This window comes from Cavia porcellus, unplaced genomic scaffold (genome assembly GCF_034190915.1).
Source record: "Cavia porcellus strain 051 isolate PalLab524CR breed Dunkin Hartley unplaced genomic scaffold, mCavPor4.1 scaffold_14, whole genome shotgun sequence".
NCBI lineage: Eukaryota > Metazoa > Chordata > Mammalia > Rodentia > Caviidae > Cavia > Cavia porcellus.
Window position 1 is genome coordinate 61,962,246 of NW_026947497.1, and position 144,179 is coordinate 62,106,424.

Consider the following 144,179-nt stretch of genomic DNA (forward strand, 5'->3'; position numbering starts at 1 on the left):
TCCCCTGCCAAGTGCGCCATGCTTCCTGAGCACAGCCACACATTGGAAGCCACCTGCCTGGTGTGTGGGGCCACACGTCTGGCTGACCAAGATACCCCCTTCGCCGACCCAAGTCCTGGCCTGATGTGGCCAGCAAGGCCAGGGTGAGCTGGGACAACAGATGGCTGAGGAACCCATGGTGCCCACGACCTGCCCACCCCTCACAGCCCACGGTATCCCCAGGACTGGTCCCCAGGGCCAGCCTGACTCTGTCCCTTCCCAGCATCTTGCAGCAGGCTGGGAGACGAGGGTGGCCCCCCCCCCGACACTTCAGAACCCAGTGGCCCCTGCATAGCATGGGGTGCCATGAGGGCCCTGGTTGGGGAGTACAGTGGGCAGGGGCAGGGCTACCTGGCTGGGAGAGGCCCCACCTCCCTGCCGTCTCTCCGTCCTCCCCGGTAGCTGGGCTAACCCTTCTGGATCCAGCAGCCACATCCTGGGCAGCAGCTCGGCGTCCACACAGCTGCTAAGCCCTGCACAGGATGGGGCTGGGTGGTGGCTGGCACTGCTGGGAAGGCAGCCCCTTCACAGGGGCAGCACTTGCAGCTTCCCAGGGTCCCTGCCCTGTGCTTCCTGTCTCCCCACTCTACCGTTACTGTATTGCAGACAGGGTCTTGATAAGTTGCCTAGGATGGGCTCCAACTTGTGACCCTCCTCCCTCAGCCTTCTTGAGCTGGGTGGCACCACTTGTGCTACCAGCCACTGCTCCGTCTTCAGTGATCTGACCCTGGGTTCACCCCCGCACAGAGCAGGCTAGGCAGGGAAGCACTAGACAGAGGTGTTGGCCTTTAATAGCTCAGTGACAGCAGCTTCTGTTGATGCATCATAAGGCAGTGTCAGAGGGGACTGGGGAGGAAGTTTTGGGTGCAGGACCAGCAGCGACCCTGAGGGCTGAGGCCCAGGTCCCCAGGCAGCAGCAACACAGGCAGGGCGCGGGCATCCGGCTCAGGCCCCCGTCTCAGGCCCCCGTCTCGGTCTTGCCTCCCCGTGGCTCCTCCTTCAAGCTCTCGGCCGCCAGCTTCATGTGCTGTGGAGAGAACGGAATGCTGTGAGCCACATGCCCAGCTCCCCAGTTTTCTAGTGGCTCTTACTTTGGAGAAACCATGCCCCAAATGTCGCCACAGTGTACTCCTGGTGCCCGGCCTCTGCTACCTGCCTAGCCTGCACCAGGTGCGATGGCTCATGTCCCCGCCCCGAGTCCCCACCACTGGCTTGGCGTCCTATGGGGCTTGGAGATGGCTGAGCCCTTCCTGCACCCTGGGGGCCAGGCAGGTCCAGGTAACTGGGACAGTGCAGGACCCTCTACGGGGTTAGGATGGGGCTGAAGGTGCCACGCCCTGTGCTGTGACTGTGGCCTGAGGACAGGGAGAGCTGGCACAGTCGGCACCCTGGTAATGTGTGTCTCCTCAGAAGGACCACATGCCCAGCAGCCTTGTCCCTCAGGGGCTCTGGGCACCCATGAGCCCAATGCAAATATCCCAAGAAAGCCTGAGATGGCCCAGCTTGAGCAGCCTTCCACAGAGTGTCCCTGACTTGAGTGACCAGAGTGTCCCTGTGACACACATGAAGAGTGTAATGAGCAATTGGGCCTCTCCTGACTGAGCGGCCAGTACTGGACACCTGACACCGCAGAGCAATGGTGACACCAAGCTCAGCCTGGTCAACCCCAGGACTCCTGACCCCAGACTCTGGGCGTGTTTCTGTGGGGCTGTGCTGCAGAGCCGCACACGGGTGACAAGACAGCAGCTGCTCGGGTGGGCACTGGATAGGGTCCCTACTCCCAGGAGCCAGGGCAGAGTCACTGTCTCTGCAGCCACCCAGCCAAGTGCCCAGGGAAGGGCACAGGAAGGGCTCTGGGACCCCAGATCCCCTTGGCCGCCACCTCCCTGGCCGAGCTCATGGCCAGTGTTCAGTTCTGCTCTTCATGCAGGGCAGGGAACACCGCCCAGGCCCCAGGAGCTTCTCAGACTCCTGGCTCCCTGGGGCCGTCACAGAGTGCAGGGACAGGGTGCTGGGTTTGGGGGTTGCAGCAACAGCTCGGGACAGTGACACAGCCATCTGGAAGGACTACAGGAAGGCTGATGTATGTGACTGTCACAGCCTGCATTCCGCCTGGTCATGCAGGGCTCAGCTCAGTTCCTGCTGACCAAGGCCACAGCGATGCAAAGGAAGCAGAGCACCATCGCGACTGTGACCCACACTTCCGTGCTTATCTCCAGAAGGAGCCGGAGCCCTGGCTAAGCCAGCACTGTGCAGGAAGGAAGGGACGCCAGCCACACAGAAAATCTGAGCCAGCTGGAAGCGAGCAGAGCGCAACTCAAGGGGGGCTGGCTGCAAACACCCTCCCTGGGGGACCAGGGTCGCCGCCGACATGAGTGGCAGGAGTGGATGCATGCAGCCCATGCTAGAGAAGCAGGGGCCCCTGCACCCTGTCGGCTACAGGCCTGCTGTCCTCAGGGAGGGCAGAGGCACCCGAGGACCTCTGTGTAGGTACCACTCCTGGACAGGGATACAGACCCGGGCGGGGGCAGACACACCCAGACAAGAAGCAAGGCCACCATGTGTCGTGTAAGGAACACCCCACTGTGTCCCTGTGTCCTCTCATGATGGACTTGGTCCACCTCCACCTGTTCTAAAGAAGGCCGTGAGTGTATGTGTCCAGGACCTGGCACCAGGACTACGAGGTTTCTGAATGAGGTCTCCCTGAGTGGATGCCCTGAGCCCACTCAGGGCTCAGCAGTCCAGCAAACGTCCTTCCAAAACTCCTCACACTCCCAGGTAAATGCACACCTAGAAGACGTTAAGATTGGCTGTGGTCCGACGCTTCGGCGTCACTGGAACAAATCTCAAGTCCTGCGCGTTGCTGCGATCTGGCAAACTGTGACTGGGAGTTGAGGGGTTCTGCCACTTAGGGGACCCAAGCTGGGGTCCCAGCTGAGGGGCCCTGGGGGCTGTGTCTGCAGATGGGCCTGTGGGTTCCCAGCGCAGCCCATGGGGAGCAGGACACAGATGTGAGAAACACCTCCGCCGTCTGGAAGTCTGCCATGGTTCAGTCTTGAACATTCAAAGGGAGTCCTCGAGACCAATACCCCGGAACCACAGTGAGGGTGTGTGTGGGGGGCTTTCAGGGGGTGACTGCACTACACGGGCGCCTCCCTCATGAACAGGACCCCATGACAGGGGGGAGGCTCTTCAGCCTCCTCCCCAGCGGGCTCCCTGCATGGCACTGTCCATGAACAGGACACTCTGCAAGTCGGCCCGGAAGCAGGCAGCACCCTAATCCTGGCCTTCCAGGCCCCACAGCTACCAGCAACACCTTCCTGTCGCTCACAGCTTACCCAGTCTCAGGTACTGTGTTACAACCCCCCAGCCCACGTGCGGACAGGCGGCGTGGCGTGGGCTGGAGTTCGGCTGGGGCCTGGCTCACTGGCCGATCCCGAACCCCCTCCTCTGCGGACTCTTCTCCAAGAGCTGCAGGGTCACCAAGCATGGCCGGCTCACTGCACATTGACCCCGCACTGCCTGAGGTGATTACCCACTTCTTTGGGCCTGGAGAGAAAACCTTTCCCTCTCGTTTACTTCAAGCTGCACAGAGACTGAGGTGAGATGATTATTTTAGCGTTCCTGAAGCACAGTGTGAAGGAGGTGGAAGAGTCATGGCTGGGCTGGGATTGCAGACAGACTCTGAGGTGGCAGCAGGAGGCCACAGGCCATCCTGGCCCCTTCATCTACCTTCAGGCGCCTCTGGGAGGGCCAGGTCCCATGCAGGCTGTCCCAAACTGGCACAGCTGCCACGGGGGCAGGAAAGCACCGGCTTTACGGAGCAGGGACTCCCAGGTAGGATTAACCGTGGCTACGCTGGAGGGGGTTCCAGTTTTAAACCAAGGGTGACCCTGCTGCTCGGACAGCCCCTGCCCCGGAGGTCACCTCCTGGCTGTGGGAAGAGCAGCTAACACATGGAGGGAACTACACAGGGATTGGCATCGCAGGCAGAGGATGGGTCTCCCCTGAGGCACACAAACGACTTCAGGGAGCTGTGCTGCCCTCTCCAGGTATGAAATTAGTTCACAACCTGCATAAAGAGGACGTGGTTGCCACATCTCATCTCCCACATCCTGATTCCCGCCTACCTGTGGGGACGTGGCCCACCATGGGCCAGCGGTCTCAGGCTGGTGCTCAGGGTCTTGGTGATGACACTGCCCTGCGGCAGTGTGGGGACTTTTTGGGTGGACCTGTCCACCTAGCGTGCAGTGACACAGACACAAGCCCAAGGCCAGAGAGCGGTTGGGGCCGGCTGGACTCTGCCACAGTAAGCGGGCTAGGATCCAGCAGCAGGGGCTCCCGGGATGTGCATCTGAGCTGCTTCCCAGAGGCCAGCACTACTCAGGCAGTGGCAACTGTGCCACCTTCCTCAGAAACAAGCACAGGGCCCCAGGCTCAGGAGCGTGGCGTCTCGTTCCAGAAGGGGCCCAGGGCCCGCAGAGCATAGGCACTCGTGTAGGAGCCAGCAGGGGCCCAGGGCAGCAGGAGTGTTCAGGAAAACTGGAGCAGAGGGAAGGAGGGGATGGCGAGAGCAGGTGAAGACAAAGGATACAGGGCCTGGGGCCAGAGGGGCTGTGCAGAGAAATCAGGCCGCACACAGCCGTGGGCTGTGTGCAGGTGCTGCACGCCTCCCAGGACACTGACATGCAGCACCACTGCCATTCGGGAGAGCAGCCGTGGCTGCAGGAGGGGATGGGACTGGAAAGAGGAGGCCGTGGATACAGAGTATGGGGAGATGGGAGAAGCTGGGCACCATGACGCAAGCTCACAACCCTAGCAGGCAGAAGCTGATGCTGGACGATTTCGAGTTCAGGGCCAGCCTGGGCTGCACAGCAAGACTACAAATAAACAAACAAACAAACAAACGGATAGAGGGTGAAGCCTACAGCAAATGCCTGGCAGAACCCACATTTTTTGAAATACATGCACACATGCACAGAGCAAGGTCTGGATGCCGTATAAATCACAAATGCAGGCACTAGAATTCTTAACCTAAAAGGACACCTAAAAAAGTCCATTCCTATAGTCAGTTCGGGCTCAAAGAGAGTTCTCCAATGATGTAAAAGAATCTTGGTTCTTAAAGCAATTCCTAAAATGAACTAATCTCAGAGTGCCATGCATTATTGTAGCCTGAGACAGCTTCTGTGCTTCTTTAAGTACAAATTGAAAAGAGAGACACAAAGGAACTGCAGCAGAGACTGACTTGAGAAATGGGTCTGAGTTTCCTGGTCCTTGAGGCTCGCCCGAGGACTGGGAGGTATAAGCCGAGGCGGCTCCTAAAGACTGAGAATCAGCGGTTTTACAGCAGCATCCTCCAGCTCTGATCCTTTCATCATCCGTGCTGTGCAGGAACCAGCGCTCACTTCAGGAGCTCACCCATATCAACGGTCACGAAGGAGCTGCACACACGACCAGACCCCAGCAGGCCCCACCCCTGAGCCCAGCACAGGACTCCATCCTTAGGATCTCCCAGCAGGTGACATGCTGGCACGGTGCTGGCGAGCCACACCGTAGCTCTGGTCACAATGCCCGTCTAGCACCAGTCCTCTGTTGCTTAGAAGTTGCTCTCACCGGGCTGCAGGGCACACTGAAACACACTTTACGCCACCAGCAGCCACTGCGACATCAGTGTTGCTGCGTTCAGAATTGTCTGTGAAGTCCGCAAGAAGAAAGGGGAGCGCTCATGCCCCTCCCCCTGTGGCCAACCCTTTCTATCCTTCAGGGTCTCCTTTCTCCAGCTATGAAACAGTTCATGTTAATTACTTCAGGGAACCAGAATGCAGTTTGCTGATTAATTTTAATGGAGGACAAAACATTTACAAGCAATGATGAAATAAAATTCGAACAAACTCAGAAAGGTATGGCTATCACAGGACTCAGTTGTTAGATTAAAAGTCAGCCAATCTGTCTCACCGGAATCCCACCCTGGGGTCAGCTTATCAGAGCTGAGTAACCACACACTGGAGAGAGGTGACTCAAGGAGGTGACATTTGTACAGCCCTGTTTTTTCTGTATTTTTACTCCTGAATCTCATCCTTTGAAATGAAAACCTGAAGGAGGACAAGGGAGGCTTCGGCCCCTCCTTTCATGTTAAGTGAGAAGTTGGGACCCTTCTCAAAGGGTTGTCATGCTGATGGGGCTGGGAAGTGACTGTCAAACGCACACCTTCTGCGAGGTCACCTTTTTCCTGCCTCCCAGAATCTACCAGATTTAACGCAGGATGACAGCGAGGTGAAGCAGCGAGTAAAGATGCTGCCGGAGACCTGTCTCTCACTGTACCTTCACATAAAGCCTTTCTCCTTCATCTGATCTGGGCCACGTCCCCTGCCGTTGCTGTGGTAAACAGGACCATCAACGTGACTCCCAGGATTTGAAGCAGATTTATCTATGTCGACAGACATTGATTGGGATCATTCCCAAAGTACCAGGCCCTGACCTCCGGGGCCTAGGGCTTACACGGGATAAGCAAGCCAGAAGTACGGAGGCAGCGTGGCTTGTCAACTGGGGTTTGGTGTATGCAATGTGCATCGTAGTGACCAGCTGTTTCTAAGAGACAGAAGCAACCAGAACTGAAACAGGAACTGTTACCTGGGTAACTAAGAAACCAGAGTATACTGGCTGGGGGGCATTTTCTGTTACACTGTCATTTAAAAATGTTATTCTAGAATATGGAAATCTCTGTGCTGGCCTCATGTCTGATCCTGCAGGGCACACTATTTGGATTCCATGACCTCAACTGTAATGGAAACTTTTATGACTGCACATTAGTGAATATTGTGTTTACATTTTTTAAAAAAAGCCTTCCAGGCCAGCTGCACAGTAAACTATTTTGATGTGCTTTTTTGACCAGACCAGTATGCAATTTATGTAACCAGCAAGAAGGGAACATTACCAAGCCCACCCAACTGCCCAGCCTCGCGGCGTCCAGCCAGTACAAAAAAATCCTTGCCAGCTCCTGCATTTCCCTGCATGAGAAAATACACTGTAAGCCCAGCAGTGTGAATAACATGTGGGGATCACGGTTCTAGGAGGGCCGAAGCGCAGCTCTCTGGGCCTGTGAGCCTGGTTCTGGCACAGTGGACAGCGGCTAGCACCCATATGTGACAAAACTCGATTCTTCTTTATCCCATTCCCCTACCCTCCCCCCCTTCACCCCCTTTTCCCTCTCTATTTACAGAAGCTTTGTTTCCAGAAAACCTTGCTTTAATATTGTTTTGTATGCATCTTCAACAAGTCCAAATAGTAACAGTATCTCGTCTGTCAGAGGCTGACATCTGATGGCAGAAATAAGACCCCTAACGCCTGGCACAGAAAAATGCCCAAGTCACACAGCCGGCTGCAAAGTAGTCGCCCCACTGCCCTCCCACAGCAACGCCATCTCATTCCCCTTCAGCTGCCCAGGGTAAGTGCGGGGCTGGACTTATCTGTGCTTCCCAGGCATGGGCTGAAGGGCATCTGAGGGCGTCTGGGGAGTGGGAACCAGTGGCAGCAGTCATGCTGATGTGCACTGCATTCAGAGAAGGCAGAGGGAGGGGGTGAGAGATTCCCGCAGACATCAAGGTCCCCCACTGTCCCCAGCAAAGGCTACAGCTGCTGGTGGTGGGCTCCCGGCCAAGCATTCTCTCTCCTGCTCTCCAAACCAACAGAGCTGCCACTGTTCCAGGCTGGAGTAAACTGGAGCTCCTGCAGATGGACGGATGGATGGCCTGGCAGTCTGGCTGGGCCTCTCTGCATTGCTTCCTGCGCACTGTGAGCGCATTCTTCGAGTCATGGAAGAAGCCACACAGACAGCAGAGCGCTGTCTATGCCCTGCCCCGTAGAGCAGCTAGGAGGTCAGTGCAGTGCTCTCCACCTCAGCACCCTGGTGGGGCCTCAGAGGTACCCTCACTGGAAGTGAACAGTGCAGACATGGCCAAGGGCACCCTGCAAGCCCCAGGCTCTGGTGTACTCCCTCTCCTGCTCTGGACTGGCTCTTGACCCTGCTCTGCCCAGGTCCACAGAAGAGGGGCCAGGAGAGAGGGACAGACGCCCCTGCCTCTGGTTCCAGCCCTGTTGAAGATGGGCTTCTCATTTGCATCTGGGATGGCAACTTTTTTTTTGGTACCTGGGATTGAACTCACAACCTTGCGCTTGCACACAGGCATTTATACCGCTGAGCTAAACCCCTAGCCCTTGGGATGGCAACCTTTAAGGCTTTGGTGCACAATCAGCACAGGCAAGCAGGTTCCTTCACAGCAGCTTAGACCAGCCTGGGGCTGGATCCCCACCTGCAGGATCTGAATTCGGTCCTTTTGCTCCTTTCTTTTGCTGTTACTATCAGACAGCTAAGGGATGGGCACTGGAGGGGGTCAGTGCAGAGAATGAGCACACATCACCAGGTGCCAGAGGCCCATCTTCAGGATAAAGTTGGAATGACCAAGCCTGCGTAACCCCAGGGGTAAGGTAAGTCCAGATAGATGTCAGTCACTAGGGTAGGTGACCACACCCCGATCCCTCCCTTCCTAAAACAGTCTTTGTTCTTCCATGCACCCTGGTTACTTGACCACTTCCCCTGGGATCAGTGTCACCCAAGCAGTTATGCTTGTGACCTCACTGGTTGATCACAGTTTTGTCCCATCCTTGTGACTTTGCTCTGTAAAACATCTCCTGACAAGTGGGCTCGTGGACAACCCAATTTCGGGTTCCCTCCTGTCTTTCCGGAGCTGCCTCTCTCTTTATTTTGTACTGAGAACTGAATTCAGAACCTCACACTTTCCAGGCAGGTACTCGTGCTGCTGAGCCACACCCCCAGCTCAAGAGCTGCTCTGTTAGTATTTCCCATTTTTCACCTCCATGGTTCCCTACAATTCATTCTTTAATTTTTGAGAACACCAACTTGGCATATCTGACGCCTAGCAGGCCAGGAGTTACATTTAGGCTCCCTATGTCACTATGAGGAAAGCAGCCGGGGTGTTGCCCAGCCCCTGCCAGGTTGGCTGCACCCACCCCACCCAGGGCTTCGAGCCCCATCGTTGGCCTGAAAGGAGGCAGCTGGGGAGAAGTCACCCACTGTGTGGGAGCCGCTGGCTGACAGCACCAGGCTGGTCAGCCCCAAGGCTATTCTAGCCCAGGGCTGGCAAGACGGAAGATGGCAGCCCTGCAAGAGAGGGAGGTTTGCGCATCCACACAGGTGAACAGAGGAACAGCAGGGTGATTTGCTGAAACAGAATGCGCGCGCACACACACATGCACGCCACTAATGAAAAAGCCCCACAAATACCAGAGGATTCCGCCCAAGTATGGAGGAAGGTCAGAAGGAGACTCCCAGATGATCAGAGTCAGAATCAAAGGACCCAGCTCTGTGCTTGGTCCTCTCCCTCTTGTAAAACAATAAACCAGTAAGGGATGAGAGATGGGCGGTTAATGTGCCCACACACAAATACGCCACAGACACTATACGTGGAGCTCAGTTCTGCCAGCTGAACCAACGCCATTACTCTCGTCAGAAATGGTGCTCTGATTTCTTTCAGAGCAACCACCCAGTAGACTCCCACTTCCAGGGGGCCCAAGGGGAGCCCCCTCCCGCAGGAAGCCCCTGCACCCAAGAACTCATCTCAAGCTCGACAGTGCTGGGTAGGGAGGCCTGACCCTCCTGGCTGGACACTTGTCTCCGAAGCAGGTAGTGCTGTGGTTCTGGGGCTCTCTGTGGATGGCAGGAGACCTGCCCACCTCCAACTGAGTACAGCCAGGCCTGGCAAAAACAAAGCAAAACCCCCAAAACTACCCATCTCCAGATATCCCAATGGCCAAGAAATTCTTTGTTACATTCAGTTCAGAGTTCTGTGCTATTTATACTAATCTTCTGTACACATCTTGGACAAGGAGTCCCTGGTGGGCCTGATTGTCTGCTTCCCAGCTAGGTCCCCAATCGACTTCCTGAGCCAGAAGGAGCAGGAATGAGCCCGGGGCCCGGAGCGGGTGAGAGCACTGACTACTCAGCCTGGCACAGGTGCAGGGCGTCTCTGCTCGGAGCACACCGGGACACGTCCTCAGCTGCAGGGATGCTTCAGAGTTCCACACAGACTAAATGGAAACACCAATTCCTGGGCCGGCGTTTCTGCTTATGCTGATAAACCCCTCACAGTTCCCACAGGAAAGGTGTGTGGAGAGTCATTCTGGAGGAGTTTAAGGCCCATGTGGATGCTTAGAAATGGTTTTGCACAATATACATTAAAAAACAAAAAAGCAAACCATTAGGCCTGAAGAAAAATGCAAGCAACCTGGGTTTATTCTGTCTTCCACTGAAACAGTGTTTGTCACTTGTGAGGCAGAGGGGACCCTGGAGCTGTGTTTCCCAGACACCTGGCTGCTCTGCTTCCCACACGCCTGTGACTAAAGCCAAACTCACAATTAAAAGCACACCCATCGGGTCCCAGGAATCTGCAAAGCCTCCCCTATGAGCAACGTGTTAGGCGGCTTGAAAGAAGGCAAATGGAGAGAATCTTGAGATCCATCTATTCTCCAAGTAATGAATGAGAAGAAAGTTTTTTCCACACTGGCTGGGGTAGAGAGGAAGCCCTCAGAAGTCACAGCCTTGAAAACACAGTTACCTGACAGGTGACGGCCGCCCTGCAGACCGTCTCAATGTGTGGCAGCAGGAAAACCAAACCTGAGACTTGAGACACTCGTCAGAGAGCAACCCATTCGCTTCCAGCCAGGTTTCAAGGACGGGAAAACACCCAGGCTTTTGGGGCGGTGGGGAGAGAAGGCGATGTAGTGGGAATGATGGCGACCGTTGCAGGTCTGGAGACGGCTTTCCTGTCTCTCCTTTTTTTAGAGGCCTCGCCCACAAGACTTTAAATCCTTTGGAAAGGGCGTCACTATGGGTGTCACTATGGAGTCCAACATCCAGTAAACATGACATAGCCAATATCCAGCACGAAATCTTGTTTCCTGGTTATCTTGGAAAAATGCATGCGCAGATTAATTCAGACCTAGCCAGGCTTAAACAGTCAGTCATGCACAGCTGGGGGGCCGTGCAGTCTACAGAGGGTCAGAAGACCAAGTATTCCCACATCAAGCTGCGCCCCTAACCGCCTCCAGGCACACCTAGGATGGGTGGAGCCGTGAGCTCAGCCCTCTGCAGGATTCTCCCAGGGAAGGCAGAGCTACCTTCTCCAGACCTGCTGGGCACCACACTGAGTACATTCCAGGGGCGACTTCCTTTTATTTAGAATCAAACGTGAAAGTGCTTCAGTGAGATGGGGTGAGTGTCCTCACAGCTCCGTGAAGAGTAATCAAGACAAAGGTTACCGTGCATGCAAGGTTCTGGGGTTACCCTACCCCTGGTCACGTGAGCCGTCCCCATCACTCAGCTGTGGCTGGTCCATGGCATAAAGAGGTGGCACCAGGGCCCCCAGATGGCTCAGCCACCACAGTGGTGCTGAGGACCCAGAACTACACTGCGCAGTGCGCTGGGGGCGCTGAGGGGGCCAGGGCTTCAAAGGCAGCCCAGCTCGGGGATGAGAGGGTGATTCCTGCAGGGAGAGAGATGGCAGGGCCAGGGCCCAAGTGAGACACAGGCCTCACTGTTTACCAACGGCTCATTTTGGACACATCTCCTGTCTTGTTACCAGTTTATTCTCCTTTTTCCGAGTTTAATCATGCAAAGGTAGAAAAGCCTGCCGACTGTTAAACTCGCAGTCAGACCTGGCCCACTGACGACAGCCTCCCTTCTTAGCCGAGTGGTGCACCGGGTACCTGGCTGAGCAACCTGGATTCGCTGTCTTCCATCAGGACAACGCTGCTTCCTGGGTGGCTTCCATGGTTTGTTATACTGCCGTACAGTAAAGGACCCCAAACCTCAGCAGCCTTGCACTCTCCATGGGTAGCCCTGGCCCGGGGACTCTGTGGCTCCGGCAGTGGCTGGATAGAGGCAAGCCGAGGGCCGACTTGGCCATAGCCAGGCTTTGTCAATACGTACCCGTTCTTTTCACTTACAAACTATGGCCAGTTTTATGCTACACCATGGGAGAAATGAACAGTGGCGACACAGACTATGTGACCTTTGTGCTTAAAATGTTTACTGTCTGGTTCTTGAAGCAAGCACCTGCCGATTTCTGGGCTCTCACAGAGTCTGCTCATGTGGCTATTAGAAACAGGCCGTGCTCCCAGGCCTGTGGCCTCTCTGTCCACCCCAGAGTCCTCTTCACTTGCCCTTGGCTTCTCACAAGTACGTCATTTAAAAGAAGAGGACAGAAGCCACCATGGTCTTCTCTTTTTAACAAACAAGCCTCCTAAAGAGAGGCCCCACCATTTCGGTCATAGTCTGCTGGTGACACAGGGAAACAGAGACCCAGCGCCCGGGGACCCCCGAGGGCACAGACAGAAGAGGCTCAGGCCTGGACCATCTGTGAATCTGACAGGCAGACCTGAGAACTCTCTCGGACCCTGTAGGTTAAGGGACAGAACAGGATCACGTTTATAGAGCTTCTCGACTCTAAAATGTGACAACTGCACAATGCAGAGGACTGTTAATATCTGACCCAACAGTATGACCTCTCAGTGTGGTAGGACACCTGAGGCGTTTGCCTGCCAACGAAGAGCCACTGTCTGTGTGTCTTTCCTCAAGGCCCTGTAACTGTTAGTCTACTGCCCAGCCTCAGGCTGGAGTGCTCAAAACCTTAGCTAATCTAAACACGTATACACACGTGTCTTCTTACCTTCTACATTCTTACTCGCGGTGTTCTGGGAAGGTGCAGAGAGTTAAGAAAGCAACTCCTCCTGTAGTCTAGGTTGGTCGTGAACACGCCCTGTGGCCCAGGATGACCTGGAACTTGCAGTGATCCTCCTGCCTCAGCCTCCTGAATGCCGAGATTACAGGCATGTGCCACTACGCCAGGCTGGAGGTACAGTCTCCAGTCACTGATGACAGGGAATGTTCCTTTGTGAGTACAGGACAGGTGGGTTTCTATGACCTAGGTGGCTCTAGCCTCAGCTGGCTGTCCTACAGCACCATTGGCCCAGGGCCCTCCCTGCGGACCAGACCTGTGCTCCACAGACACCGGGGACAAAGAGAAAAGTAGATTCTATTCTGTGACCGAGGCAGTGGTCCTCGGTCCCTGCTGACCACCAGTCTAACAGGCAAGGCTCGCCACTCCCCAAATGCATTCTCTTCCTGATCCCAGCAAAGCACACGACTGGTTTCCACTTTTGCCAGCAGATCTATTTTAAGACTCTTCTTTTTTTGTCCAAGGACATCACTTGTCATTTATCTAAGACACTGGCTTCTGAACTATGAATGAGTTACTAAAATCTGTCTGATGGAGCAGAGACAAACTGAGTGTCGGCTGGCCCGGGCCTGGTGCTGAGCAGGGCATTACCCAGGGACCTGGGCTCCCGGGGAAATGGACACAGGGCCCAGCACAGTGGCCCACCTCTGGTCACCCTGTGGCTCAGTGGTTGGAAGTGCAAAGCATTGGGAAGTGTGGGATCCTGCCCAACCAGAGTGACAGGAGGAGGCAGAAGGGTACCGGGGAGCATGGATCACGGTCAGAGAAGGGCGTATCTGTCCACTGGGGAGAAGCGTGAGTGCAGAGAGTTCCCTATGGAGGCTGACTGCCCCGGCCCAACAGCTCTGCTGCGTCCCCGACCGGGCATAGTTGGGAGTAGTGCCGGCCAGGTCTGTGCCCTCGCTGTGCTGCCAGGGCCTGGCTGTGCCAGGCCACAGCTCCCCATCCCGATCTGGCGTTGGGCCACTGCTGTGTCCTGCTTTTCTTCACTGGGCCCTTAGTGAGCCAGGATGACCACGAACGCAGTTCCCCTCTGCCCTGGGCACCCTGGGGCCCGCACACATTTCCCGCTGCCCCTCTCTGTCCTCACCCCTTCCAGTGACTAGAGGAGAAGACAAAGGGGCCTGGGCTGGGGCCATGCTGCTGCCTCAGGGAAGGTAAGCCCATCGCACCCCGAGACCCAGCACACTCGCTCACCTTCCCCAGGCCTCCAGGCCTGGACCTGGCTCTGGGCCTTGCTGCAGACCACCCTTCCCCAAGGACATGCCCCTGGCTCTGCCTGTCTCAGGGGCTGATGCTTAATTTGGACTCAAAATTTCACTCATGTTTCTTTCTGAGAGACATAAGGTTTTGGAATGGTTTAGATCTCCAGGGACCTTCAGCAGACAGCGCTGAGGCCCCGTACCCCCTGGGCCGCTCAATTTACGCCGAGCAGGTGCAGCCTCATGGAGGTAGTGAGATCTTACACTCACTCATTGTTAAAAATCACTACACAAAAAAAGAAAAAAAGAATCACTTCCACATCTCCACATCGACGACTGAGCACACAGAGGCAGGGAAGGAAAGGCTCACAAGCTCTGGCAAATGCTGGGGAAATCACTACAGAGCAGGCAGACACACAGCCACGGGGCTGGGGCGGGGTGGGCACGTGGACCCAGTCATTGGTCCCACCTGAGGCAGGCTTGTCTGCTGGCACCAACCAGGTCTCCAGCCCAACACAGTGCCAGGTGGGGCCGACCATGGGGGCCATCAAGGCCTGGTCCTGCGCCCGACCCAAACCCCTGGGCTGAGACCAGCACGCTGGGACCTCTCCATCCTTCCTGCTTTCAGAGAGGACGACAGGTTTCCCAGGCTGCGGTCCTGCTGGGTGCTCGGGTGGCTGCTGCTCCTGGCCTGAGTGTGCCCAGGGGTGGGGCAAAGCTGGCTGCCCAGGGGCCACATCACAGGTCCTGTCCTGGGAGGCCGCGCCTTGTGCTCTGGGCCACCGAGCTACCAAATGGTTCCTGCGTAAGACACCTTTCTATTTTTAACTGGATTTTCAAATGACTAAGGAGTGAATAAATCACCCTGAAGAGGAAGGAAAGGGCACTCAGGGTGGTATTTACTGTCTCCACTTCTTACTAAAGGCCTTGAACAACCGGAGCCTCAGCATCTGAAAATGACCTTTGCAAAGTAAACGCTTTCATCTTGCCCAGGCTGCCTCTCACCTTTACGGATATCTAATGTGTCTGCATATTTAGCAATAGCACAGTTTCCCACCTGACAGCCATGAGCTCCATGGTCCTGGCTGGGCCCAGCGCCCCTCCCCCTCCTCCTCTGAGCTCCAGGCTCAGCACCCATAGGTGCAGAAAGGTCTCACTGGGGGCCTCCCACAGTTCAGACCCAGCTTTCACTTATGAGACTCGGAGCCTCATAAATGAAATATCTTGAGCCTGGCCATGTCTGCAGTGCTCACCTGACACATCAGGGACCCAAGCTGTCACCTTCCCATGATGGGGACCCAACCCCCAACAGCCGCGGCTTCAAGGAGAGAGGTGCTGGGGCTCCCAGTTCCAGTCCTAAAGCGCAGACCCATGGCAGAAGAGTCCAGGGGAGCCGAGACCCACAGTGGAAGAGTCCAGTGGAGCTGCTCACCCCGTGGCAGCCAGGAAGCGGTCTCCCAGGTCACGACCCACCACCTCCCAGTAAGCCACAGCTGGCCAGCATGTACAGTCCTGAACACACCATGGATAAATCCCTGATGCAATCACCTTCCACAAACACGCACATGTGCACACACACGCACACACACGCATGCATATGTGGACATGTGAAATCCAGCAGTAGCAGGAACAACCTTCACCATGGGTGTGAACTGGGAAAAGGAGTCTGCAGGGGCAAGAGGGGTTTTTCCACCTCAGGCCCCTGACCCCACCTGAGACTCGGGGACCACAGCCTTCAGGGTGCACGGCCCAGGCATGTACATGGAAGGAGTTTTACTGGAAAGGCACAGTCGGGTTCCGATCTGTCAAAGGACCTGTGCTGAAGAGCCGCTGTTGGAATCCACACTACTAACATCCGGGCACTGACCACCATCCACTTCTCAGCAGCAGCAGTGACAGAGGCCAGGCCAGGCCAGCGCTGCACTGCACCTGCAGCCTCAAAGCTCATGTGTGAAATACATGAAATGTCAAATTTTATTCTGAAAACTTCACTGGATGTTTACTTTTTTATTCCTAAAAAAGTGTATGAATGTTGGGGCCAGGAGTTTAGCTCAACAGCACATGCGCCTGCCTGGCAAGCATGAGGCTGCAAGTTCGATCCCTGGTACCAAAAAACAAAAGTGTATGAATGTTTATGGGGGAAAAAAAGGGAGTATGTGGAGAAGCTGTGTGTCCACAAACAGCTGAGGACAGATGCGGAGACCGCTCCGCTGAGGGGGACCTCACCCCTTCTTTACACACATTCATGTGTGTGCGTAGAAAGGCACACGGCTGACACACGGCCCCCTCCCAGCGGAGCCCTGTTGACTCTCGGGAACAAGTGCCTGCCTGTGCAGGAGCAGAACACTTGCGTCATACGTGGGGACGTCTCCACCCCACTGCCAGGAGGGCCCACCTGAGCCCTGGCAAGAACAGATACCCCTGCCGGCAGCTGCCGTTTCTCCTCACTCCTTCCTCCTGTACTTTGCAGTTTCACTGGAGGACAGCTTCTTGTTCTTTATATAGAACAGCCAGGGCATGTGTGCATTCCACCCACACAACACACCGGCAAAGGACTTTTTTAAAAAAGCAGGGTCATAAAATTTTAATCCACAGATATGCTGGAACTTATTTAATGAGTCTCTCACTGAGGAAGTCAATGGCCTCCAAGCCTTTGTCACAGGAAGCGTTTCCAGGCCCGGGTTTGGTCTGCTGCAGGGGTGAGCTCTCCATGCAGCGCAGTCATTTACATTTTGGGTCCCGTGCATTCTAGAAAGGCTGACCTGACTCATGCTTCTGCCAACAGCATGTGACGGAGCACACATTCCCATAGCCATGGCAGAGGTCCTTAGCCCATTTGTCAACAGAATGAGACAGTATGGCTGTCATGGCTTAGATCTAAAATGTCCCCCAAAGTCTGGTGCTAGGAGGTGGGGTCATGTCACTGGGGTGTGACCTGGAAGGGTCCTGTTCCCCTGGCTCCACCCTCCTCTCTGCTTCCTGGCTGCAGGAAGGTGAGCAGCCGTCCTCTGCCTCCAGGACCTCCCACCACGTGTGTCTGCCTTGGCGCCAGTGGACTGGACCCACTAGAAACTGAGTCGAATAAATTTCTCCTTTACACTGTGAGTCTTGGGCATTGTGTCCCCTGACAGGACAGTGACCGAGACAGTAGGATTTCCCTGGTGCTGGAGCTTACACTTCTTTATCTGAGGGAGAGTGGGCATCTCTCCATGTGTTAGCCTTAATTAATGGGCTATCATTCTTCATGAGTTTGTGGAACTGTTTTGAATTAAAGATATTAACCCTTGTCAGACATGCAAATATTTTCCCAGCTTGCCCAATTTATCTTTTGAGGTTTTTTTTAATTTATCATATAGAAGTTTTACATTTTCATGTATTTTACTTTGTCAGTATTTTCCTTTAAGATTTTAGGGGATTTTGTCCTGCCTAGGAAGGCACTTCACATGGAAAGACATCTCTGAGTTTTTAAAAATAGCTTTTAAAAAATTTTTTATATTTTTACATTGAGGCTCAACTATCTGAGTGTGGGATTGGTGGAAAACAACGCATAGGTAAAGTGATAAAGTGATTTTCTAACATGCTTGTCGGTCATCAAACCAGGTAACGATCAATCTTTTCCCCACTGACACAAAATGTCACTGTTACCATCACTGTACCCATTTTTATTTGGGTCCATTTAGGATCTTTGCTCTATTCCACTGATCTATTTCTTCTTGAATTCAAAATGCATTTAATTATTATTCAGAACACATTTTAATGTCCAGCAGAGTTTGTGACCCTACTTCTCTCCTTTTTCAGAAGTGTCCTTGCTATTCTCAAATGTTTATTTCTATCTGCACTGACACTGGGTTTTTGCAAGACTAAATTTTTTGATCCTGGGAAACTTAAAAAAAAATACTCCTCTACATAGATTATCCACATTTATGAGCTTTTTAGGGTATACATTAGGTTTCTTCTGTAAGTGGGATTTTTATTCTTCAGTAACATTTTAAACTAGTTGTTATTTCTTATGAAAGGAAGCACATTATTTTATGTAGACTCCATCGTCCTGCTGAATTGTCCTGCTGTCTCTGGTAACTGAACTCCCCTGAGATCCTTGTGAGATCCTCGTATCCCTAAGAGATGGTGCACTGATTCCCCGACCAACACGAAGGTCTCAGTCCCTTGCTCTCATGTGCTGCCTCGGCAGCGTCTTGCGAACAAAGCTGACCCAGTGGCGGCCTGGGCTATGAACGCTTCTGCTTCTGGTGTTCGCTGCAGAGCTCAATGCTGGCTTTGGTCTATGGCACAGGTCCTCTGGCTCACGTGCTAAAAGTGACCTTACGCTCCCTGCAGGGAACACGGCGGCTTTGTTTCTCCTCTCACCAACTATGTGACAAACAGGAACACAGCTTGGGCAAGGTGACGGGGTCTCCCTGTTTCCAATCCTTGATCCTGGTCCCACCAGTTCTCTTCCGGGTGACCCTGCCTAGGTGTGGCACATGCTCCTGGATGCAGAGGTCTCTCCCCTCTATGGGCAGTTAGCCTGGGTCCTTTTGCCTGCTGTTCCTCCCAGCTCCTCAGGCACCAGGAGAAAAATTCTTGTGCAAAGTGGTTTGGAGGCTGAAGGGACTGCAGGGCAAGGGTCCCAGAACTGAGAGACACCACTTTCCTGCGTTCCTCCTTACTTCGATTCCTAGGCCTCCCTGGAGACCAGCCACTCTGGGCATCCAGGACTCCGCCCCACAGCAGAGAACCCCCCAAGCGGGGCTCTCGAGGTGCCTGCTCCTTGGCAGGTCTCTCTCCCTCCCCTCCCCGACTGGACAGTGTGGAACTCACTGAGAAGCAGTTTCTCCTTTCATGGCAATTTCTGCTGCTTCTCCCCACTGTTTTCATTCCTCCTTGTGCTCTGCAAGATATCATGTAGGATTTTATTACACAGTCTCCTCCCCGCTGTTTCTGCAGGGTGGAATCCAAGACGAGGGAGCTGCCCGGTGATTCTTAGACTTCTGTCTTGTTCTTTCGCTCTGCTATTTATTACCTCTGCTTGAATATTTCTGTCTGCTGAGTGCGGCCCTTTCAACCAGTTTGCTGCTCATGTGGTTAGCATCTAGGTTTGGTTGTGGCATCCTAAATGGATCTTCCATATTTATTTATATTAGTAATAAATACAGTGTGGAGAAAAACGCAGTCCCTGGGAATTGTTCCTGTCATTCACTAAAGAAACACTGGACATTCCCATCTCTTACCTGCTGCTTCAGGGCCTCCAAAGACTCAAACTCCAGCCTGGCCAGCTTCACCTGGATGTGGCGTGGTTTATCCGGGATGGCAAAAGCAAGGATGAACTTCAGAGCCAGGAGTGCATGCTGGAAGAGAAGGGACAGGAGTTGGTGGGCACTGGCACACTGAGCCCTAAGGCCGTGGGGGCCTTGAGTCAACCTCAGCACTTGCTGATGGCCAAGCAGCCTGCAGTCCACCCACTGCGGTCCACTCAATGACTGCTGGCTGCTTCATTCTTCTGAAGAGTCAGTCACCTCCATCACTCAATACCAGATGCCACTCTCAGTGTTTTACAGAAAAACAAAGGCTATTCCAAAGTACCACGTGACATTTGTCAACATTTGTCCCTCAATGCCTGAGCTGACATACTCGAGGCGGAGCCGCACCAGCCTCTGCCCAGGACCTGCACTGGGCCACATGGCAGGGTCAGCTATGGCTGACAGGAACCGCCGGACCCTGCACACCCCAGGAGCAGTCAACAAGATGCACAGTCAGTGCTGATGAGCAGAATGAGAAATCTTGTCACCTCACCCAGAGGACTCCACCTAGAGCAGGGCAGGGGTGGAGATTCCAACACGCAACTTCTGACCTGGCCAGGACACTCCTCCTCCCGACACCAGCTGCATGCTTAATGAGGAAGCTTCCTGTAACCCAACCAGGTACCAACTATCAGTCTATTGTTACACAACAGCCCTGCTAGAATCAGGACGCTGCCCTGCAGACAGACGGCCTCCACTGGGGCTGCTTCTCCAAGGTGGCGCCACCTTGTGGTCTGAGGTGGGCATCCAGGGACACCTGAACACTCAGAAAGAAGCCTCTGCTGTGAGAGCAGGGATCACAACAGGGGAAAACTGCGGGCTGCTCTGTGGTCTTGCGGGCTCAGCCCAGGCACAAGCTCAATTCTAAGCCTCGTGCTTCAGCCTCCCAGAGTGCTAGGGTTTCAAGTGTGTGTGGCAGCACACCTGGCAAAGCTGTCAACTTTTATAAGAATGAAAAAATCATTGAGAAAATCAGTGAGAGACAGGGCAGACTACACGAAATGTCACATTGAATTTCTGACAGAAAAAAGAGACGGTTGAAAAAATTAATTGAATTTATTATTGCAATATTTTTAAAAGGAGGAGGAAAATAAATAACACGTGAGTGTCTTCTGGAGAGGCATGAGATGGAGATCAGCACCTCGCCAGGACAGCACAGTTCAACAGAAGATGTGGCCAAGCAGGGCCTGGTGCTTACGGCAGGCCTCGAGGGGACCTGAGCCAGCAGGTTTCAGTCAGTGTAAGGCACAGCCAAAGCAACCCAGGAAGAGTGACCTTCAGGGCCCACAGGAAGAGCACAACACGGGCTGGGTGTGGTGGCAAATGCCTGTAATCTCAGCAAGTGGGAGGCTGAGACGGGAAGACTGCTGCAGATTCAAGGCACCACGGGATATGTGAGTTCAAGGCCAGCCTGATGGTCAGACACCATCATAGGTCACACCTCTGAACTGCATGAACATAATGAGTAAGAACCTGGCTGTAAACCACAAAGTATAAATACAAAATCAAGAAAACATTAAATTATGCCCTTGTCTGATTCTATTAGCATACAGGGACATGGTGCTAAGACAACCTTGGTGGATGTAGCAGACAGAAAATAAGTTAGTGGATGAAATGAAATCTTCCAATTTTTCAGAAAGCGGGTGGCCTCAGATGGCCGGAGGCCCATCAAGGACAAGTTGCTGGCCCCGTCCCGTCCTCCTCCATTAAGAACAGGTGCACCTACATCCTCCTCAGCATCATGGTGAGAATTAAAGAACAAAACCAAGCAAAGCAATCCAGCAGGGACAGCGCTGCTTCCCTCAGTGTTGGGGGCGGGGCTGGCAACGGGGCTGAAGAAGGGGCACAGACTTTGGGGCTGGGTCTCCAGGTCTCCACATGAACTATGCATAAGGCTGAGAAAAGCTGGCACTGGCTTGGTGACTTTAATCCCAACAGGAGGCCAGGTTAATGGGCCTAAACACACACTGCAGTGTTCTTGTGAGTAATTCTCTAGTTTATTTTCCCAAAAATATGACATATTTACAATGGTTTCTTTGGATGGTGGCCCTAGAGGCAGTCCCTTTCTCAGTGGACTTTGGTGGTCACACATTCTTTTTACATAGCAGGGGAGCAGCAGGTAGAAAAGAACATAGGAACTCCTCACAGAGCAGATGAATTACACATACTCCGCAGGTCTCTAACTCTACCTGATCACGGCTGTCTGCGAGCCCAGCCAGCAGAACCCAGCAGAAAACATGCCACTCAGAGAATCTGCCTTCTCACCTACAGTCCAGGAACACAACCACTGTGAGAGGCTGCTCTGCGATCAGCGCACAACGCCAGCAGCTGGAGAGTGAGCTGGTGGCCTAGCCATGGCCTTAATTCTAGCCCTAACCTTAAAGCCAAAACTCTAAACCTAACCCCAAAACTCTAACCCTAAAGCCCCAGCCCTAGCTCACTTCTTCCCTACCTTACCTTGATGGTCATACTTGTCTGGATCCCACCTGGAATCAGGGAGTTTCCGGGGCAACTGTGCATATTTATTCAGCACACATCGCTTTAAAAAGTGAAACCGGCATTAACCACTCCAGCACGGTTGGTTAGTTTGCTTCCTCTCGTCTACCTCGTCTGGCCTGGGTGAGACTCACACTACATCCCTGGGGCTGGGGCTGGGGCGAGAAGACAACACAGCAGAGACCCACCAGCTTCTGCAGGAAGGAAACAGCTTTGAGGAGAGGAGGCAGAGGAGCAGGAAGGACCCAAAGTTGCCTCCGGAACCGGGCAGCATGACCGAGACCTCTGCCGTGCCATCTCTTTCTGACTGGTTTCTTTCACCCATGATCCAGAACCCAAGTCACCATGATGGACTAAGCAAGTCTCATGGTCTAGCCTGGAAGCCTAAATAACGTTTAATAGCACTGGGTTTCAAAGATCCATTTTAAAAAATGTTTGTATTTCCCATGCAGTCACCCTATCTCAAGGCTGGAAACTGCTTAATGTTAACTGATCAAAGAAAAAAATTATGAGAAGTATTTTGCTGTTTTGACTTGCTTATTTAAAGAAAAACCTAAGATGAAACAAATCACTCATGTTTGAAGAAAAACATACTGAAAATGACAACAGGAGATATTTTGTAGGCTAAGACTGTGACTGTTCACCGACAATCTTCCATTAAAGTACAACTCACAAAAATCATATCTGATAGAAAATAAATTGGGGTGTGTGCCTGTGGGCCTGGAAATGGGCAGAATTTAAAAACTAACACACAAGGAGGTCGGCTGCCCACAGTAATTTGCATTACGCAGTGAATACAGCAAGCTCTGCTGGGAAAGGAGAAAAGAACAGAACCATAGAAGAGGGCACCTGTGCCCAACGCCTTCCACTGCCAGGGCCAAGGGCCATCCCACCTCCGATGGTCATTGCACACTTTTGGTCACCTGCACACTCTCGTGCCAGGCACAGTGAGCAGAACCACTTTATTTCGCTAAAACTAGAAACCGCTTGATGTGACGGCTGGAAAAGCTGGATGCTGCAGCGATGTGGCACCAACTCTATCGATTCTGAAACAGAAAATGCAAACGGGGCTGAGCCCTCAGGCTTCGGAAAAGCCAGTCTGAGGCTCGAAGTGTCACGTCCACTGCATTACTTCTTCCCACTCAAAGCCCAGCCTCAACTGCACACAGAAACCCCTTCAAAACACATCCTCTGCCGATTCTTAGACAAATTACAAGTCAGATATCAATTTATAAAAAGGACTAAAGAAGCACAGATTGAGAAAAATAACTACGGATTTACTTTCAAGAAAACTACTCCAGGCATTTCCAGTGTAAGGTTGTGGATCAAGCATCTACACCTACTGCTCACCTGTCCCAAAGGTTCCTGAAAAAACAGAAATAGATGTGCTAAAAGGCAGGTGATGGCATGACCTATGAAGCTGCCAGAACTGTGGACAGGACCTAGTGATCAGGTTCCCCGACACAGCAACAGCCACCCCCCAAAGGAGTCCCGAGACAGGCCAATGCCAAGTTTGATGCCACCAGAAGAAAATCCTGGGCTGCAGAGCCAGCACCAGAGTATGTGCATGAAAGAGCAGCTTTCAGAGATGCGAGGGCTGTGCCCTAGGAACATAAACTCAGGTGGAGACATTCCCCAGGGAGCTCGGCAGCTGCATGAGGCAGAAGAATAAGCAAATCTTAAACTATCAGCTCACAGGAACAGAACAAAATGAAACCAAAAAGGAACAATAAAAAATAAAGCTTGATAGCATACCATCAATTGGGTGCATTCTAGAAGAAAAAAGAGAGAAAAGGGAACAGAGCTTATCTGAAGAAATAAGAGTTGAAACTTCTGAAATCTGAGGAAGAAAAGATGTTCAAATTCAAGCACCGAACAGACTCTCAGCTAAGATGAACACCAAGAGGTCCCTGGGAGGACACAGTATAATCTGGCTGTGAAAAGTCAAAGACAGGGATTCTTGAAAGTAGCAAGAGAAAAGCCATCTGTCATGTACAGGGGGCTTCCGAAGACCATCAGCAGATTTCTCAGCAGAAAACTAGGTCCAGAAGGGAACAAGTGACATATTCAAAATGCGGAGAAAAACTGCCAGCCAAGAATACTATATAGTGGACCCTCGAGTTACCACTGGCCTGACATACAAACAATTTGGGTTATGACTGAAATTTTAGTTTTAGCTTAAATAAGGCCAAAGTCTTGAGTTATTACCTGAATGCTGGCCATTTGTGGTTCTACATGGGCTCAGACAAAGGTTCAACCCTAAGAGTCTGGAAGGAGCATGACAACACCCTTTCCTGCATAGGTTTGAGAACCGTGGGCCAGCATATCTCCCTCAAGACCCTGAGATCCACCTGTGCACCGCAGACTCACAAGGCTGGGCAGAGGAGCCCAAGCCTGCAGTCAGCAGCCTGGGTACAGCCAGCCCTTGGGAGCAGGCTGAATTTGTGGGTAAAGGGTCCACTGTGTCTGGAAAAGCTGTGCTTCAAGAGACAGAAGAAATAAAGACCTTCCCAGGGAAGCAACAGCCACTGCCACCTGACCTGGGTCATAAGAAACGCTAAAGAGGGTCCTACGGGTTGAAATTCAAGGATGCCAAGCAATAGCATTAAAGTATAAGGAAAATACAGCTATCCTGTAAAATCCTATCCTGTAAAATCCTGCAAAAATATAAATAACTTAATTCTGGTATGGAATTTCACAGGTAAAGGACAAAGACAATGATAATAGCAATACTAAAAAAGCAATCTGTGACATTTGCAATATGAAGTGGAAAGGGGTATTAAGGCTGTTGTAACTCTAGTGTAACCTCCATACTGATCACAAAGGTAACATCCAGGGAAGACACAAAAAGTGAGACACAAAAAAAACACCCAGGAAGACACAAAAACATCCAGGGACGACATCAAAACAAGTCACAACAAAAAATCTACAAAATACAATGGAAGACACCAAAAGAAGAAAAGAGACTAAACAATTATAAGATACACAGAACACAGCAAGCAAAACAGCAATAGTAAGCGTGCTCCATCCCACCGTGAGACATCACAGCTGATGGATTTTTAAAGAAGCTGAACTCACGTTACACCCTGGGACACTTCTTATGATGCAACTGAAACAATGGGAAAAGATGCTGCATGAAAACGGTAGGTGAAAGAGAGAAAGGTGATCATATAAATACTAGGGAAAACAGACTAAATCAAACACCACAACATAGACATTAGAGTAAGATGATCAACTCAACCAGACAGAGAAGCTCTAACATATATGTACCCAATGTCGGCATGTCCAAATATGAGGCAAAGACCGACATTGCTGACGGAAGAAACACATGGTAGTAAAACAGCTGGAGATTTCAGTGTCCAGACCCAGGACCAGTACAGAAACAGAGTTTTTAGCCAACTCTGCAGACCTAACAGACACAGACCCAATATTCTACTCAGCAACAGCAGATACACATTCTTCTCCAGTCCAGTGAAATACCCTCCTGGAAGGAACGCAGGTCAGGCTCCCAAATAAGTCTTCACAAATTTAACAAGAGAGAAATCAAATCCAGTATCTATTCTAACCATGATGAAACAACAGCAGAGACCTAAAGCAAAAGAAAAAGTGAAAAATTCACAAATAGTGGAAATTAAATATCACACTTGAATAATCAAGTGGGTCAAAGAAGAAATCCCAAGGGAAGCTAGATAATAGTTTGAGATAATGGAAAAAAATAATTTACTGGAACTTATGTGTAAAAGCAGGTTCCAGAGGGGGGTTTATACTACTAAATGCTCACATTTGTAAAAGTAGATCTGAAATCAATAATCTAACTTTACACACTTTAAGGATCCACAACGAGAAGAAATCAAATCTTAAGATTCACAGAAGGCAAGAACTAATAAAGATTAGAGGAGAAATGAACAGAGCAGAAAAAAAATAGAGTAAAATCAAAAGAGTTATTTTTGGAAACAATCCACAAAGTTAGGAAACTCTTAGCCAGACTAATGATAAAGAAGAGACTCAGATGCCAAAAATCAAACAGTAAAGAGGTTATACCTGATGCCACACAAGGACTGTGACACTACTGTCAACAGTTGCACACTCAACGAGCTAGATAATGTAGAAATGGATAAATTCCTGGAAACATTCAAACTACTAGGATTGCACCATAAGAAAAAAATGAACAGAATCATCTAACTAAGAGACTAAATCAATAATCAAAAACCTCTCAACAAAGCAAAACCCAGGACCAGATGGCTTCATAGATGAATTCTACCAAACATTACAAACTCTTCCAAAAAAAGAGAAGGAAACACTTCCAAAGCCATTTTACAAAGCCAACATTACCACAATAGCAAAGCCAGATAAAGCGGATACAAAGAAACTACAGACCAATATCTCTGATCAAAATATGCTCAATCTTTGACAAAATGCTAGCAAATCGAATTCAGCCGCACAGTGACAAGACTGCACACTTTGACCACAGGGACTTTAGTTCTGGAATACAAAGAAGGAATAGCACGAAAATCCACCAGTTTACTACAACACTGTGTTAACAGAATGGAAGATGAAAACTTCATGACCGTTGGCATAAATGCAAAAAGGTATAATAATAAAATTTAATGCTCTTTCACAATAAAACATAAAATAAATGACCTCAAGCTAACGAAGGCCACGTACAAACATCCCAGAGCCAATGTCACACTTAGCAATGCAAAGCTCCTGGAACGCCCGCTCTTACTGCTTCTACTCAACACGGCACAGATAGTCCCAGCCAGAAAAATTTAGACAAGGAAAAGAAATAAAAGGCATCTGAACTGGAAAAGAAGTAGTAAAAGTTATCTCTGCCTGCATAACATCACCTTCAATGGAAATCCCTGGCTCTCTGTATGGACCCACGTGTGCAGACACACACACACACAGAAACTCAAATGAATTGAATACATTTGCAAGATATACAATCATGCAAACATGAGTTGCATCTCTATACAATAACAATGAACGACCTGAAAAAGAACGCCTAGAAATGTCCCATTTACAGTAGTGTAAAATAGTTGCAATGCATTTAGCCAAGAAGGTAGAACACCTTCACACTGAGACTACAATACGCTGATGTAAGGAATTAAAGACAAACACAGCCAGCCTCCATGCCCCGCAAGACTCAACACTGCCGGGACCACATGGCTCCACCACCTACCGAGCCACACGATCCCCACCCAAGGCCTCTCCCCTACTGCAGCGGGGTTGCAGCAAACCTCACAGGAACACTGGAGGCTGGGCAGCCGCACCGTCTCTGTCACTGCCCAGCCCTGCCACTCCACACCAGGTGACTGGAGCTGAGCACAAGGCCATGCCGTGCTGGCTCACTGGGCAGGGTGACGCTGGTCTTTCAGCTGGCATCTGCAACCCTCTGGTGGGGCAGTGCAAAGCAGCATGGAAAACTCACTGTTTAATCATCTCACATGAACACAGACAAGACGAGAAAGCGTCACACAGTTTATTTCTGTAATGTAACAGACATGAAGCACCTCCGGGGCTTACAGGGTGTCCAGTGCTGGCCCTCGGTGGGCATGCTGAGAGTCACTGTGGTGCCGGGCAGACCAGGCCCAGCATGTCACACCCCACCCAGCCCCACAGCTCCACAGCCAGGGTGCTGAGGACACACACAGAGCAGAGGGACAGGGACTCACCGCGCTCACACAGAGCCCGGCCTCGGGGTTCTGTGAATGGACAACTTCTCGAGGCCAGCGACTGAGCGAGGAGTTGGGCTTAAATGGGTTAATGAGACACTGGAAGGCAAAAGCAGCCTACAAAAAAGTTCAAGCAGATGTTGGGGAAGTCAGCACTGGGTAGAGACAAGTCACTGATGCCATCCCAGCACTCTGAGGCTGAACAGGTGCAGCACTGCAAGTTCAGGGTCTGGACTACACAGTGAGCTCAAGGCTGACCTGACCGCACAGTGAGGCCCTGTTCCAAAACAAAACAAAACAAAGTGGCTGCAATAAAGTATGAGATGTTTTTACCTCTTGCACCATTCCCCTAATTCAGCAGTAGTTTGGAGGAAAAACATGCCCATTAGACTGCAGGAGAAGGACCTGCAGAGAAACGAAACTGCGAGCCTAGTGGGCGCCTCGTTTTGAAAACAGGGGAGATGCACCAGCAGACTGAAAAACCAACCCAGGCTCTGACGGCAGCAGAAAGCACTTCCTCAGCTATTCTGAATTTACTACTGGGAGATGCCTGCTTACCACAGCCGAGCTTTCTGTGATCCCTGTTTGAAGGCAAAGCAGTCACAGCATTAGGAGGAATGAATGCATCTTATGAAACATCTCCTGCCCGATGCTTCCTGTCTATCAGACACCGAGGACAAAATTAGGTTTTTTCCCTTTCCTGTGGGAGACACGCTGTGCTGCTCTGCCTCTTGCTTTTGTGCAGTAACTTTGTCAGGCCCCTTCCACAACAGTTCACAGTTATTGGTCAGTGATGGTCACCTACGGCGTTCTGAATGTCGCCATCAGGGTGGCAGCAAACATCCTCACATTCGTCGCTGAGACCCACGGCTGCTGTAGGATGCATCCCAGCAGAGAGCTGCTGAGCACGGTGTGGCTGTCATCCTGAAGGATTCGGCCGCTGTGCTCCTAGCCGGGACTGGGCATGTGCCCCTGGCGCTGCAGGTTCAGGACTCAAGGTGACACGGGTCCTCTCGGGGGCGGCTGACCCAGGCTCGTGGTCTTAATGTGCGTTCTTACCCTCAAGGCGGTGTATTCGTGTATGTGCGTACGCACAAATACTTTTCACTCTCAATGACAAGCATATTGGAAGACTGAAGGATGGAGAAAGAGGAGAACAGGAGAGGAGAGAAGGAAGAAGCAAGTGCTGAGTTCTGTTCTAGGACAAAGAATTTATTTTCTGGCTTACCTTATTAGAGCACATGGTTAGAATGTGTTATAGGCCAGTGATGCATATCCCACTGTTTTTATTATGAAATTTTATTTTTCAGTTCAGAAAGTGCAGTGTTCCTGGGCGCCTCCTCCCACAAGCACCTCAGTGTCACGCCTGTCACATCCAGTGAGCAAGTGCTAACATGTCATCGCTCACTGAGGGCTCACTCTGGCCGTCACCCAATGCCCTGATGTGGACTGCATGTCTGTGCCCCAATTTCCACATGGAAGCCTTGATCCCCAACACAGCAGTCAGAGTCCAGACAGGGGATTCAGGTCTCAGGAGGTGGCAAGGGCAGAGCACAAGTCATGGGCCCAGCATCCATTTTAAAAGAGAAGGAGAAGACACAGCACCTCCACTCCCCATGGATAGCCTGGGTGCTGGCCCCTGCCACGCAGGAAGAGGCCCTGCCTGGGAACCAAGCTGTGGGCTCCTGGTCTCCAGGCCCGCAAGGAATACATGCCTGCTGCTCAGCACTGGGCTGAGGGGACGTGTGTCAGAGGGACACGGACCTGTCCATCTGTGCCCCTCCGCCGGCCCCTCTGTCTGCCTTCCCCGTCTCCCCCCGAGGAGGGCTTTCACTCTCCAGATAGGCTCGTCACTTAGCAGCACATGGCGTGGCATCTCCTGTGCCTTCTGTCTCCTGTCTCTACTTCTTCCTAACACTGAGCATCTTCACTGCTGCCGGTCACCCGTTCTCAGGCTTTGCTGATATGAATAAAGCCGTGGGTCTCTGTGCAGACATAAACTTTCCATTAATATGGCAAATGCCAAGGGCATGGCCACTGGCCATGGCTGATGCTGAGGTGACGGTAAGGGTCACTCTGTTTCCTAAGGAAGCACAGACAAGTCTCCCAGAGCGCTGCACCATCCTGCATTCCTGCCAGCCCCAAATGAGTCACTGGAGCATTTGCTTATGGGTCGTTTTCTTGTTGTTGGCTTTTGAGAGTTCTCTGTGTATTCTGAATGCAAGTCCTTTATCAAATCAGCATTTTACCAGCATTTCTTCCCAGCTTGTGGCCTGTCACTTCACACTCACAACAGTGTCCTTTCACAGGGCAGAGGCTCTTAATTACAGAGACATCGAGCTCACCGGTTACTGCTCTCATGCTGCTGGAACTGTACCTAAGAAGCCCAAACCTAAGTCGGGCAGATTTTGTCTTGCAGGGTAAGTAAGTGGCTCTGCAGGTCCCACAAGCACCTGGGGTTATTTTCTGTGGGCAGTGTCAGTTCTGTGACCAGTCTGCTTTTGGGTGTGATATCCGGTGGCTCCTGCCCCACCTGCACACTCTCCTTTCACATGGCAGCGATGCCCCACTCCTGAGTACCCGTCTCTGGCAATCTCTGCTGTTCCCCTGATCTGCTGCCTGCTCCCTGGTGCACACCATACCACATGTGTTCCCAGAGCTCTGCAGCGCCCCGTGCTTCACTGTTGTCCTTTCTCTCTCCAGAGAGACTTCAGACTCAGCCTCTTCACTAACCTCAGAACGATTTGTTAAGACTGTGACCGGGGCTGGGCTCAGTCTGTGTCAGGCTGGGAAGAGTGCCCACCGCCACAAGCACCTTTCTATCCACAAACAGGGGCCATCTCTGCACTGCTTTAGCTATCTTTAAAAACTCCTTCCGCTAGTGTTTTGCAATCTTGCTTATCGAGATCTTACATATAGTTTTGTGGATTCATAGCTAAGTAGTTCAATTTTTGGTGTTAATGCTACAGTTCTGTTTTTAAAATTTCAAATTCCAAGTGTTCACCACTAGCTTATAGGAAAGTTGACTTGTTCTAGTTTGTATCACTGTTTTTAGTCAGAAAGAAAAATAATTGTCTGTATTTCTACAAAAGCAACTTAAATGATGGCAGATCTGATCCTTGAAGATCTCATAAATTACACAGCTTGCTTTGCACCTATGCCAGAATCATACCTCCAAGAGCATTCCCTGGTATCGATGTGGAAATCTTGTATTAATAACTTTATTGTGATGAATTTTTTAAAAAATCAAGCAATAACTTGAAATTCAGATTCCCAAACATAATATTCAAATGTAGGTGAACTAAAGCCAAAAAGTGTGGGAGCTACTGAAGCTGAGTACCCGGGCAGGGCTATGGCGTGGCCCAGGCATGGCTGAACCGAGGAGGAGTCGCCTCAGGGGCAAGACAAGCCACAGCGGAGGCTGCCTGGGAACATTCTGGATAGTTTTCCTTAATCAGCATCATCTGTTGCTCTGAGGGGTCCTTGAACCCCTCCCAAGGTCTTGCTCAGGTGTCCTCCATTGTCCACTCAGCTCCTTGCTTGTTCTGATTAAATATGGGCCACCCAGGGTCAGTCAGCTGGCCGGCTAACAGAGTTACGTGCCCCAAGGACGATTTTAGTCCTCCTGGAGCCCTAAAAGATCATGCGGCTTGTCTCATTCCTTTCAGCCTTCACTGTGTACTCATTTGGGGGATTGGGGACCTAGGCACAGACCCCAACATAAAGGCTGTACTCTTGAGAATACTGATGTGAACACATTTATGTCATCTTTTTGTGACATGACAGTAGGCTTAAAAGCACTTTCATCAGACTTTGGTACAGTGCTAAAAACTAAACCAAACAAAAAGCAACCTGCATTTTGGTCCTAAGCACCTTAAGTGTCCAATAAACTATTCACAGAGGAACGTCCATGCACGGGTTAGTACTCCAAGCCCACCAAGTCTGGCATCCTTTTCCTTTGCTCAGATCTTATAACACGTTACTGACATCCTTGCAGTCTTTAAGTTAGTACCAACCTGATGCGAAGAAAGTTCACCTATTTTCAAAGTATATCAGAGCACAAAGTTGAAGTTTATAATCTCAGGATTTGGGGGAATCACAGCTCCTAAGAATGTCCTGGGAAACAGTTAAGGAGTTAGACTCAGCGTGAGGAGATTTTAGAGAATGCCAAGGGCTCAACCGATGCCCCCCAAACAGAAGGAACCACTTCCTAGCTGCTGGGAGCCATGCCTCTGCTGAAGACGACCTCGACAGCGGCTGCCTCTTCTCTCAGGGGTATCTGTGCCCAGTGACTTGTCTACATGGCAGAGAGCAAGGGTGGACCCCAAGCCCTGCAGCTCTCTGTGCAACCTGCTGAGGCTTTGCTGAGAGGGAACTGCTGCCTGACTTCTTCCGCTTCCTCTCTGGCCCTTTCATCCCTCTGCAAGGGATGATTCCCAAAAGCCTTTGCTAAGCAGAGTCCTGCACACCTGTCTTGGCCTCAGAGTTTGCTCCTGAGAAACCTAGCTTGTGATGGGAACCAGGAGCGCGGACTTTTAAGCACATTTCCTTAAGGCTTTGCATGGGCCTAGTGTTTAGGAACAGAGGGTAGGGTGGGAGGGGGACTAAGGAAGTTTGCAAAGGGAATGCTAACAAATCTGCATACACAGATCCTGCCATCTAGCCCAGGGTCCAGCACACTTCGGAGGGTCTATAAAGTAATGTCAAAGACTAACTGTAATGTCAGAGGAAGCCACACTGAACAAGGCTTCTTTCCAAACATAATCAGTCCAGCAAACACTGGCTCCACCCTCCATCCTCCACCCTCATTTTCTTCAGTATCAAGACGCTGGCTGCTGCCCAAAAATGATGACCACAAGCACTGTGGCCCCCAAAGTGGCATCTGACCTCGCCTGTCCTCCAGGCACTGCTATTTCAGACTGGGCTCAAAGTGCAAAAGGAACAGAGACAGAGACTAAGCAACCCGAAGTGCTTTAAAAGCCCACTTAAATACCTGCTACAAGATGAAGTAATTGATTTCTTTAAATAGAAATCGACGTGTTGCTGTTGCCTGTTCCTCAAATAACTCGGCTGGCTCCCTCCTGACAACCTGGCACCTGCAGGTGTGGTGGAGTCACCGACACCTGCAGAGACATTAGCAAAAGCACAAGGACTCTGCAAAAACAGGCTGTGCAGACATGGGGCTTATAATTAATGGTAATCACAACCGTGCTTCCAAATGCCATCTTTTATATAAAACACAGGTTTCTGAAAGCTCCACAAGTTTTCTATTATCCTGAGTTTTGCCTCCATGGTGCAAACCATCTGCCAAGCCTGAGCATTTCCTTCACCTGTGCGGAGTGTAAGCTCCTGCACCACCCACAAGGAAGAAAACACACAGCTGCCTTCCAGCCTTGGGAGTGAAGAGTCACCTGCCTCCAGGACAGACAGGTGAACTCCGGCACTTCCGGAGACAGAAATCTCCACGACAGTCAGAGTGAGGATGCAGAGTCCCGTAAGGCAGCACAGACAGCGGCTGCAAACATGGGGTAAAGAAGAGTTAGCCAGACCCAGAGCCCAGCGCCGCCCTAAGTTAAAACACGCGTAAAACCATTTGAATAAAAGACTGGCAGGTGGATATACACTGAATACTCCGCTGTGGGTGCCCATCTGGGGGCGAGCCACTGACATGGAAAATGCACAAAAGCCAAGCAAAAACACCTGTGCTATGAAGCCAGGTGTGGCCTCAGCTTGCTGTGTATCAGGTGGTGGTCGTAGGCGAAGTGGCCAGCAGTGCTCATGTGGAATGAAACACGCAGCCACATATTTTTCCTGATAAAAGATGACTAATATCTGTTGTTCACCAGTCCTGTGTCAGAGCCATCTGTAATGTCCCACAACCATTCATCCAACACTGTGTCACCACTCTAGACTCCAAAGGCTTTGGCACCATCGTTATCGCCATTGTGGTGGGTGTTTAATAGGAACTAGGGCAATGCTTGCCAAAAATTAGACTAGCTAATGCTGAGTCTAACGAAGACTAACGCTCTGATCATGCTTTGAAATACACTCAGAGAGAAAAGCAGATAAAAAGGTCACCATACGACTGAAGCTGACACAATGATTTGAAGCTCAGCATATGAACGTCTCTCAGACGACTACAAACAGTGACCTCAGACAGGTACCGCTGTTCGCAAAAAAGCGCTTGTGGTTCGCTTTAGAATAGACGCGTGGTTCCCCCAGGCTCTGAGCATGCCCCACACCTTTTGTTTTTCATGAGTAAATAACAAATTACATTCCAAAGTAAGACGGAGGTGAGCAGATCAGCAGCAGCTTGAGGGTAAGTCAACCAACATGTTCTGCACCTCGAGATGCCCATGGCACGTGGGTGCCAGGCCGGGGTGGACCCGAGGTCACTCCCGAGTCCCAAGGCCTTTTTCCCTAGAGTGTTCTGTCCTCTCCCACTGAAGGACACTGAGCTCCTTGTCACGAGGACAGTGCATGCGTGCACACTAGAAGAAGGCGTGATAATAATCCTTCCCCACTGTGCTACGCAGAGTCTCTGCAATTTGGGGAGCAGAAATACTGGGTCCTGGGAGAACCATCAGAAGCACTGTCCTGAGTCCTCTCCCACAGCTCTCTCAATGGGAGACTGTGGTACACATCAAGCATTAGCTGAGTCTCCTTCCAGATGCAAGAAGGAGAGCTTGGTAGGAACCCGCTCTAGACAAGCTCAACAAAGATACCAGGGTCCAGCTTTCCCCCTCTAGGAAAGTGCTCTTAGCGCTAGACAGCGGAGGCCTGCAGAGTTTTTGATTTTGAGCTGAAATAACTTGATTTTCACTAAATTCCTCCACATCAACTTTTTACTTTCTACGACAATAAACTATTCTGAAAACATTTCTACATAGAAATGCTTCTATGTTAGCCCTCCAGGGAAGCATGAATTTCCCAGCTTGGAACCAGCGTCTGTCCAGAGTGAGCCAGGACCTGCACCCCAGAGCAAGGTAAGGTTAGGGAGGACAAAGATGCGGGATAGCAGAAGTGGCCCTGTACCCCCAGGCTGTGCTCCTCCTGTCACCTCTGTCCTGTCTATCCCCTGCTGCTGTTCCCCATCCTGCTCCTCTGGGAGCCCAGTGTGGCCACAGGAAGGACTTGCTGGACTCCGCAGCCTCTGCCCCACCCCTGCCTAGCACATGTCCAAGGCAGTGAAGAACAGACTAGTGGTGGTGGCACCATCAGGAAGGAGACAGGAGACTCTTCTGGGCAGAGGTGGGCTGGGGGCCTTGCTGGCAACAGTAAGTTCTAGGGACCACAGTAAGATGGGGGAAGGCTCAGGCAGCAGTGGGGTGGGTGTGGCCAGATGGGAGTGGGACCTTTCAGATGACAGCACCTAAGTTGCCAGGAGGCGCTGAAGGCCTTGTGCCAGCACCCCTGCAGCTCATGGTCTGGGCCTCAGCTTAGCCATGTCGGGCCTGAGCTCTGACAGTCCTTGCCTTCTACTGTGAAAGTGGCAAGGATTCCAAACACCAACGTGATGCAATTCACCAGGCTGTTATTAGCACCCCGCCATGGAGGCGTGAGACCCACTGTCCACTCCCACTGGCCTGGTGCTGGGGAGAAGGACAGGAACCTTGGAGAGCTCTGCCCACACTGGTAGGGCAGCAGGGTGGCTCCCAAGCCATGTGGTCTCTCCAGAAAGACCAAGGCTGCATGAGTACTGCCTCTGGTGGAGGCTCGCCACACTGCAGGAGCAGGAAGTGAGGACCACGCGCACACACACACATGCATATGCACGTACACACACGCAGACTTCAGAGCCAGCCAGTGTGTGTGGCACAGTTTGGCTGCCCCCAGTCACGGAACAGAAAACTGATCGATGGTTCCCCATGCTGTGAGTTCTCCCAACCATCTCGGCTGAACGGCAACCATATAAGTACAGCTATGACCTTCATTTTAAAACAACTGAAGCACAGAGAAGTGAAATGATTCTCTAGGAAGTGGCAGCATGGGGCCAGAAATCAGGAACACTACTGGCTGCTATGTAAGCCAGTTAAAAAGCGTTCCAGGCAATGGTGGGTTGCGGGTTCCCACCTCTTTCTCGTATCCGTCTGGAAACATCATGAGAAAAAGAGCAAAGCAGAGGTTGGTGGGGGCACAGTTTCATATTAACGAAGACAGCAGACAGACAGATCATCAGCACCTGGGAACGTCTGTGATTACTCACTCAGATACATCAGACAAGTGGCTCAGGGGAGGTGCGCTGTGCAAACTGTCACAGAACTGGGCAGAGCAGCACATGTCTGTAGACCCAAAACTCAGGAGGCCAAGCAAGAGGCACACTTGAGCCCAAGAGCTTGGGACTAGGTGGGCAATACAGTAAGTCTCGTCTGTCATAACTTAGATCAAGAGTACCCCAAACACTCAGGTACTCAGTAGAGAGGCTTTGGAGGTAGATCACGGGGTGTTGCACTCATCCGCTAACCAGTTCGCAGCTGAGTGTGGTGGCAGGCATGGCCTGGTTGGAGGTGGTTGAGTGGGTCCCGGGATGTGACCTGACAGTTCCGTCTCCCTCTCAGGATTCTGCCTTCTCTCTCTGCTTCCTGCCCACCATGAGCTGAGCTGCTCTTCTCCACCAGACCCTTCCGCCACCCCCCTCCTGCTTTAGGACTAGCTGACCACAGACCCTGTAAAACCACGAGCCACAGTAAACGTCTCCTGCTAGAGGTGGCAGGTGGCAGCCATCCTGCCCCGGAAATGAGAACCAGACTAATACACCACCTCAAAAACAAAACAACAGAAAAAAACAGGAAGTAGACTGTTATAGATATTTAATTCATATTTAAAACCTTCTCAGGCCCAGCTAGTTTCACTAGGAAATTATATAAAACATTGAAGGAATAAATAATGTCCATCCTGTACAGTCTCAGGGGAAAACTAGGAGGGAACATTGCTGAGGACAGTATCACTCAGGCAGCAAACTTAAAATTACAAGAAAAAATACAGACTAAATCCTTCACTAGCACAATTTTAAAAACCTTTACCAAAATATTAAGAAATCAGACTCAAAAACTCATAATAAAATAAGACAAGTAGAGAATATATCAGGAATGCAGAATTGGTTTTATATTAGAAAGTTAATTATAATATAATTCAACACATTAACAGAATAAAGAAGAAAAATGACCTACTGGGTTAATATGTACAAGACATCTTTGACACTCAAATTCTCATTCATGTTTAAAAACTCAGTAAAAAAAAGCATCAAGAGGAAAATTTTCTCAACTTTCTCCAAAAGGGCATCTAGAAAACAAAGCTAAAACTAATCGCAGGTTTAATAGTAAAAAACTAACTATTCCCCTTAAAATGAGGTCAAAGCAAGGATGTCAACGTCTGTAACTTTCATTCAGCACTCTGGTGTAAAGAACAGAGAGAAACTGTGTTTACCTGCAGGTGAGATGGTTGCGCATATGTCAAAACTTCCCAAGTTTTATCCTATGTAAGCAGATACCTGTTTATATCTACAATCATTATATCTACTTATATGCGACTATCACTCTTAAGCAAATCTTGAAAACTGCAGAATACAAGGCCAAATTAGAAATAAATTTGCTGCATACTAGCAATTCAAATGGGAAATCAATGCAGAGATGAATTTAGTAAGATATACACAAGCTCTGTATAATAAAGTCTTTATAAAATGCTGCTATAAAAACTGAGGACCTAAAGAAATAGAGGTGTATAATATTCATGCATTAGAAGATGTCAATCTGTCTTCTCCAAATGGATCTACTAAATCAATGCAAGCTTTTCAAAATAGAAACTAGTGGCCAGTGGATTCTAAAACTTGTATGATGTATGGAAATACAGAGAATTTGGGATAGCAAAGAACATCTGAAAAAAGTAACAGGAGACTAACATCATCTGATATGAAGACTTATAACTGTATTAATCAAAACATGAGGTTCTGCCTGGCAAGTGCAAGGTCATGAGTTCTATTCCCAGTACCAAAAAGACAAAACAAGCAAAATAAGGAGCTGGACACACAGATGAATGGAACGTATCAGAGAGGTAGCTCAGACAAAAATGCCAAAGTAACTGACAGGTGCAAGAAGTATTCTTCAACATATGACTAGAGTGACAATTATTTATATGAAACAATAATCCTCTCTATCTCGTAAGTAAAAACTAACTTGAAATGGATCATAATTGTAAACATAACAGCTAAAACCATAAAACTCAGAAAAAAAAAAACCCCCACAGGAATCTGGAGTGATTAAGGACTTTTCAGACAAGGCATAAAAAAAGAGTACTAGTCTCACATATACAAAATGAAAAGTTAGACTTTACCAAAAATTAAAAATTTGTCTTCAAAACAATACTCACAGTAGATGAAAGGATGCAAAAAATGGAAGTATTCAAGAAACAAATTACACGCAGTAACACGGATCCATCACAAATGCACTGATAAATAAAAACACCACGCAAACAATACTTAAGAGTGCTGTCCTGCTGTGTGCATCCCTGGGACCTGTCTGTGTGACAATGGGAAACTCATGCAACTGCCTACAAGGTGGGGAAGGGAGGACGGTGGAGAGATGGCCGGGCCCCAAACCTTTCTGAGCTAGCTGTCAAGATTGGGACTCACTGTATAAGCATTTCAGCAGATCACAGTAGCATGCAAGAAAGACCTAAAGAAGGCTGTTTAACACACGATGCAGAGACCTTAACTCTCCTGGTTTAACAGCTTTGGTAATGTCAGACTGAGACACCAACCGGACTGTACATAATTAGACAAGACGCAGGAACGGGAGCTTTCCCAAGGGCGGCGTAGCTACAGCAGCATTCCAGAGGGATCAGATGATTGCCTGGGAGGACTGAGCTCTTAGCACACAGCGTGAGCTCCATACTGGTGGGGCCTGAGGAAGTAGGGTGCAGGCATTCTAGGTCATATTTGCAGTTTAATTACAAAACCTTTCAATCCACGAGCTGCTTTTCCCCCACAGCGAAAAGGGTGGCGCTCCTGCTCGGGCTGCGCTGTCTACTACTTGTCCCAGCACTATATCACAGGCTGGAGGGCAGGTTATGAGTGGGTTCCAGGCTATGGTCTCTTCTCCCAGTTGTCTCAGAATCCCCACCAGTCGGCCTTTGCCACTGCGCCAGCCACGGCAGGCCCTCAGGGAAGGAGGGAAGGCAGGAGGGAGGGACTGAGCCCTGGAGTGGCAGAGGTTCCGAGCCCGAGCACATGGCAGGCGGGGAGCCTGCCTCTGTGCTGGGCGGGTTCTCAGGCTCTGAATCAGGCTGTACGTGCTTCCGTGCCACCTGGGAACACATCTGAGGAGCACATCTGGGTTTCCATTGGGCAACCCGGGGGGTCGGCCTGGGGGGTGATATTCAGATCCCCTACTTAAACCTTCGACATCCAACAGGCTCTTTTCATGATTGCTCTTCTGAAATTCACGTTTATGCTGATCATCGCCTACTGATTCAGCAGCAGTAGGACCTGAAAGCACGCGACCCACAGGGCCCTTTCTTCACTCCCCTTTCTAACATTCCAAGGCCCCCTACCCAGAACTCGGAAGGTTTCCACAAGCACCAAGAAATAACACCTCCGTCTTTAGAAATGGGTTCCTCGAAGATCAGAGGAGAGTGACAGTCCTGAACCACGGTCATCTGGGACCCTTTGGCAGGACCCTCCGAGGGGAGCCCAGGATCTCAGCCTCTGCTTCTGAGCACCTTGCTGGGCTCACTGTTTAACCTTCTTGGAATGACCAAGTTCTTGTAGGTGTGCACATGTGTCTGTCTATACACTTAGGCATGAGTGTGTGTATATGTGTAATCTTGAGCATAATCCGGCTCTTCTGGATTATGCTTCTTCTGTAAAGAACTTGCCTGTCTGCCTTTGATGGCTAGAACCCACTAGAAACACCTAGAGTCACACTGAGGGTAATTAGTTAATGTAAGGTCTAGTAAATATAGGGACTGCTTACGAAAAGCATCAAAAGTTTTTGTTTTGTAGTGTACACCAGCCTTATTAGTAACTGTCCAAACTGGAAGCAACCAACTCACCCTTCAGTAGGTGGATGGTTAAACAAACAGGTCCATCCTCCCAATGGGGCATTATCATTGATGAAAGAAATGAGCTATCCAGCCATGAAAAGCTCGGGAGAAACTTAAATGGATCCTTCTAGATAACAGTAGCAAGTCTGAAAATGCTATATACTGTACAGTTCCACCATTCTGGAAAAGGCAAAACTACAGAGCTGGTGAACAGATCAGGATGGTCAAGGCTCTCAGGAGGAAGGAGGAGGGCAGGAAAAACTGGTGAACCAGGAGGGGTCTCGAGGATGGTAAGACCTCCTCTGCACGCTACTGTGGTGGAGGGCATATTTGTCAAAACTGGGAGGATACAAACATGAAGAATGAACCCCAGTGTAAAGTACAGACCTTAGACAATAATGAAGTATCAATATTAGTTCACCAATTGTAACATTATCTTCCACACTAATGTAGGATGTTAATGACAAGGGCGCTGCAGTTTAGGTTTGAAACACTCCTCAACTCACATGCTCATAGGTTGGCTGCCACCTGATGGCCTTGGGGGAGTGACTGGATCAGGAGGCCTCTAATCTCATAAGTGAAGGAGTCACTGATGAGATGGTAATTTGATGGCATTATTGGGGCTATGGATGAAGGGTGCAGGTCCTGGGGGCTCGACCTTGGGGGTTATGTTGGGTCCCTACTCCTCTGCCTCCTTCTCCCTTGCTCCAGGCTGCCGTGAGGGAGCCATGCTCTGCCACACCCTTCCGCCTCACCCTAGGCCCACAGCAGTGGGCTCTGCCAGCCACGGACTGAGGCCTCTGAGGCAGGGAGCCAGCACCAGCCTTCCCTCCGTGAAGCTGACCTTCCCAGGTGTACCACCACAGAGACGAAACTATGCCCACCCGGGGGCTGCCGTGTATATGGTAACTACTTTCTGTGCAATTTTTCTTTCCTTTTTTTTTTTTCCCTCTACTTCTTTGAAAATGAATCTGTGCAATTTTTCTGTAAAACTAAGTCTGCTGTAAAAAATGAAGTCGATTAATTTAACCCTACACTATAAATTGTGATTACAGTTTTTAATGTTACATCTTTAAAGAGACATTGTGATTGTAGTTTTCCATTGAGTATTTTTAGAAAGGTGCTCTAATGACTTCCTCTCTTACAGAACTCTGCCATGATGGCCCAGAAAGCGATGGGAAAGCACTCTCCCCAGCTGGGAACCTATTTACAGCAGGCAAATGCTCCATCCTGGGCGTAACTAATGGCAGAGGTATATCCAATTAACAAAGCAATAATACCAAAAGAAGTCAAGCATAAACAAAACACTTATTTTTTTTTCTTACTTGCAATAAAATTTCTCATTTTGAGCAGCTGTGTAAAGTTTCAAAATTCATAAACTCTAGGTTTTGGAGACAGAATATTTCCCACAGGGCTGGGTTTTCTGCTCTTGATCTGAACCTAAGCAAGCCCCTCTGCAAGCACTGGGGTGTTAAAGCCTGCCCTGGAGCCTGGTGACATTCCCACAGGGCAGACAGTCAAATATTGTGATAAAATCCCCCCAGCAAAGACCTACAACTGACCAAAATTGTTCTCGTTTTCCACGATTCGCCTAAAACAAAGGAAAAGTAAAGCAGGCTTGTGTGACAGTGCTTTAAACCCATGTCCCAGGAGAGCTCCTGGCACATACCTGAGGCTGACACATGTCGGCCTGCCCGGCCATTTGGTCTCCCTCTCTTCCATTTTCATATTTCATATTTCTCCTTTTTCAGCCAGCATTTCCCATCTCTCCTCTCCTCATCTGCAGTGCTGTGACCTCCTGAGAAGTCTAGGTGTCCCCACCATTGCCCCCCACTCTCGCACCCAGACTCCCTCTTCTGGTCTTGGGACAGAACCCATCAACCTGTGTCTGATCTCACCCCTCCCCACACATGGGCTCAGCTGCCCCACTCTAGCTCTCTCCATCCTGGAGAGACCTCGGGGAAGCTGCTGCCGGGCAGAGGGATGCATCTGCTCCAATTCCATTTTAAAATCCCCCACGCTCACACCTGTGCCACTCATGAAATGTTCTAAAATTGTTAAACTGGATTTAATCAAGCTTCTTGAACAATCTCCGACATAATGGGGGCAGAGGAAAGGAAAGAAAACGAAGCGAAACAGGACAGATGACCATCAGATCCATCCTGCCGAAGAGTCTATGGGAACGGGTGGTGTCGTGGTCATTTCTTTAAGATTTGCAGATGACAAACGCATGCAAAGATACTCGGTATCATTCGTCACCAGAGCAGCCCAAGTGTAGCCAGCATGGCACATCTGCTAAGAGGCCAAGAGAAAAACCACCAAGGGCATGCACTGGCAAGGACACAGAGCCCTGGGACTCACACACAGCTAGCAGGGAGCAGGACACCACAGCCACCACAGAAAACCACTGGTCACCAGATTCCCTATGTGCAACTCTCTGCCCATGGCCACAGCACAGGCTCACGTGAGACCAGGGTTAGTCTTCACACTCCAACCTGTGAGCACAGGGCTGCAGCACTGCCCAGAGTCACAGGATTTACAAGGCAGGGAGCTGGGCATGTGCACAGTGCTGGATGGACCCTGGCTGCTCCGCCCTGCTCCTCTCCCCCTTCCCGTGGTGCTCTCCCCTCCCTCTTCACCCACTGGCTCACAATACAGAGCCCTTCAGCATCAGAGAGGTCCAGGTCCCTGTCCCAGGTCACAGGCAGTGAGCTGCCCACAGTGGCCCCCTGAGGTTCTGGCTGGGAAGTGAGGGGCTGGGCCGCAGCTGGTGTCTTAAAAGCTCCTCATGAGCACAGCTGGTCAATTCGCTTCTGGTCAATCCGGGAACAGTGAGCCCGGCCACCTGCAAACCTAGGGCCAGCAAGTCCCTCTGGAGTCCTCACCCCAGGCCTGATCCTCACAATAGCCCTTTAATTAGATGCATTAACTCCTGTTTTACAGGCCAGGAAATTAAATTCTGGAAAGTTCCTTTCCTCCTCTGCTCAGATCTGAAGCCAGGATCCTACCTGCCTTATTCCACGGTCTGCCCATTTCCCCTGCTCCCAGGTCCTCTGAGAAATTCCAACAACATTCCAGTTAGGAAGCCAGCACGTGATTCCACACCTCATACCTGGCTGACGCATGCTGCCCTTCCACAACAGAAGTCTTCCAGCACCAGACTTCAGTTATATGTCACTGTCACCTTCCTGAAATGTTCACTTTTATACACTTTTTCTTATTTTAAAATACAGGACATTCATGTCATCCATATGCAGCAGACAATTCAAGGTGATCTAACATCAGGAAAAATCTAAAGGGAGCAGACAGCTGGGGGCAAAGTCTGGCCGAACACTCACTAGGGTTCCTGGTCCACTTCTTTTCAGGTCAGAGCGTCACACAGAGCAGAAAGCCAGGCACTCTGAACAGCTGTTACAACCCCGCTTCTCCGAAGTGAGCGCAGATTATGCGCATTTCCTAAAGCCACCCTGAGGACACAGAGCATCACGCAAATCAGGGCTCCCTGTTCGAGACGTCCCACAGGAAACTCATCATTTAACTCCAATACTTGCCTCTGAAAAGGGTTTTTATGCTTCCTTCTGTTTAAAGATGAAAGCTAATAAGGTTATATAGAATCCAGCATGTGTAATACAAACATAGATCTATCTGTCTATGTATCCATCCCCTTTCCTACTTGAGCTGATAGGAAAACTGAAGGCCAACCGTGAAGGCCTCACTGTGGAGGAAAGTATCCTGTCTCAGGCAGATGGAGAACTTCCCATTCTGTTCGCCCAAAGGTTCTCGAACAGTTTTTGTACCTCGTTATCCTGTTCACATTTTAAATTTTGTTGTTACTTTCCTCAAGTAGGTGAAGGGAGAAATCGAAAATATGCATTAAACTTTAATGTATTCATTCGGATGTTAATTTAAATTTAATATTTGCAAAACTAAATTTACAGGACTCAGTGATTAGGAAAACAAACAAACAGAGAAGTAATGACCCTTAGTGAGATGAGACTGATGAAAGAGTGCCTTTTTTTTTAAAAGAACGAAAGGCGGAGAGGGAAACGAAAGAAAGGAAAGAAGGAGAGAAGTAGAGAGAAAAGAAAGTAAGAAGAAAGTTAAGTCACTTAATAAATGCAGATATTTCTAAATACTAAGTACTGGATAGATGAGAAAAACTTCCAAATGCTTAAAAAGCCAAACATAATGCTGGGGCTCGAGAGACTGGGACACAGATGAGCTCACTTCTGCCCTCCCTGCCTTGCACATCTCCCAAGGTCAGTGCACCGGGCTGGGCTGCCACCAGCCCACTCGGCCAGGTGTGGACCCTGAAGCCCTTCCTTTCCTGAGCTCCTCTGGCCTCTCTGCTTCCCGGACCATGTCACCTGCCTGCCAGGCCTTGGTCACCAACTCCAGCTTTACAGCTCTCCCATGCCAGAGAGCACAGGCCAACGTGGACACCTGTGTGTGCAATGCTGAAGTCTCCAGAAGACAAGACAGGGGTGGGGTACAGTGCCTGCCGGGTCCTCAGCTATACCCACAGAAGTCAGCTAAGAGAGAGGGTGGGGTTCAGTTTCCAAAGAAACAGGTGAGAGACAGACAATCCAACCAATAGGACATCGCTGTAAAGAGACACTTCTTAAATGGTCCCTTTACAGTTACACCTTTCAGAAAGTGACAACTTCATGCTCTCCGCGTCCCGTGAGAGGGGCACTGAGGGATGCAGGACTCGGGGACATTTGCTTGCTCACTGAGTCTCTAAATGCACATCTTGAGAGAGTCTTGGTGACCTTGGAGTTTTCTCTGGCAGGTACCGTGTTTCTGTCCTTTCCCCCTGCACTGTGAGGAACCAAACTCTAGAAACAGGCTCTGTGAAACCGTCCCGCTGCTAAGTCCCAGGACCACACATGCTACTTGGCTGGCATCTGACCTGTGCAATCGATCCAGAGAGACTAAAATCACAGATGCTGGCACCAGCACTGCTCTGTGGATTGAGAAGCTGGCACTGCCCACACCGTGGACCGTGGAGGGGGGGAGATGTCCTCTCCAGCAGGCACCGCACCCTGCAGCTTGTTTGCCAGGTTGCAGCTCATCTCAGTCGAGGAGGGGACCACAGTGAGCAGACTGCGTGCTCTCCAGGAAGAACTCAAGGGGCAGCGAGGAGGAGGAGGTGGGTGTTCACGTCGAGACTGCAGCTCACACTGCGTGGCAGGGTGAACTCTGCAAGGGTTTTCACATGAGGTACTCAGGACCTGCTGTGGTTCATTAGGTGGACTCAAAACGCACGCTGGAGAAAACTGATTTCCTCTTCTTTGAGCTAGGAATGGATTGTGCTACAAAAGGGTCTTTCCCAGGTGACAAGTCAAGAATAGAGGGAAAAAGTCTTTCTGGAAGACAAGAGCAGGGGGTATGGTGGTGCCAGCAAACATATGAGCAGCGTCTCATTTGCCTTCTATCCCTCATGGCACCAGGATATTAAAGATGACAGGAACCTGCTCCCCCGGGGTGGAGGAGCATCTGGAAAGATGAGAGCCCGATTTTATCCTCTCACAGCTGGCAGCGGGGCTGATGGCAAAGCCTGTCCTGTAAGAAACAGCAGCTACAGAAACCCCCTTCCCGGAAGTAGCCTGCCACGATCAGTCCTGCGGGAGGAAGGACCCTGGAAAGTACCCTACGATCACTGTGGTGCGCTCTGAGGGCCTGGAAGTGCTTGTGCCTGAAGACTGTTCCTTGTCACCAGGGAGCCTGGCTGAGGGAGCCGTACTGGGGTATGAACAGGTGGGGGCTGGGGTGCGTCCTCTTCCTGTGGCAAAGCACAGCGCCGTGCCCTCCCCGGGACTCCCAGAAAGGAAGCAGGAAAGGAGGGCCTGGCCACCCTTCAGCTGTTCCTGCCGCAACCACAGCGTCCATCCTAACGACTGCTGGGATTCTCTGTTTTTTGTTTTTTTTTTTCTTTGAATCTAAACACAATTAGGTGAAAAGCAAAATAACAAAATAACCTTGGAAACTTAGAGGGCATTTTAGAGCTCTCCTTTTAAAACGATCAGATCATATTTTAGCACCCTGAGAGTGGAGTTTAAAAGCCCGTAGTGCCCCACACTCTAGCCCTGGTGCAGGAGGCACTTGCTGTGCCTGAGATGGAGCCAAGTTGCAGACAATGATGGAACACACTTGGTACCCAGACCTGCCAGACAAAACCAGAGGGTGGCTCCACTCACAAGCACCGATGCAAGGCTCCCACACCAGTGCTGGCAAAGGAACCCAGAAGTGAATTAATGGAGTGACCAGCCATGAGCAGAAATGAGGGATCTGGGGTTTGTTTTCAGGTATGGTTTATTTCACGTAGAGCGGGCTGGACATTAGGAAAACCAACACAATTTGTTACACTTGAAAACTGAAAAGGTAAAATCTGTATCAATAAAACATAGGGGGTTAAGCTATTGACAAAATTCAATAGTGATTCCTAATTAAAACAGGCAAACAAACCAAAACATTGCCTTAAATAGAAACAGAAAGAGGAACCTAAATAAGATACAGGGAATTTACTAGAAATCTACAGAAAAGAATTTTTAAAGTCCTGTTTAGAAGTTAAGACTGAACAGGATGCTCTAGCTACTGAGGCAGGAGAAGGCAAGAAACGACTGTACAATTATTAGAGAAGGAAAGAATACTATCCTTATTTGAAGCTACAAGAACACATAGACCCAAGAAAGATGGAAAGCCAGGTGTAACGGATAAGAGAGCTTAGGAGCTGCTGGATAGAAATACTTTGAAAAGCATTTTATACTACTAACTAGTTAGAAATAGAGATTGGCTAGAGAAACATTACTCACAAGACAATACATCTAATGAATTAATGAAATGAAGAACACACAGAGCTGATGTGGAAGAACCTTAGAATCTTACTGAATGCTACTTCACGGGACCCTGAGAGATGGAGATGCTGAGTACAGGCAGGAAAGTATCACAGAAAGATGGATCTCTCCACAATGCACATATATAAATGCAGTACCATTTCCATCAGAATCCACATGATTTTGTTGAAACTGAACTACATAATTTTAAGTTTAGATGAAAAACTAAATGCATTAAGAATTACCAACAAACTTTTAGAGAGAAAACACAGTAGGGAAAATTTAAGGAAGAAAACTGCTGTATCAAATACTAAAATTATCACAACTATAATGAAAATATGGGTTCACTCAAAAACAGACAAAAAGACCCATTAGATAGAATAGAAAATCTCAAAATTTATGTAATAAACATGGTACTTTATATTGTTGGAAAACAGTTTAATAAATATTATGAATATAAACAGTGACTGCTTTGGCAAACATGAAGTTGCATTCTTATTTCAAAAATTAAAACAATTTCCAAGTGAACTGAACAACTGAATGTAAATAAGTTACCAAGAAAACGTAACAAAATTCAACAATTTTGCAAGAAATTTTCAGGACTATTAGGAAGTCTTAAGCAAGACAGAAAACCAGGAAAAACAAGAAAGATACAAAGTTGGGCTATGTAAAACAGAAAAAGGTATATCATCCAATAGAAAACAAGGCCTAAATTCAAAGGTAAATGATAGAAGGAGAGTTCTGTGTGACCATCCACAAAGCCCTAATGTGCTTGCCAGGCAGCTCACGCCGATAACCCTAGCTACTCAGGAGACTGAGCCAGGAGGACCCCATGCTTGCCAGCTAGGACAATTCAGGGAGATTCCGTCTCAGAGTAAAAGACAAAAGAGGGCTCAGTCATACAGCAGCCGTGGTTCAATCCCCAATAGGGAGGAAAATAGGAATTGATATGTGTAATATACCAAACTCTCATAAACTGAGTAAAAGATAAATCACTCAAAAGAAAATTCAGGAAATACAGTGGTCTCTCAGCAGGAAAGGTGTTCCTTTACACTGATCAATGTTAGATGTTTTTGGACTATCCATTTAGAAAAAGCTTAAAACACACAGGATTGACACTAGTAAAGGACAGGGAAATAAAGTTATGATACACAAGTGGTCAGGATACTTTGGGACATGATCTTGGAGAAGATATAATAGAACTGCCTTTTCTTTGACCCAACAAGCTTGCTTTAGGGAAGCATATGCCTTTTCAAAAGGGTATAAACACTTCCCTCCATAAATATGTATTGGCAGTAACTCAGAATACCTGAAAACAGTCTACATGTCTAACAAGGGAGACTAGACCCTGGAACAGAATATTGTGCAGCTGTCCCACAGGGAGACACATATGTGTATCTATGTACATGTATGTACGTATGTATGTGCATGTGTGTATGTATGTGCATATGTGTATGTATGCGTATGTGCACTTGATTATACGTGTGGATATTGTGTACATGTGCGTGTGTGTATATGTATGTGCACACGTGTGGACATATTACAAGTTTACGTGTATGTGCTATGTTGTAGTCAAAGAACACAGAAAATAAGACAGCACAAAGCCAGCTAACTCAAACACGAACTTAAAGGACTTGAAGACAGAACTCCAGGCCTGGATCTTAATGCCAACATGGAATTCTCCCTTCTGTCACATGACCTTTGTGATACGATCCAGTTCGCATCCTGTGTCCCTTCAGGATGGGTCCTCGGTATGCATCAGCACTCTGGTGAGCAGCTCAGAAAGGTTTCAGTACACAAGCTCCTGGGCTATGTGTCTCTGGCCAGTGTCAAGCTTGGAGCCTGCTCTGCCCAGCAGGGAAGTGTGGTGGGAGGACCAAGCTGCTCTCCCTCCTTTCCCAAGGAGAGAGCCCCTGATGTTCCTCCACAGGGGCTGCTGAATCCACACGGAAGATGATGGCATGCACCAGGCAGACATCCACCCCGAGCCCAGTGACAGATGGTACCGTGCAACCTCACCCTGGCTGACGCTCCAGTGCCCTGGGAGTTGGGACCCAGGTGTAGAAAGCAGGGAGGGGTCAACACCTGGGGCTCAGACCCAGAAGATGCCAGCAGTGTGGGCTACATTGCTTACTAAAGCTGCGACTGACCAGAGCTTCCCTATAAACACAACCCCGCTTCCATCTGCACCCCAGCAAGGAGGAAATAGGAAACACTGTCACAATGTCCTCTTGGTGACAGGAGGCCTGGAGGGCATGAAGAACAAGAGCCGTAGGTTTCCTGTGCTCGGTGCTCGACACGATGGAGGCACATCACTCTCTCTATCTTTCTCTTTCTGTCTCTGTCTCTGTCTCTGTCTCTGTCTCTCTCTCTCTCACACACACACACACACACACACACACACACACACACACACGTGCTACCCCTGGTCCTGAGGCCAGGCTGCACCCCGGACCTGAGAGCCTGAAGCGAGAGGGGCCACTCTGAGAGAAGGCCAAGGTCTGGCCCCAGGTCACCCCATCTTGGAGGGAGCTGTGTGCATGGAGCAAGGGGAAGCATTCCCATGGCAACGGAAAGCAAGCTGGCAGAGGACTCCTGGAATGAACATTACTAAGCCTTGAAAAGTGAAGGCAATTCTGACAACCACAGTATGGGAAAATCACAAGGATGTTTTGCTAAGTGACTCAACCAGTCGCAAATACAAAGTACATGAATCTGCTTCTGTGAGGTTCTCAGGAAAACAAAATTTCAGGGACAGGGAGTAGCATGGTGCTGCCAGGGCTGGTGGAGGGGATGGGAAGTTATGGCTTCACGGGCTTCTTGGCTACAGAAGAGTCACAGAGATGGTCGTGACAGCCGCACACAGCAAGTGTGTTGGACGACCGGAACTGCACCTCAAAGTGGTCAAGGTGGAGTACTTTGTGTTAGATGTGTGTTTCACAATTTTACAAATTAGGGGAAAAAAGAAAAACTGCAAACTAAGGGGATCACTGCAGTGGTTGGCAGTATCTATCCCGCCCCTCAGCCAGCGAAATCGCGCTGTTAAAACAGGAGCCAGAATCAGAAAAATACAGGCTCACTGGCATGGTTGTGACACCTGAAATACCCTTCCACAACAAAAGGGGCCAGGTCAAGGCTTTGGATTGGGGGCAGTGGTGGCGGGGAGGGGTGGGATCAGCCTAGTTAAGCCTCAGGGAACCACAACAGGGTTCAGCCAACCTATGCGGGGCTCCTGAGCCTCTGTGCCTGCTCCGACAGCTTCCAGGGTGTGGCTTTTTCAGGGCTGTCACGGAAGGAAAAGTCTGGTGATTTCACAGTCATACGTCCTTAGAAACTGTGCCCCTACCCCCCAGGGAAGCAGTATCTCAATGGAGAGAGCAGGACACTTCCCAGTACAGCAAACAAGCTGCAGCTGCCCTGGGCCCTGGCCCGGGGATGAATGTGGGGCCGGCGCTGGGACGGATGCAAACACCATCCAAACAGGCAAGCACAGAGCTGGCACTGGCCACAGACATGCTCCACCCTGGGATGATACCGAGAGGCCACAGCGCCAGCTGGAAACACACTGCTGGTGCCCACTGAGGCACGGCTTTTAAAAGTCAGATTAGCTCATGTAGCTCAGAGAGAAATGTCTTTTCAACAAGAGCTCAGCATGAGAAACAACAAAAATGATGCTTGACTCATTTTTCAATAAAAAGTCAGCCCACGACCTGTCTCACAGATGATGGCAGAAGGCCAGTGTCTCTACCTGCAGCCACGTCAGTGATCACAGGATGACACGCAGGTCTTCGGGACAGGTGGACACAGTACCAGCACAGAAAAAGTGCCATGGCCATGGCTTGTTTTAAAAGATCGCCATACCAAGTCTCACTCTGAACAACACGCCAGGGACCCTTCAACATAGCCACCTTCAAAGCCGATGGTACCTTCTCTAAAACATCAGGCACCATGTACCTTCTAAGAATCACGACTCCTTCTCACGTCACTTACTCCATGGAAAAATCAGATTCCAATTAAAAATCGCTTGAACTGTGCTGCTTGGGAGTGCACTGACAGGGATGTGTCTTCAGGAGGCATCATCCTCTCCAGGGCTGGGGATGCATCCCGAGACCCTAGCACCACCTCTGAAGAGCCCTTTATTGGAGGGGCACCTCACAGCCCCCAGAAACTGTGGCACACCCCTCCACTCTCCGAGGCAAGTCGCCTTCAGATTGTAACACTGAAAGTCACTTTGGGACAGAGACGCCAGAGCAGGAGTGGACACAGACATTTGGGAAGTCACCACACTGAGGGCCAGCGGCCAGGGGGTTTGTCCGAGCCTAGCACTGTCTGCAGAATCTGGAGTATTAATATTCAGCTAAGTGACAAGGTCCCTGAGGAAGGACAGTGTCTTTATCTTTCCTAGAGAGCCAGGATGTTCTGCACATGCATCACGAAGCACAAGGTTCTTAGGGCACAAATGATTTCACGTTTCAAGCCCTACCAGCCAGAAATGTGCCCTCCCTCGCAGAGCAGTTAAACTGAAAGATTTAAGATGTAAACAATTTCCCAAAAAATAAAATGTCCAATGTTTGATAATTAACAAAATATGCTTAAGGTACAATGCATGAAGCTATAATTTAAAGTAAACGTACTCCAGTGGACTTTATGGTTGTTAATGCTCAGCTTCCGAGAAAAGCTGCAATGCCACCACAGGGTGCCCTCGCCCTTATTCGATGTAAATCATTTATAACGTCCTGATCTCAGAAATGATGAAACCAGGCTCTCAGCAGCTGAGGCCAAAGCTGGGGCTCCCTCCGAGTCTCACATCTGCTTGTAACGCATTATCAGACCTGCTGATTTTGCCTGCTCACTGTGACTACGTCACACTTACCCCTTCCCCGTCCAGGTCACCACTGTCTCTGCCCCAAATCACTGCCTGGCCTTCGAGCCATGCCCCTGCACCCACCTCAGCCCCCTCTCAGGCCCCGCCCACTGCCAGTCCCCCATCACCCTGCATCCTGCTGACCCCATGGCCTCATCAAGGGGGTGGCTGGCCTTTCACAGAAGCTTGGAGAAGCAAGGCGATCTGAATGAGGTCAGCAGCTATATCAGGGTCAAGACACTGGCTGTGACACAGCTCCACAGTGCTGCAAATACCACACTTAGAGAAAGCAAGACAGAGGGTGCACAGGATCTCTGCAGCGACACGAGGTCTCTTAGGTACTGCGCTCCACAGCGTGCAAATCCTGCAGTTACCCTAAAATTTCACTGGACCCTGTCCTGCATGCCCAGATCCGATCCAGGGGAATGTGCCAGCACGAAGATGAAGGAGGGGTTAACATCAAAAATTGTCTGGTTCAACTGCTGCTTAATTAAAACCTATCAAAACTACATAAAAACTCTCCAATCAATGGCTCTCTTATTGGGCAAGCCAGATTTATGTTCTGCATGGTATTTATTTGTATATATAAATAGGTAACCAGGTAGGGTTGAAAAAGATTACAGTAGCAAACAGTCATATTAGAGTGGGCAGAAGAATCCTATTGTTCTCAAGGTGGCAAAAATTAACCACCTAGTGCTTATCCCATGGCATAGCTTAATTAAAACTGCTAGCAAACAAGGTAATATGGGTTGATCAACGGGACCAACTTGTAAATTTTAATAAGCAACATTCAATCTCGCTAATGATTTCAACTTTAAGGATTACAGTTTTAAATCATACCAGGGATGGCTCATGAAAAGAGTTAATCCAATGAGATAACAGAGTGCACAAAGCCCGGAATGAAAAGTGAGTGTCATTATATTTCCAACATAATTTACTTTGCATTCTGGCTGTCTAGCTTTATTACTGCTGCCCCACTAACACAAATTAGATTTTTAAGAAATGTGCAAACTTGAGACCAGATATCCTGTATTCACTGACTTGACAGTTTCTGTGACATTTCAGAGAAGTGCTTTAATGACGTTCCAGCTCCAGGTTGCCGTCTCCATTGTGACCGAGGCGGAGAGGGGAGTGGGTACAGTTCCTCCACATTAGACTAGCCCGTCCCCCATCCAGCACGCTCTCTGTAACCCTGAGCACCTTTTCCAGGGAAATCATGGAAGCCATGCAGGTGAACAGACAGGGGCACACACTTGTTTACTGAGGGAGAAGCCTTGTCTTCCTGGGGTCTGGTTTCCCCTGCTCCTCTCCCACTCCCTCAGCAATGCCCAGCCGTGCACCTATGACACACTCAGGGCTGTGACCCAGGCCTGGGGCCCATAGCAGCGATTCTCAGTCTATCTACATTAAAACGCCAGTGTCTTTGTTCTCAGCCCCTAGGGTCCTACTGCAGTCCTCCCAAATCCACCCCATCACTGAGGACGGGGCTACGAGGATGTGGGGTGGCTCTGTGAGTTCATAAGGGTTAACATCCTAATAGAAAGCAATATCAGAGCCCGCAGACTCACACGGTCTTGCTGTGAAGCCTCCCCCACATCTAGATACCCAGCCTCGGGCACCACAAGCACATAAGGTTTGTTGTTTACACCGCAGCACGTGCAGCATCGCGCAAGACGAGCCTGCTCTGTGTGCCGTTAATTACTCGGGCCCACCACAGCCCCTGCCTGTGAAGGTCACAGAATGTCAAATGATTATCCTAGCCTGGAGGCTAACACCAGGCCTCAGACCACTCTGGACCAATCCTGCAATTCTGAGATACAACATTTGGCTTTTTAAAAAAGTTTGCAACATTTAAGCTCAAATGCAGAACTCAAAATAAAGGCCTGATTCTTCAACTCCTCAGAGGCCAGGCTTGTGTCACAGAGGGAGGGCAGCAAGGAGACACTGGGGCATTGGGTCCCATCTGGGCTCTCTGTAGAAGCAGCATCATGCAGGTCCTGAAAAGACCAGTTTGTAATGTCCCTCTGCTCTGCTCCCCTCCAATCCTCCCCTCAGTCTCCGTAATGGCCTCCACAGAGCACGCTGCAGTGAGACCATAATCTCACAGCTGGAGCACTGCTTCCCCATCCAGGGGAGCATCTGTCAAACTCACGACACAGATACCCTCGGGGGACTGGCTTGGACAAATGAGCGCCTGTCACAGAGGGAGGTCCTCGGGGTTGACCTGGAGCTGTCTCACCACAGACGGAGGATGGAACCTGATACATACATCCGGTCTTCACCACATGCCCACATGGCTTCCGGTAAGCGAGGGCCCCCTGCCGGTGCCTGATTTGCATCCCTTCGCTCACACTGAGACAGGCAGAGCTCATCACTGTCCAAGCCAGTGCCGTACCCTGACAGTCAGGTCCGAATGATCACAGAACGGACCTCTGGTACCCAACGGCTGTGATGCTAACCGTGCAGGCTGGACTTCCCTTTTCCGACGTCCAGGGGTGGTGTAGAGTTACTGTTCTCGTAACTGTGGGACTCGGTGAAAGAGCACTAACAGACAGAGGTGCGAGCTCTCCTGGTCCATGGGATGACTAACGGCAGCCTCCTATACCAGGAATGGCTCCTTCTTCACCAAAATCGCATCCTTGTCCTCTGAGACACAGAGCTGGGCTAGTTGCAGCCCTAATGGCCCACCTGGCTCTTGATATTCCAGTCAGAGACCCATGCTGTTATCTGTTGCATAGTGTCCCTTGGTCCATTGCAGCCGCCACAATAAAACACCGTAAGTCCGAGACAGAGGCACTGGCAGACTCAGTGTCCAGGGAGAGCCCACTCACTGGGTCACAGAAGGTATGTCCTTGCTCTGTGCTCACACTCGAAAGCGATAAGGGTGCTAATCTGACCCATGTCACAGACACTCCCACCTGTGCCCCTCCCAGAACCTTCAAGCTGGAGCTCAGATCAACACGGGGACATGAGCTCAGACCACAGCTCAGGGTCGGGCAGGACCCCAACTCCACCCGCGGCGCATGCAGGTGCATCCGGGCTGGAAACACTTCTTTCCCTGATAAACTGCCTTCGTGCTGCTGTCCAAAACCGACTGGCCGTGACGCCAAAGCTTACTCCCGACTCTCTGCACTCTGATCTCCATGTCTGCTCTTCTGCCTGAGAGACTGCTACGGTTCTTGGCAAAGCTTAGAAGCTGGGAAATGTGAACCCTCATGCTTGGTTTTCTTCTTTGAAATATTCTGGGCTCTACGCCAGCCCCTTAAGTTTCCATGTGAATTTTAGGATTATTTTAGGAGTGAGCAGGGGCCTATGCGCTAACGGTGTGGTCCCAGGGTGGAATTGCAGAGGTGTGGAACTCTGTGGGAGGCCCTTCAGTCACCAGGGGTGGCCCTGAAGATGACACAGGGACCTTGGTAGCCTTTTTGCTCCTCTGTTGTTTTATGGTCTGCCTCACTGCAGGTCCAAGCCAGGACACCAGCAAAAAAAACAACTGGAGCCTACAACACTAGGAACCAAAACAAACCTTTCCTGTGCACGGGGTGATTCCCTGGGCACTCTATCATAGCCACAGAACCCTGACTGATTCAGACGAGTGCTCACAGGGACTGTGCCGCAGAGCTACAGATCAGCACTGTTGACAGCATTTACCTCCCACTTTACTCTTCTGAAGTTTCACTGTGTTAGTGGTGCTCTGATCTGCTTGTTGCTGAAGTATAGAAACGCAGTCAGTGCACTGTTCTGTAACCTTGCTGAACTCTTTATTCATTCTAATTGCCTTAGAGGGTTTCTCAGGATTTTCTCTGCACAAGAGCACGCGATTTGCAAGAAGAGACAGGTTCACACCTTCTTTTCCAATCTATATGCCTTTTGATCTTATTCCCTTGATTAGAAACCTTGGCTAGAATTTTCAGGAGAAAAGAATGATCAAAGGAACTTTCAGAAAAGGAATAAAACTGGAAAGTGGTGAGAGTGAGCATCCTTCTCTTATTTTAGAGAGAGGGGAGGAAAGGAGGCAGGAGAAAAGCAGGGAGGGAGGGTGGGACTTCGATCTTTTACCGGTAAGTTGATGTCGCTGATAGGTTTTGCTAGGAAGGGGCATTACCATTCCACTAAGCCTGTCCTGGTATTTACAGGGCAGCCTTACATTTGGGGCTGGACCTCACCATAAAATGACAAACAGTAGAGAAGCCCCAACCACTTCCTTCCAGGAAAACTGCAAGTTATAGGTGTTGAATGCCACATGAATGATCAAGATGTTCTGGAGACAAATGAGACAGAAAACCACACATGTGATGAGGTGTTCACACCGTGGTTATAAAGGAAATGCAAGTCAAACCACAGTGAGGGCCAGGAATGTAACTCAGCAGCACAGTGCCTGCCTGGCAAGCACAAGGTCCTGAGTTCGATTCCAGGCACCAAAACAAACAAAAAACCCAAGCACAATGAGACATCATGGCACACTTACTAGAATAGTGTAACAAAAATAAAATCAGTGTAGGTGAGAATATAGAGAAATTGGAACCTCATATGTTCTCTGTAGGAATGCAAAATGGCACAACTGTTGTGGAAAAGTCTGGAGAGTCCTCAAGAAGTTAAAGAGAATTATCGTATGACCCAGCAACTCTACTCCTATGTAGGTACTCCAAAAATTAAAAACAGGAACTCAGACACTGTGTATCAATGCTCACTGGAAGATTATTTACAGTTATACAAAAACAGCCAACAGGTGGAAATTATCCAGGAGTCTACTGGCAGACAAACAGGTAAACAAAAGGCCATATATACATACAATGGAATATTAGGCCTAAAAGGAACAAAGTTCTGATATACACAGAGTACAGACAAGGCCTTAAAAACACCACACTAAGTGAAATAAGTGAGACACCAGAGTCAAATGCACAATGACATCCTCAGCATGGGCCTAGAATAAGCAATGTCACAGAGACAGAAAGTACAGCAGATGTTGGTAAGGGCAAGAGACAGGAAATGCAGCTGAGGCTTAGTGACAAAAGAATTTCTCCTTGGCATGACATGAAATTTTCAGAATGGACAGTGATGGAGGCTGCATAATATGGAGAGTACAACTGATGTCACCACATGTGAAGTATTACGAATCAGCAAATTTTATCCCAATAAAAAATATTTTGAGGAAGAAGTTCCATGGCTATTTCTACACCCACACTTTGACCATGTTTGCAACTGTAGCTATGGTTTGGTTTTTCTCCACAGAGAGCCCTGTGACCTCAGTCATGTTGCCCTCTGCACCTCTCATTAATACTGTGCCACTACCTGCCTCGCAAGCCCGAGCTGCACAGCTTGTGGCCCTGGGCACATCACACAGGTAAGTGCGGGACTGCATTCTGCCTCCTGACCTAGAAAAGGAATCTACCTGAGTCCAGCAAGGTTCTTATCTGCAAGCCCCAACCAGTAATTCCAGTTTCTGTGGACAAAGATAGTGAGCTAATCAGGCAGCTCACTGCCTCAGAGGTCTGGAGCAGAGTTACAGCCATACTTGTGCCATGTTCAAAGTCACAGCAAGGGAGCCTGGGGCACTGCTGCTGGGCACAGACACAAGAGCCAGCACAGCAGAGCTCCAGCCGTCCTTGCCCTGGTGGGTGCCTGCGTCCCTGGGCTCCCTACTTTCCAGCCCCGGTTTGGGATGCAGGATCACTACCAGCTCAGTGCAAGTCATGTGCCCCGGGCAGGTGTGCACCTCAGATTCCAGAGACGGGGCAGGGGGCTCCTCTCACAGACAAAGGATGGGTTTTGATGCTCAATGATCAAACAGAATGACCATGCACCCCACCTGCACACAGACTGATCTGCAAATGTAGCTGTCTGAAAGGTCCTCACTATAGACAGAGACGCCATCTAAAACACCAGCAAGCAGGGGCCTGGCCATGGGGAGACCCACGGACATGAACAGTGCTGGAGTGAAGAGGAGCTTCTTGGGCTCACAAAGGGCTGCACATCCAGGACTGTAACCCCAAAGACAGCAGAAAATCAGTGCAGGCCGAGAGGACAGCAGAAGGTGAGTGTGTGCTTTGAAACAGTCACGTCAGCAGCAGGCCGCACGGCAGGGCAGCAAGATCTGGTGACCAAGCCTGGAGCCACAGCACCTCAGGGTAAGACAAGGATGTGTGCTGGGTGTAGGATGTGTCCAGGCATCAATCAGTGGGTGACCCTGGAGGTCAAGGTCAACTTCGGGGGCCAGTGAGCCCCCTCAGCTCTCTGCCTGTGCTCAGCGGAGGCAGGGACAGGTGCAGGGAAAGATGTCTTATCGTCTCCTGCGCCCCAGTTCCTGAATTCCTTCCTCTCCTGCTGTTGGCAGCGATTATGAGACCGCTGGAATCACCTCTTCCAAAGCCAAGGCCTCCTACCACCGCTGCTCACCAGCCTCGGTCCTCCATGCTGCCCCCATTTATTTGTTTGCTTTGCAACAGAGCAACCACATCTATGGTGGAGCAACAACACCCAATGTGCTCCACTGTACTCACATCAACACTAAGAAAGAATTAAGTAAGAAAGCCACTAAAGTCGGCACTCTTAGAAAAACAAAACCGGTGGAATGGGGACATGACGAAGCTTTAACGAGGCTGCCGACTGTCTCTTCGCCGGAGAGATGACAAACATATGGGCTGTAAAATTATTTTTCCCGTTTTAGCTTTCCTTGCAGAATTAGCAACGTACTAATTGTTCTGTGCAGTTTCCGGATCTTTAAATATCGCCATATTTTATTAATCTCACTAATTAGCCAGCACTTGGACAATTTTCCACCGAGTTTGGAGCTGTGGTGTTTGTGGTTATTTTGGTGATGCATCTGGGGCCTGGTGCAGTGCCAACCCTGCATCCACCTCCACGAGAGGGCCCATGGATGCAGGGCGGGCGACAGGGCTGGTACCCTTTGAGGACTGGAAGGCCCCCAGGAGAACACGCCACAAGGTGGGGTCACACCCTGAAGATAGGGGCATGGAGCAGGATGGAAGTCGGCACATGGTTGCTCTGGGTCCCCAGGGGCAGGAGAGGGGCCACGTCGTGGGGATACTGCCAGCCACCCAGACACCCAGACACCACAACTAGCACCCGCCAGGCAAAGCACACAGAATGTTCCAAGGAACGCTTTGTTAAATATCTGTTACATTAGGTAAATAGTCAATCTATTTTAAGGAGCTTTAAAAATATTTTAAGGAAGCTTTTATTATTTTTAAAAATGTATGCTATGTTTTATTAAAAGTTCCTTAAACAGTTTGAATACTGACTTAATAGCCAACATTACAGAATACAGCATTTAAGCTTTCTTCCACCCTACTCTAACCAGAAAACAACAGCAGAGGTCCCTGAAGTTCTCTTAGGACCAAAAATAACTTCTAAAGCACTTTTTACTTCAGCAATAGCTGGAAAACCATGTGTGTACTTAGACACACTCAGACATGCGTGTGTACACAGCACCGATGAGTGCACACGCCCCACTGCCCCTGCTGCTCTTCAGTGGCTCGGGTGAACTCACCCAGGACTGCAAGCACAGATTCATGGACTCATCAGCATAATGCATTTCTGGGGAAAGTTTTCCCATTCTGTCCTTGGTTGTAGATCTGTAAAAATTCAATTTCAAAATCCCCTTATCCAATTAAACTATTACATGTCCAGCATGCTCCCTTATATACGGTGTTCTAGAGCTTTACTGTCATGTTAACAAGAATAAACTCTGCAGTGAGCCAGGTATAAATTAGGAGAAGTATGATAATTCAAATAATACATAACAGAATATGCAATAAACTGAAGAGGAGATGAATGCGACACATTGAAGTTGCCTGGAAACATCCAATAAATTGAATTTCTCCTGATGTAAAAGCAGCATCGTGGAGCTCTGGGCTCCACAGGATAACAGAGCCACCAAAGCTCACCGTGCGTCCTCCGAAAACAAAAACCCAGAAGCAAAACCTGACCCACCAGGACCCGCTCTCACGCTAACAGTGTGGCCAGCAGTGCAGTGGCCCTGTGTCCTCGTCACGGGACAATAGGGACAGACAACTGAGAGAGTGGCCTTGGGGATGCAACCAAGCCTGAGAGGCATCGCAGAGGGTCCTCTGCCTAACCCACATCTGCAGCCACACTCAGAACTCTGAGGGAACCCTACGGCCACTGGGGCAGGTGTTCCAGTTCTGACCTCAGCCACATACAGCTTAACCAATCTTCAGCTGCTCTGAAGACACAAAAGGGAAAAAAGAGACATTCTGAAGGACAAACCTGGACTGCAAAAGCACATTCTGTTCTTACTTTGGATGATTTTTTGGGGGGTACCAGGTACTCAGAACCTTGTGCTTGCCAGGCAGGCCCTGTGTTGCTGAGCTGTATCTCCAGTCCCTGGGTGAATATTTTTAACAACCTTTAAATCATGAGTTCTGGCCTTCTCTTTACTCCCAACATTTTGCCAAGATCTGTGTCCTCTGAGCATTCGTTCCAGAGGTTTTCCTAATGAAGATAAAATAAGAGGCCTGCCCAGCTCAGGTAAAAGGCTCCATCCTTTGCTCCACATACTGAGTCTTCCCCTTGCATGGGTATTTTAATATACAAAGTAGCAAGTAATACACGCAGCAGGTCCCAACAATGAAGCACAAGGTGGGACCCATAATTTGGCCATTTCTGTGGTAATTAACATTTACTAATGAAGAAGCCCATCCAACGAAGGGTCCTTGGCAGCCAGGGCTCCAGCCCGGATGCGCCCAGGGAGGCCCTCAAAAGGCAGAGAGGGCCGGGTACCATGAGGAAGGGAAGGGATTCGGACCCGGAGCAGAGACAGCTGGGAACCGGGGTCCAGAAGGCTGCGAATGCTCTGCCCTCACGTATCACCTCCCCTGGGATGGCTCAGGACTCTGCTTCCTCATTTGTTTGTGTTTGCAGGGCACCATGCTTACATTCTGTGGGCAGAGTCAGTTCACATCCATGGCACATGTTAAGTCCTTTTTCCAACCCCTCCTCCACCCCTCCATCTCTTGTCCCTGTCCTGCCAAGGAAGATGGATGAATCTCCCTACTTCCTATCGCTTGTTTTGTGCCCTATTTATACTTTGGCCTTGTCCATGCAATAGTTAAGCTTGTGTGTCTGATTTAGTTTGCTTAACATTATGGTCTCAAGGTGCCTCCATTTTCCCACAATGGTGTCCTTCTTCGTGGCAGAGTAGTACTCCACAGTGTATAAAGACCACCTTCTCTTTATCCATTCATCTGTGGTGGACAGAGACTGCTTCCAGGATTCAGCGATCATGAACTATGCGGCTGTAAACATGGGCATGCATGAATCATCGTAATATGATGTCTATGTTTGAGGGAAGATACCTAGAAGGGGAATACCTGGGTCAAACGGAATTTCTAGCTTCAGATTTCGGAGGAATCCCTACACTGATGCACACTCCCACCAGCCATGCAGAAGGGTTCCTTTCCCCACAGCCTCGCCAGAAAGGGCACTGTCTGATATCTGGAAGACAGCACAGGCATATCCCTGACCTGCAGTCCCACCGTCCCGAGCTGGGCAGACAGCAGAGCGCGGTGTGGAGAGAGGAGCAGCAGAGAAGAAAGGGCTCCCTGTGTCTTTCGAGGGCCTGCTTTTGTGAAGGGGTGGGACAGCGGTCCTGTCAGCACAACAGTGGGGCCTTAACATCTCCAGAGTTCAGATCTCTACGTGCAGGAGGTACACATGTGCTCTGAACAAAATCATTTTCAATTTTTATCATAACGTAAAGCTGACTCTTTGGCACACAGTTGTGTGCATCTGAACACACGCACATCCTCATGTCAGAATCAGGTCCAGAGCAGCCCCTCCCAAGCCCCTCGTGATATACAGAAGAAATGGAATTTTAATTCACACTATTCCAGGGCTTTGCCCCTGAAGTGATAAAGCCAATAATAGGAAAAACCCCTCCCAAACATCTGGAATCACCGATCCAGAGGCTGAGGACCTCAGGTCATGGAAAGGGTGCTGTGTGCTCATTTCTTCTCGAAGACCCCATCATACAGAGGACGGGGACATGGAACATGGGCACCACTCCTCATCCAGGTGTCTTGTCCTGCACCAGACAGCTGTCCCCAGGCCCTACATCTGTGACCTCTGAGGCAGGACCATGCACCTACCTTCCTGTACTCCCACACCAAGATTCACACTCACGCCATCCAAACGGAAAGGAGAACAAGACAGGTGCCCAAAGGAAGGCCATGTCAGCATGCCGTGAGGGACGAAGGAGAGGCCGGGGCCAGGGGACCACAGCAAGGAGTGGAGGTGGGAGTGGGGGACTGGACCGGGTGGGAGGGAAGCAGCAGATTGAGACCCGCATCTCACAGAGGCTCAGGGCCTACCCCAGTTCTCACTCCTTGAGAGAAAGGACTAGAAGCAGGTGGTGTAGGCCAAAGGGTGCGAGGTTCGCATGTGCTTAAACCTCAGAAGCCTGAGACTCCCTAACCCGGTGACCTCTGGTGACTCACACTGTAAAACCGGTTCTTACTCTATGGTCACACAACTGTCTGTTCACACAGGCTTTGGCCTCGGTGCTTCTAAAGAAATCCATGCTTACTAAAAAGCTATGCTAAATCCATACGTAGCCAGCACCTCTGCTTTAGCCCATGCCTGGAACTCGTTTGGTGGAGCACAGGACCTAGCCTCTGTTACTTACGAGCAGCATCTGCTCCTGCTAAGCTGCAGGGGAGCTGGCGGAGCTTAGCTGCAGTAACAGGACTCCGTGCCTTCTCCTGCCTGTCGCTGATTCAAGATGCAAGAACCTCCTAATTCTGGTAAGGTCAAAGCTGCTTGTAAAATGCCACACAGGCCACGTGCACTGATGCTCAACAGCGTGCAATAGCATCTTACATCTGAATCCCTTCACACAGAGTTTGATTGCCAAGAGCAGCCCTATTTGTACCAGGCAACTCGGTGGGCCACAGGCTTATGAAACTCTGCTCATGATTCAGACAGACATGCACATACACACACACACACACACACACCTGTGTATCTGCATATTAAACATCCCTGGAGGCATTGACAAGAATCTAGTGACCTCGGGGCTCCATGGCCCAGGAGAGGAAGCCAGGGCATGTCACTGTGCTTTCAGGCCTTTGCCTTCTGACTCATGGTGATGTGCTGCTATTTGAAGAATACATGCTCACAAAAGTGTCCTTAACCCTCGTCTAACTCCAGAGCCCAGGTGGCTGCCTCCAGGAGTAAAGTCCCAGCCTCTGCCTGGTGCACATTATAGCCACGCCAGGACCAACCCGGAGGCAGAGAGGAGCCAGCACCGAGAGCCACACCGACAGCCTGCTCCTGTCCTCCCGGGACCCTCAGCAGGTTTACAGGCTGAGGAAAACAAGAACGGATCTGGGAGACAGCCACTCTTCTCCCTGAGGCCCTTTCTACAAGTGAGTGCCTGAAACATGACTGAATACCTGCATTCTTTCTGCGTGACTCCTCCCCCACCCCCACCCTCGTGCCTGTGACCTCATCACAGGCTTAATGATCAGCACAGATGGTGACAATGAGTCTCTGCATGCAGAGCTGGGAGCTGGACAATGGAAGCTCCATCACTTCCTTGCTAGAGAGGATCTCAGTGGGGGCCAAAAGGACAGCTTGGGGACCACCAGGCTTTGTTCTGTAGGTTTCCCTGTGCCTGTCCTGGCTCTGCCCCACATGGGCAGACTGCACATAAAATCCACCTACACTGTGCGCAGACAGCACTAAGGCCTTTGTCTTTCTCCCATGGGAAGGTGGCATTTTTTAATCAATGTACGGAAAACAAGAGATGTCCTCAGAAACACTCACCACCCAAAAGTCCTCCTTTCTCTGTGTGATTCTTTAGAAACACAGGCTCTGTTTTTACAGCATTTATAACATAGTGGAACTGGCAAGGCATTTTATCAACTGGCAGGAAATCACAGAGGTATTGGTGATGTTTTATGTTTGCCAGCACCCTGCCGTCCACAGAATGCTGTCCTGCAGTTCCCACCAGAACCTAGGCTGCCTGGTCACATGCTGGGGGCCACAGATGCTACAGTACCCTCTGAGTTTCCTGGTGACACTCCGAAGGGGCAGAGGGGCAAAGGGACAACAAAGCACAACAGTAATGAATCAAAATAACCAGAGACACTGTGAACCACGGGTCAGAGCGGCACTGTATCACCAACTCAACTGCAAGGCACGGCACTAAGAAAATGAGAGTTTGGCTGGATCCAAATTTTGACATAAAATTCCGGTCATGGAAGGTGAGTATTTCTGGAAGTGGGGTCTGACTTAATGCCCATAGAGTCTGGAGTGCTGTTAATGGAGGAAAACTTCCCTAAAGGAAAGGAGTCGCTGAGCAGGGCTTGGGAACACTGAGAAATCTGACTCGGGAGGCTGAGGCAAGAGGACTGTTTTGAATTCAAGACCAGCCCAAGTTACAAAATGAGCTCAAGGCCAGCCTGAACCATACAGTGAGATTCTGTCTCAAAAAGGCAAAAAACAAGCAGACAGACAAACAGCACATTGTGGTGAACTGGGGGAGACAAAGACTGGAGCAAAACGAAGCCTTGAGTCGGCCCTAAAATGAGGCCTCAGCCCAGCTATCCTGGGGGAGAAGTGTACTTTAGCTTCTTCTTATCCCAGAACAGACTGGATCCCAGAAGGGTTTCCAAATGGATGTCATGTTAAAGTGTAAAGGTCACCTCCCACAGCCATGACCTTTGCAACAGGTACAGGCAGCTCTGTCATGGTGGCAAAGGAGGCCGGCGGGATGGCAGGAGAAAGACCTGGAGGGGCCAGGGACCACAGAGCACCAAGTGGGTCTGAGGGGCCGGAGAGGTGCAGCGGCAGCCATGGCAGGCCTTGGGACAGTGCAGAGAGGAAGAGGTGGGGAGACTGTGGGGAGCGGGGACAGTGGGCAGGGGGGACGCAGGCAGGCCCAGGCCCTCTGGACACAATCGCCTGGCCTCCCCAGCCCCAGTGGGGCCTGGATGCTCGGTCATGGAAGGAGACTCGGAAAGTTCAGCTTCCGTTTCACCTCTGGGTGGGTGCATGGCCACGTGGAGCCCAGCTGGTGAAAGCAGATGACTACAGGTGTCACACACTCAGAGGCCACTCTGATGCCAGCCACACCGGTGTCACCTTTTCATCACAGAACGACCCCCGGCTGGTGTCCGATATTCTCCTTTTCCCTCCCACTCAGGCTCCGATGGCCCACACTCACAGCCGCATGTCCCTGCTCCCTCGCAGGGGTCCCCTGCCTCAGCACCCTGTCCCTGTGTCCCTATGAGGGACAAACACCTGAGAGCATTCACCTAATGGAGGACAGGTCTGTGTGGCTCCCAAGCACAGAGGGTTCAGCCACAGCAGGCTGGCGCCAAGGCAGGCACAGCACCAAGGAAGGCCATGTGAAGGGCCCATCAGACTGGGTCACCCACTCTAATGCTGCCCCACGAACCAGTGCCTCTGGAAGCACAGACACACACAGGCAAGCTGCGCTGTTTCCAGACTCTCAGTGCCTGCAGCCCACTCAGGAGGAACAGTCGCCCCAGGACTGCTTGCTACTCCAGCCCAGACAGCATTTCCTGTGTGCTGCCAGCCTGGTTCCGATTTGCTGAAGCAGAGCTTGCTCTGCACTGAAAACCCTGCAATGCAGAATGCTCTCTAATCACGCTGGAAGAAATGAGAAACTCAGAGGGAAAGCAGCATGACTGGGGTCAGCCCATATCCAAGAAAGTCCACTGTCATGAAGGACGCCACCAGCCAACAAGACTGAGAGGCTGCTGTGCTCTGTCTGTGCTGGTATAGGGTGCACAGGCCCAATAAGTGGGAGATGCGGGGATGCAGGAGACCCACAGGCCCCCAAAGGGAGACAAACTAGCAACTGTTCTCAGAAATGAACACCCCCAGCTGGCATGGTGGCCCACGCCTGCCATTCCAGCATTCGGGGAGGCTGAAGCGAGAGGATGCAAGTGTGAGCCCAGTCTGGGTAACTCAACTGTGTCAACTGAAAAAAAAAAAAAAAAAACAGGACAGAATGTAGCTCAGTGTGAAGGCCCTGGGTTCATTCTCCACTACCATGAATGAATGAATGGATGGATGGATGCCCAAAGACTTTCTCTACAGTTATCTGGGGTTCTCGTCTTTGTGCTTCAACACAGATATACACGAGGTTCTGTGATGTCACTTTTCCCTCAAACACAGTGGCAAGTAACACAGCCAGAGTGAAATGAGGGCTGCAGTGTACAGAGAAACTGCTGGGTCATTCTTCCCTGAAGACGGTGCTACCCACTGCAATCCCTTTCTGACTACAGCAGGAAATAAGTGAACTGAGCCACAGTGAGACCTTTAAAGAATTGCAAGAATTGAGCATCAGCAAAATCGTACTTAAAAAGAACACACAGAGCCAGAGATAGAGCTCAGCAGCACAGTACCTGCCTGGCTACCTTAAGGTCCTGAGCTCGATTTCCAGTACCAAAAAGAACATGATAATGACCCATGGCAGGGCCTGGGTTCTTCAACACAACAGGTATTTTCCACTAATGGACACACAAAAAGCCAGGCCTTGGCTGAAGGGGCCCATTTAAGGGATATATAACTAAGGCAAGTAATACCTCAGTTAATCCAAAAAACAAACTCAAGCAGGGAATCCTGAAAGCATACTTTTCTCACGTTGGAGTGTGGGGAGTGGGGGTCTCGCTGGCCTCATAAATCAGTAACCTGAAGGGGAAAATGTCTAGATGCCCAGGTTTCCTTTCTTTAAAGAAGAGTGAAAACTTTAAAGCCCTTCGGAAGTCCTATGAAAGCAGAGGCTGGAAGTGGCCGATAGGCCCATGCTTCTCCCCACTCCTGGGACCAGCTCACCTCACTCGTTCTGACCACAGTTTGTCCTCACAGGGTCTTTCCAAAGATTCTCACAGAAGTGAAGCTTTCTATTTCAGCATGTGTATTTTACCAGTTTTCACCCCACTTAATTAAATTATGCCAACTGTGGTAACAAGAAGGCCACAGTAAGCAAATTTGGGGACAAAACGCTTCTTGTAAGTGGTGAGCTCCTGGAGAGGCTGTCTCCCCTCAGTTCCCACTCTGACCCCACCACTGGGCCCTCCAGAGGGGACACAGAGCTGTGCATCTGGGGTCCCTTGCGCTGGGACTTCGCTCTGGACAGCTCCACCTGTGAACATGCCCAAGCAGGCCTCGCGTGCGTGACAGGAGAGTCACATGGCTGCCTTTGATCACTCCCACACCCGGGACAACACAGCAGAGTTTCATCTGGATGGGATCTGAGGATGGGGTCTGCCCACAGAAAGACAGGAAACAACCAAAATTACTAACAGGAATAAGGGAACTAAGGTAGGAACAAACATACAGTTCCAGGATGCAACTCAAGTGCACCCTCAAACATGATCAAAGCCTCACAAACCTGGCATGTGCTCCATCCTGGGATGCAGCTGCCAGATTAATGACCCGCCTGCAGGCTCCCTCCCAGGTTAAGTGTCAGCTGGATCCTCAGAGTCTAACCAAGCCTTTCTGCTAGACCCAGAGACCTCTGTGAGGACAGAATCTTTCTTGGGGGTGAGGGGGAACACTGACGAGAAAAGCTGCAAATGCTAAATAATCCTTCTGGGTCCCGAAGCCAACATAATACATGTGCTTATTAATGGAATCCTCTACACGAGAGTAGGAAATAGGCCCTCAAGTATTCAGAGACACAGAGTTGGTCAAGCTGTGGTCAAGCCTGGAAGCCAGAGCCCATGAGAACGACCACCAAATCTCACCTCTGACTGTCGTCCAACCTGAGTGCTCCTACAGACTTGGCACTTCCCTCAAGGCTCTTCTTAACGCACTTTCAAAGGTGCCACGTCAGTGCTCAGCGGCACACTTTACATTAATTCTTCAGTGGTTGCCACTAATTATAATACATGCACACTGGAAACCAACAACCAACCAACCAAGTGCTCACTCGTTAACAAACACTTGGGAAGGAGCTGCTCACTCACTTGAAAACAGGGACAGGGACTCCTGGGACCCTTCTCAGCTCCCAGGACCTGCTGGGAGCCACCCTGCCTGGCTCTCAGGAAGGACACTCAGGGTGTAGGACAGCAGACATCCAAGTGACCACAGGAAGGAGATGGGAGGCCCAGGACAACAGGAACCAGGGAGGGGGAGGAGAGACCATGGCCCCCGAGGTGTCTCTTCTGAAAAGCCACTCATGAAGCAACGCAGAACCAGATCTAACGTTTGATATTTGTAGGGTTTGAAGTCATTTCTGGTCTTTAAGAATTGGCCTTTTTTGTATAATTCTGTACTTAGCATAGTAATGGTTTGCTTGAAATTACATCAAAGCAGTGAAATAAGTCCCTCAGAAGTGTCGCGTAAGGGAAATGACTTGCACAGTGATTTGATCTTGGGGGCTGCACTTTTCCACACTGCCAGCGTTGCACTACTTAGAATGCCCCCACCGGCACGGCACGGCACAGTCAGGCTCCCACCCAGGCCCACAGGGCTACTCCTCCTCCGCTAGGCCAAACCCACTGCGCACAGACAGGCAGCACTCACGGGCAGCGCTAGGTGGCAGCAAACATGCAAGAGCTGCTGCGACACACGCCGCATTCTCTCTGCTGCAGGGAGTATTTTAGCCTGCACTGCATTTCATGCTGCATTCACTTGAGACCTTAGATATTGAAGAATCAAAACCCTAACCAGGCAACTCAAGTTATCTGACTTTGGAAACATGAGCCGAAAAGCTAACAAAACTATCAAATCATCCCATTTCCAATCATGAGAAAACTAATATTCAACGTCAACTCTCTGAGACGTCTGTTGCTTTAACAAATATGAAAACATGATTTCAGATATTAATTTGAAGAAAAAAATTAACACCCTAAAGTGGACATTTCTCCATCAAATTGTTAAAATTTATATAATGATGTACACATAATTAAAGCTTACATATTATGGTTTAATCAGTGACATGTCAGGGGCCATGAGCAGACACACTCACGTGCAGCATTTTAGCATAATTATGCTATTACTGATAGCAAAGCATTTTAGAAATCTAATGAAGCACCAGCAGAATACATATTCCATGAAAAATCAGAAATAAATAAAGTAATAATTTTATATTAAAATTATTTTAAGACTTTACTTCTTGAAAAAATATTTTTAGGTCTAAGAAAAATCTTGCAAACAAGTTAATTTGATGCACTGATAGTTTTGAAGAAATTTCTGTAACAGTCTCCTTTTCTATCATATTGAGGTATAATTTACAAATAAAGATTGTATATGCATAAAGGTTGCAGGTGATGGTCTGATACAATTAGGCACTGTGACATGATTATCACAATTAAGCTAATTAATACATCCAGCACCTCAGTCACCTTGAAATAGTGCATCACAGTTCCAGCATGAGGCCAGGCATGGTGGTGCACACCTGTAATCTCAGCACTCATGAGGCTGAGATAAGAGAATCACCACGAGTTTGACACCAGCTGAGCTACACAGTGAGTTCATGGACAGCCTGAACTACACAGTGAGACCCTACCTTAAAAATTTTAAAAAAGGGGGGAATTCCAACTCAATCTTACTTAGGTGGTAACAAACCTAAAGTTTATTTTCTAGTTTATCTTTAAATGTTCTATTTTTGGATTCATTACAAGACCAGATGGCATTCAGCTGAGGTCTCAGCAACACTAGAATAAAATTAGTTAACTTGTTAATTTGTTTTTTGTTATTTCTTTTTTTTTTTATCGGTACCAGGGACCGAACTCACAACTGCCTGCGTGCAAGGCAGGCACTTATGCCGCTGAGCTAAATCCCCAGCCCCTTTTTGGTTATTTCTGATGCATTCTCTGAGGCTGTTTTTATGCTATCACATAAGATGCTCATTTTATAACTCAAAGCTAGGGCTGGTCTCCAACATGAGAAAATCCAGGAAACAGCCAAGGCTGGCCACTGTCTCACAGGTCCACCCAAAGGCAAATCTCCACACAAAGACAGAGCCAGGCCAGACGTGTGGCTGAGGCATCACCAGACGTGAGGAAAAACAGCAGCCTCACCCGGACACACAGAAACAGGCCTGGGCGGACAGTGCCCAGCTGCCCAAGGCTGTGATGGACCCCGGCACTAGGCAGAGCACCCTTTCTTGGGCTAGGAAGAGTTTCATCTTCTTTCTGCACCCTCAGAACCATCTGACTTTGGAAAGTCAGACCCGGTCTTGTTCAGCATTTACCAAGAAATGGCCTGGACTTCAGGGTCAACAGCAGTGGTCCCTGGAGAGGCAGCCCCTTGCTGTGAATTCTGCTGGGCCCCAGATGCGTCTTCACAGTTTTAGGGCCAAATCAGGCCCTGGGCCTACTCACTCGGATGCATTAGCAAAGTGAATCTTTAGACCCGCAAGGTGACGATGCAGCCTCCCTGAAGGCTGGAAGTGACTCACAGTGATCTCTCCTGCTCCCTACCACCTGCTCCGCTCTCACACTCCTCGGGCCACAAACCGGCCTTGCACAGTGCTTCGCCATCCTCCCAACCCACACGAGTCAAACAGACCCACTCCACTCGACTGGGCCATTCTGCTCTGGCTCCTCACTTCTGTCTGAAATCCTTCTCCAAATGCACACTCTCCACACAGTGCCTATCACAAGCAGAGTCCTACCAGACAGGAGAGACGAGCCCACAGGGCAGAGTAGAACATGCTTCCTTAGCCAGCAGGAAACACACAGTCCGTGACCTCATTCCGTCTGGTCGGTCCCAAGTTCTGAGGCCTTGGGTACATGAAACACCACTCTGTGACCCTGTGCTATGATCTCTTTGCTTCTTCCTCCTTGTAACCATCTTTGTGGTCTACATCTTGTATTCTGAATGCTTTTTTTAATATTTTTCATCGGTACCGAGGATGGAACTCACGACCAAGGCAGGTGCTTATATGCCACTGAGCTAAATCCCCAGCCCCTACATCTTGTATTCTGATAACTACTCTAAAGATAAGGATACACATTGCATTAAATATTGTTATTCTCTTATTGTTATGAAACTTTATTTTTTCATAAAGTAAAAACAACTCTTCTATTTTGAAAATATCTAAAAATGAAAGATCACAATATTCTTTTAACAATGATAATCACTAGCAACAAAAACAGCTTACTACAAATCCTTCTGTTTACATTTGGTCAGTGTTCAGTGTCACTCTGCTGCAGGCATCCGCATTCTGAGACCTGACTGCTAGAAGAAAAATCTAAAGAGTACACAAGAGCCCTTACAGACCTCACATGCGAAATGCTTCCACAAGTCCCACTGGAGATCCTTAAAAAGTCTCACCACACCTTTCACCCCACAGCACAGTCGTCAACAAGCACTTCTTAGGGTTTGCTGTGGAAAGCAGGAGTGGCATTTCCCTGGAACACACTACAAACACACATCAAGTTCCCCAAACCCTATTCTGAGCAGAATTTACCCACTGGTCCCAGGCACAGCAGAGCAGCTGGAAGTCACCTCTGCCTGCAGCAGGACCCGCTCAGGTGACTGTACACCTGGTGTGCACCCCAGGGCTGGACTGCTCTGCTGTATTACAGTAAACATACATTACTGTGCCGCCAGCACTGCGTGGAGACAGCAGGTGTCTACTGTGGGTGCTTCCTGCAACAGCCGAGTGTCCACTTACCTCCACTGCAACCACAATCAAAACAAGCTCTGTTTTTGACTCTGGAAAGACTGCATTCACTTGTGGCGACATTCCGATCAGAGCACAGTTCGTGACCACAGATATGACGCTCATTGTTTCAAAGGCCAACTGAGAGAAAGGAGAACATGAAATTAGCACTGCAACGTCCACTTCTGTATTCCTTCCTTCTCCTAACCCCTGAAAACCAAGGAAGAAGCCTTTGCCTAGATTCTACACATCCTGAGGACCTTTGAAACTGCTGTTGTGTTATGATTTTCTTTAGCTTAAAAAGCACCATGCTGGGGGCTGGGGATTTAGCTCAGTGGCATAAGCGCCTGCCTCGCAAGCAGGCAGTCATGAGTTCGATCCCCGGTACCAATTAAAAAAAAAAAAAAAAGCGCCATGCTGTTTGAAGGTGTCTATGAATATCCCAAAGCAGTGTGTCCCACCTTCCCGACCATGGTGGCCTGTTTCGGAACCTGTCCAGGACTCTGCTAAGGTTCTGTGGCTGCACTAGTACCTAAGGATGGACCACGGGGAGCATGTTCCATGTTCACAAGCACTATGGCTACAGAGAATGTGCTCTGCTAAACTGGCCTATAATGACAGAGCACAGGCACCAGCAGCGCAGCTACACCCAGCTCCAGTTATAAACAAGGATCCCTTCCGAGCGGCTTCCAAGTCGCCAGCAGGACCCTGGGAAAATACAGATGTCAAGGTCAACAAGGCCAATAAATACACTTTCCCAGGACCACGAGGGAGACTTTGGGGCGGATCACTGAATCTGGAAGGCTCTCTCCTTCCTCTCTCCTCCTTCCAGCCTTCTTCCCTCCTCTTCCCTCCCCCTTCCCCTGATATAAAATGTTCCTTATCTCTGGATCTTAATTTTATAACTCTACCTTCTTATTACTTATAGTAATTTTCAGTTGACCTTCCAGATTTTTAGGTCCATATGACCTAAAATGGTATCCCAAAACCTTACTGAATCCCCCATTCACCCCGTGTTTGTAGATGCTCTGAGGCTTTCTGTGTAACCACGCCAGCTTTCTGAGACAGCCTTATTTCTTCCTTTTCAATGATACATATTTTATTTCTTTTTCTTTCTTAATTACACTAAACTTTCAGGACTTGCACTAAATAAAAGTAGAAAGACTGGGCATGCCCACACTGTTCCCAATATTAAAAGAGAACCATTCATTCCTTCACAAATAACATTAACGTTGTGGTTTTAAATAGATATTCTTTATCAGGCAGAAGTATTTCTATTTTTTCTGAAGTTAAAAAATAAATGACTGCTGGATTTTGCCAAATGCTTTATCTGCAGATATTGATACAATGAGATTTTCTTCTTTAGATATCATCTAAATAACTGTATTAATTAAATTTCAAATTCTGAAGTAGGCTTTTGTCCCTGGAATAAATCTCACTTGCTATCACACACCATTCTTTTAACATATTGCTGAATTCTGTTTACTAATAATTTTAAAAGATTTTTTGTGCACATATTCATGAGGAACATAATCTGTTTTTTAACTGCTTGTCTTGCTTCCACATTGATACTAACTTTATCATAAAATGAACTGGGAAATATTCTTCCCCTCTCCCATTTTCTGGAATTGTGTAACTTTGGCATTAATTCTCCTTAAAATGGTTGAATTCAACAATGAAGTGATCTGAGCCAAGACTTTCCTTTTTTGGAAATTTGCAATTGTAAACTGCATCTCCTTCATAATTATGGGGCTGCTCTAACAACCCGTCCCATGTCAGAGAAGCCACAGTAATGTGGGTCATTTGGAAGCATCGGTCTGTTGCATTCAGGTTGTGGAGTGCACCTTGTGACACTGTCTCGTGTTCCCTCCTCACTCCCTGAGTGGGCGCAGGCTCCGCAGCGACGTCCTCGGCTGTGTCCTCGCCTCTGCTCTCTCTTGGTCTTGATCGAGGTCTGTCAATGGTGCTCACCTCTCAGGAGGACACCTGTGTCACTGACCCTCGCTACGATTTTCCACTCACTGATTTTACTCTTTTCTTCATAGCTTCCTCTTTCTCCTGATTTTGCTCCCAGTTTCTTTCCCTTCCTTTCCAGCGTGTGCATTTACAGCTGCAAGTTTGCTGTCTGCCCGCTGCAGCTGTGTCTCTCGGATGCTGCCCTGCTCTATTTTCATTTTCACCCAGCTCTATGTATCTTGTTACTTCACATCAGCCTGTCTCTCTGCACTATGGGATATGTTGGTGGTGTTTAGTTTTCAAGTGTTGAGATCTTGCTGTTATTTTTGTTACTGATTTCCAGTTGGATTCCACCATGGTCACAGAAAATACTACATATGGTTGCAATTCTTTAAACTTTTTAAGTCTGTTTTATGTCCCAGGAGCTAATCCAACTTACTGAGTGTTCTGTATGCACTTGAACAAAAGTTACTCTACTGCTGTTGATGGAATGTTCCAGAATGTCAGAGACATTCATTTAATGGTATTGCTTCTTCTGTACTCTGCTGATTTTCCATCACACTGTTGAAGGAGTGTCAACTCTTAAGACTACCCTGCCAACTCATCTGTTTCTCCTGTCAGTTCAAGCTTTGGCTTCTGTGCTGAGAAACTCTGTTGTACAGTGCACACACATTAGAACTGCTGTGTGTCCCTGAACATTCGTCCTTTTATCGTCACAGAATGTCCCACCCTGGGCTTTTTTCTCAGAAGTCTACCTTGTCACATATTGACTGACTCCCCACTGTTTTTAACAGCAGTAGTTCAAGACACAGCCCTCTCTTCCTTTTTCTTCTCCTACCTGCCTGTATCATGGCTTGAATGAGTTTCTTACTGATAGTACACACCTGAGTCACGGGTGTGAGTCTACCCTCCCAATTTCTGTCTTTAAACAGAACTTAAACTTTCTGTCTAAAGTTGTTGACAACTTTAGACCATTTACAGCTAATATAATTACTGATAATGTTAGAATGCTACATTGGACATTTGTTTGCTTTCTTCTTGCTTCTTGTTTTTCATTTGTTTCTTTTTCTTGCCTTGTTTACTTGCACTATTTCAGAATTCCATTTTGTTTCATCTATAACACTTCTGAGTGCATCTGTTATATAATTTTGTTCTAGGCATTACATTATAGATATGTACACAATCACACTCTATTTATAACACTCTTGTCTTAGTATTTCCTCTCTACAGATTTAGAATTATTGGTGTTAAACAATTTTTGCATCAAACATTAAGCATAACCAAAATCCTAAAGGGCAGGGAGACTTCCGTGTCTCCTCACATTTTTGGTTGCCACATTTTTCTTCCACTTGTTCCCAGATTCTATCACTCATTGTTTCCTTGGTTAACAGAATTCCCTTCGGCACTTCCTGCAGGACAGGTCTGCTGGCCACACAGTCCCTCAGTTTTCCCTTGTATGACAGCGTGCTGGTGTCTCCGCTGGGTACAGGATCCTTGTGTGGACCATGCTTTTCTGCAAGGGGCTGCACTGTTTTATCACTTTCTTCTGGCCTCCACAGCTCCTGATGAGAAACTGGCCATCTGCTAGTTTTTCCCCTTCAGTTAAAGTGTCCTTTCTCTTTGATGTTTCAAGATGCCATTAGTTTTCAGATGTTTAATTATGATGTGTTGGCATGGATTTCTCAGGGTTTATCTAGTTTGGGGTTTGCAAAGTTTCTTGAGCCTATAGTTTTTTAGGTTTCCTGCCAAATTTGAAAAGTTTGTGGCCATTATTTCTCCAGATATTTTTGGCCCCTCCTCTCTCATATGCTTTGATAACTCCAAAGAGAACAATGCTCATCCTGTGTTACAGTCATAGTTTGCTGAGGCTATGTTTATTATGACAATCTGTCTTCTCTCTGTTGCTCAGATCAGGTAATTATTTTTGCTCCGTCTTCCAGTTCCCAATCTGTTCCTCTATCCTTTCCATTCTGCTGCTGCTCCATCCACTGCCCCTGCATGGTAGTTATTGGATTTGCCACTTCTAACACTTCAATTTGACTCTCCTTTGTGTCTTTGCTGAGATGGTCAAATTCTATTTTCTCTTTCATTTTAGGTGTGCTCATAATTACTGGAGGAAGCACTTTCATCATGTCTCTGCCTTCCATCATCCTATATTTGTAGTATTAATCTCAGTGGTAACATCTGTTGAACGTCTTTTCTCATTCAGTGCAGAACTTTCCTGGCTCTTTATATAATGAGTGATTTTTTTTTTTAAAGAAAGCTGGATATTTTTCATGTTGTAAGACCCTACTCATCTGTAAATGTGTTTTAGCAGGTTCCTCTAACACCATTCCAGCAAGGGAAGATGGGTAAAGCACTGTGACAACACATGGGGCTAAAAGTCCAGGCTCTCCACTTATGTACCACTTGCACCCGTTGGGAGGTCCTTTCGACTGTGACACAGGTGGGCATTGTGGTTCTCACTAAACGGCCACTGTTTCCCCCTTTGCAGAGGAAATGTATGTACACCCAAAGCTCCGCTGTACAGGGTGCTGGGGTACTCCAGTCAGCTCCTCCCAGCCTGCCCAGCAGGGATGAAGGAGAGAGGCCAGTTGCTGGCAGGTAAGAGGAGGAGTCCAGGCTCCCACGCAGTCTCCACAAACACTGTCGCAGGAAAGGCTGCATGACTCAGCTGGCTACTCTCCCAGAAAACTGCAAGAGTTCCAACTCTGAAACATTCCTTGACAATGAGACTTTACCTTTCCCACCACCCACTGTTAAAGCAAAAGCAAAAATATATAGAAAGGAAAAGCAAGGCCAGAGAAAATTAAATGACTTAAGGTAACACAACTATTTTGAAGCTAAACAAGGATTAAATCTGAGATTTTTAAATTCCTCTTTTAAAAGATTGCTTTAGTTTTTTATTACAGTGGCTGATATTTTTTAAAGACATTTTGCTAAATAATTACCTGCCACACACCAATGCTGGCAGAAGGCTCTGAGAATGGACGTTTGAAGACTCTGCACATTTTTAAGGCATCTGAACTGACTTCTGTGAAGTTGTTTAGCACAGCAAAGGCAGCTGCTAAGGGGTAAACGCAGGAGAAGAGGCTCACGTAACCAAACTGCAGGAAGAGCTCCAAGTAATCATCAAAGGTGCCCTGCAAAGGTGACCAACAGAAGAGCGGTGTTGTTTTAATTTTCAGTGCTGGAAAGACTCTTTGTAACATTATTCATGTGTTGGCCTCTATTAAAGACGCCTCAAAGAACTTTCAATTCTTTCTTCCCAGAGTTTTCATCAATTCTTTCTTCCCAACCCCAGAATTTACGTAGTTTTATATGTACTAACCAAAATGGAAAATGAAAAAAATATTTAGCTGTGCATTTCCTTAGGGAAATGTCAAGTCACTGAATTATTATTATTTTTAAAGCAAACACCAGCTGAGGTAACTATGGTTGCTTTTAACAAACAAAAGGAATGAGTCGCTCTCATGTCACAGGCACCCCAGAATGTCATCCTCCACCTTGCATTAAAAACTGATGGTGCTGACACCAAACTCCATAAAAGCAGTGATCACCAAAGTACATTCTCCATAAAAGAAACAACAGGAAGCTAGCAGAAAGCATCAGAATCAATTGTCTTAGCACTCTAGATCTAACTGCATGTAGGTTGGCAGCATTTAATGAAGGACAGAGCTGAATGCTGGGGTATTTTAACTTACTTTCATTTCATCCCTTTCTCCTTAGCTTTGCAGCAGCCCTGAAACACAACAACATTCCTAGCATCAGAGGGAACAAGCATCTCTAAAAGCCTTATTCCCAAAGAGGAGTCCTGATCTGATCTGGCTGGTGGTACTCTGGAGTATCATTACTCACAAAGCTTGTCATCAATCAACCTGAAGTCTGTCCCAAGCTAAAGACTTCTCCCCAGGAGTCTCTGTCAAATGTTCCCACATTATGTCTTCCTGGTGTTTTGGGTAGAATAGAACAAATAACAGACTGGCTAGCCATGGAACTCAAAGGCAAAGCTGAGGAAAAAGATGCCCATAGGTGACTAGAAAACCTCCAGTGTTTTTCTGGAAAACCATGCAAAGGACTACATCCATACTCAGGAATGAACTGTGATACCTCTACGATATCATCTCTGACTGACCCTGATGGTATTCATAGCAGGAAATGAATACTAAGGTACTGCTGTCCTGGTCAAGTGCTGGTAACATACCCCACACAAAACAGACATAACACACATCTATAGAATACTTAACTCAACAACTGCAGAAGACACAGGATTCTCTAACGTATATGGGATATTCTCCAAAATAGAGGTGAGGGCCGAAAACACTTCTCAATAAATTTAAAAGACTTAAAAATGTACAAAATATCTTATTTGGAATGACACTGGAAATAAAAAATGAGGACATTTCAGAAACTCACAAATATATGAAATTTGAGGAACATATTCTAAAGAAACCAACAGGTCAAAGGAGAAAACACATGAGAAATTAAAAAACAGTTTAAGATGAAAATACATTATATCAAAACATATGAGATGCCACAAAAGCAGGGGTCAAAGGGAAATCTGTGGTTGTGAATGCCCCAGTAAAATAGAAGACAGATCTCAAAACAACCTAAATTTCCATTGGGAAAGGTTTAAAAGACAAAAGTAAACTAACCTCAAAGCAAAGAAATAAATAACAAAATGACAATAAATAAAATAATAATAAACCAGTATAGAAGATCAATGAAACCAAAAGTTGGTTTTCTGAAAATATTTGTTTGAAAAGAAAAACCACAACTAGTTAAATAGGAAGAAAGAAGATTACAGGGAAATAATAACTGAGCACCATTAAAAATAGTTCCATAGATGAAATGGACAAATACCTAGAATAGCGTATCTACTGTAAGTGATTTGAGAAGAAACAGAGCACCCAAACAAACCTACAAGTAAACAGACTGAGTTGGTAACCAAAAACTTCCTACAAAGAAAAGCCCAAGTCCGCAGAGTTTCACTGGTGAATTCTATCAAGACACAAAAGAGAATCAATAACAATTCTCAAACTCATCCAAAAAAGAAAAGAAAGGAACACTAGCCAGCCAATTCTATAAGCTAGCATTACTTTCATACCAAAGTGAGACAAAGACACTACCAGTAAATTATAAACCAATATTCCTTATGAGTAGAAATACAAAAATCCCCAAGAAAACACTGTTATGCTGGAATAAACAGGACACTAAAAGTCTACAGCATGACTAAGTGAGATCTGTCCCAGGATTGCAAGGTTAATTCAATATATGGCTATCAACCAAAGTAATCAACCACCTTAATAAAATGTTTCTTTTAAACAACACAGAAAACAAAACTCAGTGTACTTTTACAATAAAAATACTCAAAAACTGAGGTATAGAAAGGAACTCCCTCAATCTGAGATATGTTCATCCATAAAACAATCTTCAACATCCTAATGGTTAAAGGTCAACGGCTTCCCAATGAAGACCAACAACAGGACATGGATTTCTGCTCTCTACTCTATTATTTAACATGGTCCTGGAGGTTCTACCCAGTAAAAATTGTGCCAGAAAAAAAAAAAAAGAGAGATCCATAGTGAAAAAAAGTTAAAGCTATTTCTGTTTTTAGAAAACATAATCTTATACACTAAAGTTCCCGAAGACCTTATCAAAACATTAGACCTAACAAATGATTTCAGTAAGGTTGCAAGACATCTGATCAATACACACAGTATATCTATGCACCATCAATGAACACACTGAAAACGAAATTCCACCCACCATAAAAATAAGAACAGCACTTTAGGTATAAATTTAACCAAATGAAGATAATACTTATACATGGAAAACTATAAATTATTACTGAAAGATAGTGATGTAAGCCCAAGTAAATGTAAAGACATTGTGTTCACGGACAGGGAGACTTTGGTTGGCAATACTCCTCACACTGATTCAATCAATTGATTCAATCCAATTCTCAATCACAATTAAAACTGCATTTTTTATAGAAATGGATACAGGCTGATGCTAGAACAAACAGAATTTTAAGGGATATCAAACAGTCAAAACAATCTTGAACATGAAGAACAACTTTGGAAAAATCTAACTTCCTTATTTAGAAACTTACCATAAATCTACAGTAATCAAGACAGGATTGCCCTGCCAGAAGGACAAATATACAGGGCTAAGGAATAACGCTAAGAATCCAGACAAACCCCTACATGTAAAATTAGCTAATTTTCAATCAGGGTGCCAAGACAAGCCAAAAGAGAAAATGGTCTTTTCAATCAGTATTGCTGGGAAGGTGACATATCTCCATGAAAAAATGAATACTAATCCCTTCTCCCATCAAACACAAAACTTAATTCACAATGTACAGGAGTACATCCTCCGAGCCTGGGTCTAGGCAATATTCTTAAATGCAATTCCAAAAGCCTATGCATCAAAAAGATAAAATTAGCTTCATAAAAATTAAAAATATTTGAGTCTTAATGGAAATTACTGAAAAAAGGGCTAAGGAGAATAGCTGAGTGATCAAGTGTGTGCATAGCATGCATGAAAGCCCTGGGTATGAGCCCATCTCTGGAGAAAAAAGGGAAAGAAGGAAGCAAATGAGAAAAGAAAAAGAAAGAAAGTGAAAAGATAACCTACTAAATGGGAGGGGACATTTGAAAATACATGCCCGGAGACACCTGCATTCACAATACGTAACTCCTAAAATTCAGCAACAGAGAGACACCCCAATCAAAAATGGGCACATGGTACAAATGTGCACTTCTCCAACAGACACACAAATGGCCAAATAGGCACAAGAAAAAACGATTAACATCTTTAATCATTAAGAAAATGCAAATAAAACACAGTAGGGCATCATCTCACATCCATGAGGAAAACTCTCATTAAAAAATACACAGAACCCTGAGGATGTCATCAAACACAGGACCTCGTTCAGAACTGGCTGGAGTGCAAGATGGTGCTGCTGCATCTGAAACTAGTCTGGAAGCTCCTCAAGAAGTTAAACAGAGAGTTAACACAGGACTGGACAAGTGGTAATGTGCATTTACATAAATATATGTACACAGAAAGTCGTACACAAAAGTTTATACTAGCATTATTCGTAATGGTCAAAAAGTAGAACCAGCCCGATGTCCCTCACTGCTGAATGAATAAGGGAAGCATGGGGTACCCACACCATGGAAAGTTATTCAGCCGTAAAGAGGGAGATGCGCCCGTCCACACAGGCAGGGACATGCTTACTGAAGGGACTCGGACACACAAGGCCACAGGCAGTGCGGCAGGTGCATTTGTGTGTAGGGAGTACGGACTGGTGGGTACCGGAGCCAGCAAGGCGACTGCAGACAGATGCAGGATTCCTTTCGGGATAAGAAATGTTCAGGAATTCTAAGTGGAATCTCAGCCTTGGGGGATCCAGGTTCTTGCTGTCTTGCACCCCTGACGGCATGAGCAAGTCTCATACTTGCATCAGTCTTTTACTAATAAAACCAGTAAAAAGCCACAGCATGGGACACACAAATCGCAGTGCTGGATAAAGGTGTTAAATTGTACACTTTTAAAATTTGAATTCAGGGGGCTGGGGATTTAGCTCAGTGGCATAAGCACCTGCCCTGCAAGCAGGCAGTCGTGAGTTCAATCCCCGGTACCGGAAAAAAAGAAAAAAAAATTTGAATTCAATGATGGGTGAATTATGCTTCAATTTTTTTTAATCAAAAAGCTAAAACAACAACATAAAAATTCCAACCCTTGGATGGTAACGAGAACGCTGCCCAGAGTCACCATCGGAGGCAGCAGAACCATCGAAGAGGCCAGAGAGGGCAGGTGCCAGTGGGAGAGCATGAGGAAACCGCACCCTCCCTGAGGACAGCAAAAGGGGGCAGGTGAGCCACCCAAGGCCCTTGTGACCAGGTAAGGCACCATCCTGCTCCTGGGCAGCAGGAGGTGAGGCCCTGCCCGGCCACGCTCACGCCTTCCACACACATCTCCTGGCCCCGGCATCCTCAGGCCTTGGAGCAAGAAGCAGCAGAAGCGATGATTTCAGGGTAGTAGAAGTACTCAGCACAGGGTTTTAGAGCACCAGTAAATCCAATCTCAAAACTGACAAGTATGGTTATTATTACTTTATCTCCCAGTCGGCCTTTAGCAGACAGCTACACAGGGCCCAGCTGCGGACAGTGTTATGGAATCAACTTCACCTCTAGTTTTGTTTTCTTGTTTTCTATGTTGGTGGAACAGAAAATCCCGAACAAGGTGAGGAGGCATGAAGGGCGTAGGAGGGTTTCTCACAGGTGCTGTGGGTCAAGCGTGAGCCCAGCGCTGCAGGACCTGGCTGAGAGCTCCCAGCAGGCTCAGTGGGCAGTGTCTCCAAACAGCACCAGGCCGACAAGTTCAAGACTCAGCGCCAGCTTCAGAAGGGACAGTTTCCAAACCACTCCTCCTACGGTACCTCTGGCTCTAGGAAGCGTCTCCTTGTGTTGCAGCATCTAATGTGGCTGTACATGGGCCCAGGGACATAAGGCTGATTTACTTCCCTGAAGGTGAAGGAATCGCAAGTTGGGAAAAGTGGAAATCCCCGCAACTGCCATTTCTACCACCATTCAACCTCAAAGAGTCCTGACATCCTGGGCGGTCAGCATTCAGTCACACTGCCCCAGTATGGAAAGGTGGAGCTTTGCAGAGATGTGCAGACAGTTTCTCTCTGATGTGCCAATGGACAGCCTCTGGGGGGCACCAAGGGGCCCAGGCACCGCTGGGGTCCAGTGTGCAGGGAGTCCTCACACAAGGAGTTTCCAGTATTTCTCATGTTCCTGAGCTCTTTAAAACAACAACTTGGCAAACCAGGGATCTAACTCAACAGCAAAGAGGTCAGAAAGGGCAAATTTAACACCGTAAATAAAAACATACCCAGGAAATAACAATGCATAATTAAGACAGACTCCACCCTATTAGCTAACAGCTAACAAAGACCAGCTGACTAAGACACCCTAGGAGGGTGGAGTAAACTTTCAGAACAAACTAGTAGTTCAGAACACTGTAGTATGCTGGGGGAAGTCACAATCAATGTATTAAATGTACAGAGTTCCAGGTTCTGGGTGACCTGTCCCACCCACTCACCCTTCGCAGAGTTCCCTACACTGCATCTCCATGTAGTGCAGATTTAAGGGCAAGGAAACAAAGCACAGCATGAAGGCACTGAGGGGTGGAGACCTCAGGGGACAGGGCCGTCCTTCCCTATTAGCTATTACACTAAGTGTTAAGGCTGGTATCTAAGTGCCCTCCCCAAGCCTTGTGTGCACAAAGGTGGGGCTTCTCAGAGGCGGCTGGGTCGAGGATGCGGAGATGTGGATTAAGGTTTGTGATGTCTGAACCAGTCCCCTAACCGGATCACCACAGTTTCAGGTGTGGCTGAATGGATTTCCTGAAGAGGGAGGACCCACCTGCATGTGGGTGGCACCAGTCAATGGGCTGGTAGCCTGGACAGCACACAAAGGGACAGAGAGGCAAGCGCACTCCCCTCTGCTTCCTGCCCACCCTGCCATGGACTGTTGCTCCTCTGTGATGCCCTCTGCCATGCCACCCTGCCTCAGAGCCAGCCAATGGTGGGAGGAAATCTCTACAAACTATGAGATAAAATAAACCTTTTGTCCTTTAACATGTAGGTGTATAGGACATTTTGCCCCAGGAATGAGAAAAGTAACACTGAGTCACTGCTAAATGCTAAGCTCTGTATTAGAAACAGGTTCTTATGACAAATAATTCAGGGCCTTGCCCTGAGTGACTAAGAAAGAAAATTATCAGCTAGTGGCAAAAAATCCTAAATAAAATATTAGCATATTCCACAGAGCAATGTATACAAAATATTCAACTGATAGTGTTAATTACTTGAATTTGAACAGGTGCATCACTAGGAAATTTACTAATGTGAATAAATATATTAGGTAAAGAGATAATACAATAATCACAATAGAATCAACAACATTATTCAGATTTTTAAAATAAAAAATGTCTTAGAAAATAAGAAAGGCAAAACATTTGTAAACTGATAAAAAGTTATGTCACAAACCATAGAACAAATATAACACCCAATGGTGGAAGACAAAAAGCAAGACCAAGATTCCTATAATAAAAATAGTATCCAAGTCACCCTGGATATATACATGAGTGACCCTGAGATAAGAAAAAGAAGAAAAACTGGAGAAAGAAAATGGCCATTATTTATAGATGAAGTAACTGATTAGGTAGAAAATCTATTTTAAAAATTGGAAATATTAGGAGAGTTCAGAAACTTGCTAGTAAAGATCCAGAACTCAGCAATGTTCCCACATGCCAGCGATGCACAATCAGAAAAGACACCATGTGCAGGGAACAGAAGGGGTCCTGAGATTCCCCCCCACCCCCGTAACTTACTCATTCTAACGCACAAAAAGAGCCTTCAAAATTGGTCACCAAGTTGACAGTGGGGTCCAACAAGGTAGCTCCACTGCAGGGCCACTGCCAAAGCCACCCAACCAGAGCCTCACAAGGAGCCAAGCACACAGTGACTCTGGAAGGCCCCTGCCCAGAAATCACAGCAGGGGGCTTATCCCACATCTGCAGCTTTCAGAGTGGTGATTTAAACTCTGAAAAGTTAATGAGCATGTTAAAGACATTCTTACATGATTTTAGATAGTGATATTTACCAATTTAGAAATTACACTTGGGAAATTTAATTTTGTTTCTTAGTTCAGTGAAATAATAACATTAATTTACCCTGCCCAGCTTCCCGAATCACCACAGGAGGAGGCATAGGAGGTAAGTGCCAGCCTGACTGGGCCACACCCATCGACCTCCAATCAGTTGGGGGAGCTGGGAACACCCCAGGTAATTTCCAGTGCATTTGCGCTGGGGGGGGGGGTTGGACCATTGCTCCCAGTGGTTAGGACCCTGCCCAACATCTTAGACCACCCGAGGAGGGAGGAGGTACAGGTGGTCCTGCAGGCCTGACTGGGCCATGCTCAGCGACCTCCATTCAGTCCCAGGGGCCAAGGGCGCCTGAGGTGATTTCCAGCAAGCCTGGGGGAAACTTTGGAACATCACTCGAAACCGGAAATGACAAAATTAAAGACCAAAATGCAATTTCAAACCTCCAGCCCATCCCATGCAAGCCTAGGAACCAAGTACATAGAACAAAATATAAACCATCCACCTGAAACAATAACAACTGAAGTAAAGAAACAACTCTGGGAAGCTATAAAAGAACTCAAATCAGAAATAATCTCCTAGGTAAAAGAAGAAATGATAAATGTAATGAAAGAAATGCTGAACACATCTAAAGAAGACATAGTTTAAAAAAATTAAGAGGAACAATGCAAAAAGATGAAAACCCTGAATGAACAATATAAAAAACAAACAGAATACATAAAGCAGATTCAAAGAGATACACAGGAAATCAAAGATTCCACTGAAAGTTGCCAAAACCACTTCAATGAAAGTGAAGACAGAATTTCAGACCTCAAAGACAAGATTGCAGCGAGTGAACAGGAAAGGAAAGATCTTTTAAAAATAACAAGGAACCAGAAAATAACAATTCAACAGCTGCAAGATGATGCAAAGAAAAATAACATAAGATTGATAGGGATAAATGAAAAAAAAAGGGACAACACAAATGATATCAAGAGGCTAGTTATAGAAGTAATAGCTAAGAATTTCCCAAATGAGAATGGAAACTGACATACAGATCAGTGAAGCATATACAACTCCAAATAGCCATAACCAAAATAAAACTATACAGATATATAATAATCAACCGCCCAGAAATCCCATGTAAGAACAGAATATTAAAAGCTGTTAGAGAGAAAAGACAGATCATCTATAAAAGAAAACCTATCAGAATCAACAGATTTCTTAACACAAACAATGAAGTCAAGAAGAGCATGGAGTGAAGTATTTCAGATCCTAAAGGAAAATAATTTCCAACCCAGACTGATGTACACTGAGAAACTGTCCTTCAAAATGGATGGAGAAATAATATTTCCATGACAAAGAACAGCTGAAGAACTTCATGATCATCAAACCAACCCTGCAAAGAATACTGAAAGACATTCTTAGATAGACATAGGAAAAAAACTACTAAGCAAGGCAGACAAACAGAGTAGAAAGGTAAAGAAGCAATAGCAGAAAGATAACATGTCAAAATAAACCAATATATATCAGTTATAACCATTAATGTAAATGGCCTCAATTCACCAATTGAAAGAAACAGATTGGCAGAATGGATCAAGAAACAACATCCAACCACATGCTGTCTACAAGAAACCATCTAACTCAAAGGAAACTCACACATTGAAAGTCAAAGGATGGGGGCTGGATTTAGCTCAGCAGCATAAGCGCCTGCCTTGCAAGCAGGCAGTCGTGAGTTCAATCCCTGGTACCAATAAAGACGAAAAAGACAAAAAAAAAGTAAAAGGATGGAAAACAATACTCCATGCAACAAGAACCCCCCCCCCAAAAAAAAGCAGGGGTAGCTATTCTATTTGCAGACAATGTGAACTTCAAACCAAGAATGATCCAAAGAGATAAAGAAGGTCACTACATACTAGTTAGGGGAAAACTTCAAGAGAAAGAGATAACAATCTTAAATATTTATGCACCAAATTTGGGAGCACGCATCTATACCAAACAAGTATTAACAGAAATGAAAAATCAAATAAGCAATAAAGCAATTGTAACATGAGACCTTAACACACCATTGACACAAAGGGACAGATCAACCAGACAGAAAATCAGCAAAGAAATAATAACATTAATTTACACACAGTATCTTTTGAGATATGATTACACTTTTCACAACAATGACAAATATGTTTAAGTGCAAGGAGTGGCTTCCCCTTCCTCTGTGGTGGCTCCCTGTGGGTGCAGGAATCTGCTACTCGAGCTGGAGCTGGACTGCAAAAACCCAGCCTCCTGCAGCCTTGCAGTTGGACAGGGCCAAGCAGAGCCAAGACAAAACAGTGAAGCCAGGGAGGACCACAGGGCTGCATAGCTCCCGCTCTGAGCTGGGGACAGGGTCAAGACTCTATTGGGTCACCGTTGAGGGTGTGACAGGATTTCTTTTTCCCATTTGTCCTGCGTTTTCCAAGTTTATACAGTGAGCAAGCAGGCATTACTTTTATAATATGTCTTTTAAAAATTTTAGCCAAACAGCTTCTTCCCCAAGCTGTGTAACATCATCTTAAGATCTACAGCAGTCAGGGTGAGAGTACAGAACACACACTTCTACACTCTGACTTCAGTGCAGCAAAATGCAGCAAGAAACAAGGCCAGGTGCGCAGGGCATCATCACCAAGGGCACCCAGGAAACCCACAGCACCTCCACTCTCCAAGCGCAGAGACAGAGGAAAGCAAATGTCACTATCGCCCCACTGGACACAGGAAAGCAAGAACCAGCAGGAGGCAAGGACAGGAGACTGCCCAGCCACGGGGGACCCCGCAGGTGAGTTAAGGAGCCCTGGGCCTGCAAAAGCCACTGAGACACCAGTTTCTCCACTTTGTGGCAGAGTGCCTGGGTATAACAGAGAAAGACTTTGTCCTGAGTCAGCCATCCAGCTTCCGCTGTCTGCTTTGGATCCAACCCTCAGCATAGCACTCGTGTCTTTACACATGTGCAGTAAACACAGACGCGCCTGACCCTCACCTTCCTTCACAAAGGTGTCCCCAGAGGCGTTGGATTCAGGCCACATCACTTAGTGGCACCAGTTCTCTGATGTGTGAGAAGCAGCGGGGAAGGTGCCTGCTGTCTGAGTGACATGTAGAGAACGAGCTTGGGTGGGAGTGCTTTAGAAAAAGAGCAGATGCTGATTACAGGAAAAGGATCAGGGCCATTAGCAACAAAAATATGGAGAATTATTAAAAGGCAGGAGAGAGGATACAAACAGCAGAGGAAAAGGGCCTGCTTCGATTAACACGGTCTGGGCGCTGACAGCGGGGAGGCCACAATGGGGAGCAAGCAGGACAGCTGGGGGCAGCCGGCACAGGAGGCAATCGAGGCCTCTCCCGAGGGAACACACTGACCAGTGTCGGGTCGGTCAGTGTCCACCAGACCCAAGGGACAAAAAACAAGCATGGCCCAAACTACCTCTCCCCCATGCACATGGAGAGGATCTCAACATAAGGGGTTGCAAGTGGGCAGCCCTTGGCCAGGCAGGCCAGGACACTGCCCTGGCTCCCCTGCTCCCTAGCTTTCCCCTCCCTCTGTGTGCTATTCTTCCATATTTCACACACGAACACAACAGCGCTGCCATTGATCTAGCTGGCTGTTGAGTGTACGCTGTGAATCTTTTCCCCAAACCCTGCACCAGTAGGAAATGTGAGTGGCAAATTCAGATATGTTCATCACAGACCTGAGCATCAGGCAAAAGCAGTAAAGCTGCCATGCAGGTGAGAGAGGCTGAAGTGGGACACAACCAGGGCGTTCGCAGTGGCAAGAATCAGCGAGAACCAAGAGCATCAGTCTGGTCCCCGCAGTGTAACTGAGCCAGCCAGTGAGTGAGGCCAGGGGAGGACAGCAGCCCCAGCCCGTGTCAGCGGCAGACACGGGTTGTGGCTGAGCCCAGGAGCAACAGTACATGGACAGTGATCTGCCAGCTCTGTGCACAGACCTGCGGGCTCCCAGCATCATCCGAGAGCAAAGCTCTGGGCTACGGGTCCCTGGGGGTGGACCAGGGACCTGGAGGCTCTGTAGAGACGACTGAGAAGGACAAGGCAGAGAGAAGTGGGCAGTGGAGGAAGGCAGCTCTCAGCCAAGATGAGCTTACAGAGCAAAATTCTTCAGCACAGTAGAAAAACTATGAGAGGCAACCAGGACAAACAGTAACCCAAGAGGACTCACCCGACGTAGGCAATGAGACCACGGAGGTTTACCAAGACCCCGGTGTCGAGTGCAGAGCATGCCCTGCTGAGGAGGAGGAGGAGGAAGAGAAGGGCACAGGGCCATGGTGCTATGATGTCTCTACCTCTCTACTGTAACCTTAGTATAATCTCGTGTAGTTACTAGAAGGGGAAGAGCTGAGTTGATACAACTGTTGATGAGAACGTAAATGTCTACAGCCACTGTGGAAATCAGTATGGAGATTTCTCAAAACACAAACACTAGAAGCTCCATCCGTTAAAGTGTCTCCTGGGGAGGAGACTGGCTGGAACATACTAAAGAAGTCGTCACAGTTGACACACAGTGCAGAGCCTTTGTAGGGCCCATGTACAACTCCCAAGGATTCACTCCAGGAATGCGTAACCCAGCACCATTCCACTTACCAGGTAAGTCCCCATCTCCTTCTCCAGGAGGACCTGCTTGTACAACGAGGCATCCATGTCCACCTTTAAAGCCTGCACCTTCCTCTTGACCTTCATGCTGTGCTTCTTTTGCAGCCAGTAAGGAAGGAGAGACTCCAGGATCTGGTTAATGACCTGGGAGGTGATCAGGAGGGTAGCCAGGCTCTGGAGAGAAGCACACAAGTCACGCTTGGCAATGCAGCCTGAAGCCATAACAGGCAAACAGTTGTGCAAAAAAATGGGAGCTTCAATAAGTAGCGTGCTATTAAAACAAGGCTTTGCAGGCTGTGTTAAGAGTTTGTTCACAATTCACAGTTTTTCACAGAGAAGACATTAAAATACAGTAAGACTGAAATACAGTGATAATGATCAGAACTCGGCAAGAGCAGCGGGACAACGAACTTGAAGCTGAGCTCTTCACCCCTCACCCTGACCACAGCACGTGGACCTCGTGACACTGCCAACTTGGAAAAACAATGTGACAACATGTTTCAAAAAATTAAATTATAAACTGAACCCTCCTTCTTCACATCAGAAAACAGAAATAGAAAGGAAATTTAGAGAACCACCACCACGGGGCCACTGCCACATGTCGGGATACTCTTTCCAATCACGCATGAAAATAAAATCACAGTCACCCGTGCACACGCTTTGGCAGACTGCTTTTCTCATTTCATATATAGCAAGCATTTTCCTGCTTCACTAGAGCAGTCTTTTCCCTTCCTACTTGTGCGCTGCTGGTCAATTAAGTTTTATTTCCAGCTTTACCAGGGAAACACACTGCTTCCGAGCATCCGCAGACAGGAGCCCCAAGCCACTCTGAGGCCTTACTAGGGGGAGCTACGGTTCTCTTTTCTCGGAAAAGCTACTCCAGGGGTTTCCAGAGAAGCTCAATTGATTTCCACTCTCCCCAGACAGGCAGGGTGTTTCTACTACACCTTGAACTGCTGGCTTTATGATTTGATTTTTACAGGAGCCTCCTGCATCCCATTCTTGACAGATGAAGGGGATCCTACAGTCTAAGCAATGTGAAGCCAGCCCCCACCCCCACGGGACCAGAGAGCAGGGGCACCTCTAGCTTGTCCACGTCAAGGGATTCTCTTTAACTTCCCTGGACTTTGAAAAATAATTTTTCAAAGGTAGCAGCGTATCTAGTATAGCTGTTCAGAGCACAATATTTAATTTTACTTCTACATGAGCTGTTAGTACCACAACTATAAAAGATTATACACATTTTTAAATTTCATGAAAAATTATCCCAAACTCTAGCACAAGGACCTTGGCCTTGAGACACTGGTGACTACAGTCTCAGAGTATCAGAACCAGGAAAAAACAACTTTTACTGAGAACTGGCTGAAGTATGAAAATCACAATCTAGAAATTAATCACATATACAATTTATCAGTCAATGATATTATATGTTCCAAAAACTGCAATGCACCAAAATAAATGCATGACTTTCTCAAGCATTTCAGGCCCTACTGATCTGTAAAGTTTGACAACTGGTTAGTTTAAAAATAAACCCGCAGGTTCTGTTTAAGGCTACACCAGTCAGCCCTACCCAAGACACACACAAAAGCTCAATCGCTGGACACAGTTTTGCTTTAACAAAACTAAACGTATTACTGCCTGATGTGATCAATTTTGCAAGTTGTTTATGTTTAATTTGCTTTCTGTTAAACACGGTCCATGGTGCTAATGCTTTAAATCTAGAATCGGGTTTAGAAAATGTAAAAGGTTTTACTTGTAAAACTACGAATTTAGAGATGACTGCATTACCCAGGCGGAGGATGCCACCTCAGGACCCGAAGAGGCCGCTGCATTCCTGACCTCACACCCACCTGGCCCAGAAGCTTCATGTCCTTCAGGACAAAGGCGATGTAGAAGAGCGAGGCGAAGCAGTTTAGGAAGTTGAACTGCGGAGAGAGAGCGACGTTAACCACGCTCTGCAGGACCCACGACACCTGCAGACGGGTTTAAGCCCACAGCAAGGACTCCACTCAGACAAGAGAGTGAGTCGGTGCCTCTACCCACCCCGCCATGCACAGCTATCAACTCTGCAGGAGCCAGAGAGGCGACAGCAGGGGAGCCCCGAAAGGCGCCAAGGGCACATGGAGTCTGGGACCAAGGAACATGCCTCCTAGGTGCCCCCCGGGGAGAGACAGAGACCAAGACCCAGCAGGCAGGTGTCACACAGAGCCCCCAACACCAGCCAGCCCTGCAGAACCAGTGAGGAGAGTCGGTCAGGCCAGGGACACACTGCACTCAGCCCCGAGGAGCGGTGCCAGGGGCCAGCAGCCACGGCTAGCAAGGCCGTAGGACCCCATCTCTGCCAGGGCAGAGCTGGCGCCCTGCACACCTGTCCGGGTCCTCAGTGACACTACGGTTGGCTGGGACTGTGCTCTGCCACAGACACACCACCCTCCCCCTGACTGTAAAGGCTGCTTCCACTCAGATGGCCCTGGAGCTTCCAGTCTACCTCTTGCTCCCGCCTAGGGGAACATGTGAGGCTCTCATCCTTTAATAAAATGTTTAAATGGGTTGATGCCTCTCTCTTCACTAAGCAGACTGCGGATACCCAGAGACTGCTGACTAATAAAATGTTCAACAAGATGATTGAAAGAGTGACAAGGGAAACCTGTCTAGAAGATGGGTCACTTTTCACATGAGGGAACAGGCTGTAACACTAACTTCCATAATTTAAAGTGTCATCACCACACATCTGTGACAGGACTGCTAAACACAGCTGCATACATTTATTCCCCAATCTTGCCTATTTATATGAAGTACGTTAACAATCTTGTATCTTAAATTAGAAACGTCATATTGACACTTCTCACTTTTTGGGTCTTTTGTTTTTTTGTTTTGTTTTGTTTTTGGTCTTTTTGAGACAAGGTCTTACTACGCAGTTCAGGCTGGTCTTGAGCTCGCTTTGTAGCCTACACTGGTCTCAAACTCACAGCCAATCCTGCCTCAGCCTCCCAAGTGCTGAGATTACAGGCGTAAGCTTCAGTTTTGAACAGTACACTTTAGTTTCATCATTCGAGCGGATTTGTACATAAAACCTCTACTTACCACCAAGACTTTCAGAACGAGGTGATTCTGATAAGCAGATTCCAATCTGTGATTCTCTAGAAGATTAAGAAGGGAGCTTCTGTCAGGTAAGAAGACAGTGTGGGCTCACTGGCCCAGGCACGGAGGGATCTGGGCTCAGAGCAGACTTCTGGCCCTAGAAGTCTCTACACACACCGCTCTGTGGTCACAGCCACTCCCTACAACCATCAACAGCAAGCAGGGATGCACTTCTGGTACTGTAACACCAGTGTGGTCTGAATTTATTTATAAAATATTAGCACAAAAAAGAAATTTAGAAATTTGGAAACTGTTGGCAAATTATTCTAAACAGGCCACAAAAAAAAGAAAGAAAGAAAGAGCAGCCCCTGCAAGCTGGGCACAATGGCATACAGCTCTGATCACAGCTGCTCTACAGGCTGAAGCAGGCAGATCATGAGCTCAAGGTCAGGCGAGGTATCTTAGCTACGTAGGAAGACCCAGCTTCAAAGTAAAATACAGGGAAAGGCGGCTGGGTATGGGGCTCAGGGGCAGAGCGCTTGCCTAGCATGGAGGCCCCGAGTGCAAAAATCAATGACAGGGATGAACCTCAACCCTCCCTGGGTTAAATCCCCAAGACAAAAAAGAAGAAAAAAGCCCTGCATAAACTAAGTGATTTCCATCCGTTCCACCCTCCCAGGAGCCACAATGTGGCCATATCAAGAGCACAGGGTTGTTCGGATGTGTCTGGATTAGCCTGGCTCCACTGTTGGCAGTTGGAACCTGGCTGAGCATCCACATGTTTTATCCAAAAAAATGGTGAAACAACACTACACAGTGCCCTGAGGAGGTGACAATGAGACACTGTGGATAAAGCACTGGTGGGCCACTAGAGCATGCCACACTCAGGAACTCAGAGCCGTGGCAGGTGTGCGGGGGTGCAGTGTACACCTGTAATCCAAGCCCTCAAGAGGCTGAGGCAGGAAGATCAACATGAGCTGGAGCCCCGCCTGGGCTACAGAGGGAGTTCAAGGCCAGCTAGGGTTACACAGCAAGGTCCTGTCTCCAAATAAACAACACACTGAGAAATGAAACAGAAATACCATACAGCTGTGGTGACCAGGGAGCCGGAAACAGAGACCACAGCTCACAACACGGGGGTGGGGTGGGTGGGGGGTATCGGGAGGACATACACACCATCTCTGGCTCAAGCCCAGAGAATCTCTGCCTTCCTGCAAAAGCCACCCCACGACACTCTGCTCCCAGAACATTTCATAGGTGCCAACAAGAGAAGACCAGGCGTAGAGGCTCACCCCAAGCAGTCAGGAACTCGGCAGCGCAGCGATAAAGGCGGTTCATGATCTCGATCACGATGGCATAGATGACACTGGGCACGTACAGGAGGACACCAGTCCACTCGGTCCCACTCTCCTGGTGGACGCTCAGAGCCCAGTCCTCCAGGTCAAAGTAGATCATCATGATGTACAGAGAGAAGTAGAGGCAGAGGCACACGAAGGGCAGGGAGACTAGATAGATGCGCAGCTGCCGCTTGTAGCTGGGGTAAAGGGGCTCCTCCCTGCCAGTGACTGGATTGACACCCAGGACGCCGTGGAACCCGGGCCGGGGCTCCTCGAACTGTCTCTTCATGACCAGCGTCCCCCACCTGTAGGTCATGTCAGCACAGCTGCGCTTCCACACCTCCAGGATGACCGTGGACCAGGTGAGGTTGAAGGATGCGAAGACCACATACTTGTCGTAGTCCTCCCACACGAACAGGTAGTATGGCAGCCCAATGATGGCCATGGGGATCAAGGCGAAGGTGAAATACTCCAGAAACCCGAAGTATAGAGCGATGGTTTCCCCAAAGTAGCTGCGAATACTGTCTGCGGTGGGGGAGAGACAGAACTTGAGCCTGGACCGTCAAAGACCTCCTGTTCAACCTGCAGTAATGCTTGTTCATCTTTTCAGGTAAGTGCGTTAACCTTCAACACCCTCGTCTCCCAGTGATGCAGCGTGCAGACCCCACCCGTCACTGTGCCCAGCTCACATCTCCCAGCCTGAGGCTGCTCTGCCGGACACCTTGACTCGGTTTCCTATTACTTCCTCAACGGATGCCTTCTTCCCAAAAAAAGACTCTTCTTGGGGCTCGACCTCGTCTCCAAGGTGCTAGCTGAGCTCAAGTGCGCCTTTGGGTGTCGAATGTGTGCTTCTACTTTTCCCCCACTTTGGTATTAGAGCTGCAAATGCTCCTTGCCAAGGAGCCTCCCACCTGCAGCCTCCTGATCTCCCGTATGCTAAACAGAGAGCATTCAAAAGCACAAAGCCAGATTCCACACACTGGCTGTAGAACAGCCCACAGGACACATTTATCACTGCTGTCAGACGCAGGCCGCCTCAACTTCTAGTGTTCCATGAACCTCACACAACCCCACAGCCCCGCAGAGGGGGCTCGGACACCTACCTATGGGCTGGTAGTGCAAGGAGAAACGGGTGTACCAAGCATCCTCCAGCTTCCTCAGGGCCTCGTGGTCATGCAGCGGGAACACTTGGAGCACAATGCCAGACGTGAGCAGCCTCCGCACTGTGGAGGGAAAGCGTGTCAGACGACATTGGACCAGCTGGAGACTGTGCACTACCTTCGGCGATGCTGTGAGGAGGCCCAGGAGAGAGGGACACTGTGCGAGGTCACAGTCAGGCAGCCCATTCCACATGTGCTGGGGCTCCTGCTCCTCAGGCTGTAAGCAGCTTCACTATTATCTCTGACTAGGAAAGCAATCCAAATCCATGTATAAAACCCTAAAGGGTAGAAAGTAGGGTAGGAGAGGCCAGTTTCCTGTCCCTACTCCCCCAAAGTCAGTAAAAATGGCGATTTATGTACAACCAGACTTTTAAAAACACATTTATGAATAAACAATTTTTTTTGGTCTTGCTATGCAGTTCAGGCTGGCCTTGAGCTCACTTTGTAGCCCAGGCTGGTCTTGAACTTGGTATGATTCTCCTGCCTCAGCCTCCTGAGTAGTAGGATTACAGGTGTGCACCAACAGACTGGGATGAATAAAGAATTTTGAAACAAAATGACATCATTTCATTCTCATTGCATTGCTCTGCAATCTTTTCTCACATAGTGTTTTTACCATTTTTCCAACTCCAATATAAATGGAACCTGAAACGTGCTTGTAAGTGTCACAATTGCACCTGTATGAAATGTTATCATTTAATCTTCCATGGAAGATACCTGTCTCCTTTCCTGCTGTTATGAGTAACGCTCCAGTTCTTGTCCAACACCTTTCCCCACCTGGAGACTCTTTCTGTACTCTGTATACTCGGACACAGAACCGCTGGACCCAAAGGCACAGGCATTCAATCTGGACACACACTGCGAATCTTCCCCTGCGATACTTCACCCACTGCCCTCCCACAGAGGTGAAGGTCGCAACACCTTCCTTTGGTTCTTGTGGGTACATGTTCGTCTGTTCTAATCAAATACAAAGACGCACCCACTATCGGGACGTCCCAAAATCAGCCTAAGATTGTCCCCTTTCAGCATAGTTTAAACACTCACGCTCACTTGGAAAGACAAATGAAACTAACAAAAGATGGCCTCCCTTCCTAGAGACAGAAAATAGGAGGAGGTGGCATCCTCTGGCTGCAGAGGTTATTCAGTTACTTGCTGGGGGTGCTCCTCAGGAAAAGCATGTCCAGGGAACATGGAGGACGCTGCCACAATGCCCTGGGCTGTCCAGCCAGGCGAGTCTCAGTCCTGTCCCTGGCTAAGGCTAAGACTGAGATCAAACCCTCTGTGCAGACCAACACCACTGCTCAGAAGTACAGGGCTGCACCAAGAATGCCTCATCTCACTGCTCCCCACTGCGCAGTGAGTTCTGTGGGCTGACCCGCTCTCCTCTGCTGGGGTGTCGTCCTGAACCCCTGCAGGTCTGTCACCAAAGATAGACAGCTGGACCCGAGCACAAGCCCCTCAGTGAGACCAGCATCATGGACAAGAAACAGGACTGAAGGTCCCAGTGCGGGAGTTTACGGAGGCCAGAGATAAGCAGTAGGGTCTGGGGACAGGTTCCCAGCCAAACACCTTCAGAGTAGCTTAACTTCTCAGAAACAAAGGAGATATCTGACACTAAAAACAGGAAAAGGCCTGGGTCTGAAGAAAAGATTCCTAAGTAAGTTAGACAGGGCAGAAAAGACTTTCAGAGCTAAGCGGTGATAAAATCCTCCTAAAAACTGAAAAAGGTATACACTCGAAATACCAGCAGCCAGGGCACAAAGACATATGGTTTAAGTTATATCAGTCACTGGTGCTGTCAAATCCATTTTTAAACTATTTCCCCTCTACAGTGTTTCCATGGATTTTCCTTCAGTGAACATGAGTTACAGGCGGGCACCCACAAGCATTCCCGTGCTCTTCTCCTGGATTTGGGGGTACACAGGCTGTCACCTAGTCCCTCTGATTTCCATCCATTTCAATTACTGCACCCAGTTTCTTTAGCTCTGGGCTGCGATACATCACCTAAGTCATTACTGTACCATTTCCAAGTTATTTTATAAAAGATGACCCCACCCTACTATGGGAGCGTCTCCAAGCCAAGTCACACCAGTCGGTGCATTGCTAAAAATAGGGCTGCGACTCCTAAGTTACTAGGTTTCTCCTCGCCATCCACGCCAAAGCACGGTTCCGGTTTCAGCTCCTAAAAATAGTTCGCTTTTCTTTAAAACTCTCCAATCTCCTCCACTCAGCTAAGAATGAGATTCCAAGGCAGAAGCTGGACCTTGGGTGGGAGCAGGCTCTGGCACCAGTCAGTCAGGAAAACAGCAGCAATACAGCCGTGTTCCTGCCTCCAGGGCGCAGGTGGGTGCTGCGCAGCACAGGTGCAACTGGCAGCCAGGGCCCAGGCAGCCAGAGGAGCCATGTCCGGTCAGGGGCGCACTCAGGGACCAGGCTTCTGGCAGATGCACTAATAAGACAGAGCAGCACCAACGCAGCACCGCGCCTGTCCGTGGTTTATGTGATACATCCACTCCGAAGGGAAAGGCACAGTCTCTCAGGGCTCACTACAGTGTGCTGTGCACAGGGAGGAGCAGGCCATCCCGAGTGAAGACGCCCTTGCCTCCTCGCCTCCCACCGCCCTGCAGCCCCCGTACCCACCGCAGGTGGGTGCCCTGAACAGTGTGCTCCTGTGTGGGTGAAAAAAGTGCTCTTGGGGAACTTGTGTTCTTAAAACACATTTTATATTCTGTACTTGTGTTTCATTTTTATCCCTGCTTACTACAAAGGCACAAATATATACATATGGCAAAACACAGTTGTGTGTGTGTGTGTGTGTGTGTGTGTGTGTGTCTGTCTGTCTGTCTGTCTCATGGTGCCTTTGTAATACAGGGCTTTTGTTCACTCGTACAGATGGCTGATCTCATACACCGCTGCACCTCCCTCCATACAGTCATATATGTGTCTACAGCTTCTCAGTACATTCCTAGTGCGTGACACTGACTTGAAACCTACTCTATTACTTTTATAATGCCAATTAAAGGCTGGTGAAGATGCACTGTATCTGACTACCCTAACCTACCCGTTCTTGTACACGGAAGATATTTAAGAACCTCCTATAATGTACTGCAAGAATAACTATCTGATATTAAAGCTCTGAGATGTGTCAGGTCTTGAATTTGTCCTTTTTCTGTTATTATAATGAAATACCTGCAGCAGACTAACTTTATGAGAAAAGAGGTTTACCTAGTTCATGCATTCAAAGACATGGCACCAGTACCACTCAGTCCTGGAGCACACAAGACAGGGTGTGATCACATCACCAAACAGAGAGGACAGAGTGCCCAGTCCTCTCCAGGGTGGACACTTCGATGACCTAGGAACTCCCACTAGAGCCACCTCCTGACAGTTCTATCATCCCTTACATCACCTCCTGAGGATGAAGTCTCCAATTCAGGAACCCTAGGGGACTCACCAAGACCATATGCAAGCCCCCGTCACTCCAAACAGAATGTGGAGCCCCTGTCACCCCAAACAGAACGCATCTGAAAGCCATCTGGAGATAGAGCTGAGTAACATCCATGTACAGTTAACAGCTAAGCAGCCGTGGGTCCCTAACCCCTTTTCTAAAGGAATCTTCCATCTGCTTTCTGCACCTCAGTGAAGAAACAGCAGAAGCAGGTGGTCTGAGGGCAGCACAGGGTCTTGGCAGTGAACTGCTGCCAAGCTCAACACCTGCCAACCTGGCGAGGGACCGACAGCCAGCCCTTCCCACTACCTGCACCTGGGGGAGCCGGGAGGAGCCCCAGTGACTTATCTCTCAGCATCCCCCTGCCCCAAAGACATGCTCTCAAGAACATGACTCTGCTTAGTGAGGCTTCATCCTGAAGCACTGCACGTGCACGCAGCAAGCAAACCCAGAGCCGCTGTGTGTCAGATGAAGTTGCATGGAGCCTTGGACACACCTGGTGATTTTTAAAAAGCCTGGCCACTGCTCAGTGCAAAGGGGCAGTGTGCCTGGCAGACAAAGTCTCCTCCCATCAGCCTTCCACAAAACCTACAGGACTAACACGCCTGGCTGCCACGGATTAATCTACTCAAGAGCTGGGATTATAAATTTTGTGACTTCTGAATTTGCGCCTGAAAATAGTTCACAATTTATAATTATGCATCTATTATTTCTTCTTCAGCCAAGTATGATATACACCATAATAATGCAAAAGAGACACCAAATTTTATGGATTACATTTCCAAAGGTATAGAGAAATGCAGAATTTAAAAATCCTGGTCTGACAATGTAAATGGGATTCTTATCCCAGATGATATTTTAAAAAAAAGCACACGCATGCACGCACATACACGGCACACATACACACAGGCACGCACACACACACACAGGTACGCATATACTTTCCCAAAGGCCACGAAGCCTGCAGTGCCTGAAGAAAGAGCCTCCTGGTGGAGCTGGAGCCTGGGCTGGAAGACGACTTGCCTTGGGCTGGCAGCAGTGGCTGGGCAAAGGCAGCCTAAGGCCCAGTAGAAGAAAGAGCCCCTCCAAGGACAGGGCTCCACAGAGCCTCTCTGCAGGACGTGCTGCCAGGCAGGTCTACGCAGCATACCACGGTCCCCGACCCGGCTTGCTAACACAAGCACTTCCTTCCAACTGACAACCTGGGACAAGAGGAGGTCCCTGAAGAATCATAAAGAAACCATCATTGAGCTACACAAAAGTACGACAGGAGACAGAGAGAGAGAGAGAGAGAGAGAGAGAGAGAGAGAGAGAGAGAAAGAGAGAGAGACAGACACACAGACAGACAGAGACAGAGAGAAACCACATCAAAAAATTATATCATGAAGCACTGAAAAATGATGAAATTCTTCATGAGCTTGTAGAAATTAATGCCAATGTGAAAACATGGTCAGAAAAACTGTACAAAACCCTAAGAAAAGTACCTAAGGACAAAGATCTTTAAATGTTACAGGCAAGACATAAAAGCCATTTACCTACAAATAATTTGCATCCCTACGGAGCACATAATAAAGGTAACTTTAAGAAAATGTTCCTTACTGGCCCTGAGTCAAGGCCGGCAGCTTCCTGACACTGTTGGTTTCAAGCAGGAGCCTAAAGAGACGTCTTTCTATAGTCTGTTGGCCATTTCAGAACTTGAGCAGTAGAATGGTCAATTCATTACAAAGAAACAGCTTGAAGCAACCCTTCCCCACCTGGTGAGCAGCTGTGAGTGTGGCAGGCTGCAGTGGCCCAGGACAGAAGCCACCAGCATTTATTAGGACCCGTGCCATGCCAGAACCTGGAGTGCAGAGAAACCAAGCAACCTCTCCCTGCCCTGGTGAGTGGTGTGAGTGTGGCAGGCTCCAGCAGCCCAGGGCGGGAGCCAGCAGCATTTGCTGAGACCCGTGCCATGCTAGGACCTGGAGTACCAGGAAGCTAAGCAACCCCTCACGCCACCACCCCCCTCCCGCCTGTTTTGTTCTGTTGAGCTTCAATATACATGAAGGTGTGGACGGCTATTTTGAGGAGGAACCTACAACAGCCATTAGTGACATCCCTATTGTCTGGTTTTGAAAACCTAAATCACCTTCCTCATTCTGTTCAGATCAGTTTTATACTATGTCGTTTTGTATGAATTCTCTGTATGCGAAGACATGGACAACTATTTGGAAGAAAACGAGATAATATGATAGACAGTGAAGATCTCAGGTTGTCTAGCTTTGAAATTTATATCTCTTACATTGCTTTCTTATGTCCTATTTTGTTCTGTTTTGTTGTGTTTAATTTTACTCCCTTTAAAATAAACAGAAAAGAAAGAAAATGTTCCTTAAACAATGGCAATCTTTAATCTCCACAGCCACAGAACTGTGTCCAGCAAAGGAGCGGGCACATGACAGTGACTGTCGAGGCACACACAGATAACTGAAAGGAGACCAAGGTGAGCAGAGGGTGCCCACAGTCACACTTCCTGAGGCCTCCTGAAGCCACACGGATGGATAAGAGAAGCAAGGGAAAGACCGTGACATCCACCACAGCAGAGGACACTGCACTTAGGAAAGCAGGCCACTGGGAAGTTAAGTAAAAATCTATAATGTTAAATTTCAACTGAACATATTATGGCCAGAATATTTCTACCTAATTTAACTGGCCATAATATGTTCAGTTGAAATTTAACATGGCTTGGTTTTGTTTTGCAATTTCTTTCTTTCTTTCTTTCTTTTTTTTTTTTTTTTTTTTTGGTACTGGGGATTGAACTCACAACCCTGTGCTTGCCAAGAAGGCACTTGTGCTACTGAGCTAAATCCCCCAAGCCCAGACTTTTTTAAATAAACAATAAATGATAAATGGAAACTTGAGATTACTGGCACCACCCTTTTGAGGTTTCTCCTATAAATAAACCATTTATCTCACTGGGGGTGGGCTAGCCTCTTCCACCCACCAAGACTAAACTAAGACTGTAGGTTATCAACCAAGGCAAATGATGTCATCCACATGCCCTTGCTACTACTAGATCAAATTAGCTAAGTGGCTGTCCATGTAATCTTATTGGTCAATTATTATTGAGCCCATGTTGTACCCATCTCATGACCTTGCTCCATAAACTTTCTCAGAAAGGTAGATTTGTTGGTAACCCACTTTCAGGCCCCCTCCTGTGACTCAGGAGCTGTCTCTCAGTAAGTTTTCCTGCTCTTAACCTCTATTGTTCCTTAGTATTCATTTTTTGGCACGTCTGACATCCAGCAGCCTGGAAGTTACACTTCCCCCGTATCAGTGACACACAGCTGCTAAGCGGAAGCCAGGACACATGCACATGAATACCAGCGTGGGGTTTTATCCTCCCAGAGGATGCAAGGTGGCCTTACAGTGGCAACTCAAAGGACCTAAACCAGGCACACAGGAGGGCAGGCAGCCCTTGAAGCTAGAAATGGATCACATGTGTGGGGCTAAAGCCAGGCCAGCCCTGAAAACACGGAGAGCCCAGAACAAGCCATGTAAACAAGCTGTTCTGGCTCCAAGAAGGCAGGGGCCCAGGCTAGTCAGGCACACAAATTGCTGGACAGCAGGGTAAAAATGACTCCTCCTCCTGAGTGCATAAATAAACCTACTGCAGTGGCTGAGCAGCTCCTTCTCTTCCATGTGGAGAGGGGCTCCCTGACCCCAGGACCCCAGCTTTCCTCTCTTTCTCACTCTCTCTCCAGTCTGCCGGCTGCTGGGGACATGGAGAACTGCAGCCCGTGGCTACACAGCACCAGCAAGGCTGAAGTGTACGGAGAACAGCAGAAACGCTGCAGCCGTGGCACTTTCTGGGTTGAAAGCGAATTTGGAATCACACATTGCAGTAAACTCATTCTGCAAAAGAGTGTTCCCAATAAAGTACACAAAACCAAAAGGCCGTGAGATTTGGGCGCTGTGTGCCCCTGGAGCTACTTCAGCTCTGCTGCCTGTGCCAGGTCAGCACCAGCGGGGTAGGGGTCCGGGCTCAGAGACAGCCAAGCACCTGGCCCCCCATCTTTCACCACAGATTTTCATTACAGCACAATGTGGGCGGGCTGGTAATCCCAGCACTCAGGGAGGCCGAGGCAGGAAGTCCAGTGAGGGCTCTCCAGGGGCTTAAGTGACAGCCTGTCTCAAAATGAAAACACAGGAGGAGGCCTAGAGATTTAGCTTAGTACAAAGGCCGAGTTCAACCCTTAGTACCACACACGTGCACATGCATACACACACACACACACACACACACACACACAGAGCCAGCTATTGGCTGTGAGATCTTTAAAAAGCAGCGAACCACACAGAACACGTAGTGGTGAAAATGGGCACTGTCTCCCTCCGCTGGCAAAAGACAGGTCCGCGTTCCGTAAGGCTGGGTCAGCATCAGGGTGAAGAGGAAACTGCTCTTTATCAAGTTTGCTCTTTATGCAAGGGCAGTGGATTAGGAGGTGTGCCTGTCCGCCCGGCTGATGGCCTCACTTACATATCGACTTCCCTGGATAGAGCTTCGCGTGCGGGTACCCGGGGATCATCCTCTCCTCCCTGGCTCTGAGGTTTTCCAGCTCATGCTTGACAATGAACTGACACTCTGCCATGGTGAGGAAATCGTCATTGTCATCTAGAATAAAACACAAACTTGTTATTTTCTCCATCATCAAAAGAAAGCTCAGCAGAAGACTCCAGTTGCGGGAGACTGGAAGTACTGATGTGACAATAGCAACAGACGGAGGAGTGATCAAATGTGAGACTGGTAAATCCAACAGAACACAAAGCTCCTTCGAGCTTTTCTAGGAACACAACATTCTGGTTACGCTTGCTCACAATACAACTCTCCGCCCACCTGCTGGCTGTCACATGGCAAGGCACAAAGGTCCAATTGCTTGGTCTCACTCAGTGCGAAGAGGCAGAAGCCAATGCGGTCTTGAATGCTGACATTTTCAGGCAGGGATGGAGGCGCTGAGTTTGCCTACATGGGAAAAGCCCTTCTTCAAACTTCTAAGCCCTTTTCATTCCCTCCAGAGTCCGCTGTTGCTAAGAGAAGAAAGCCTGGGGGAGCCTCATGATGTCCAGGGAGGCGGACCTGCTCAAAGGAGGTCCATCTGGCCTGACCCTGAGGCTGCTGGGGTGCAAAGGTCCCCTGTGCACCTGTCTGAAGAGCCCTAGCCCAATCCATCATGCCTGAAGCTTCGGCTCCCCCACAGTGAGCAGATCCCAGCAGGAAGCATTCCCTGTGGAAGCTCTGGGGGCTGGCACACACGCAGCCACCCTCCCCTGTGTGGGAGGAGCCAGAGGGCTCAGGAACCTGGTTCCCAGGGTAAGGACCCTCCACTGTTTCCTATCCGGAGATTTTCTACACCAAGTGAGAGAACATGCATCACTGTGAAACACAGAGTGAATAATACCACCAGCCACACATGCATCCTTCCCCGAGGGGGGGTGTGGGTGGCCTGCCACAGGGTTCTGCAAATAATGTGGCACTGGAACACTGCCTTGCACACTCACCGCCTCGTGGTCTAGGGCTGCTTTCTGCTCTACTGTGGAGCATAGTATTAATTTCAGGGAGGCGACACTGTCCACAAAACCCTTGCTGTCTGGCCCTGACCAACTCAGCAGACACTGGTGTGTGACAAACGGTGGGACAGAGGGGCCCACTCACCGTGGAAGCCTCTGAAGCTGCGCCGGGTGTCATAGGTGAAGGCGCGCATGGTGCCATCCGTGCATTCCCGCACCAGCCCCACTGCCTCAGCGCCCAGCAGCAGGCGCAGCCCCGAAGCGCCCACGAGGTACAAGTTCTCCTTGTTCCCCAGTGTCTCCTTCTCCTGCTTATTTAACAGGGGTCTGAACAGCAACTGGGCACCTTCCAAGACAAAAGGTAAGCTCAGTCTTAGAAACAAACAAAACTGAACACTTCCGAGTAATAGAATGTTTCTAGTTTGGTAAAAGGGAAAAGAAATGTTAATAGTTAACACCATTTCCCAAGGTATAGAAGGCTTATCTGTCCCTGAAGTGCGGATCCATTTTTGAGAGGACACTGTACCACGACATCATCACTGAGGCACCTGACCTGACAGCAAAGCTGTCAGTTGACGGACACAAGATACCCTCCTGGCCCTGAGGGCCCTGAACCCACATGGCTGGTGTGGGAGCAGAGGCAGAGAGGTGCTGGGGTTGCTCACAATCCCCGCAAATGTTCTGGAGGAAACAGCACCTCAAATTCCAGCAGTAAACACTTGTGCTTTTCTTCCTTCTGGGCACAATTATTGGAAGGAAACTTTAATCTAGTTTGATTCAAAATTCTATTTTATAGGCATTTATTTTATAAAGTCTTGGCCAATGCTTAGGGTGGCCCAAGGTGCTGTTCCGTGTGACTGAGGCGGGGTCTGCTCTCGGCACCCTCTGCCTCCCCACCCACTAAGCCCTGCTACCCAGAACCAGGGCCGAGCGGGTCTGTGGGCCCGAGCCCTGCGCCCCTCCCCGTGCTGCCGCTTCAGGGTCACACACAGGGCTCCAAGGGGAGCAGAGGCAGGGCCAGGCCGCCAGCTGATGGCACCTGGGTTGCAGCCACTTCACTCACCTCCGTCTTTCTTTTTAGCAACAATTCTGCTTTTCAGCCACTCTTTGGTCTCTTCTTTGACATCCTGAGCAAGTTCTATGACCACCAGAGGCGTGAAAGAAGTCTCGTAAGTGTCCACAGCCGACAGGGTCACTTTCATGCTTGACGAGCTTACTGGAAATGAAAATGAAGAGCCAAACTGAGTTCTTCTGGCAAAGAAACACACTGTGGACCAAAGGCACTTCCTCTTAATTACACCGAAGTCCACCTTCCAAAACGGGCCAACTTCTCACAATCCACAGGGTGTATGAGAGGCTGGAGGGCGGTTCACAGCACAAGAGTAAGAACCGCACCCCCCGGCAAGGAGGATAGGTGAGCAGAGGAGGAAGAAAGCATGAGCCCAGAGTGGGATCAGAGGCACACAAAGGGCCAGCGAGACTGGATGCTGAAGACACAGAGCTTTGCTACTGAGTGATGCGAAAAAGCAGCCATTAGCTGTGGGTGAGAGGAGGCAGAGGACAGAGATGGGTTGGCACCCACCTGTGGCCCCTGATCACACAGCAAGAGGTGCTGAGGCTTTCAGCCCAGTGACCCCAGTCACCAGCAGGGACTTTCAGAGTCACAAAGGACTGGCCTGAGAATCTTCACAGCTCAGTCAGGACAAAGAGGAAGAAAGTCACACAGGAAAACAACAGAAAACCAAGGGAGGGAAAAACTTCAAAATGCTCAGAAAAATACAGACAAGACACTGAAGGGCAACCGTTAGATGTCAAGGGACATCACAGGAGGAACCATGAGGTCACCAAGGCTTCCCAAGGAACACAACCTCCGGCTCCCACCCCAGGACGGCATCCTTCTCCATCAGACGCACTGAAGGGTCAGAGGGCAAGAAAAGGATGTCCAGACACAGTGCAAGAGAATGCGGTCCCAGCACTCGGCCACCAAAGAAAATAGGACCAGGCCAGAGATGCAGCTCAGCAGGGCAGCACCTGCCCAGTGCAAGACAGAGTTTGATTCCTGGTAACAACAACAAGAGAGGATAAAGGTGTTCTCGTAGTGGAGGAAAAGACTGTTGATGCCAGGACCTGGAAGACAGCAGCCTCCTCTCCAGAGGCATCCACACCCCTTGGACTCCCCACATCCTGCTCGAGCCAATTCCCTTTACTAAATGCACAGAGCACATCATTCCTGTGCTGGGGTCCGTCAGCATCTGACAGCACACCACTTACTCTCTAAAACTCCAGAGGAATCAAGTGAAGAAGTTACTTTGTGCTGGGTGTGGTGGCGCACTCCTATGCTCCCAGCACTCAGAAGGCTGAAGCAGGAGGATGACTGTGAGTTCAAGGCCAGCCTGGGCTACATGGTGAGTTCAAGGCCAGCCTGAACCACATGGTGAGACCCTACCTCAAAAGAAGGAGGGAGGTTAAGCACACAATAAGCAGGAATATTAATTTTCCATGAAACAGAGCTTAAACCTAAGGAAAACAAAGTCATCAGAGATATTCCAATTCTACGTATTTTTCCTGCTAAGTGAAATCTTAGTTTTGAATTGCCTACCATACAGCTCTTATCAAAGACCAGCAACATAGAGCTCAAGACAAAAGGCCAAAATGAAACCACATTGCAGAACCTTCTGGGCTAAGGCCAAATTCGATGTTTCAGAAATAAGTGAGATAGTCCCCAAATATTAACAGCAAAAAACTTTTAAAAAATTTAAAACCCCACCAAAATATAAACCTCAAGCCAAAATCAGGACAATACAGAGGGGGCACTTCCAAAGGCTCCTTCCTGACACTCCGGGGTCTCCCAGCCCTCTCCGCATGGGTTCCCACAGATTCTCTTCACCGCTTACAGGGCAGAGTCCCTGCCAGGCGTTTCACGGGATCACTGTGGAGAGGACACTGCCATGACTCGGGCACTGAATGCCCTCACAGAAGCCTTGTCCAGGGCAGCACTTACTACCCCTGACTCCCGCTCCTGCGGGAAGTGGTGTTATCTCGGCTCAGGCTGGAAGGACCCACTGCCCTCTACCCCACCTTGGACCTCAACCTCCACTGCTATGAGCCAAGATTGTTTCTCCTTAGGAGGTTCACTGTCACAGGGGCTCTGTTAGGGTAGCATGAAGCTGATTAACACACTTCTTTCTTTTGGTAGTGGGGATCAAACTTAAAACCTTGTACTTATCAGGCAGGTGCTTTGTCACTGAGCTGTATCCCCCACTGCTAATTTTATTTTATGAGTACTAAATATTCCTAATCCTTAATTTAATAACCAATTACTGTATTAAATACTCTTACCAATCTGTGGAATGAAATTAACCCAAAAATGCCTCACATTTTAAGACGAATTCACAAGAACGTCAGGGTACTCTTCAAAGCCGTGTGCGGGGTACCTGCCTGGTTCCATGTCCTGCCCTTTCCCTGGATTCCTGTAGCAGGGATCCCAGTGCCCATGGGTCTTCTCTCCTTTCTTTGTTTAAGATGATGTGTCGCCCGCACTGCCCAGCCTGCTGGTAATAAGAGACACAGGACTAAGTGTTCAACCACAGTATGCACAGAGGAATGGCAATGCCTCGCTGGGGTATCCCCAGGACATGGACACATGACATAGAAAAGTCAGCCCCAACAGCTCAGAGAAGGGTGGCCAGCCACCAGTGGAGAGCAGCGGCCTGGGGCTGCCACTGGAAGGCATTGTGCCTCTGACACAGCGGGGACCTGAAGGACACAGAAGTTTATCTCAGGGGCTTAGTTTACTCTAATACAGTGCCCTGGACTATCCTAGCAGCTGGGGCTTTGGTGTCCCCATGGCTTTTGCTGCAGGCTGTCCACACTACTAGCACGGCACGAGGAAGAAGATGGAAATTCCAGTTCAGCTCACAGCTTCAGTTACGGGGCTCAGGCAGTTTCCTATGCTCCTCCACAAAGTGGGAAATAAAAGTCCACACCACACAGTGCCTGATGCACTGTGGTAACACAGGTGGGGCACACAGCTTGACACAGCAGGGACACAGACACAGTAGTGTTTAGCCAGGCTGATGGCACACACATTCCACCCGAGAGGAGGCTGAGGCAGGATGATGGAAAGCTCAAGGATAGCCAGGGCAACATACTGAGACCCTTACTCAGAATAAAAATTTAAAAGGGCTGGGGATGTAGCTCAGTGGTAAAATGTTTGCCTAGCATGCATGACACTTGGGGTGCAATCCCCAGTATAGCAATAAAAAAATAAATTGTAACATTTTATTACTAGCTACTCTTAATGCTCTAGAATTAAGCTCTCTCCAGAGAAGGTTTAATTAGTTCTGACCAAGTTTCCAGTTCCAAGCACAAGAACAAATGTGATAAGGTACAGTGAAACAATCAGCCGTAAGTAGACGTCTACATAGCTTTTCATAATGTATTTGAAGGAGATGGTATGAGTCCACTTTACATTACTATAATAAAATGCCAGAGATAATTAACTTATAAAATGAAAGGTTTATTTTGGCTCTTAGGGATTCGAGACCGAGCAGCCTATTGCCCTGGGCTTCTGGCCAGGTGGCACATCCGGGCAGGAAGCTAGGCTCACCCAGTGGGCCCGGAAGCAAAGAGAAAGCTGGAGTGTTGAGACTCCACCCCTCAGTGACCTCGGGACCTCCTACAAGGTGGGCTCCACTACCTCCTGGGCCCCTGGCAGGAACACACTCACGTCAAGCCATGCCAATGCTCTTGTCGCGGCAGTCCATAACATGCTGTTACAAATACTAAAGACAATTCTAGGCACACAGCCAATGAAACTCCAATTTACATCAAAGTGATGACAGACTTCTTCCATGACCTGCAGGATGCTTCTTTATCTTGGTCCTCTCCCCACCTCTGGAAACACCTTCCCTTCTCCTTCTGCTTCCAACACTACCTACAGTGTGCGCCCAAGCCATGATCTGTAGACCTCTGCCTTCATTCTAATGTATGCTCCTCTGTTAGAGCTTCTAGCTAGATGGTCCCCAAAACCTCACGCACTCACAGGTGGGGCTGACGGGGGGGGGGTGACGGATTGTGGGGATGTGGCCCTCATCAGTGGAGTAGTGCACTGATGGTTTACAGCTAAACATGATGTTAGAAAGATGTGGTCCCCGAGGGCATGTCCTAGCAGGGTCTATTCCACCCCCTCCCTTGATCTCTGCCTCTAGCTGCCATGCCATGAACCACTGCAGTCAGCCGGGTCACCACTGACTTCAAGACCATTACTTTGACCATGTTGCACTGTCCAGATTGAACAGGGAACGGCAGTGAGAAAGTTGTTCCTGGGTCCCTGCTCTGGGCCTCAATTTGACCAGCATGTCCAAAGGTGTGACATCCAGTAGACACCGCAGAATTATAGACATTACAGCATCTTAACGTGATGCTGAAACAAACTTTTATACTGGAACATGGAGACCGCACATGGGTTTAGAATTCACGCTCTGGGATAAACAGAAGGTGCAATGAAAGAATATAGAGTCCCAAAGGTAACTTCAAAGGCTAAGAGAGTGTGCTTGGCTGGGAGCAGGTATTTGATGGTGCTTAGTTGATACTGTATCTCAGAATTACAAACTAGAACCAGAACATACAAGCGGATAATACTGATAGCCTTAAAACTGTTGTGACCTTCTTGTACATGGATCTTCTAGCCAGTTTCTTTTCCATTATCAGAGGTAACAAAATGTGTAGCCAGAGTGATGAGGAAGCCACACATTCGGTACAGCCACTTTCAGGCTCTTCGTCCAGGGCATCTCTCTGTCCTGCCAGGGCTAGTGAGTCTCAGAAGTTTTCTCTTCTCACAGTTGTGTGTTTTCAGAAAAGTGATCAAAAAAATGGTGCTTTGTAAAAAGTAATAATAAAATAAATCAATGTTGGATTCACACTGTACCATGAATGTACCAGGAATACTAAAGACACCTGCTGTTTCACTTGGTGCTTACTAGAGAAACAGATTTAATGCAAGATATACAAATACATAAGAATTTAGAAGATTGGGGGCCATGAGCTGGGAAAAGAACCAAGAAACTGGCCTGCCTTTCCCATGGGACATCCCAGAGACAAGGAGAGCCCCACCACCACCCTGCCCTCTGGACAACGGGCTGATCTGAAGGAACACAGGCTGAGATGATAGCAACTGAGGTACAAAACAAACTTAATGTTTGTATTCACTGACTGACTCTGAGACCTGGGGCCAGTAGTCTAAGTGTCTGTTTAGAGGATAACAATCTGCATTACTGAAACTACGGGCGGTTTCCTTCCATGCTTTTTTCCGGATTCTATATTGTTCTCACTGTTTTGTTTTGTTCCATTTCACTGTGTCGCTTTATTCTCTTCAAAATAAGAAAAATAAAAAAAGAATTTACAAGACTGATTTACACTGGCCTCCCACAGAGTCCGGTGTGGAAGTGCGCAGAGGCACTGTCTGTGCACCGGAGAAATACAGGACCCTGTCGAAGGCCTGGAACTCATGTAGTGTCCCCTGCAAGTCCCAACAGGCCAAAGGTCTGTGCCGGAAGCCAGACCCTGGTGTCCACGGTGAAGTGCAGACTGGAGCTTCTCTGAAGCTGCAGAAGCGAGCTCCCTTCTTCATTCCCTCTACTCCATTCAGGCTGCAGGCCTGTTAGCTGCTATCACTCACACCCAGAGCGGCTCTTCTGTCTTCAGTAAATCCCTCAGCCACACCCAGAGTGACGCTCACCAGTTTAGGTGGGTGTTTCTCACTCAGTGCAACACAATCTGTTTACTGTCACCCTGGCCAAGCTCATTACCAACATGCAAGGTTCCAGGCAGGAATCACTCCAGCACAAGAGGTGGTGCTCACATCCACACTAACAACTGTAAGGTGGTGAGAACAGACCGTGAACAAATGTTCTAGCTCAATAAAGGGGGAACCATGTTCTGTATAAGGAAAAACGTAAGACATCCATGAAGAAGAACTAGGCAGCATGTGAAAAGGACAATAAGAAGACCAAGCTGACCAGAGGAGAGACATATGTACCATTTTATAAAGTGTCATCACTTAAGAATAACAAATGTGGGGCTGGGGATTTAGCTCAGTGGCATAAGCGCCTGCCTTGCAAGCAGGCAGTCATGAGTTCAATCCCCAGTACTGATAAAAAGGGAAAAGACAAAAAAAAAAAAAAAAAAAAAAGAATAACAAATGCAACCTGTGATCCCAGCACTCAGGAGGGTAAGACAGGAGAACTGCTGCCTGGGCTACAGAGTGAGTTCAGGGAACCGCATGGTGAAACCCTGACTACAAAAGGAGTAGCAAACGCTATCAGGTACATTGGAGTCGATGGCCAGTCATGAGGCCCCGTAGGTCCCCAGAGAGAGGAGTGTGTGTCAGAGGCATGGATTTCAACAGGTAAACCTACAGGGTGACAACACGGCATTCTGCATGGCACTCTCCTAACTGCCCTGCACAACTGAACTGTTCCATAATAAGACTATCACACCCACCCGCATAGCTAGTAGTAATCTACCAGGTGACTCCAGAGCCTTAGCTGCATCACCCTCAAGGTGGAAATACTAAATTGGAGACACATGTATCATGTGCTTCCCATGAGCCAGGTCAGGAAGGAATCTACAGACAAATGAGTAAGCAAAAGTAGTAAAGTCTGGCCTTCCATCTGAGGAGCCCTCTGTGCAAAAGCGACAGCAGGCATACACAAGGTCACTCTGATACACAGGGTAAGTGCAGCAGCAGGAACCTGGGAGCAGAAGAGCCTCAAAGGGCACTGTCTCAGCGGAAAGACTGACAGCCATATAGCCTCCAGTCCATTACAGATACACAGATAACTCCAGGGTTCCCAGCCTGCAAGAATAACTTTGAGTAGAGAAACAGCAAGATTGGAAATAACAAGAGGAGACACTGACATATCAGGGCATGCGTCATGCATCAAAGGTCAGCTCTCAACACGTATGCACTAACGCAAGTCATTAAAAGTCCACCTTACTAATTACCAGGTCATAAAACAATTTCGCTGAGACACAAAAAGCAGGTCCCCTTTTGCAACATGATATGAGCATGATCTAGAAACTCATAAAAAGCATTTGCTAAATGACACTATTATTCAAGATACCGTGTGTCATTCATCATGCAAGACATAGCCTTACCAATATCTAGGAAGGACAATGGCACTATCCCTGGCATACAAAGAGTTCTTACAAATAGACAACAAAAACAGTGAAAACACAACTCCCAAAAGAACCGATATGCCAATGCACATCTGAAAAGATATTTAAATTCACTACTGAAACAAATCAAAGTGGCAAGATACTTTTCTGCTTTCAGATTTGCCAAAAATAAAAGATAGAAAGAACCCAATTGGGGCATATGTTTGGGAAACTGGGCAGGCATTTTCACACATCGTTGACAGATACTATAATTTGATGTCACCTCTCCAGAAAGTAGACTAACAATGTGAAAAATAATATTAAATGTTAAAAAGTATAACCTTTCACATCACATGGTTATTTGTATGAGTTTCTCCCAAGAAGAAAATTAAACAAAATATACATAGTTCACTATAGCTTTATTTATAGACTCGATCTCAAAAAATAATTAAACCAAACATGAAACAGAAGTTCATTACAGATAGTTTACTAAATTTATTTATGTGGTCATAGCAAAGAAACAACAAAAATGACTAAAAGTCCACAGGAGACTGGCAAATAAACTATAGTACAATGTGACAGAATCATTAATACTAGGCTACAGATCCAACCACAGTTATTAACTGCTATCAGAAAAACAACGCATAACCTCACATAATTACGTGAAATAGATACCTATTAATATCAGTGATACCAGCTATCATTTGCTAGGGATTTAGTACACATGAAGCTCTGGGGTACACCTTTTAATAGAATTAACTCAATTTTCCTATCAATACCTTATAGAAGGAAATTTAACACTTTCATCCTACTAATGAGCAAACTGCAGGTTAGAAAAGGATGTTATGGTTTGTATTTACATGTCCCCCTAGGCCTCCTGGGGTCAGGGGTGAGACCTTTGAAATTGATTGGATTATGGACTTATGGATGACTTGCTATCAGGAGTTGGGGTCTGATGGGAAGAGGGGATTCACATCGTCAGAAGTACTGCTGGCTTCCTCCAACTGTGTCCTGTAGGTCTGCATTCAATAACAATTCCAAGACCAACATCTGTGCTGGAATCACCTGGAATACGCTCTGAGCCGTGAACCACAGCAGGAGGGAAAGCTCCTGTCTGCTGGGCCAGGAAGCCCTGAGACAGAAGATGCTATTGGAGGTGAAGATACTGCCCACAGCACCATGCTGCCTGCTCTGCTCCTCTGGAACCATGGTCAGCTGCTCCACGACCCTGTCATCTGTGGAGATGCCTAACAGCAAACTCCCTTCTTCCTGTCTTGTCACCCTGCCTGGGGGAGAAGGGGTGTGGGGCTGTCCTCTGCCCAGGAGACTTCAGTCCCCTAGCACATTTTCTCCTCTAGGGACCCGTGGGGTGCCCTATTTCAGGGAGCACTTGCCCCTCTGAGTTCTACACGCAGCAGGAGGTGCGCATCACGGATTCTCCTCTAGTATTCCCTGGCCAGGAGATCAGGCCCACTTCTCCCCTGTGGCATGAACAGCACATGTGAAGGCGGAAAGCAGAAGTCTCACGGCAGACTTGGCCTCAACTGAGCTCTGCAGCCCACTGTCATCAGAGGGTCTCAAGGGGAGTCTGCTCTACTGCTGCCACACACACTGGACAAAAAGTAGAACTGAGATACTGCACCGAGCCGGGGAGAGGAAGGTGGCAGGTGTGGCTGGCCCACCAGTGTCCAGTAAGGGATGACTGGATGTGCTGACCTCCTGGGTATGGCAGTGTGGCATCTCCTACCCAGCCCATCCCCCCTCTGGTCAGGACCTCAGCCAGCATGGAGGAGACAGTGACCACAAGGCACAAGGCAACCAGACGCCTGAGAGGCCCCAGGGTGTGGGAGCAAGAGGATACATTCTCAAATTTCTCTCCACTTCACCTTGCACCAAATCGTAGAGGCCCAGAGATTCTGGTGGCTTCTGGATCAAGATTCTGGTGAGCCACTGGATCAAGGCCCACACAGGGAAATCTTGGCCATGGAGGTCAAAATGCAGAGAAAGATACCTCCAGCTCCACCACAGAAGGACTGTAGGGTGGGGAGTTATTTATCAAGGAACAGGAAAAGTAACAAAGCTTTCAGTAGGGTGATTACACTCTTCCTCAGTTTGAGTTAAAATGGTGTTATCAAAAATCCTGATGCTAATACAGGAAATGCATAAAGATTTCTTTAACAATCACCTTTTTCAGACTCAGGGAGAATCAGGAAGTCAAATAACAGGCACTCTCTATGATGATGCAGAATAGATAGTGTTCAGGAGGAGAAACTGAAAGCTCACTGGTCATGCTGACTTTCTCAGCACAAAGGTGGTGACTTCCGGGCCAGGACTGGAAAAGGCCAGGATACTTGCAGAGGCCCAGGACACAATGTACTCCACAGCAGCATCCCATACCTCCTTCAGACAGACTAGGACCCTCCTGAAGGTCTGGGCAGGGGTGCAGAGCAATGAGCAGACCTGAGTGTGGAAGACTGCCCCGCACACAGCCACCACACTGAGTCTGGGACCTGACACCTCAGTGTCCCTGAGACCAGGGGAGGCCAGAGGAGGTCGACGGCAGGCAGACGCTAGGGCTACCACAGGCCAGACCCCGGCCTCCCTGGCGCAGCTACCGGGCTCTGCTGAGAGGGAGGCTTACTACCCCCTCTCCCTCGTGCCTTCTGCCTGCACCCCAGGGTTTGCTCCTTGTTTCCGGAATAACATCTGAAATAGTCTGTGATTTCTTAGTACAAATGTTCCAGGATGTCCGGGACTGAATGAGTTCTCCAGAAACAGATTTTCAGTTTTCAAACTGGGACATGTTGGTCACACTATCCAAGGTCATTAAGACAGGAGTTGCCATTTGGCACAATGCTTTGAAGAGATTCCCATGGTCAGATTATGAGTTACCTGGGTCTCTCCTGTTCTGCAGCTTGAAGATCTGGAGATGGTATATAAAACTCATTGGTGGGCTACGTGATCTACTCACACAGGAAAAGAAGGAACGTCCCCTTCCGAAGCATGGGGTTCAGGGCATGCGTTGAGGGGAGATGTGGCTGTTTTAACAGACCTGCTTTCCTGTACCCTGTCATCTTGCTTAGGAGCTGCCCAGATGCAAAGCCACGAAACACATGGGACAACTAAATGCCATGCAGGACCCTGACCAGGACCCTACACCTCAGCAGGACAATTGGTAAAATCCAAATAACGCTTGCAGGTTACTTAACAGAATAGCATCATGGTAAATTCCAGTCTCAATCGTGGCACCGTGGTTACATCAGATGTTTGCCTTTGGAGAAGTTGTGTGCTGGGCATAAGGGAACTCAATCTAATTATTTCAAAGTCAAAAATTTTAAATATCCCTTTCCCTCCGATTCTCTATTTTGCTCTAACACATATGCATAAAAACTCAGCTAAAATAAAAACAACAACTTTCAATTCACATTATGACACTACACATTCAAAGCTAGTAGCTTTCAAAAAGAAAGGCCTTACATTTTAGAAAAGCAAAACTAGAGACAACTGAGACGTCCAGTGATGTGGAGTATGCTAACGAAGTATACTGGGGCTGTTATCTAAGCCTCCAGCAAACATATATGCCTTGAGCAATACCAGATTCTATGGCCAAACACAGCAATAGACACCCAGAAAAAATTCTAGTCTGATACAAAACTGACCCATGTGATGAATGATCAAAAACTATTTAAACCAGGTGTGGTGGTGCACATCTATCCTCCCAGCACTCTGGGAGGCTGAAGCAGGAAGATCAAAGTTTGAGTCCAACCTGGACAATTAATTATGTAAGATGCTGCCTCAAAAACTTTAGAAAGGGTTGAAGATACAATTTAGTGTGAAGATCTTGGGTTTAATCCTTGTTACCAAGAGAAAAAAACAGAAACAAAAAAAAGTTTATGAATTTTTGCTAAGTGAGAAAATGTTAAGTGAGACAGAAACTAAAATAACAGAAAGTAAGTTAGAAAGTAAAATAACACTAGAAAGTAAGATAATACCAGAACTAAGATAACACTAGAAGATGTTACCCTAATGAAAGAATATGTAAAACCCGTCTTCTTTCACCTGCCTCAGGGAACCAGAGGCTGTGCAGCTTTGGGGCTTGGACCCGCGGGAAAAAAATACACAAGAAAATATAAATATTAGGATGAAATGCATCCAAATGCTCATTGAGGCGGTAGACTTAAAGAATGTTTACATTTTCATCTTTAACCTTGTCTCGGTGCCCCAGGTTTCCCACACAAGTTTCACGGGTTTGCAGAGCTCCCCGCCCCCTTCCTGGGCTCTATCTCCGCGGACCTTCGCGGGACAGAGCACGGCCTCCGAGCCCGTCCGGCACGGTCAATGATCAGGCACCGGGTCGGCCGCTCCCCGTGTGCCCGGGCCTCGCGTGGGCAGGGACAAAACCGCACCCCACTTTCTCAGCGTTCAGCCTGAGGGGCCACGCGGCAGGGAACTTAAAACCGGCTGAACTTAAGAGCGAGCCCCCTGTCGGCCCGAAGGCTGGGTGGGCTCATCCCGGCAGGCGCGGAGCTCACGTGTCCCAGTGGGGACCCCACCTCCACGCAAGTCCTCGGCCTGCAGCTGCGGCCACTCCGGAACCGCACAGCCCGGTCCACGTCGGGAACCGCAGGGCTGAGCTGGCCCGGGCCCGCAGGCAGCCGGGACCACACCCGCACCCGCACTAGACACCGCGCCGGTATGCCGGCCTGCCCACTGCTCACCCACTCACCGCCGCCGCGGGCCGCTGTCTTCCGGTGAGCGTGGAGCGCGAGACCCGGTGGAAAGCAGACGAACTCGGCAGAGGCGGGGAAAGGGGCAGGGCCAGCGCTGTCACGCCCTAGGGGCGGGGCCTTGAGCCATCAGGTTTGGCGGATCAACGCGGGGAAGGGCGAGGCCCTGAGCCGTCAGGAGGAAGTGGCATTGATTGGGGCGTGTCTTCGCATCGCCACGCCCTGGGGGCGGGGCATTGAGTCCTCGTGCCAGGGGGCGGGGGCCGTGCCGGAGGGGGCGGGGCCTTGCGTGGCTACTTGGGGCGGGGCCTGGTGGGGCGGGGCCGTGCAGTGGTCACCCGCGCAGTAGAAGGTCCGGACTGACGCGCCGCGCGGATCTAGGCGCCAGAGGGACCAGACCTGCTCACAGCGCTCCCTTGCCATCTCCCAAGGGCCATCTCCCAAGATCCGGCCCTCTGTCTCCTCCACCTTGCAGGTCGGGTCTCCAGTGGCTGTGACACCCTCGTCAGCGGGGACTACGCAGCTGTCCTCTTCTGAGCACCAGGACAGAATATTCCTGACCCTGGCTATCTGTGGACACCACAAGGGTACCCCGTACCTGAGCTCACAGCTCAGGTGTAGCATTATCTGCACCTGGCTGCAAAATACAAAAGAAATAAATGGAGCTGCGGAAAATCCCTCTCCTGTTTAACCTCCACAGTAAGCAGAACCTCTGAGGAGCCCGCAGTGCTGGCCATCACCGAAGGCAGGCTGGGTTTACGACCTGGGTTTCTGTGTCACCACTTGGCCGCGGATTCTTCTGCTCAGTTTGGGTAGAAATGAGTTCTACAGCCCTCTCTAGTGTTAGCAGTTCCGAGCTTTAAATGTCAACAGCTACAGCACGCCGCGGAACTCCCCGGATGGGGAGGGGACTGACTGCAGGTGGCAGCCCTGCGGCTCTCAGAGGCTCCCCGGGGGCCACCTGGCTCCGGGGTCACTGACAAGCCACCTTTAGTGTTACCAGATCTTAGTGTCTGCAGCTCCGCCTGCTCTAATCAAACTGGAAATAACGAATGGGCAACGCATGGACCACGCCCAGGAGGCTCTAGCTGGTTGCCACAGCAGGGGGTTGGTACTGCGAGCTCCCATGCGTCAGAGGAGAGGCAGGCTCACGCATGCGCACTGTTAGACTATCGCTCCATCCTGGAGGAGAGGGTCTCCTGCGGACCTGCTGGGGACAACTGCAGAGGAGTGGTGTGATGTGGTGGTGGCCGGATGCCGGCACTGGACACAGCCATGGGGCCGGGGTGGAGGATGGGGAAGGAATAAATAAAAAATACCTTTTGAGGATTGGCAGGGCCTTCTGTCCTGTCCCAACTACACTAATTACCTTTGTGACTTAACCATCCCTGCGAGGGTTAAGAATTGTTTTCTCCACCTCTCTCCTTGGGGGACTTGCTCTCCACATTGGCTCACGGAAGCCCCTTTCCGGTTCCTGCGTCTAGAAGGACAAACTGCCTCCCAGGGTCTTGGGGTTCCTGTCTCTGGACATTGCAGGGCTGCTCCAGAGGGCGGTGTGGCCTTGGCAGGGAAGGAGAGGGGAACCACCGAGGCTTGCGCCCTGCTCTAGCTCCCTGGTCCTGTGGAGGCGCTGAGGTCTGGTCCTCTGGCCAGACTGTTTGGTAGCAGTGGTGACTGTTTGGCAGCGTTGCTTTCAGTCTGGCCTCGGATCAAAGCTGGAAGGCAGTGGAGGACCTCTCACCCCTACACGGGTCTTTCTCCACATCTTGAGTTCCCTGTCCCCATCTTACGCACTTTCGTCACCCCTTTGCAGAGTCCCTGTGTCACTGGACCGGGGTGTTGTCCAATTTCCTGGTGTACTAAGCAAACAACTGAGCAGGACGCCCAGGAGTAACAGCAGGAGCAATGATTTATGTGAAAGGAAAAGACAAGAGCCTCTCGGCAGGGTGGGAGCCAACAGTGAGCCTCCTAGCTCAGCTCCTCCCTAAGGCGATGGAGTCTTTGACCATCTGTGGCCCCTGGAGGAACTCTGGTGAGGTCCACACCCACAGGAAGTCAAATCTGCAGTCAGTGACCTAGCCACTGGGGCTGGGGGCAGCCAAGAATCAGAGGCACAGGCCTGGGACTCACTGTTTGTGTGTGAAGTCCCCTCCCTGGTCACCCTTTCCATTGCACTTAGATCTTGCTGTCTTGGTTCTGGGCTAGTATTTACCTCAGTAAATACAGGCTCTGAAACAGTGTCTTCTCTTCTTTCTCAGTGTTTCCTAGGTTACCTGAAGCCTTGATCCAGCCCAGAAAGGTGGGCAGAGCCTCCCTTCTACCCCAGGCACCTGCCACCTCACCTGGGTGGTTGCTTTTTCCTCTGCCCAAAGCTCTTGGTGGTAATCAGTGGGCGTCTAGCTCCACTAGCCTACTGATTTTTAAACATCACCATTGTCATATAGTAAATTTCTTTCCCTGTTTAGGACCTTTCTCTTCTGCATCATTAATCTTGCAGTTGACTTGGTTATCAGAAACATAAGATTTTATTTTCCTCTTTTTAAAAATTTTAATGGAGGGCTGGGGATTTAGCTCAATGGCCTAAGCACCTGCCTGGCAAGTGCAAGGTCATGAGTTCAATCCCTGGTACCAAAAAAAAAAAAAATTTAATGGAATTCTGGCACATATTTATTGGCCATGGTAAAATAATTTGATACATGTATGCAATATGTAATGTTCAAATCAGGATAATAGCATTCTCATCTCTTCAAATAATTATCACCTGACATATTGGGAAATTTTGACTCTTATTTGCTAGTTATTTTGAAGCAGCTCATGGCCTGTTGCAGACCATAGTTCCTGGCTGTGCTACAGAACATGAGAATTAGTTCTCCCCACCTAACTCTGTTTCAGGCTTAGCTTCAGGTTTAGCACAGTGGCATAAACACCTGCTAGCAAGCATGAGGTTGTGAGTTCAATTCCTGCTACCAAAAAATAAAAATAAAAAAACTAAAGTACCATCTCCAGTGTGTCACTCAAGCACATCTTTATGAGACCAACTCAGAAAAGAGTTACTGACTGTGCTTCAGTCCCTGTCATGGAACTTCACTTTGTCTCCCCCTGACCCAGCTCTCTTTCTTGTCTCTAATGTAGCCCAGTGCAAAGGCCCTGGTGTGACCCACATGGAAAAAGGATGCTGTTATGGTTTAAAAACTGGGGGTCAACTTAACACCAGCTAGATTAAATCAGCATGGTGCAGAGTGGGGATGTTCCACCTGAGCAAAGTTGCCAGCATAAATAGAGACATGGAGAAGAAAGAGCTAGGCATTGTGGGTTTCTCTAAGTGCTGCTGTTTTGAGCCACTGGTTCTCCTGGAGGAGCTCGCCATGGCTAGCTTCCCCAGTGCGAGTTCGACCATTGTCATCAGAGGAGCTCTGGACCTTGTTGGTGAGAGCAGCTGTGGTTCACTTTGGAGGAGCTCTGGTCCTTACATTGAGCATCACTTCCTGACTATAGAGAGGAAGACGTGTGCTGCTTAATCTCCAGGATGAAATCATCATGCTGGCTTCCTGGCATGTACTCGACTGTTCTTATTGTTGGAGGAAGTTGGGACCTCCATATTGCTGAGGATGGCTGTGGTGCTTTTCAGGACAGCCCTGGTCCTTATTTTGAGCATGACTTCTTGGCTCCAGCATAGAACCCTCAACCTACCAGCACAGCTCCTTCACCCCGCTGGCACAGACTTTATAGCTTCCACCACTGACCCTTGGGCTTTCCCAGCACGGATCCATAAAAGAGACTGGTGTGACATAAGAGAGACTTCTCATGGGCTCTTGGCCTCCAGTTGGACTGATGGGAGGCATTGTCATGAGCTCTGGGTCTTCATCTGGACTCATACGGAACATTGCTGTGGGATCTGGGCCCTTGGCTGAATATACTATATCTTTAGTGTTGTGGGCAGATTTCCTGCACTTTCTTGTGTTAACTCTGGGTGACCATTATAATATTATAAATTCTGTGTCCTGATTCTAATTATTCTCCTCACAACCCCTGCTACAACAGATGCTCACAAAGAAATGAAATAATTCTTTGTAAGATGCGGCTGAAGTCCTATGCCCATGCAGCACTACTTGCAACAGCTAAAACATGGGCTCCATTAAGGAATCTGTGAAAAGGTGAAAGGATAGAGAACACAGGATGTGTATACACATGGAGTAATATTACCGAGCCATGAAAAATAACAAGATCCTGCCATTTGCAGCAACATGGACAGAACAGGAGGACGTCATGCGAAATGAAGTCAGCCAAGAACACAAAGGTGAAGACTTATTTCCTCATTGAGTTTTGGAAGCTTAGATGTTGGTCTCATAAAAGATTTTAATTTTTAGAGCTCTATGCAGATATTTTTCATTTTATACCCACCTATGACTCTTCAGACTTAAGACCCATCTTTTCTTGGTCCAGTTCTGTATATCTTGTTTACAGTCTCTGCACCTCTTTTTGCACAGGATACCTTGTTACTCATATTTTTCACTGATTGTACTGTATAGCACAGTACTGTGGTTTTATGATCTGTTATACATTACAGTACTGCATGTAAGAGTTATACAACAAAAGCAAAGCCATCAGGCTGGAGTTTCCTTTGAGAATTCCTTTATTCTGAATATGGCAATGTACATACTATAGGCATGAAGTTTCCTGTTTAGCAACTAGCTCAGTAACAAGCTAACAGGACCCTAACTCAGTAACAAGCAGTTACAGGACCCTAACTCAGTAACAAGCTGGTCACAGGACCCTAACTCAGTCGCTAGGCAAGGGGTGCCTGTACTGTATTGTGCTCTTCTGTTAAACTCTTGAGTATCACCAGAAGACCCCAACCCACCCCATCCTAGCACCCTCCCATCAGAGCAGCCCCTGGACCCCTTCAGTAAACTCTATTCCAAGTGACCAAGGTGGTCATTCACTGAACTTTTCTCACTGTGTGTCCAGACTCACAGTACCCTATTTTACTCTGCTGGCAAGGCCACAATTGTGCCCAAATCTTGCCAAGTCCTATCCGATCCCAAACTCCTGGCTGGGGGATCTGCACTTCCAATACTAAATACATTGATCAGACTTCGGGAAAATCGTTTCATGTGTGTTGCACAAGAAGAGAGTTCCTGCAGAGAAGGAAGTCCTTGCTGAATCCCAGGAAGGTTGGAGAAGCAGTCCAAGGTGGACAGCCTGCAGTGGGCAACACTGCTGGGCTTGTCCATCTTCTGCCATGGTGGAGCCATGCAGGTGTGCAGCTGCAGCCTCCACCTGGATTTGGAGAATGGACACCTTAGTCTGGGATCCAGAGATTTCAGAGTCAGATAAAGAACTTCCTGTGGAGGCTCTCCAGGAATCCGGGGAATAAGGACTGGAGAGAAGCCTATGGTTTCTTCCAGAGGGCAGGGTCACAAGGAGGGCAGTTTCCTGACCACCCTCTGCCCAATCCCAGCTGAGTGTGTCCACCAGAGACACTCATGCAGGCACCCGAACCCTCTGTCTAGCACACTGTCACATAAATCCTGCTTGTTTCTGACAGCTTAATCAGTCTGAATTCATGTTTATTGTTGCTGGTGTAAATGAGACTATTCTCCCATTACATTTTCTAATTGGTTGACAGAGACATTAATACCTGCATGTTAACTCAGTATAAATCTCATTCAGTTTATAGTAGTTGATTCCTTCAAGATTTCCAGTCACACAGTCAGGTAATTCCTTCCTCCTTGTTTTTTTCTGACTTAAAAGCAACATTCTGGGCCCTTCCTCAACAAATGGGAGGTTGATCGAGCTTAAGACAAACATATTTTATTATTAAGTGAGACTCTCTCCATTCTGCCCGTCACCAAGGTGCCCAAAACCACTGCAGATAAGCAGTGCCTGGTGGCATGGATTACAACTCATTTCTAAGAACATGCCCAAAGCAAATGAATTCCAATATTTCAAAGTAAATAAATTCATTAGTCTGACTTTCGTTACTGTGACCAAGTACCTGGGAAAAGCAGCTGTCGGGGGAAAGGTTTGTCTGGCTTAGGATTTGGGTGCAGGAGGTTTCAGTCCATGGTAGGCCAACACCTTTGTCTCAGGCTGCAACGAGGCAGAAGCATCACAGCGGGCAGGGAGACCTGCAGAGCTGCTCACCTCACGGCAGCTGCGAAGCAGAGGGAAAGAGCGCAAGCCAGCGAGGAAGGGGCTGAGGACACGAGGCAGTCCTCAAGGTCACATCCCCATTGCTCTTGCCTCCGGGCAGGGCCTCCTCCCATTTCCACCACTTCCCAGGCATGCCATTCTAGGAGGATCTCAGCACCAGATTGATCTACTTGATGAAGTTGGAGTCCTGAGGGTCCAGTTCAGCCACTTCTCAAGGCCCCACTATGGACATTGCTGCCTTGGGAATTGTCTTGTTACTTTTCTCATTGCTGAAACAAAACATCCGACACCCAAAGTTGGAGGAGGAGCAATCTACTTTGGCTCACAGTCTGTAGAGGTTCAGTCCATTGTTAGCTGGCTCCCAGGCAGGGTGTTATGGCAGAGGGCATCACAGAGGAGAGACAGTCCATGGCAGGGCAGGAGGCGACAGCAAGCAGCAGCAGGGAGCCTGCCTGCCTCCTCTCCCTTTACTTCCATCAGGCTTTAGGCCTACTGATTGGTGTCACCCACCCTCAAGTTGGGCCTTCCCATCATCCACACCCAGAACTATGCTAAACCAGCATAGCTATCACACATGCTTATCCCAGTATCACACAGCCCAGATCCATCCGGCCACTTCCAGAAAGCCCCACCTTTGAGAGCACGAGGCTGTGAGGGGACATCTACATACAAATCATGACAGGCTCCAAGCTGCTAATGCATGAGTCTTTCAGGGACATTTCATATTTCAACCACAATAAAAGGGTTAGACAAAGACACTCCGGGCAAATTTAAACATGAATAAGGCCCAGATCATCATCTCAGTAAAGCTGAATTCAGAGAAAACAAATAGCCTAGTATAGTGTTGCATGCCTGCAGTCTCAGCACTGTGGGAGGCTGAGGCAGGAGGACCACAAGGTTGAGCCCAGCCTGGTCAACTTAGTATAGGTTTGTCTCAAAAAAAGGAAAAAAATATTTTTAAGGGTAGGAATGTAGCTCAGTGCAAAAGGCTTGGGTTTGATCCCTAGCACTGGGAGGAGGAGGAGCAATAAATCAGAGAGAATGGAGGAACTTCAAACGATCGGCTGCAGACTTCACAATGAGCTCCCAGTCTGGTTTCTGCACTCCACTCAGCTGCTGCATCCTCTCCCCTGGCCCTCAAACCCGGGGTGCCCACTCGCCCTACCTGAGATCTGCAAAGTAACCGTGCTGTCTCCTGCTTTGTTTGTTTGTTTGAGATAGGGTCTTGCTGTGTAGTTCAACCTGGCCTTGAACTCACAGCGATCATCCTGCTTCAGCCTCCCGTGTGCTGGGATTACATGTATGCACTGCCACATCCAACATCCTCTCACCTTTTGTGCTAGCGTCCCTCCTGGCCCTCAAGGCCCTGGGCCCCTCTCCCAGGGGCTGTGTGTGGCTTTGAGGGTCAGCGGTCTCCTGGTTGGTTTGCACAGGGGTTCACTTTTCCACTTTTCAGGACTCTACTTGTGCACAATAGCATCCAAGAAAAAGGAGAAACATCTCCATTATCTGCTCTTCTTGGGCCAGAGCTGCACCCCGATTTCCTGTACATCTTAGTAGGACCTAAGGCAGAAGGGCCGGTTATGAAGAACTTTCCTGACTTGGCATAGAGTTAGTGGTGCTTCTTTCTTTCTTTCTTTCTTTCTTTCTTTCTTTCTTTCTTTCTTTCTTTTTTTCTTTCTTTCTTTCTTTCTTTCTTTCTTTCTTTCTTTCTTTCTTTCTTTCTCCCTTCCTTCCTTCCTTTCTTTCTTTGTCTTTCTTTCATGTCTTAAAAATATTTTCGTTGTATGGAAAGGATTTTCTGGGTAACCTCCAGGTCCTCTGTAGAGCAGAAACTCCAGGACTGTGCATGGTTCTATCTGTCGCTTCAAATTTATTGCAACCAATGGCTTGAACTCCTATTTCCTGCAGCAAAAGAAAATGTTTATCAAAAAAAGTGGCGAACGATGGTCTTCAGAGTATGATGCAGGCAGTGGACACTTACTGCCCTCTCTTTTTATGGCTCCTCTGTGTCCCCCAGGGCTGGCTCTTCTGAGCTGCCTCAGTGGGCCCTCTTATCCTCCTGCCCCTGCTGGGTTCAGCTCCAGAGGGCACTGGCCTGAGCCGGCAGGGAGAGAGGGAGGAAGCCAGGACCTGGCTCACTGGCGCCCTCTCCTGGCCCTTCAGGCCTGGAACGTGAGCGACCCCAGTATCACCAATTCAGCAAGCTGCAGGGTTATTAGGCCTTCCTGAACGTCGCTGTCCAAAGCTGCTCAAATCAACACGCAGGAGGTGTCTGCAGCCAGGACTGTGGTTCACACACAGCTACGCCGTGCTGCCCTCGCACCTGCCAGCAGCTCCCAGCAGCTTTTATTTCAGACCCAGCTGCTGTGGGACACTCTCCCCTGCACGACTCAGGTGCACTTTGGGTGGTGGTTCTTGTTTTTGAGACAGGGTCTTAGCAAGGTGCTTGTGCTGTCCTCAAATATGTGACCTTCCTGCCTCAGCCTGCCAAGTAGCTGGGTTAGAGGCTGACATTCTAAGATACGCAGTGTAACATTGGAGTTTCCTGTTTGGACAACCTTGGAAAGGCGCATACGACATAGTAACAACTCTTTAGATGTCAACATTTGGCTTCTAGAAGGTGATGTTAGATAAAAAGGTGTGGATGCAGGTTTGGGCAGAGCACTGAACTAGTGTACACAAGGCCCTGGGTTCCATCTGCAGCACCACACACAAATGCCCGCACACACACACTCACTCACAGAGGCCCTAATAGAGCCAACCATGGTAGTGTGAGCACTTCCCTGCACTCTGGGAGGCTGAGGCAGGAGGACTGCAAGTTTAAGCCCAGCACAAGCAACTTAGCAACTTAATGAGACCACCTCAAAATAAAAAGGGTAGGGGCTGTGGCTCAGTGTGAGGCCCTGGGTTCAGTCCTCGGTACTGGAGGGGCGGTTATGGGAGAGACAGTATATTCTGATGACATAAATTTACACTTAATATATATAATATCTAATAACAAGCTTGAAAGCAAATCAATTCTATTACATATCACATTTTAAAATGTCACATCGTATCAAGTAAAAAATAAATGGGAAAAATGACCTTTAAATTTATGTTAATGATGTTCTTAATGTTTTTCATTTTGATACCTAGGAATGAATTTATCTTCATATATGAAACAAAATCAAACTCTTCCTCCCAGATGGAGCTGCTGGAAGCGTCTTGCCCTCCCTGGAGTGTGGAATATAAACTCCTCTTTGTCAGGGAGGTGAAATGTCATGCATGTGCTATGAGCATCCTGGGAAGCGGGATTTTATTCTGCCTGGAGTTCGCTGGAAACAGACAAATCCGGCAGTGACCTTTGCGCTCCCCAAGCCCAGCACCCAGCGGCTTGTGACTGCAGCCCCGTCTTGCTTAGCAGGGAACAGGGTGAGTTGCTGGGGTCTTTCCTGCCTTCTCCGAGTTGTACCATTGCTGGAATAAAGCCAGAGAGGTCATGGCTCCCTCGGTGACCCAGCTGCTCCCGGGGAGGAATGTGATCTGACCCGCAGTCAGGAGTGGGACCCTCCTGTCACCTCCGCACCGCGGGCCGCAGGAGCTGCAAGGGTCACACTGCCGGAGTCACACTGTGGCCTGACGCTGGGGTCCAGGCTGAGATGCTGTCACTCACTTTGCAGCAGGCAGAGAGGGCTGGGGTAGGTGACCCCAGCCCCTGGACGATGTGCAGCGGCCACTGCGGATTCCTCAGAGCTGAGAAGTGAGCTGGGTTCAAGGCTGTTCACTGTGGAGCGCTCAGAGCTTCCAGGACCCAGTGCCTATGTATGTATGTGTGTGTGTGTGTGTGTGTGTGTGTGTGTGTGTGCGTGCGCACGCGCACGTGTGACCTTTGCAGGCACAGACTGGGAGAGCGAAGGGCTAACTCGATTTCCTTCTCGTGTGCCTTTTAATTCAGAACAAAGGCAAGTGAAGGCAGGCAGCAGGCTGAGCATTCTCCCATGAGTGCATTCCCTCCCTGGTCCCAGCCACTCCACTCACCTCTCCCCAGCATTTCACAGACATGCGTGTGTACACTCACGTGTGTCTGTTGCACAAGCCTGTGTGGTGTTCCCTGCACTTGGAATTCCTGCCTGCTCCCCCACAACTCCACTCACAGACCCTGTGAGGGTCCCCTGGGGACACTGTGATTATGCCCTGAAGAATCAGAGCAGCAGAAGCAGGTGTCCTCCGGTGACAGGGGCGGGAGAGTCATGTGGGTCAGAGGGATCCTGGGAGCGCTGGTCCAGATGCGGTGACAGGAGCAGGCGAGCTAAGACCCAGGGGCTCTGTGGCTGCCGCATGCCGCATGCCGCCGGTGGAGGTGCTGATCCGGCCACAGCCTCTGCCTGTAATCAGAAAAAGGCACAAGCGCGAGAGCCTTGGTACACTCACTAAAGGCAAAGGACACATGGCCAAGGTGACCTCCATGGCACCAGGACTCCGCCAGGGAAGACCCGGAGAAGCCTCAGTGACACAAAGGGAGAAACCCACAGGAAGGGGCCCACATGCAGAGCCCTGTCCGCTGGATTGGCGGACCCTGCTGGGCCAGGAACTTGCCAAAAGACAGGACAACAGTGAAGAGAGGAGGTGGGGGAGGGGACACGGGAAGCTCCTCTGTCCAGGTCTGTGCTTGGGAAGAAACCGAGAAGCCACATTCAAACTTATCCGGAAGGAAAGGGAGAAAAGAAGGCGGGAAGATAGTTGCAAAGTTGGCCTTGCTGGCAGTGCTATGCCTGCGGGCCTTTGAGTTTCCAGGAGGCCCATGTGGCCCACTCTGAGCTGAAAGTCACCTTTTGCTGTCAGCAGTTGGTGTAAAAATCCAGGGGTAATGGCCGGAGCCCTAGCACTCCAGGAGATGGAGGCAGGAGGATCACAAGCTCACACCCAGCCTGGGTAATTTATCAAGATTCTGTTCAAAACAAAAAATAGTAATAACTAGAAAGGGCTGGGGATGTAGCTGCACGCAGGGGCTCAGTTCAGTCCCCATTCCTGGACAACCTCACCCCCACTATGTACAATTTAGGGTGTCATCAGCAAAGGCGCTGTCACAGAGGTGAATGTGACCAGGCTGTGGCCAGGTCCCCATACTCAGGATAGGGGGCTGCATCGATGCTGTCTTACTGGTTGGACAGTCACTTCCAACAAGTAACCATGGCAATGACCAAAGACTGCAGACCAGCCCGGAAGCTGGGCTTACTTTGGTGTCTGTGCAGCGCCAGGGCCTTGCATGCTGCCGTCCTCAGAACATCAGCACGACTAAGCCCTGTAGCTGCAATGGGAAAAGAAGGGAGGAGGAGGAGGAGGAGGAAGAGGAAGTGGAAGGGGAAGAAGAGGAAGCTGGGGTCCTGCAGGGGACAGCAGGAGGGCACAGCAGGAAGAGGGGGTAGGCAGGGTGTCTCCTTGGGGACGAGGAGAGGGGAGGGGACTGGCATCAGATGCTAGGCTGCCTTCAGTGACTCTTCCTGGGGTGCGGCCTGCAGTAACCTCATCTTTTTGGCAGGAGGTGGTCCTGGGAATTGAAGCCGGGACCTTCACACTGAGCTACATCTCTGGTCCTTTTGATTTTTTGAGAAAAGTTCTCACTCAGCTGCTAAATTTCCCAGGCTGGGCTCCAACTTTCCATCCTCCTGTCTCAGCCTCTCAGAGAGCTGGAATGACAGGCGGGTGCAGTCAAGCAACCTGTTCATCTTGGGTCCTACTGCAAGGCAGCAAAAGTGACAGCCCCGTGTGACATCCTGTGTGTCAAACTGGACACCAGTCACTGGCCTTCCCCTCCTCATAGAACAAAGCACTGTCTCAGCAGAGAGGCAGAACTGTTATCAGTGGTTCCTTCGATAATCAAAAAGTATTTCAGGTCCTTCTCGTCTCCACCAAGAATCGGATGAGAGGAGCCAAGAATGGCCTCAAAATTTATTTGAAAAGTGAGGGGTGAAGTTGTGTTCCACGGCACAGACCTGTAACCCCAGCACTCGGGAGGCTGAGGCAGGAGGATTGCTGGAGTTCAAGGCCAGCCTGAGCTGCATAGTGAGACCCTGTCTCAAAAAAAAATTTTTTTTTAAAGTGAAGGGTGAAGGGGTAAGGAAAGAACTAACTCTGGAGAACCAACTTGGGGAGAACAAGAGAAAAAAGATAAAAGCAAAAATAGAAGTATATGTTGCATCTGGGAAACACCGCGTGGGTTTATGGTGAGAAGTCAGTCTACCCCTTTCCTGGCGTCGTCCCTCCGCCAGCCACATCTCGCGATAGTCTGCGAGAAGTCCCACATACAGGGGCCCTGGGAACTATTTGGCGCTGTCCTGGGATCTCCAGGTGGCAAGGTCCCCGCAGTTCTATGGTTCTATGCCCCAGCTCCTAAGTCAGAAGCCTCTGGGTCAAAGCGCGGTTCTGGAGCATCAAACGCAATCTCTCGGCCCAGGAGGCCTGGGGCGCTGCTGCTGTAGCTCCCATATGTTGGGAAACACGGAGACCTTCTCTTTGGGTGGTCCATTGCAGGAGGAAAAGCTTCTGGTCTGATAACTTTTTCACAGACAGCAAAACCAGGGTTGTGGATTTTTTTTTTTTTTTTTACTTTGAGACAGAGTCTTTCTAAGTCACTAAGATACCCAGGCTGGACTCTATCTGGAAATCTTCCTGTCTCGGCCTCCCAGAGTGCTGGGGTTACAAGCAGACTGTGATACAAGCCAGGCTGAGTGCAGGCAGTGGGTTTGGGAGACACGGTGAGGCCAAGGAGCAGAGGTGGAAAGAGAGGTAGCCAGCGCTGTCCAGGCGCGGCAGGTTGCAGCTGGGTGTCTGGAGCTGAGCCCCACGGGATGGGCCTGTGTGACACTTGTGGGAGATTGCCCTCAGGCTGTGTTTCTGGAGTCCAGGGTCCCCGATACCTGAGGCTCAGGCAGGGAGAGGCAGATGCTGACCAGTGTGGGCAAGTAAGGCGGAAAGACCCCAGGGGACACTGTGGGGCTCTGTCCGCCTCTGCTTACAGGGTCACCGTGAAAACAGGAGTGTCCTTAGTTCAGACTGCACACTCACAAAGGGCCAAAAGCTGGGTGCAGTAGCACAGGGCAGTCATCCCGACACACCAGGAGGTTGAGGCAGGAACATCACAAGTTGGAACCCAACCTGGGTGATTTAAGGACTTAGTCAGACCCTTTCTCAAGAATGAAAAAAGGGAGAGGATGGAGCTCCATATGGAGGTCCTGCGTTCAGTGTCCGGTACCACAGAGCAAACGGTAAGAACCAGAATGCATTAGTCAGGGTTGCTAGAAAAACAGATATAACACAGGAGATACAAAGGCATGAGCAATTAATTGCATACGGTGGTCAGCCTGAATCAGATAAGGGAGCAGTGCTGTCTGCACCTGGAGGCTGAAAGGCCCATCCTAGGGGTGGAGCTTGCAGCAGTGTCCCTTGCAGGACCGCATCAGGAGGCTGATGGATCTATGATGGAACACTGAAGAATCTATGATGGAAGCCTGAAGAGTCCCAGGCAGAAGCTGAACAGTCTGTGCCAGAAGCCAGGAGACAATGTCCAAGCTGAAGGCAAAGACTGGAGCTCCTCGGAAGAAGCAGCCACATTGCCCCCTCACTGGCCTTTTATTGTGTGCAGGCTGCTCCCTGGGGTGGGTGCAGCCCTCCTGCCCTCTCTTGCACAGGCTGAGGGTGGTATACACTAGGGCCCCTGACCCCGCTGAATCATTTAGTTAAACTTCTGAGCTTCTCAAATTGACACAGTGAACACCATCCCACAAAGGTAAAGCTCCTCCTCTACACCCCAGGCTGGAGAGCTCCTGGGTCTCTTAGTTAAACTTCTAGACTACTCAAGCTGACACAGTGTATCAACCGAAACACACAACAGTCAACCAAATGACCTTCTAACTATTCTGAAGCAGAATGGTTTAGGGTGATGCATTTCAGCTGTATTCCAGAAGTTTTGAGACAGATGGATGGACAGCCGGGAAAGAGATCTGTGTGGGCAGGGGTGGGGTAGGGTTAGGTCCATGTCTTGCTAGTGGGCCACCGTCATCTGTCGTGTAAACCCAGTGGGCTACACAGTGGTTTCCTACTTCTCTCTGACCTTTTCATTAGCTTATAATTGTCCTGTATTTTTGTGCTAATACACATACTTTGTTAAATACGTTTACAAGTCTTCAAAATGTGTTAAAAGTGTTTATTGGTAAATTTTTATAAGCTTGCTTTAATAATTACTTATACTGCTTTAATATTTATGTTGGTTTAATAATTACTAATAATTAATATACTGAAACTCTCAGAAGTTGAAAATCAAATGGTCTCTGTCACCATCAGGAAGACCTCCACTGAAATTAAAAATGATGAAATCAAAGCAAGCATGGTGGCCCACATTTCTAATCCCACCACGCTAGGAGGCTGAGGCAGGAGGATTCCAAGTTTGACCACAGTGTGAGCAACTTGGTAATTTAGTGAGCCTCTGCCTCAAAGTAAAAAATTTTTAAAAAGGTCTGGGGATGTAACTCAGTTTGAAGGCTCTGAGTTCAATTCTTAGTGCCCCCTAAAAAAATCAAGGAGAAATTAGGGACAAAATTAAAAATGAAAGTTTCCAGGAGATAAAAGGTCAGGGCATTTTGCTGTCTCCTCCAGGCAGGGAACAGTGAGAACAGAACAGGAGGGACTGGTGGGTGGTTTCTCCCAGGGCTTGTGACCTTTGTGAGTCAGGGAACTAAACAGACCGGTTCAGCTGACCCAGACTACTCTTGTTTATTTCTCCTCTTTATGTTAAAGAAAACAAATTACACACAAAAATGTAAGCATTAAGCATTGTTGGCTGATAAATCGGAGTCGCCACTGTGCTTTCTAGACATAGTGGGACTTAATGTGTGCGCCAAGTACAGCGTTGCGGCACAGGGCTGCAAGGGGAACACTTACATATAATATTGTTTTATGATGGTCACCAGAGTTAGACACAAGAAAGAGCAGGAAACCTCTCCGCAGCACTAAAGACCCAAAGACTCCAGCTGTGGGCCTGGATGCCAGGGCAGCATCCTGCGTGAGTCCAGCTGAAGACCTAGAGCCCATGACAGTGCCTCCCACAAGTCCAACTGGAGGTCTAGAGCCCATGGATCTGCACTGGGAAGGCCCCAAGGCCAGCGATGGAAGCCAGAAAGTCTGCACCAGTGGGGTGAAGGATCTGTGCCAGCAGGCTGAGGGTTCTAGAGCCAAGAAGTGATGCTCAAAATAAGGGCCAGGGCTCCCCTGAAAAGGACCACAGCCATCCTTAGGGACAATGAGGTCCTGAGCTCCTCCGACAATGAGAACAGCAGAGTTCATATCAGGAAGCCAGCGTGACGAGCTTCTCCTGGAGATTGAACAGCACACATCTTCCCCTCCAGAGCCAGAAAGCAATGCTCAGAACTCCCCCAAAGTGAACCACAGCCATTCCCAGTGACAAGGTCCCAAGCTTCTCCAGTGATAACAGCGGAAGTCATATCAGGGGAGCCAACATGACAAGCTCCTCCAGGAGAATCAGTGGCTCCAAACAGTAACACTTGGGAGAACCCACAACACCATACTCTTCCTCTCCACGTCTCTTTTTATGTGGCAGCTTTCCTCAGGTGGGCTGTCTACACTCTGCACAATGCCAATTCAATTCAGCCGGTGTTAACCTGACCACCAGTTTTTAATCCTTAACAAACAGTATAAGAGTAATGGGCAGAAATGGATGAATAACCATAAAATCTCCAAAGTGGAATTGCATCAGGTTTTTTTCAGGGGCTTTGCAAAGGCTGAAACATTAAAAAAAAATAGTGTTTATTATTGTATTATTTTAATACAAATGGATTAAATTGAATAAGATAATTTTCTGATTTCAAGTTGAAAGTTATTTTGAAGTCATCTGTTGCAAACTCCAGCTATAAATTTTTGTTGGTGAAATTGTGATTTCTCTAAAAGGAAGTGTGCAAGGAATGATTGCCTAGCCAGACTACAAACCTCTCATTTGTGCGAATGACCTTCCAACGTGTATCACAGATAATAGGGCAAATAGGAAGATGACTAATTTTTACAAGCAAGAGATTTGTTGATATTATACAATTTATGTTATTTTTGAATCACAATTTATAAAGCCAAGAAGCCTTTGCAAGATAATTTCATACAGTGTTAATAATACAGGAGGGGTTGGATTATAAGTACTCCTTTTATAGAATGTATCCTTTTAGTGAGATTTTTTATCAAAATCAAAGTGATTAATATACATAATGTCTGATACTCAATGGGATGTAAATGGATATTGTAACAAGTATTTATCCTACCTTAGTACTCATGAAAAGTGAAAAGTTTATGAAAACTGGACTCTTACTTAAAAGGTAGAAACACTTAACTCCCAGGTATCCAGAATGCAGTCAGTAAGCAGGCGGTTGTTCCACCCAGTCCTGTATGGTGATGTGATGAAGCCAAGATGTTCCCTGCAGGCTCCAGTGGACTAATTCCCCAGTCAAGTGCATCAACAGTGGATTGACTGCACCACACAGTAAAATTAAACCCAAACCCCAAGTCCTCTACCAGCACCAGCGTGGCTGTGTGGCTGCCACAGGCCACAGGGCGGTAAGGTGGCTATGATAGTTTCAGAGCCATCTTTTTCCTTTAGGAGCAAAAAGCTCAATAATTTATTCATACACTATAACTATCAAACTAACATGTTAATAATAATGGAGATAATTGCTAAAATTAGACAATTATAAATAAAATTATAATACTAAAATATTATGGGGTTTTTTTTGTGTGTGTCTTTTAGAAAAAGAATTTCACTCTGCATTTCAGGCTGGCCTTGAACTCACTTTGTAGCCCAGGCTGGCCTTGAACTACTAGCAATCCTCTTGCCTCAGCCTCCCAAGTGCTAGGATTAAAGTGTGCCTCCTGTCCAACCTCAAACATTGTTCTTACACCAGGAGTGATGGTGTTATGAATTAGACTGGGCATCTGCAAAGCCATATGGGTTTGGAAGGTGCTGGTCACAGGTGACCCGGCGTGGATTACACCCAGAGTCCATTGCTGACTCACTGTCTGGAGGCAGGGCCTGGCTGGATGACACCTGTGGGTGTCACCTGAAGCTCCGCCTCCCTCCTAGTGTCTTCCTTTCTCTCAGGACCCCAGGAGATGAGTGCTATCCCCTGTCCAGGCCCTTTGCCACACCGTTTTGGCCTCAGAGCCAGCGGACCATGGCTGTGACTATGTCCCAGGATACACCTCCCCTCCTGTGCACTGCAGGTGACTGGTACTTTGTTCCATTGATTGGAAAGACACACAGGTTGCTCTTATTTATTTCAATACCTATAAAGCCCTGGACACGGAGCTGATGCCAAAGCATTACCCGGACCTGGGTGTCCTTCCCTCCTCCAGAGGCCGCCTCCTGCTCCAGATGACCACACTCTTGCCTCTCTTGCCGCTCCTCTTGGTAGACATACTGCCCTACTTGGGGAAAGTTCCAGATCAACATTGCTAATGGCAGAAAATCAGGTCGGACATTGACATTTGATGCTTGAAAAACTGTGGTCCCAAGAGGTGACAGGACTCGCCCACAGCCATGCAGCAAGGAGGTGCACAGAGCCAGGAGAACCTGAGCTTCTCAGCGCCCAAGTGGGGCCATTGTGCAACCTCTCCTGCCATCCCGCAGCCACTGACGGCTAATGGCAGCTCTCTACCCAGCACACCAGAGAGACCTGGGGGGAAAGACAGGAGGAAGAGGACGGGAAAGATGGAAGGAGGAGGGGTAAGGAACAGCGAGGGGATGAGGAGGGAGGGGAAGGAAGGAAAAGCACCGAGACTCAGTATTCCAACGTCAAGGTACTATGTGTTCTGCTGAAAACGCCTGAACTGAAAGGATTTCAGTAACTCTGAGCAGGAGATAAAAGCACAGACAGCACGGTTTGCTTGTAGAAGCTCCAAGTTTCAGGGAAAGCAGTGCAGGGCAGTCAGCCTTTAGCTCTCTTTGTGACATGACCGCGCCTCTGGGTGTTGAGGTCAGGATGGAGCCGCATCCTCTAGGGCCGAGTGGGTAGCTCAAGGTCAGCCAGCCTGGGGAAAGGGGTGGACCGGTACAGTAATTACAGCCTCACCGCCCCTCGCTCGTCCACACCCACGGCCAAACCTTGTGGAAGCATCTCTGGGGAGGCCATTGTGCTCCCCTCTTCAGAGAAGGAAGGTGAGCATGGGAGGGGACCTAGGTGTCAGCCCTGGGCCGCTCTGGATGCCAGGCCCTTCCAGAGGGCAGATTTAGGAAAACAACTATTCTTTAAAGAGATAGTTTCATGTAGTTCTTTCAACTCAATGTAACTTTTCTTTATATTTGGTTTTCTATCTCTTTTTCCTCTGTGTGTGTGTGCACACATGTGCAGTACGGGATCTCACTGTGTAGTTCAGGCTGGCCTGGAACTCACAGCAAACCTCCTGCCTCAGCCTCCCAAGTGTATCTTTATCCTTTTACACTGAAAATTCTTGGTTTTTATAACATTTTTCTGCTAATTCAGAATTACATACTGTTCTTAGTTACATACTACTATTCAGTCACATAGAAGCCAACTGATTACTTGGAATTACATACCTGTCTCTGCTCTGCCCTACAGGGCCATATTAAGAACAAGACACAAAGTAAAGTTTAAAGCCTCTTGCTCTTCATTTATCCTTACATCTCAGCCCACTGTGGGTAGATAATGAGGATACGAAAATAATTCTTTTCTCTATGTGGCTGTTGTTGCCATGTTTCACATAAAGTAAGCTCATTTGTCCCAATTTGTTTTCCATTTTAGGATTTTATTTTTATCTCTTTTTATTTTAGTTTTTGAATCTGTAAAAGATTTACATGGTGCCAAAGTTAAAAACTGTACCAAAAGGTAACCAGACTCAGTTTCACTTCTAGCCTCTCCCTGTTTTTCCTCCACCTCCCAGAGAGAACTATTTTTGCTGCTTTATTTATCTTTTTCTTTTGCAAATGTAAGCGAATACCTAACTGTTCTCCTAGTCCTCCTTTTCCCCTTAAACACAAAACATTCAGCTGTGTTCCGTTTCCTCGCATTTCCTTCCCTGGCTTCATCCTGGTTTGTCCTCCACGAGCCATGCAGCGTGTCACTGAACTTGTAGACTCCGGAGAATCTAAGTCACATTTTTCCCCTTGTGAGGGGAACCAGCCTCATTGCACGGACAAGAGCAACCTACTCTTCTTTTCCGTCTGCTCTTACACTTATCCCTGTCCATGCCCCTCACTAAGTTCCTGGCTTCTCTGTTCCTTTACAGCTCTCGGTGCACTTGCCCTGCCTGTGCGATAACTTGCAAGTGTCCTTTCCTTGTCATTTTTTTTCCTCTCTGGGGATTCGAACCCCGGATCTCGCACGTTAGGCAAGAGCTCTACCCTTTGGCTGGAGCTCCCGCCTACGCCGTTCATCTTTTGACTCTGTGCGTTCTGTCCTTTGCTTTGGGCAGTGAGGTGTATCCGCCTCTCCCAGTTTGGGCCTCAGGAGTTACAAAGCCGTTCATCCCGGCAGTGCTTCCCCGTTCCATGTGTTCTGTTCAGGCCTCTCCCGTGTGCAGGGCATATTATCCCGGTGTGAGGTTTATCTTCTCTTCCTCCTTTCCAGATGGCTTTCCATGGTTCCTAGCACCGTTTATTAGAGTCCGTCTTCTCCTCAGAGAGGAACTTGGCTTACTTTCAGGCGCTCACTGGAAATCACGCAGCACGTGGATTCGAAGGCACAGACACCTGCGAGCCATCAGCCCGGCTCCAGCCTGGGCTCCTCCTGGGCTGCTGCAGCCCCTCCGCTGTGCACGTGTGCAGCTCCTGCAGGCGGGCGCACAGCCAGCTGCTATGCTGCCTTGCAGCCTAGGCCCTGGCTTCTGGCCGGGATCACCTTGGGGGTGGTGTGAGGGGTGGAGAGACTTCCGGCGCAGAGGCGGAGAACAAACCCGGCCTTGCTTTGGCGGTGCCCTGAGCAGCTCCCTAGCCACCTCTTCCCCCTCTCAGCTGCAGCTCTCTTGGTTCCATAGGCCCTGCCCTTCCTTTGCTCTTCTGGACCTCGTTAGGACATTCCGTGGCGCAGGTCTCTGTTAGGAGGCCCCGGCAAGCCCTACTGGGGTGCATCCTCTTGACCTTTGATGGATGGTACAGTCTGCCAGGGTCTCAAGGATACCAATACCGCGGTGTTGCAAATACAACCAGTCCACCTGCAGAAAAGGTAGATGGTGCCAGTCACCGAGCACCCTGGGAGGCTGAAGCAGGGTTTAGTGAGACTGTCTCAAGATTTTAAAAGGTGGAATTAAAAAGTGCTGAGGATGTAGCTCACTGTCAACCCCTGGTTTTGATCCCCAGTACCATACACACACACACACACACACACACACACACACACACACACGGGTAGGTGAGTAGGTAAAATCTGTAGCTCATCCAGAAATCCTGAGAGATCCATGATTAGCCTTATTCACTATGCAAGAGTCTGGTCAGTCCATGGTTGGCTTCAGAAATCAAGTCCATCCTCAGAAGGTTAAAGTTAAAAAAAAGGAGAAGGTAGGACCCTGCCTAGGCCAGTAAAGCATCCATTGCCTCTGCAGGCAGCTCCAGTAAAGGCATCACTGGGATGTTTGGAGCTAATCTCCTGCCTGGAGGGATTGCTGACAGCCCTGTAGGTGTGTGTACAGGTTCTGCTGGTTTGAAAAACAAGCCCCTGGCCCGCCAAAAACCCATTCCCGTTGCTTATAGTCAGGGCCTCACGCTCCTCCCTGAGGCTGCTGACCACCGGGGTATTTCCCTGCTTTCAGACAGCTATGCAGATATCAGCTAAGCCACTCTGCCTCTTACAGCTGCTTCCCTGACCTGTGGAAAACTTCTGTGGGAGTTTATTTTCCTGCAGCTGAGCCCCATTCAAACTTGTAACCAGCTCTGCATTAGTGAACACTGACCTATGGAGTTGATTTTAACCGTTGTCCTGTGCTATAATGTGAAAAGAAAAGGATCTGGGAGTTCCATTTTCCATGCTTCTAGAGCTGGGGGGTGGGCTGGATTGGCCTTCCCGGCCTTGGGTTTAAGCAGGGCAGGCAGGGAGAGCAGACAGCCAGTCCCGCTAGCCGGTCTGTGCCTCCTAGACCAGGGGTTTCGAACCTCTTAGAGCTGCTGGCGACACGGGAGGCCGCTGTCGCAGGCGGCACCATGAGTTCTCACCACTGTCCTGGACACTCATTTCATAGCAAGTACGGCTCAGACTCTGAACCTGTCTGTGAATTAAAGGATTAAGCCAACAGTGGTATTGGAGAAGGAGCCTCAAAGATCGTCTATGCTTTTTTAAAAAATTAAGTTTATTGGTACATTTTAGATATACATAATGATTATATGCATCATAGGAAATTTGTACCTGTATGTGATATATTTCGAGTCCCTTTTTCCTTCAACCTCTTTCCTCCCTTCAACTCCCTTTCCTATTTACAAAGCTTTGTTTCCATTTTATTCCTTTTTTTTTTAATCACCCCTCCCTTCCTTGTTTTTTGAAGGATGCTGTTCCGAGAGCCGTGGGCGTGCTGCTGGGTTCCTCTTTCTTATGAGTACCGACATGAGTGTTTATCTCCTCTAGTTTAGTTCTGGAAGGAGAAACACATTGGTCACAAAAACAAAAACAAAACACTTCCTTTCTAGTATTGCAGAGACACCTGCCCCCCTGGGGTACAAGGTATGGAAGACAGAGGCTGATCATGAAAAGTGGGGAGCAGGGAAAGCACCCTCTTTCCCCACGAAGTCAGCTTTCCCATTTCAAAAGGAAGGACACAGAAGTAGGCAGAAACTGGGCCAAAGCAAGATCAGAATCCAGTGCTGGGGCCGAAATGCTCCCACTGAAGTGTCATTCCTTGGACTGGGTGGGTCCAGTCCAGGAGACTGGGCATGTCAGGGTTCTTCAGAGAACCAGAACCAACAGGATGTCCAGAGCAAGAAGTAAGAGGACACCTGAGTTGGGGCAGAGAGACCCCACAAGCTGTCACGTGCAACCAAGAATGGGAAAGCTTGCAGCACAGCGTGGGAGTGGGATAGCCACGCAGGTACAAGGCCAAGAGTCTGAGCCCTGCAGTTGGAGGCAAAGGAACACTATGTCCCAGCACAGGCAGGGAGAATGAGTTTTTTGCGCTAATATAAGGTAACATCCCCTGTCATCCAGTTGCCAATAAACTCATTCTCAACTGAAAACTCATGAGCCTGGCCTTCACTGTTTGTGTTCCTATAGGCATTCTGGTCCCCTAAACTCTGACTGGCATCTTCCATCAATCTCTGCTTACTCTACTTACAGGCTTCTCTAGCTGACTCTCTGTGTTTCCAAATGCCCCCCATACACCAATTCCCAAAGCTTCTGAACCACAGGATTAAGTATAGTCACAGCAATGGGCCCACTGTCTTTATCAGTCACCTCTGTCACTGAGACAAAATACCCAACAACTATAACTTCAGGTGGGAGAGGTTTATTTTGAGTCACAGTTTCAGCGGATTCGGTCCTTGGCCAGGTGGCTGAAATCATACAGTGGAAGGGTCTTCCAGGGACGAAAGCTCTTAGGTCATGGTGGCCAGGAAGCAGACAGGAAGGAGAAGTTGGGCATCAGAATACATCCTTCCAAGTCAGTGACCCACCCCTTCTGACCACCTGGTCAGAACCTTTCGGGGACATTTTAGATCTGAACTGTAACACTTGGCCTCTACCTTTTTAAATATGCCGACAGTTTATTTCGGTACCCACATCCCCTTTGCAAAGCCTTATTAGCATCGCCACTGCAGTGCCTTGCTGTTCCCAAATGAGCGTCTTTAGTCTTTGGAGAATCTCCGAATTCATTTAAGATTGACATTGGTGATCAGCATAGCGACTGTCTCTAAGCTGCTCTTCCCCTGAGAGGCCCTCACCGCCGTCTCCACTCTATCCACTGTGCTTTCCTCGCTGTTATGTCTTCCATCCCTCTTCTGCAGGGAACCAGCCCTTATCTATCTGCTTTCCAGAGCCAGGCTGAAACCTGTCTCCTCCTCCCGAAGGCCTTCTCTTTCTTATCCAAGTCCAAATTCCTTTGCTGTCTATACTCACCATCAAACATAGCTCCATATTTCATTTATATAACTTTAAAAATTAGCCTTAAAATCAGTAGTTTCCCTTATTTTTCCCTCCGAGATCTCACATGTGTTAAGGAATGGAAGCCCTATTTCTTCACAGTGGTGGTGGTGGTGGGGAACCCTAGGCTGAAACTCCAGACTTGTGACACACTTTTGAATGAGGGCTGTGAACGCCCTGGAGAATGATTCCACCCGTTCTCAGGCACCTGACCAGGACAGAGCCAGTAAACAGGGAGGCCACAGAGTGGGAGACCACAGCACGCACAGGAGTCAGGCAGAATGACAACAGAGACTAAAGAGAGTGATGAATCCCCACCGCACCGCAGTGAGTCGGTGACAGCCCTGGCCTCAGCCTGTCTGTATCTAGCATGACCTAAGCTACTGCATTAATTATGAGTCATTGCTGTAGCCATTTCTTTATAAATACATATTATTTGGTGCCCATCTTGAATCAAGTGGACTAGAAAATAATTACCACTTGCCCTCCTTCTCTTGTAAGAGGGAATTCATTTGACTCTTGCAGGAAATAATCTGAAAAAAACATCATTCCCATTTTACTGAAGAGGAAAGTTAAACTCATAGCTTTCATCTTTATAATGTCACCAGCTACTGGAGCCAAGGCATTGGCCCACTGGTCCCTGACTCTATGGTCCACTTTCTCTCTGTCCCCTAGCAAAAGAAATTTGTTATCTCCAAATGTTTTTCTGTGCTGAAGCTCACTTCACCTTCCTCAAGGCTGAAATTCAGGCTGAAAAGTTAAGAATCAAGAATGCATACTCTAAAAAAAAGGCATAATCTATTCTGCTGCTAAGAAGGATGGAGTAGTGATTTCTGAAGGTATATTCCCCATAAAACAATGAAACATCGACAAAAACTGTCAGAATAAACCCTGTAAATTAATGAAAAGCTTGCACTAATCTAAAGCACACTTATTCTGGAGAAATGGCTGGAACATAAGAATGAATGTGATTTGTAGCATTTTAACCCGATCCTATGCTCACTTTTCTAACTCCATGATGGTCTTGAAAACCAATGGTCTTGGATCTATAGCCATGAAAGCCAGCAGTGTGGCAGCCACTATAGGTCACAGAATGGGACTGGAGCACCCCAAAAGCCCTATCCCCATCACCTCAACATTTGATCCATGTGGAAGCCCACTGAAAAGTTCCTTCCAGGTCTGTCTTTTTTTTTTTTTTAACCTGCTGCAGAGATCATTGTGCAAACAGCCATACCCCAAGGATAGCTGTCAAACACAGCCATAGTTGTTTTACATCACGGCCACCTAAATTATTCATTTCAAGCCAACAAGAGGCTGACCAGAGAATTTAAAAGGAAAAACTGGAGAATGACTGCCCACTGGGAGTTTGTAAAGCTCCTACACATTACTGAGAACCCAGAGCTCTACCTGCATGCACAAGGCAGCGTGTGGTTCACCGCTGAGAAGGCTGCGTGCTTTGTGCAAGCAGAAACCACAGACCAAGACCAACATGCAGACTGCCTGCCCCAAGGCCCACAAAGCCCTCAGGACATGATGAGGGAAGAGTTTACTCTAGAAATACGAGGAAACCACTGTCCAATAATTAGCTGATTCCTAAGCTGACTAAGCAGGCAGCTGAGACGTCAGGCTTAACAAAGAATACAGACATTACAGCATCCGATCTTTCAAAATCAAGCATACAGAGTCGTAGCAGCAACCACAGAGAACAGCAAGAACACAGAAGACTTTGGGGAGAAAGGTGAGAGTCTGATTGCTACACTTGCCACGTTATACTGTTTATAATACCCAAATTCCAGCAAAAGATTGAGTCTTAGGAAAGAAGAAAATACAAGAAAGCATGGTCTAAAGAGCTCTAACGGATATAACAGCAAGTGTGTTTAGGGGTGTTAAATAGTTGACTATATTAATGTTTTTGGATCATTGAACACAGCTGTTTGCAGTCTCTCTGTTTGAATGTCCACTTTGTATTCTTTGATACTGTGATTTGAGCAACTATTTCCAAGATGATAATATGTAATCTATTAACAGGTGATTTCTTACTGCTATGTTTTTTTTCTTTGTAGTTCTGTATTATGTGTACCCTTACACCGCTTTGTTTTGTTTTGTGTTTTTCTCTTTTTCCTCTTAAATAAAACTAAAAAAAAAAAAGCATGGTCTATGCACATCATTTTTTTTAAAAAAAAGCCTTTAATAGCAACTGTGTTAGTTTAGTTACTTTTTCTTGCTACTGAGACAAAACACCTGACACCCACAGTAGAAGGAGGAAAGGTTTATTGTGGCTCACAGTTTGTAGCAGTTTCAGTTTGCGATTGGCTGACTTCAAGGCAGGCTGGCATCGCAGAGGAGAAGTGGTTCTTAGCAGGCAGAAAGCAGCACAGCAGTGAAGTCACGGGAGCAAGCAGGAAGCCACCAGCAGCCCTCTTCTTTCTGTCCCTTAGAGTCCACCCAGGCTATCTGCCCTTAGGGCAGGCAGCACTCACACCAGGGAGGCCCTTCCCGTTGTCCATACCCAGGACCAGGCCAGGTCAGCCAGTGGACTAATTTAGTAACCACACACCCTGAATCCCAAAGACGATTAACGTATCACTACATAATAAAACAGGGAAGGCTAGAGGAATAGCTCAGAGGTATAGCACATGCCTACCACATGCAGACCCCTGGGTTTGATCTCTAGTGCTATTTTTTTAAAAGCCAGATACAAAAGGCCACCTGGCATACAATTCCATTTGTAAGAAACACCCAAAAGAGGCAAATAGACTGTTAAGGTCAATATCCCTCAAAGGCCTGTGTGTTAAAGGTTTGGTGTTTTCGCAGGACTTGCTCTATGGGAAGTGACCGGACTGTTAAGAGGCAGGGCCTTGAGTGGAAGTGATGTCATGGGGGTGTGGCCTGGAATGGATCTCGGGATCCCCAACCTTCTGGTTTCAGTCTGCTGTGGCCACAGTGAGGTGAGCAGCTTCAGCCATGAGCCCCTCCATGATGTTCTGTCTCACCACAGGCTTGGAAGAGACGGGCTAGCTGACCATGAACTGCAACCCCCAATACAGTGAGCCAAAATAAACCTTTCCTCTTCTTAAATTCCTTACAGGTAATGTGTCATCCTAGGACTGATGTGCACACCCACATGAAGACAGAAACTGTTGTAAGGGTATCGGAGTTCAAAGGTGAAGGAAGACAAATCCATTAGGAAGCTGGGTAGGGGGAGAGGGTATGCTGGAAATATTGCAGAGTAAAAGATTTGTGGGTACTGGATGAGAAACAAAACGCCTCAGAAAACTGCGGGAAGCCATGCAGTTCCAAAGCACAGCAATCCAGGGCGACAATTTTATCCTGTGGTATGGTTGGGGGGAAAAAACAACAGGAAATCAAATTTTTAAAGATGACACACAGTAACCTGGCTGTGTGTGGGGGTAACTGACCAAAAAGTACTCAGAAATGATTTTGCAGAAGTTAAACACTTCAGGGACAAGTGAGACTGCCACCCAAGGATTCCTGGGTGGGGATTAGAGCAAGTTTTACAGAAAGGTTTGCATGTGAAAGTTAAAGTCTAAGATCATAGTTTTCTGGGTTTGGGGTTGTATTGAGTATTTCCCCATTGCCATAAATAACTATCATAAACCAGATGCTAGTTTCTGACTCTGCATTCAGCTCATGTCCTGTCCAATAAGTTGTGCACTGTAGCAGCATTAATGTCATGAATGAGCAGTTTACTGTTGTAAACTCAACACGCTGTATTTCTAACAAACACCTGCATTACTTTCCTTTCCCGAGGAGCACGGGAGCACCCTCTGGAGGTGGCACTTTCTGATGAAATGGCGAGGAAAGTGCTCATCGCATTCTTTATTCCTTGCTCCTGTGATGTACCAGCAAGTTTCAATCACTTTTTGCTTGCCTGTGTGGAAACTGTTTTGCAGTGAATGGGTGAGAGGGCAGTAAAATCAGGTGAAATGGTGGAGGAGAAAATTTGAGTGAATTTGGGATAAAAACACGATACATAGTATCTTTCCAAGGATTTTCTTCCTGCCTGCCCAATTCAAGTCCACAAAAAGCAAAAATGTACTCTGTCTTACATTGTTCTGTTACAGAATTTATGGTCTCACACAGATGAGGACCTCACACAAATGATTAAACAAACAGACTAGATGAAAACAGACTAGATGTAGGCCGATGCCATAAACCGTGACATTAAACTACAAAATCCCTCTTCTGGCGCAGCTGCTGGGTTTAACTCTGTTGTCCCAGTGCTGTCTATGACACACTGCAAGGGACATGGTCCATGAAGTCGTGTCACAGGCCTGGGATGTATCCCAGCTCTTTAGAAGATGGGAGGGTCTTTTCCTATCTCGCACAAACATTCTCTAGGGTTGAGCCAGGCTTTAGCAAAGTCACATGGGTACAGGCAGACTGGGGAACCCCTGGGGGACACAAGTCTCCCCTCCCTCATCTTGATGTGGGTTTACTGAAGGGACTCAACACGTGGAAGACACTGCAGGGCTTCCCAGCTGTGCCCTGTCCCCAGTCATTTCACTTTAAATCTTCCTGCCTGTCTCTTAGTAACTCCGAGAGCTACGTCCACCTTGGAACAAAGCCTTTCAGGGACTGTCACTTACTCAAGGCTGAAATTTATGTCATATCTGATTCAAACAACATTCCTTCCACAGCGCAGCCTAGAACCAGTCACTGTGACCTCATTTCCCACCCTTTTTCTGATCCTACTCTTCTATGGCTGAAATGGACTATAAGCCATAAATAAGGCAGTACTTTTTGTGTGTGCAAAACAAACTTGCTTTCTTCTGAAGGAGCGCTAAATTAACAGAAAGACATCTCATGTTGGTGGGTCAAAAAATTTAATATTGTCAAATGACAATACCCCAAAACTGATCTGTGGACTCAGTGTAATCTCTGTCAGAATTCCAGCAATCTTTCTTACAGAAACTGATAGACAGACCTAAAATTTACATGCGGATGATCCATAATCATCCACATAGCTCTTTTAATTGAGTCATAATATTTGTGCATCTTTGAAGGGTGAATTATGGTAATGGATACATGTGTACCGTGTGTAATAATGAAAGCAAGGTAATAAGTATCTCCAGCTCTTCAAATGTTAATGATTTTTATGCTTGGGTATTTCATGTTCTTCTAGTCATCTTAGACTAGATCGTAGCTTTTTAAACCAGTATTTATTCTCTTGTGGTGTAGAAAACCAGAAGTATTTCTTCTCTAGGTTGCAGTGCCCATTAATGAACTTATTTCTGCCCTCCTTCGTCTCCTCTATTCCCAGTCGCTGGTGACCCTTTATCCTCTGT

The 144,179-nt window shown here is 48.5% G+C and overlaps 1 protein-coding gene and 1 non-coding gene across 6 annotated transcripts; one reads left to right on the plus strand and one right to left on the minus strand.

Annotated features, from left to right (window-relative positions):
* Nucleotides 1-808: 808 nt before the first annotated feature.
* Ano10 (anoctamin 10) lies at nucleotides 809-115,809 on the minus strand. 5 transcript variants are annotated; one of them, XM_013160363.3, is made up of 15 exons: nucleotides 115,606-115,704; nucleotides 106,158-106,267; nucleotides 103,783-103,935; nucleotides 102,865-103,065; nucleotides 101,692-101,826; nucleotides 93,671-93,790; nucleotides 92,523-93,092; nucleotides 91,234-91,289; nucleotides 90,000-90,074; nucleotides 88,141-88,323; nucleotides 75,801-75,992; nucleotides 70,906-71,034; nucleotides 19,282-19,398; nucleotides 18,872-18,941; nucleotides 809-1,066 (listed from the first exon to the last, which is right to left on the minus strand). In XM_013160363.3, the coding sequence occupies exons 2-14, from the start codon at nucleotides 106,165-106,167 to the stop codon at nucleotides 18,891-18,893; spliced, it is 1,992 nt and encodes a 663-aa protein (XP_013015817.1). In that variant the 5' UTR covers nucleotides 106,168-106,267; nucleotides 115,606-115,704; the 3' UTR covers nucleotides 809-1,066; nucleotides 18,872-18,890. The 5 variants fall into 5 exon arrangements, with proteins under 5 accessions (XP_013015817.1, XP_013015815.1, XP_003476919.2 ...); XM_013160361.3 differs by lacking the exon at nucleotides 18,872-18,941 and having other exon boundaries at nucleotides 115,606-115,698; XM_003476871.5 differs by lacking the exons at nucleotides 18,872-18,941; nucleotides 106,158-106,267 and having other exon boundaries at nucleotides 115,606-115,809.
* LOC111753673 (small nucleolar RNA SNORA2/SNORA34 family) lies at nucleotides 98,774-98,910 on the plus strand. Its single transcript, XR_002788458.1, has one exon. It is a non-coding gene; the product is annotated as a small nucleolar RNA SNORA2/SNORA34 family (small nucleolar RNA).
* Nucleotides 115,810-144,179: the final 28,370 nt, after the last annotated feature.

Coding starts and splice junctions, on each gene's coding strand:
- Ano10 (XM_013160361.3), bottom strand. Junction 75,993..88,140: donor AGGAGATGGGGACTTACCTG/GTAAGTGGAATG, acceptor TCACCTTTGCAG/GGCACCTTTGATGATTACTT. Junction 1,067..19,281: donor TGGAGGCCCTGAAGCAGCAG/GTAAGAGATGGG, acceptor TTCTCTCCACAG/CACATGAAGCTGGCGGCCGA.